We start from the raw sequence: 101,749 nt of genomic DNA, 5'->3' as shown, positions 1-101,749 counted from the left end.
TATCTATTTCCAAAATGAAAATACAGGTACATGTCTGTTGTTCCTCCTCTTTACACTCTTTCAACACTAATCAGGCATATTTGGGTTAATTTGCAGTGTATGGAGTAATTTATTTATTTATTTATTTTGTTCTACTACAGATATATGTTTGCCTATTGCAGTATACCAGATTTTGTTTTGGTATCTTTGTCTATAGACAAATTAAGTTAAGATCAGCTTTCCTTGTATGAAGGGTTTCATTTTAGATTTTATAAGTGCTGTATAACAACTTTGAATACTACATCTGGAATCCAGAGGCTTTAGACATTATATTTTAATGGGAAAAATTTGGATATTAAACCAGTACTTTTGGTATCAAACTTCTTACTTGTATCTAAAACAATAAGTAGCTGGTAGACTGGCCCTTGTGAAGTTCTTCAGAGTTACATGCATGGGCTTTTCCGTTAAGAAAAACAATCATCTATGAGACATGGTACTAAATCTCGATTTCCTTTAATAGCTGTGAGTATAGACAGTTTCTGCTCTCCTTCCCCACTTCATCAGAGTCCATGCGCACAAAATAGATTTAACAATTAAATTATTCTTGTGAATTGCACATACATTTATGATGTCTAGATCTAACAGATACACCAAAAATATTGAAAAAGCTTCTGATGGCCTCTCCCAGAGGCTCGATGTCTATACCCACCCCTCCTCAAGAAGAAGTAGGCTACCATTTGCGACAACAGATACCAGGGGGATTATTATATAGTGCACTTTTACATTTTTTGATCATAATGTTACAAAAAACAACACAATATAAGACACAAACAGAAAACATTATAAATATAACTTTAATAAATTATTGTACCACAAAGGAGCATCGCGGGGTTTTTTTTCCATTACATTTAAACCCTCAAAATAAAAGGTGCCCACCGCTCACTTTGGGGGGTAAGTTTACTTCTTTTTCTTGATGGAGCATCTCCTTGTAATGTTCTATGCACAAAAGGACACGAGCTCTTTGGGGGGCGTCACTGAGAGAGAAAAGGCTCTTACGGCTGCAAAGCGCTTTTTGAGTAAATATTTAAGTCTTTCTTTCTTTGAACCAATGGAAGCGTGTGGAGATTTGTATGATCCTGAACAGTTACAAGAAGTGGGAACGTGATTTTCTGTTTCACAAGCTGTGGAGCGGAGCGCTACCGCGTCAGCGGACGGAGAGCGAAGAGCGGGTCTTGCAGCGTGCTCGGTGCTTTCGGTGTGTGTAACTGAGTACGACTGACTATTGGATTTCGGCAAGCAAACCTGCTGGTCGTTCCCGCTGTGACAAAACTGTGGGATATGGCCCTCGAAAAATAATGACTCCCTTCTGCGGACGGAAGGGCTTTCTCCCAGGGTGACAAAGCCGTAAGGAGTGGTCACCTTTGTTAGATGTAGCAGAGACATTGCGGCTCTTGTAGTCGGGTCACATAAAGCCCAAATGTGTAGCTCGTCCATAAGATGAAGTTCTGAGAGTGGGTAGCGGCGGCTGAATTCTTGGTCCGGGAGAGATGAAAGCAATGAACATGGCATGGTGTGCCGCCGGCTGTGCAGGTTGTAATGTCGAGGGCGCGTCCAAAGGCACAGAGGCGGAATAGTAAATCGGGGTACGCTGGCAGGAGTCACTACCATGTCACGAAGTGTAACATGTCTCGTTGCCATTGGTTCAATGTCCCGATAATCTGACTGGAATGTCTTGTCTCGCCTAGAAGTTGATGAGTTCTCCAAACCTGGATTTCTGCCAGTTGTCAACCCGGTCATATCGGGGTGGGGTTTTTTTTCCCTACACAGACGTCCTCCAGATCAACTTGGCTTATTGTTTTTCCAAGTGATATTGTCTTATGTTGTCCTCTATGCTGGTTATTTCTTTTATTTTTTGCTTTCTAAATGTAGGCAATTTACTCATTTGAGCGCTTACTCGAACTACTGGACAGAAGTACTGTCGTCCTCTTAACATCTGCCAAGTGAAAAGGCAACGTCACATCACCGATATAGCAAAAATATACCTTTGCTAATGACGCAGGACACGAGGCTCCACCCCACTGTCCAGCCAAAGGAAAACGCTGTCATCACCCACACTGTATTGACATGATGCAACAGGATTTGGAATTTACCTACTGTACACGTCAAACGGGGGAATAGGCTGTTAACTTCAACACAGTGATTTAGGAGTCCCCTGGATGTTTGTTTCAATAATAGGCCAATGTATAAATAATAAAACGTTAGATATAAAAAAAAAAAGATTATATGGCTACACTGACCATATAGCTTACTAACAGTCTAGACATAAACGTGTTTGCAAGGCTCTCAGAGTGATCAATTTCAAGATAACCTTTTGACCTTTATTGGACTTTACGTGGCTGCAATCGTTTTCATCTGTAGCCCACAGCTCCACTATATCTGATTAAAGAAAGTGGTCCATTTGGTTTCCTAAATGCAGGTTTTGTCATCAGCCATTTCATTAGACAGATCACTTTGATCAAAACACCTTATTGGTGTTCAGTGTCGTACCTTGTTCTCAGCTGTTTTAGCAATCATGATGATAGCTGATAACTGCTGGGTAAGTGTATATTAGGGGTATCACACATATCACTATCCATATTACTACTTGTGTTTATACATTGTTTGTGATACCATATGCACTGTGAATCAAATAGGTTTTGTGCTGTAACAATATGTGACATTAAAATTGATGTGCGATGCTAATACCTCCAACATGCTAACTCATTCACAAAGACAGCACTCAAATGTGTTAGTTACCAGAGTAAAGAGAAAGCACGAGTTAATAGCTATCAACTAGCTATTATTGGGACCTCAGTTTTTAGCAGGAGATTGTTTTTCACTGCCAGCCAATCTGTAGACACCTGATCTTCCTTAGGAAAAACATGTAAATATAGCCTGGCCTAGCAGAGCCGAAATACAGAGCAGGTTAATCACTATGAATAAGAGGAAGTCTAACAGTTTATTGGAACAATTTATTGTTATTACAGTTTATTCTTAAGATATAGCCCTAAAATGTAGCCCTAAAATCTAAGAAATATTTTGTTTACATTTATGAGCCATGATAAGACATTTGCCACTAATGTAATATAATCTCTTCATCACACTTAGATCTTGCACATTTTATATTATGTTTATTTTATGGTTTCTAAGAAAATTACTTGTGTTTTCACCTCACTTAGCACAGTTGCCTTTTTTGCAATTACTAGATAACCCAACACAAAACAATAAAAGCAAAATTTAGGTTGACATTTACTTTCTACTTCTGTATCGAAAATGTATCATATCATGGTACAGAAAGGACTATGTGTACCACACAGTTAATATTTTGTATCGTTAACCTCTATTGTATATCAACAGTTTTCTTAGCAAATTTCAGACGATGCTGATACAGGCAGCCTGCAAAGACTTAGGAGTAGTTAGTTTATAGGCAACCTACAAAGACTTAGGAGTAGTTAGTTTATAGGCAACCTACAAAGACTTAGGAGTAGTTAGTTTATAGGCAACCTACAAGGATTTAGGAGTAGTTAGCCTGTAGGGGGCGCTACTGTTTGGGTAAGGAAATGATTGTCGCACCCGCGAAACGTCAGTTTGTTGTGGACCAGCTGGCTAAGTTCATAAACTAGCTGGCTACTGATGGCTACACATATTTGCTTAAGGGTAAGCAATTTATTAGAATTGAGAAATAAACCCATATTTGACTCTTTAGGACAGAGTACCCCGTTGCTTTGTATTAGATTCTAAATAGCTAGATTAGCCTTTGCACGTTAGCTAGATACCTTAACTGAGGTACGGGGTTAGCTTGTTTGCTAACTCTAAGTAGCTAGCGTTAGCTAGCTAGCAATGTATGCTATGTGTTAGCGAGGACAAATAGCTGTATTGATGTTTGTCCAATATAACTATGTCACTAGCCATCATAGTTATCTCGTTCCAATATCCGTGGAGCCCAGTGAGACGTAGCTAGCTAGCTAGCTGGTAGCAGCCAGCCTAAGGTACAATACAGTCCATTTTCTTTTGACAGACAATTAACGCTAACGTTAGGCGAGCTATGCTAACTGGATAGTAAAATGCTTTTTTGGTAAAAGTGTTCACATAAGTATGTGTACTGAGAGTTAATTTTTATTAACAGTCTCCTAACAATGTTTTGTAAGAGTATAATTGCGGTTCATTAGGTTAGATGTTCCAGGTGAAGTCACTACAATGTTGGATTAATGAATGAAGTACCACAGTTTGTACTTGTCTGCTTTACATTAGTCCCTGAGACGACATGAAAACGGGCCGAAAACGCAAGTCCAGCTCCCCAGAGCCTCGACCTGAACATGCAAAAGTTCTCAAGAGGGATGCTGTCTCTGGATACCTTGGCACCTGCAGACTGACACTCAGTCCATCTAAAAGGATCTCCACTCCCACTAAAAACAAGTCTCAGAATTCATTATCTCCTAGAAAGCATTCTAGATTTAAGAATCACTGTGACAAACCAGGTACGGCATGAAGAAGGTGATGGATGTGATTAATGTATAAGCTTGGTGAGGCTCGGTTTCTTGATTTCACCTCTCAGTGCAGGACCTCCACATATGGTCAGAAACCCTGAAGTTGTGTGTATCAGTTCAATTTTGAAAACTTGGCCATAGCATTCATTTGCTTCATTTAAAGAAATAAATGATCAAGATTGATCAAATATAGTAGCCTGTTGTAGTTTATGACTATGCCCACAGCAAGATGAGATCTTGGACTTTTCAGTTAATGTTTGTCACTGGCACACTTGTCAAAGTTTAATTTTTCCTCAACTTCTGTTGACTGCTGTGAGCAGACGGCTGCGTTCGTCTTACATTCTGTAGTTTATCTAACCTTAAGTTGTGTGGGGGTCTTCCACTATACAGTGACTGGTGAGTTTGTTTATAGGTTTTGCTGATGGGGTGAATGGTGAGGTGCAGTCTTCCAGCAGTGCTATGTCATCCCCCTTTCAGTCAGAGGAGGACACAGAACTGGGACTGGTCATCACACTGGGTAAGATTTACCTTTCACAGTCTCTGTATTTTATATTATGATTTGCCTCATTGCAAACTATAGAGAGAGTAATTAAATTAACTTGTGTAAGTGTGGTGAGACAGTCAGGCAGTGATCTTCATGATTTAGGATACATGGAGGCACGCAAAAGTTTACTTTCGTCATCTGCCCTGTTTGCATCTGTGGTGTTCGGTCCCTTTCTTGACCTTGGCAATATGCTCTCTGAAAGATGAAGAGAGAGGTGAGGAGCAGGAGCGCGTGAGGAGGAGGAGTGGAGGGAAGCCGAAGAAAGCAGTCGTAGCAAACGACAATGACGACTGTCCGATGGCAGATAGTGAGAGGCCTGGTGGGGACTCTGCTCCGGAGGACGACAGCGAGGAGGAGGAGTTCACAAAACTGGACCGAGACTTGACTATCAAGTCCAGACAACACAACCTGACCTCAGTTGACGTACGCAAGATCATTCATGTAGGTGCCGCTGACCTCCAGTCTACCAAGCTTTAGATGAATAGTTCTGATTGGCTTTACATCCTGATGATTGTCTGTTTGAATAAGCATTTTTGAAATGTTCACTGGGGTTGTAACCACCTGTGGTTTTTCTTTTGTGTTTTGTTTACATACAGGAAGTTATCACCAATGAACATGTAGTGGCCATGATGAAAGCAGCCATTAAGGACACTCAGGACATGCCTATGTTTGTATGTGTCATTTCACTGTTTATATGGAAGGTGTAAGTGAAGCTGCCCTTCATTTGAATTTGTGTGATATAGATTTATGTAATTATACTTTCAATACAGGAGCCCAAGATGACGCGTTCAAAGCTTAAAGAGGTTGTAGAGAGAGGGGTGGTGAGTTTGGTGTCTCTTTATTCTCAAGCAGTTGTGTGTTTTGTCTACATGTTCAGTTTGTGTTTCATTTGCTGTCCCTTTGTGGCTTTGATGTATCTTTCAGGGAATTCCTACCTGGAACATCTCCCCTATCAAGAAATCAAAAGAAATTAAGGTAGATTAAGGTAGATTAAGTTGTTGCAATTTACATTTTATGAGAGAAGCCTAAGCTTCTTTCTCTCTCTTGCCTTCTGTCTTGCTTTCTATCTTGCTTTTCCTGTAGCCCCCACAGTTTTTAGACATTCCCCTTGAAGATGAAGAAGACTCCTCTGATGAAGAGTATCACCCTGATGAGGATGAAGAGGATGAGACTGCAGAGGAGGTAGCACTTCCATCCACTCATGACATGCCACTTTACTAAAGAATCTGTGGTGCAAACATACTAATGGTACTTTGTAGGTGCATGAGTTCAATTCACTGTGTGTTTGTAACACACAGACTATTCTGGAGAGTGATTTGGACAGCACAGCATCTTCACCACGCATCAGTAGACGAGGTCACTCTCGCACACCCGTGGATCTGTCGGAGTGTGAGGAAGACAGGAACAGCGTTACTCAGCTGGTACACTCAGTGCTACAACCCCCGCAACGTCCTTCACAATAAGGAGTCGGAACTTTGGTTTTGTGCTTACACAATGTTTGGGGGTCAGCTTTTGAACTTTTTCATTTTATGTCTTCATATTAGGAACCTTCATCTCATAGAGGGCTGTTTTTCTTAAGTCCTCTGTGTTGCTCTGAGGAAGTATTTTGAAGCCTTATGATGCATATAAATACCGCCTTTTTTCTCACCCCCAAGTCCAGGACATCGAGACATCTGAGAGTAGAAGCAGTGCCTATGGGTCCCCCTGCCCCTCCCTCCCAGACCTGTGGCTCCTCCCGGCCCCAGAGAGCCCTCGACTCCTTCATGGAGAAGCTGCATGCAGTGGATGAGGAGTTGGAGCTCAGTCCCCTGTGCATGGAGCCTTACCAGGTACAGCATGTTTTACATGTACCGCCTGAGGGGCTTGTCCACAAGGGTTCTTATTATCTCTGCCCTATGTGGACAGCATTGGTATAATTGCTGATTTTATAATGATTTATTTATTAGTCTTTCAGAGCAAATACAAGTGCCTGTCAGTACATGGCCTTCTTCAAGTTTCAAGTTTGGTTTATTTGTCACATGCATAGTCATACATAGTATAACTCGCAGTGAAATGGTTGTCATTCAGCGTGTTAATGACATTATCATCAGAGAAGAAATTGCAAAAAACAATAAACCATTTTAGAAATATTGACTGGACATATTGGTGGCAATGTTGGATCACCTTTATGTAAAACGGTGTCATCACAGTCTTACAACAGTTATTTGCATGTGTGCATTTGTAGTTAAGTAAACAGTAATTTAAATTCAATACATTGTTAAGCCAGGTACAAAAGCTTGGATTAATCATTATTACAGTTGCTGTACTAGAATACAGAAAAACCCTTCCTAATTTGGAGCTGTTTGTTCTTATTCCTATATCATCTGCCCCATGCAGTTTATCTTTCTAATCAAGCTTGCCTGTAGTTTTGTTTACATGCTTCTATAGAGCATGAATAGCTAAAATGGGCATTTTAGTTATGCTTTTGTTTGGATTTTGAACAGCTCCTCAACTCCTCATGTGTCTTCCCCTCTCCTTGTCTCTCACTCTCTGTCCCTCAACTCCAGACTCTGAGCAGCAGTGAGAATGCAGAGGAGAGCCTGGTGGCATGCCGCACGCGGTCCAAGCGTCCACTGAGGGACGTGCCGCTGGACCAGCTGGAGGCCAAGCTGCGTGCGCCTGACATCACCCCGGACATGTATGACTGCATCTCAGCCCTGGAGGACAGAGAATGGAGTCAGTGGCTCCAGGGCCTCATGACCTCGCAGCTGGACAATGAAGGTCAGAGGTCATGCAAAACTGAGCGAGGGAGTCGGCTTCGTTTTTATGTAGTTTATTTTTATTAAGTAGAAATACATTTTTTTACTGATTATTTTGTATGCCCATTCTTAAGCTTCATGGGGTTGAGGAAGTGCTAAAAGAATGTCCGCATGGGCTAATCACTGATGGGACAGAAAGCCTCTCTACATCTTAATGGCTTTCTCTAGTTTAATGTGTATTGTTTTGTACATCCTGGTGCTTGATGGCTCAATCTCTGTTTGCTCTGTCCTGTTTTCACTCCTCTGACCTTTACCCTATTTGTCTTTTTGTCAATCACCACTCCATGTGTGGTTGTGCCATTTCTTCTCCTGGTACACAGTTCTTATTACGTTCTCTTTCCCGCTTTTTCTACCGCAGTTCTACAGGTTATGGTCACCTTAAAATAGCTGACTAGGACAGAGCACAACTCCCATCAGCAGTGTCTTATTGTGCTTCTGTTAATGGGCATACTGTTGTAATGCTCCTCTTTCTGTCTTTCTTTTTTTTTTTCAAGAGGAGGGTGACGACGATGACGATCCTGAATATAACTTCCTGGAGGATCTAGATGAGCCAGATTTGGAGGACTACCGCAACGATCGAGCAGTTCGCATCACTAGTGAGTTCAGATGGGCCTTCACTCTTACTTGGGTGTTAATGCAAAATATGCTGCCAGGTGTTTGTCATGTAGATCTGGTTTCTTCAGTTTCACATTAGTTACCTTTTAAAGACACAAAACTTCAATGGCTCTCTAACTTAGAATGACTTTATTTAGATAACAACCATATATTTGGTTCCCATATTTTATTTATATAAAAAATAAATCAATTTAAATTCTCTCTCCCCCATTCAGAGAAGGAAGTTAATGAGCTTATGGAGGAACTGTTTGAGACGGTGAGAGCATTTAAAGTAGAGCAATAAACGTGCAATAAACTCTTTTAAACCTGGGACTTTTATTATGTAATGACTCTTTTGTGCTCCCTGCCACCTTTTATGTCCTTCCCAGTTCCAGGATGAATTGGGCATGAACGAGCATGATGAAGAGGGTCACGAGGAAGAGGAGGAGCGGGATGAAGAGGCAGCATCACAGAACATTGCAAAATTCAACGTCCCCCAGGCCATTCGGTACAGCACGCCTCGCCCGCCCTGTCTCTCCTCCTTTTTCACTTATTTTTCTGTTTTGCGCTCTCTCTCTCTTTCTCTCTCTCTCTCTCTCTCTCTCTCTCTGTGTGTTGACACAGTGCTCTGTCTAGCATCTGCTGCTGGGTCCGAGTGTGTGCTTCAGGGCACGTATTCTGTTAAAGTACACCATCCGGCCACTTTGTGTTGTCTAGTATTTTTCCAACTATACGGTAGCTAACAGAGTACAAAGCAACATGTTTTCTGCCACATTCTGTCCAGCTCATACACCTCGCATATGCTTCTGTATGTGATCCCTGCCACTTGGTTGTGTCTCTCGGTGTGTGCTCTTGCATCCTGCTACTAGACACTGAACTCAGAGGCATAGTCTGCATCTTTGATCTTGTCTGGTGTGATGGACCTTGATCTTGTGCTGATGAATGCCTCTGTGCTCTCCATTATATAACTAGCAACTATTATGCTTGCATAGCTTTGCCCTCATCCTATACAATAACAAGGTTTATGGTGTTAAAACATTATACTCTTTAGAAAAGTGTGTGTGTATATGAGTATGTGTGTGTATTATTTATATTTATATTTTTATTTATATATATATATATATATATATATATATATATATATATATATATATATATATATATATATATATATATATATGAGAGTCCTCCCTTTGGGACAGAACTGCCGAAGGGTGCTGTGTCTTGTTTGGGTAGGGAGGCAAAGAGATGTGCTCACGGTGTCCACCTGTCTTGCAGCAGAGCAAGAGTACAGTGTGAACACCTCAGAGCTACAGAGACTACGTGCACGTACATACCTGACTGTGTGTACCTTCTTCTGAGAGCATACAGACGTGTGTGTGTGTGTGTGTGTGTGTGTGTGTGAGGATGTTAATTATACCTCCTGTTGAAAGGGGAGTGTGAGACATGCAGGATCCAGGTGTGACACAGTAGAGAGGAACAAGAATCATTTACTGGAACACAACAGCTGTGTGCCTGGAAATCTCTCTCTCTCTCTCTCTCTCTCTCTCTCTCTCTCTCTCTCATGCAAAAAAGGCGTGAATGGATTTGTGCTAAATTTAAGACTGTTATGTATGTTAATTCTGTTACCTGCTAAAATGTGTGTGTATGTGTAAGCACATATCTGGTTCAGCAAACAGGAATAGACCTCATTTACTGGATTAGATGGCAGCTGTATGCTTGGCACGCACGCGCACACACACACACAGTTCCCTCCTTCCATCCTTTTCACCACTTTGTGAGCACCCCTCCACTCAGTGCCCTCACACATGTATGTAAATAACTGAATCAGAACTGATTGAATAATTAATTGACTTTTCATTAAGGTTTAACTAATTTTGTTCAGTTTTTTTTATAGCACTTCAGTGAGAAAAATAGCAGATGCTTGTCTTACTTTAATCATTTGGGTCCTTTCTCCAAGGCCTGATGTGACACTCGTGATGCTCATCATATTTTTAATGATGCTCTTAGTGCCCTTACACTGCTCATGATAAGGCCAGGTGATAACCTTTGGGAGGCTGTTTGCCTTCAGTGGGGCTGTGTACATTGTGCCCAGTAATGGTGTGTATGTGCGTAAAGGCACATCACGTAACTCTGGGAACATTCATCAGATGTGAAACTCAAAATGTTAATGAGCCACACTGACGTCTGTGCTGACTTTTTTCCAGCCGTGTGTGTGTGTGGAGGTGAGCGCACTGGTCTCAGTGCCCATTTACCTCTGCTATAATTGCCTCTTGGCACGATTAGGCTGAGCGGGCTTCGTTGCCCATCATACTTAATGGCCAGTGGGTGTGTGTGTATGCGTGCGGGTGTGTGTTCCATGTTCTATAGAGGTGGAAAAAGGGGACTTCATGGCAAGGAGTTTTCCTGTTTGCAATGCACATTTGTGCTAGAATGAAACAGACCTGACAGTCTAGCAGTGTTTTTGTTCATTTTCAGTTTAGTTTGTAAAGTCAGTCTTCGCATGTTTTGGCTGTACATGTTCCAGTGTTACATTCTCTCAGTTTATATACAGAGGCATTAGATCGGTGAAGTTCATTTATATATTCTGGATGAAAAATGCGGTAGATGTACTGTGTTCTGCCATTTCTTTCTAAGCATTTGCATGTCATTGTTATTTGTGTGTGCCTTATCAGTTTGGAACAGTTCAGTAGATTTGGAACAGTTCCCCTCTACTGTAGGAGAGCAGACCCCCTACAGGTGATGTTCTGCAGCTCATAATGGCCTTATGGTCACATGTATTTAGAAGTGCAGAAAGACCACAACAAAAATAAGTCTTTAAACATTCAGATCCAAATTACGATTAAGCCCCTTGTATGTGTATGTTCTATGTGTGTGCGGTGTGCAGATTTGAGGAGCCTCTGGCCCACATGCTGACCGCATGCAGGCGGACCGTCCGTGAGCAGCTCGACGCCCTCCAGCAGCGGCGTGAGCCCCAGAGCCGGATGAGCCCCATCACCCTGGGGCCCACTGTGGTGATTCTCCCATCCCCCTGCTCCCTGGTGCTGTCGACTAGCCAGAAACGGCGGCTTCAGCAGCAAATCCAACAGGTGCAGAGGAGGGATTGGCCAAACAATAACTGTTTGATTGTGTAGACGCTTACCTGGAGATGTGTCTTCATTTGTTCGTTCGTTCCAGCACATACAGCTGCTGACGCAGGTGAACATGCTGTGTAGCCCTGTGGAAGCACTGCATAGCCAGGCCAGCACCACCAAGCTTTTCCTGGTGAATATCAAACAAATACTTTCTCCACTTACACCCATGGTTAAAGTGAACTGGTCTTACATCAGTGCAAAAGGGCAGTTTAAGGGAGAGCTTGGGGTAGACCATCTTGACTAATCTGAGGAGAGAACTTTCATTTCTCTCTGAGATGCCCAAATAGGGCACATTAGATTTTTGTCTGCTGTAGTTTCCACTGTCAAACATAACAGGCATGTCACTGCTTTAGGTAGTTCAGTTATCTACTGTTCATATAACATTACTGTGCCTGCATTTTTACAGCTTGCTTCTCTCTGCATAATATTTACATATTTTAGTTCTTTTTTTTTTTTAACCATTACCATGTCTTAAATAGTCATGTAGTTCAGTGCGTTGGTGAGATTCTGCATGGCTGTTCTGGGCTGTGTTTCAGGTGGAGCTGAAGTTGTTTGCAGAGCGAGCAGAGCAGCTCAGGGTGGGGGTTGTATCTGAGTTCAGGAGTGTGTTCAGAGTGTATAACCTGCAGGCATCTCTGGACCTTCTTGAGGAGCTGGAGCAAATGCCTCCTCCACCCACCCCTTCAGCCAAACGATCACACCCTGGTGAGACACCTCACATACACGATGTTATTCACCTTGTTTGAGCTTTTGTTTCTACTTGAATCCTACCCAAGGCTGTTCTTGGCCTTGGGTGCACTGGTGTCTTATACCACCATCCAGCGTAGCCTAGCAACAGCTGATGCATCATTTCATTCTGTTCATAGCACCTTTTATTTATTTATTACACTAATTCCAGCAAAGTTTGGTGCATATCTTTTTAGTGCCACAAAAATGCCACTCAATTGAACATTGAAATGTCTATACATTTTTAATTAATATGTGGTGCTTTCATCACTTTTTTTTTTTTCTTTTTTTTTTTTTGCCAATGCTAAATGCTTAAGAAGGCTTGCACGGCAACATAGCCGTTACGTGTGTTCTCCGTGTGTGCAGTGCATCCCTACCCGCTGCTGCCAGCTCACCTGGCCTGGCTGTTCGCCACACGTTCTGTGTTCCTCTACCCAGAGCTACTGCCTCACTGCAGCCTGGACCCAGCCCTGCAACCCCCCCGCAGCAAGCACTTCTACACAAAGGGCGAGGATGGGTAATCTGTTACCTTTCACTTCACAGGGAAATGGGGAATTCCTGAATAGTCTGTCGAATAGCCCGACAGGCGCTCCTCAGAGATGAAGGATGAGGGGGTGCCGTTATGTGTAACGGTGCGGGTGGCGTTGACGCACTAAATCATAGAAACGGTGCGGGTGGCGTTGACGCACTAAATCATAGAAACGGTGCGGGTGGCGTTGGCGCACTAAATCATAGAAACGGTGCGGGTGGCGTTGACGCACTAAATCATAGAAACGGTGTGGGTGGCGTTGACGCACTAAATCATAGAAACGGTGCGGGTGGCGTTGACGCACTAAATCATAGAAACGGTGTGGGTGGCGTTGACGCACTAAATCATAGAAACGGTGCGGGTGGCGTTGGCGCACTAAATCTTTTTTTTTTTTTTTTTCCCCCTTCCTGTCCTACTTTTGTATTTTTCTATGGTCTATTTCTCTTTCTAGTCTGATTGTTCTGGGTCTGAAACACTTCAGTGAAACAGAGTTCCCCTACCATTTAATGAGTCAGCATCTCCTCCAGCCCAAGAAGCGTGAACAGCTGCGGGTTCGTGTGAAGGACATGTGTTCGAGCAGGGCTGCCGACAATGTCATCAAGGTGCCTCATCTGTAAACTATTTCTGTGTACCTGTTTGGTACCTAATTCTGTGATGGCTACATCACAAATTTGCCAGCAGAGAGTTTGTAAAGGAATATATATATATATTTTTTTTTTGTTTTTTGTTTTTTTGTTCTGTAATTGTGTTCTTTTCTTCAGTTTTACTGCCAACACCGGGTTGTTCCAGCTCTACCAGTGGCTTGCTGTCAAGTTTTACCCGGAGAAGAGCGCCCCCCAGTGGAGAGAGAGAAGAACATCATGCCCAACTGGCTACGGGTAATGTCCTTTTAATTTAAAAAAAAAAAAAGTATTTATTTTTTTTCTTATATATATTTCCCAGATTATTTATTTATTTTTTACATTAGTACTCGATTAAAGCAGGCATTATACCCCCCTCTTTGTAATGGCTTACCACCAAAAGAACCTTACTGAAAATTAATGGAATATCTCTTGACCTCAACAGAAAAGTTTGCCGCACATCCATAAAGCAGTGTTTGAGAACCAATCAGAAGTGCGACCACCATATGATACAAGGACATCACCTACTTCACCCACCTTCATTTTCCCAGAGAAAACACAGTACCCACCATCCCTTCCTAAAGGTCTCACCCTACTACTACATCCTTCATCCAGACGTCAGAATTCTGTCCAGCCTCCTAAACCGCGCCCTCTTCGTGGTTTCTCCTGTCCTGTTCTTACCCCATTGGCTAAAGCCTCTCCAGGCCCTACAGGTATAGTTAATGTATTGCCCAAAGTACAGGCACCTCTCTCCTCTCAAAGAGTAATCCTGCTGACCCAGGTTGATGCCACACCTGCCCATGGAACAGTGCCATTAAGCAGTGTTGGTCCCATCAACTTCCAATATGTTGTTCCGCAGTTAGGGAGTGTTAATCCTGCACAGCCTCCTGTGAGCTTGCCTCCGGATGTAGTGCAGGTACCCCCAGCTCCAGCTGTTCCCAGTGATGGGCTAGTTACCACATGTGTAATGCAAGCTCCACAGAAGAAAGCAGGGGTGTCTAAGAAACCAGTCATGCCTAAAAAGCTGCTTCCCATTCAGCCTTTGCCCTTGAATCCAGCCCCTCAGCTCTCCCAGCTCATACCCCTCATCCCTGGGCCTACAGTTAATGTGAACCTGGCTAACACTGGACCAGCCATGGACCAGGTCACAGCTGCAAGCTTTGCCAAAAATATCTCAAATGCTGCTTCATCTGTGGTCATCATCCAGCCTGCTTCCCCCTTTCTGGACGCCACTGGTGTACCTCCACATGGATTGGTCAAAGCCTCCACCGCTCCTCCCCCTCAACTCTCAATCACTCAACCAATCAGCAGTCTCCCTCACCTAGGAACCTTGGCCAGACCACTGTTGCTGGGCAACAATGTTGGAATCTCAAGCCATGATGTTCCTAAGGAACCAGAAGAGACTGAATTTAAATTGAAATCTAGTCCTGTGTTTTTCTCACATACTCCCTCTCCTCCACTCCAAGCTACTGTCAAACTGAAATCAATCCTTGCCACACCAACCGTAAAACAGAAGGAACACTCCTGGCAGGGTGAGATGAGGACTGAACTTGTATGTAATTTGCCAGTGGCAAATTACCAAACTACTCCCTCACTGAACACTCTGAGTAATGGCCTAAGCATTGTGAATGTCAACTCAAGGTCACTATTGCCTGGAAACAGCAGTACTGGATCTGCACAATGTGCCATGAACCCTCAAACCCCTTCATCTCTTATAGATTCGCCAGCAGATGATTCCCACTGTGTGCTAGTTCAGGCAGCTTTACCGGGAGGCACACCCCAACTCCTGGTGCCCCAAAACAGCTTGATTCCAGAGCAGCCTCTGCTACAGCAAGTCGGGGCCACAAGTGGAGCACCTCAACATCAAACTGCACTAACCAAACCTGAGACTTTTCACAGGTCAAACATGTCAAATACGAGAGAAGGAGCTTTGTCGAGCCGTGGTGTTGGACTGTCTTCAGAGGGTGCAGTTAGCAGAGTAACTGCTCAACTAAACCTGCACGGCTTGGGTGGTGAAGTCTGTATAGAGGAGGTGGAGTCAGGAGCAGAGATGGCTGGGGAGGAAATGGCGGGCGCACTTTTTGCCAGCCCTCTCCTCATGCTGTCGGAGTCCTCACGTAGTTCCAGCTCCAGCCTGAGCAGCAGCCTAACAGACAGCACAGAAGCCTTGGACAGCGTGCTGGAGGACAGCATGGAGAACCTTGCACCTGCAGAACAGAGGGGAGGGTGGGAGGAGAGCCGCCGCCTGGCCGGGAAAGACGAAGAGAAGACTGGCAGTGGCGGAACTTCTGCTGGGGTGAGGGCAGGGCAGACTAGCAGCAGGGGTGAAGGGCGGGAGCTGCCTGGGCTGCTCACTCTTGCTTCGGGGGCCAAGAGCCAGGAACCCACTGCTGGGGGGGAGGGGCAGACCGAAGGAAACGGGGAGGACAGGGAGGACAGGGAGGGGGGAGGGGGGCACCAGAATGGAGAGAATGGAGGAGGTGGCGAGAGGGAGGGAAATGGAGCGTATAGGAGGGAGGATGGAGAAGGGGGCGGAGAGAGAGACGGTCCCGGGCGGAGGCAGGGGAATGAGGGCCGGGATAAAAACGATGAAGAGAAGGATGGAGATGGAGAGCGTGAGGAGGAAGAGGAAGACTTTGATGAGCTCACGCAGGATGAAGATGAAGAGGAAGTGATGTCATCGGCATCAGAGGAATCTGTCCTTTCAGTGCCTGAACTGCAGGTTTGTGCTGCATTGTTAACTTTCGTCTCTGCCTTTTCTTTATGCTTAGTAGTTTAAATATAAAAACAACACACATCATTAAAACTTTTAAGAGAAATAAGTATCCAAGCTCTGCCGTGTGCCGTCCATCACCAGGAGTGTAGGAAGGCTGCTGGTGACTGGATTGTGAGGGGAGGAATTACATGTGGGATGTTGTTAATGCTGTCTCTTGCTTTGTGGCTTTATATCTTAGGAAGAGTTTTATGGAATATATGACAAACTATGGGTCTTGTATCTGTTGACAACTACAGGAGACAATGGAGAAGCTGACGTGGTTGGCATCAGAGCGGCGGTTATGTGGTGAAGGAGATTCAGAGGAGGAGAACTCTCCAAACTCGCCCACTTCCCCGACCTCCCCGACCTCCCCAATCTCTCAGAACTCCCAGGAAGACAACTCTGAGGATGAGGAGGATGGGGCAATGAAGGGTGAGGAACTGGAGCCTACGGAAGGAGAGGGAGGAAAACTGCCTGAAGGAGAGGCACCACCAGAGGATGACCCTCCACAGACGAGCGGGAAAGGAACAGGACGAGGAAGAGGTAGGGTTAACTTCTTTTTTCTTATTTCATATACTACATAACAAACACTGAGCTAACTTCCTTTGGCCAGAAAGAATGGCTAATACCCCAGTTACAAAGAGATCCTTAGCTAGCTCATTCTCTCTCGTTCTACTTTCTCATTCTAGTTTATTAGAAAATGAATCGACTGATTTCGTTCGTTGCCTTTGGCAGGTCGTGGTCGCCCTCCCCCACGTAGTCTGAGACGAAGCCGCCGGCAGGATCGGGGTAGCAAAGATGCCTCTAAGCTCCTCCTCCTCTATGATGACCACATCCTGGATAACGATCCATTGAGGGAGAGCAAGGACATTGCCTTTGCCCAGGCCTACCTCAACAGGGTCAGTGGAACTGCTTTTAAAAAACTGTAAAACAAACATTAAATTCAGGTGCCGGCCAGCAATCAACAGATTACTAAAATCAGTTTCAAGTTGTTGGGAGCGTTTCTGTCGCTTTGGCTTTCAGGTGCGGGAGGCCATGCTGGACGCTCCAGGTAAGATGGAGGAGTTCCTGAGTCTGCTCTATGAGTTTGAGCAGGGCGGGGAGAACCGCAGTGCTGTGGAGCTCTTCTCTCAGCTTAGACCTCTTCTCAAAGACTGGCCCGAGTTGTTGAGGGACTTTGCTGCCTTCCTCCTCCCAGAGCAGGCTCTGGAGTGTGGACTGGTACGCCACTGCCGTCCCTCGTTTCGCTCAGTATTTATTGCGACCGAGTCGTGTTCTTTTCTGTTTTGCTTTTGTACTTACTGCATGCATAACTGAACTAAGTACTAATACTGTGTATTAAAGTGCTATACCAGAAATGTAACTAAACCCCCCCCCCCCCTTGCTTCTTTGTCTTCAGTTTGAGGAACAGCAGGCATTTGAGCGTAGCAGGCGGTTCCTGAGACAGCTCGAGATCAGTTTTGGGGAGAACCCCTCGCACTACCAGAAGATTGTGAGAGCACTGCAGGCTGGATCTGCCCTCACCCCCACAGGTGTGGAGGAGGTAAGGCGCGTTCGTACGCTCTGCTTTCAGTTTGTTTTCTATGTCTGTCTGTCTGTATTTGTTTGTTTGTATGTTTTTTAAGAGTATGTTACTGTTTTTCTAGAGCAACTGTATTCTAAATCCTGTTCTCTGTTGGTGTGTGTCAGCTTAAAGCGCAGATGGCCACCTTGCTCAAAGGTCACACACACCTGCAGGGAGAGTTCTCGCTGTTTTTTGATGAGATGCGCCCGCCGCTGGCACGACCGGGGCAGTTTGAGGAGGCATTGTGGCCTGAGGATGGTGGGGGTGGGCCGGAGGGAGGAGATGGAGGCATGAACTTGGCGAGTGCTGGAGGGGTCAGCGCTGGCTTTGAAGAAGTCGCACTCCCTGATCTGGAGGAGGAGGAGGAGACGCAGAAGATTGCCCAGATAACGGGCAGGAGCAGGAGAAGGAAGGAGTTGAACACGCACAGGAACTACAAGGTGAGCAAGCTAGTGGGGACATGAGGAGACTCTCAATTATTCATGTGCTCTTTACTTATCCACTTATCAGAAGTGCACATTCAGTTGCGTTCATTTCCCTTTGGGCCCTCGCTCGTGCCCTCACTCGCTTATCCCATTTTCTTATGTGGAGACCGAGGATGTGACATTTGTGGTGTTGTCAGCAGGATTGTGGTTGGCCAGAGAAGGACTGTCTCTGCCCCTGCCATGACTGCAGTAATGATGCTAAGCATCGCCGTCACAGGAGGAAAGGCTGTCCCCATTGCCATGGCAACAAGGTCTGTTACATTCTACAAGCCTGAATTTTTTTTTACATTTTTGAATCTACTTAAACAAGCAGGTGATAATTGAAATAACCGTACTGCATATTTATTATTCGCCAAAACGTATCTGAGGACGTTTAGTGGTCACATTGAGGCAAATGCCGTGATGGTATAAAGCTTGAGGTGTACGATGAGAAAACCTCCACAGGTTTGGACATGCCTAAAGTGTGTGTGTCTGTGTGTGTCTGTGTGTGTGCTTGCTCTTTAGGGCACTGACGGCACCAAGGCACCAAAGAGTGGTGATTCCACGTTCACAATGTCAGAGCCTCTGCCTGAGAGAGGAGAGGAGAGGGAAGAGAGCGAAAGAGGAGGGGAGGATGGAGGGGAAGAGAAGGAGACAGGAGTTAAAGATGAGACGGGCAGCAGAGCCAGCAGTCCCCATCATGGTACAAGATCTTCTGTGTTCACTTAGGCTGCAGAATCCACTACACTCAACCTTTCCATTTCATTATTTTACGCCTCGTGCCATTTAGTCGCGAGAAGACAACATATGTAATGTAGAGAACATTTTTTTATGAGTCTGAAGTGGTTCCAAATTTTTCCACCATCAGAGGCCGAGAGGCCAACATGGGAGAGCAATGAAGGAGACGCCTTAAATCCCGAGGAAAAGGATGATGAAGAGGATGAGGAGGAAGGCGAGAGGGATCACTCTTCCTCCCCAAGTGGTGACAAAGTGGGGCTGGTAGCTGAGGGCACAGACTTCTCTCCTCTTCCTCAGTCTGGAGGGAGGGAGGCAGCACAGCAGATCCGCCAGAGCCCCTCCTCTGACACACACGTGTGTGCCAAGAACATCTCCCTCACGCCCAGCGGAGAGAGGGTCGTCCTCTGGACCAGGTCAGTGTTACGTTCTAAGTAAAACCTGGTGCCACCCTGGTCTTTGACACTAAACCAACCACTCTTGATCATTTAATGAATCCCATGAATCTACCCACCAGAGAGGCAGATCGAGTCATTCTAACTGCGTGTCAACAGCAAGGGGCCAATCAGGACACCTTTCAGGATGTGTCAGCACAGCTGGGCAACAAAACTGCCAGTGAGGTACCTTCCACCTTTCTGGACATCACTCCACAATTACAATATTTCGTACATTTTCATAAATTCTGGTCCAGCATTAGAAATGGCTCTCCTCACTTATTCAGTGCCAAAATAAGGCCATAAGGATGCTTCACAAAAGTGGCCATGAACCCAGAGAAATGTTCAGTGCAGTTATAAGTCTCTTGCCATTTTGTATAGGTTTCCAAGAGGTTTCGGGACCTGATGCGTCTCTTCCATACATCAGCTCGTCAGGCCAGCTCAGAAGACGAGGCCATTGAACAGCAGTCGGCTACTGATGAGGAGCAGGACTGACATAAGCTTGATGGCAGACAGACTTGGATATACTCTAAGCACACCAGCTAAACTAACGGTTAAACTATGGGAGCACGACAAACACATGGGGTTTGCGTTGCTTCTAAATAGCCAGATAAAAAAAAAAAAAGTTTGACTTAATGGCACATGAAGGCTATGTAATTTTGTTTTGTAAAAACTGTAAATCAACATAGAGTTAACAAAATTGAAAAAAAGGACCAATTAATCACCAGCAAACTGAATGAGACTGACACCTGCTTGTACCAAACTTGAGAAACTTTTCAAAGGACAAAATAACTGGTACTGCAAGGTGCGTCACTCACATGCCACTAAACAAGGCCAGCCTACATTCGCCTGTGCGTGCGCAATGACTAGGAACGGGCGAGTCCCAGCTATGTACAGTATTTTTATATTAGTTGTGAGGGGTTGTTTTTAATGTATGTTTTAGCTTTTCGAAAGAAAGTATTTGCTTGAGAAAATTACGTTTTCTGGTTAAACAAGATAGTGAAATAAAACTAATTCGTATTTATATGTTCCATGTGTTAAAGTAGTTAATGTTTATTGTGCCGATTAAAACAGCCTTGGAGCGGTTTGGGATTCTTAACTAGCGACGTGAAAAAAACAAGCACAGTATTCTGTTTTGATGCCTATATTTAGTGACAGGACAAGGTGACCATGCGTCCTTTGTCCCAGACATGGCCTCTTTTTGGGGACCTAAACGTGTCCGGTCGGGATTAATAAAATGGCCGGAATTAGGCTATTCTTGCATGTCGGCCTTAGTTTTCTAGTCTCTATACATTGTGCGTCTCACGTAATTGTTCGGTCACGTACACGGCCGGCACGCAGCCGTTGGTCAGAGTGCTTCAGAGTAGCGTATGGCCAGAGAGGATATGCGAGGTTAGCTTTCGTATGATCTTTTGTATGGTCTGAAAAAGCGCCCCCACACAGCTGCAAGACGTGTTCAAATAAACTGTCCTTATACTTAGACCTCAGATACACCAACTCTGATTAAATTACTTTTTAGACTTGTGACTATAATAAAACAAAAACAAATCTGACAATTATAGATGTGAAGTGGCTAGTTTGGGTCGACTCTATTAAACTGGATTCCGACATGGGGATTACACGTGTTTTGTTAAAACGGCATTTTCGCATCTAAAACATTTAATCTTCACTAACGCTAAATACCTGGGAACATTCGGATTAGTCAAGTGTCTAATGAAGTAGTGGATTTTTATGGCATCTGATTTGCATTTATTCTATGACCAAGGAACAGTTGAATGGAGAGGAATAAGATTATCTTAGTCATATAGGCAGTTCTTATTGGTCCTGTAATTAAGTAAAATAATTGGTTATATATACATCTATATATACAACTATATATACCTTTTTTTTTGTTTTTTTTTCCCCGGAAAGCCAAAATGTAACCCCTTAGGAACCAGTACCAACCATTATCTTCTGAAACTCTTGAGTGATTTACAATGTAAACCACAGCGCAAAGATAATCTTAGTGTGGATAGGCACGCATATCATTTACTTTTCATGTGAAACGTCCACTGAGGGTTCAGGCTCTCACCCACTCAGCGGCTGTATGCTGCAGCTGCTGCCGCACGGCTGTTACCCCCAACGTCCGGCCAACTTTTAAGTGGAGCTGCGTTGCCCAGCTGTAGTATTTCGGCCAAAAGAGTTTGAAGCCAGTCGTGATGAAGAAGCAAACAAATGTCGAGTCGATTGGCCGTGCTCCTAACATGTTTGTTTTGTTCGTTTCTTTTTTTTGGATCGGTCTCCTGCACAAATCCTCATTTGCGGAGGGCAGCGACGTGCTGGTTTTGAACACGGACTCTGCTTTTGACCACGCTGTAGCCGGACACGAAACTATGCTAGTGGAATTCTTCGCTCCGTGGTATGCAAACTCAACTAATATTGCTTGTCAAGTGGGAAACCTTGTTTTAAAATGAGACCTTTTGCTGTGTTAAGTACGCCACTTTTAGAATTTCTTGGTTCCAGTGTATTGGTAGTTAGCTAACCTGTAGTACTTTAGCTAGCAACCACAACAGATCAGCTAACCACTATATTAACCTAACTTACCTTTTTCAGGGTGGAACATGCAAAGAAAATGTTTGCAGCTGAAAATGAATGAATGAATTAATTAAACCGTGGTAGCATGTCAGTAATACAAGATCCTAACATCTCATCAGTTAACGTTATGTAAAGGTTTAGCTAGCCTAGCCCAAAATCTTGGTCGCATAAGATACCTGATCTTCAAAAGCATTTTAAAACATTAGTTATTCAAGCTTCTTTCTCTAAAATATTCAGCAATGGCTTTTGACACGACCACTGTTAGATCAGTGGTCATCGCCAGGACGAAATGAATCTGCATTGCATCAGTCCTGATGTTCATGAAGTAGTGTTGATGAAGCTTCCAGCCGTACAGCTAAAAGACTCTGTGCATCTACAGGTGCGGTCACTGTCAGAGGTTAGCGCCTGAATATGAAACTGCTGCTACCAGGTTGAAGGGCACAGTGCCCCTAGCAAAGGTAAGCAGATGTGCAAAAAACAAAACAAAAATCCCATAGTCTCTTCCTCAAAGCTTGGATCCAATTAATTATTTAATTATAGCATTTGCGTGATCTGTGTAGTGTTCACTGGTTTGCTAGTTGGGGTTTGCGTTTGTTTCCTTTTATTCAGTTATTCAGTGCTGAAAAACACTTTCAAAGTATATCTCCTTGGTCCTGTAGCTAAACTAGAATTGGACCACAATTAACTAGAGGATGATGGAGTAATATTATACTTTTATTTGGGAACATGTCTACAAAGTTTTTATTCTAAGACATTTGCTTTTGTAGTATCATTATTTTTATTTTGTGCAACATGTGCAATAGTTTATTCTGTGAGTCAGAAAACTGATCTAAATGCTCTTGATCAGGTTGACTGCACTGCCAACTCTGAGACATGTGGGCGGTTTGGGGTGAATGGGTATCCCACTCTGAAAATCTTCCGTAATGGAGAGGAGGCATCTTCCTATGATGGTCCCCGCACAGCCGGTGTGTCTTTCATCTATACATAAATCTTTGCTGTAACCTTGTGCTTTTTTGGCATAGCATGTAATATACTTTTTGGTGTGCTTTTGACCTGTGTATAGATGGCATTGTGAGCTATATGAAGAAGCAGGCTGGACCAAGCTCTGTACCACTGCATAGCGAGGCTGAGGTGGATTATTTCATAAACAGTTTTGAGGCCAGCATAGTGGGTGAGTTGTGATCAGGTTAATCCATTTCTTGGATGCATAAAAAATGACCTACAATAGATTAGATTAAAATATGGATAAAAAGCAATGAATTACCATATGTCTTCATAAAACAAAACAAGTCTACCTCTTGGAACTACAGTGTATGTTCATTTGAATTGACTGGTGATCTGTGCTTTAGGACTTTTATATCTGAATGCGGCATGGGATACAAACCATCAAGGAAATCTGAAACATTACAAAATGTGTAGATTAAACACACGGTTTTAAATAATGCATGTCCTTCAAGCTGATTACTATATTTGAATGGATGACAAAGATTAAACCTGTTTTAACAGTATCCTTCCGCTCCAGTAATTATAAGGATCAGTAAGTCAGGGAGCCCAGTGCTATTAGTCAGAGCCTTTTTGATCACCTAGAGCAGAATTTAGAGTTTGCTTTAACAGCTTTCATTCAGGTTACAGTGAATGTTCTTTAGATATAAAATCCTCACTGCCTTTGTGTGCCAATCCCTGTTTCTTAGGCTTTTTCTCAGGAGCTGACAGTTTGCAGCTTGTTGAGTTTCTAAAGGCCTCTGATGCTTTGAGAGATAGCTACCGATTCGCCCACGCCACTGATCTGGGAACAGGCCTGAAACACTCCGTGGATGAGGAGTACGTGAAGACAGATGCATGAGTTGAAAAGAGGAACGAAAGATAGTTTGAAAGTGTCATATTTCATTGTTGATTTACCAAAATAGTTCTGCCCATCCTGTTGCTAATACACCACAATACCATCATTATGTGTGTGTGTGTGTGTGCTTAAAAAAACAAACATGCACATCATTTACATCTCTTGCATCCTTCCAGGTGTGTTCTTCTGTTTCGGCCTCCACACCTGAACAGCAAGTTTGAGGAGAGTGTGTTGAAGTTTTCTGAACCAGTCTCAACCTCTTCGGTTCTTGATTTCATCAGGGACAACATGTGTGTTCTATCCATGGTCTTGTACCAGTCTACATTTACTTCATTCTGATTTGATTCACCTGAGCTCCCTCAGATTTAAAGTGTAAACTGATTCTATATAATCCTATAATATTTTGAGAATGTCTACTACTGTGTACATTCTCTGCCAATGCATTGTATGCGAATGATTCTCATTTGCGTCAGTGTCTTACCTTCAGTGCTTCATCAGCATTACTGATTTGCATTTTTGGTTCTTTTTACTCTCAGTTTTGGCCTGTGCCCTCATCTGAACTCTGAGAATAAAGACAGTCTGAGAACAAGAGATCTGCTCACAGCCTATTATGATGTTGATTACATCCGCAACCCAAAGGGTACAAATTACTGGCGTAACAGGTAAGGTTTGAAATGTGGTCACAGTGCAGCTTCAAAGCTACTTTAACATTTCCTACATGGTAGTATTTCCTAGTATGGTAGTGACTGATTAGTTTAGCCATGGTAAGGATAAGGTATGCCACTAGAATGACATTTTGTTGCCTTAACCAAAGACAGAATGAGACAGTCTAAAGCTAATATAGGATATGGGCAAGAAAAGGATACACAGATTCCCAGACAAATATGATCTACTAGTGTGCACTTTAAAGCCATGGACAGCACATTTCCTGACGTATAAATCATCCAGCATTTCTGATCAGCGCAGGCCTCCTGGGCACCTTTTCATTTTTGTCGTTTGGCAGAAGCTCTTATCCATGTATCAGTATGGCAGTACATATGACTCTGGGAGGTGAACCCATGACATTGGGATTACTGCCACCATGCTCAGCTTGCTCTACCAGCTGCTTTCTGTTTCCATTTTTAACCCAGCTCTTGCTCTCAGGGTGATGAAGGTGGCGACACAGTTCCAGTCTAGTGGGCTGAATTTTGCTGTGGCCAACCGGGAAGAGTTCCAGGATGAGCTGGAGGAGGATTTTGGGCTTGGGCGCTCCAATGGAGGAGAGCTGCCCATCATCACCATCAGAACCAGAGCAGGACACAAGTATACTATGCAGGAGGAGTTCACGTAAGGCCCATTAAAAGGCACCTCTCATATTTCACAGCTGAGAGAAGAGGGACTTATCGGTAGCATCGTTTTGTGTGTCGCACCAAACTTTCAAGCTGGGTTAGCACATAACCTGTGACAGGTCAAGCAGTGGTGCAAAAGGGTCAAGCTGTTAACCTGGTTGTGACTGATTGATTTTGCTTGAAACCTTTGTTTTCCTCTTTGCCTTAGGAGCGATGGTAAATCACTGGAGAGATTCCTGGAGAATTATTTTGCTGGTCGGTTAAAGCAATACATCAAATCTGAGGCTGCACCAGAATCAAATGATGGCCCTGTCAAGGTTTACCTAAAAGTCCTGCCACAAAAAAATGGTCACCATCCGTGTTGTTTGTAAATTGTGGTGGTAAAAACTACGAAAAAACTTCGTATTTGTTTTTTGTTCAACTACACAGGTTGTGGTTGCTGACACTTTTGAGGAGATTGTGAATGACCCAGAGAAAGATGTGCTGCTAGAGTTTTATGCTCCATGGTGTGGTCACTGTAAAAACCTGGAGCCCAAATATACTGAGCTCGGAGAGAAGGTATTAGTAGTGGAACGATTTGAGTGTAGCCTTAACTCGTTTTATCTGTTTTTGTGAGTGTAATATTATGTAATATGTAATATGGTCTTTGTCTCAGCTGTCTGGTGACCCCTACATGGTCATTGCTAAGATGGATGCTACTGCCAATGACGTTCCTCCAAATTATGATGTTCAAGGGTAATGAAATCCTTCTAAGTGCTTTAACCTTGCTTCATTCCTTAAACCTTTTGTTCATGCTCATAGCTAATACTGATTATACTATAAATAATTTTTGTCCTTCAGATTTCCCACTATTTACTTTGCACCTGCTAGACAAAAGGACCAGCCGCGGCGATACGAGGTACTTGCCCACTACGTGCTTTTATGTATAATTTAAATTATATTTTTAATAAGAATATAATAGTTGTCATATATACAAATAAAGGAACAATCAGGCAGTTCTGCATGTAGGCATTGACAAGTGTACATAGTTGGATTGATGTAACAGTGAACGGTTAGGAGGTGAACACATGGGCAGAGAAGAGCAAGATTTATTATGGGCAAATACAAAATCAGAGTCGTTGTAGCAGTCCAGGGTCATAGAGCCGACACAGAGATACATGATTAAACAAACAAACAAAACACACGAAGGCAAATGGGGAAGCAGGCTATAACAAAGGCTAAGAAACACAACCATTTGAATAAATATGCAACGAACAGCAAAGACACCGGGCACACGGTTTAAATACATGAACTTAACAAGGTAGAAACGAGGGACAGGTGTAAGCAATCAAACGAGTGGTGGAGAAAACGAAATTACGGCATGGAACTAAACTACACAAGACGGGGAACACAGAAGCTGGGAGGGACTAATCGTGACACCAGACATATTTAACTTTTAGCTGACGCTTTTATCCAAATCGACTTGCAATTATGTCTGAATACAACTTGAGCAACTGAGGATTAAGGGCCTTGCTCAGGGGACCAATAGTGGCAATTTGGCAGTGGGGTTTGAACTGGCAACCTTCTAATTAAGTCAAGCCCATATCTCTTGGTGTCCCACTGTTCGTTAACAGTCCCACTAGTAATGTTAACTCTCAGAATATAATCAACTAAACAGAGATCATTCGAGACCGTCATTATTGCAAAGCTGAGGGCTAAGTCAGCAATTCACTCAAATGTATTTCTCTAATAAGCAGCAGATAAATGGTTACTAGTTAATACTGCATAATGGAACAGTGTTTCTGATTATATTGTCATACTGCAGATAATCTGTGTTGTGTGTTTTTATAAAGACACTGGTACCTTTTAATACATTTGTATAAATAACTGGTGTTTGACTTCATAAGTGCAAACAAGTTATAGTCTTTCATTACTGGCCCTTGTGTGGAGTTTTCTAATCATTAGTTCAACTTAGTACAGTAAGGAAAGATTACTATAGCCTTTTTAGACAGTTGGGATTTGTGATTGTTTGAATGTGCAGTTTTCTAGTTATCAGTCATGTGGCGATGTAATTAAGTTAGTGAGATGGAAGGTATTGCTTCGTAGTCAATTTGGCAGAATCATGTTTACAACATTTCCACTCAACATCTTGGCAGCTGCTAAATATTTGTCATACCATGTGTTCATTCTCTGTCATAATGAACCATCAGCCCTCAAAAGTATGACCAGCACAATTGCAGTTAATTTAATTCTTTATTAATTTGTTTTCCCTAAGGGTGGACGTGAGGTTAATGACTTCCTCACATTTCTGAAGAAAGAGGCTACAAATCCTCTGGTTCTAAGCACCCAAAGAGAGGACCTATGAACTTGGTTCAAAAGACCCATGAAGATAGCACGTGCAACAGCTGGAGATGTGAACTGATATTTGGCATTTATGCTTCTTTGAGGACAAAGAGGCAGCCTGAAAATGACACTGAATAGACTAGATGAAAAAAATATATATAGTCGTTAATCTAAATGACAATAAGCAGGATCATCAAGTAGTGATTCATCCACTATTGCTTGACATGGATGTGTGCACGTGAGTGCGTGTGTGAAAGAAATATTAGTGTACTTTTAGATACTGTAAGTAAGCCTGTGTATTGGAAGAGAATAAATGTTTCTTATATAGTGTAAGGTGATGCCAGTGTAATGCATAGTGTGGAAACGAGTTATGAATTCCTCTTACCTGATTTGGAGTATATAATAATAGAGACAATTTTAACAATTGCATATTGTGAAACACCATATGATAAGACAGTTACAAACTGAAAAGGCTTGGTTGTTTTGGAATTATATTGCCTAAAATATTAATATTTTTAAAAGTACTTCAAAGTATGATGATTATTATTATTATTATTAGTCATCATTGTTATTATTTACTGCTATGTATAAATACCTAGTAGTTACCAAACTGGTGCTATGTAGTAAAGCAAGAACAGCTAAATTCTCCATTATATCGTGTTGTTTCGATAGTAAGAATTACTCTAAGCATTGTTCAGGTCATCTACATTTTAGAAGCCTCTGCAGAAAGATATTTTTTCTAAATGAATAATATACTTGGGCATTTAAGTTGATTATTAGTACTGAACATGGAACTTGTAAGTGTTTCTTTTTTTTTAAGCTGTGATCATGTGAACGTGATCTCAAACAGACTATTACACAAATCACTCAAAATTTAACAAAGAAGTGTAGTTCCTGTGATCTGCATAATATTGAGCGGAATGTTTAGGGGGGAAAACACCGGAATATCATACTTTTTAGATCTGAAAGAAATCCGCATTAATCGATCACAGACCCGTCTTGACATATATATTAATTCAACACAAAGGGTTGCGTTTTCGAAGGCACGGTGTCTAAATTATTTAACAGCTCATTAGAAATTCTCGGAACCTTCTACCTCTTCGTTTTTGTCTGAATGTATTTAGTATCTGCAAATTAAATAAAAATGGACAACGTCGCTTATTTACTAGTCTATAACACTTTTTATCCGAGCACTTATGAACCTGTCTTGTTACCCAGTATTATTCTTCATATTTTGACTCAAAAGAATAGATATGGTAACACACTGCGTTCTGTACCGTTAGTCAGTGAGCTGTCAAGCTCTTCAAGGAAATTTCTGGTATGTTCAGCTAACCCCTCCTCCATTACTACACTTCCCCACGCTTTCTTTACCTTGTCCCGCCCAATGCAAGGAAAATGTCAACATAGTTGGTGGAAAAGGGTGTCTATCAAAAACGTCCCGTTGCTCATTGGTGCACGCAATTACCGAATCTCCGGTCACGCCTCGTACATCCTTTCTTCTTAACCCTGCATGCGGATTTGGGTACCGGCTAACGAAACCACGCTGCAAACATGATGGGGCGACCGGTTCTTGTGCTTAGTGAGCATCATTGTTTTTTTTTCTGCCAAAATGTGTATTGTGATGGGTGTAATATTTACGAATCACATGTCAGCTGAGCTTTATCTTCCATTAGTCGTTTCACTTTTTTGCTAGCTAGGTTGGCTAACAAGCTAGCGGGCATGGCATGGGCCTTGCTTGGTCACCGGCTGCCTAGCTAACTTAACCTATTGTAGTTGTATGTGGCTAGGTGGATTATCCTAACTGGAGAGATTATCTAATTCTTTATCAGCAACTACGTCGTACTAGTTAGTTTCTAGTTGACACTCGTGTTAGCCAACATTTGCAAAATGTTAGAAATGTTAGCTAGCTTAGCTAAATATAGGTAGGATAGCGAGCCGGCGAATTGGCCTAGAATGGCTTCCCTGGTTTGGCATCAGTTAGCTAGGTAGCTGATTAACCTGCGTTGTTTTAAAAAGTATTATGTGAGCTAGCTGGCTAACCTAGGACAGCTACTTTCTTGTTCACAAGTAAACTAGCGGACTGTAAGTGAATGATCTTTTCAGTACTGATCATATACGACATCTTTTTATTAGTTCATTTCTACCCAGATATCTCCTGACACCGAGTTCACTGTCACGTTACTGTATTATATTTAAAATCTTCATTCCTGTATGCTTTAGGCCAGAATATGAAGAGAGAGTCTGGAAGGAAGGTCCAGACAGGAAATATTAATGCAGCTAAGGTAAATTATTCATTAATAACTGACCTATAGACACTTGTTTCACACCTCTATGACTGCATCAGACAACCTGTTATTTGCTCTTTGGTTTCTAGACCATAGCAGATGTAATCAGGACATGTCTGGGACCAAGAGCTATGATGAAGGTGTGTAGCACTTGAAACTCTTCACTCTGCACAAGGCCTCAATGTCAGATGCATTCTGTCTACTACTAGATTGTACTGCTGGGTTATGACATTGGATTGGATCTGCAAGACATCTTTTCCTATTCAACAGTGACATCACCATTTTCAGTCCATTACATCAGGCTGATGAAAAAAATGCTGTCTTGGTTGTCTATGGGATTTTAAGGACTAGACCCATTCAGCAACACACACTAATCTTCTTTCCTTGTGCAGATGCTGCTGGACCCTATGGGAGGTATTGTCATGACCAACGATGGCAACGCCATCCTGAGAGAGGTATTCTAGACCTCCTGGGCCTCTGAAGGACCTTTTGGGGTTTGATGATGTGCTTTGTCAGCTGCACGTTTTCTCACCGAACCCATTACCTGCAGATCCAAGTGCAGCACCCTGCTGCCAAGTCCATGATCGAGATCAGCCGCACCCAGGACGAGGAGGTGGGGGACGGCACGACCTCCGTCATTATCCTGGGTGAGTGTGCATTTGCTGCATTTTTGCATTGCATGACTATGTCATCGGATTTTTAAGGGCAGGAACAGACTTTTAAGGGGAAGAAGTCTCAGTTGTATGCAATTATGTACTGTTATCACTACATCGGTGCTGTCACTGTGTAATGAGATGCTGATTGTATGTAGCCGGAGAGATGCTGTCAGTGGCAGAGCAGTTCCTGGAGCAGCAGATGCATCCTACAGTGGTGATCAGTGCTTACAGGCAGGCTCTAGACGACATGCTCAACATGCTCAAAGAGATCAGGTAGGGTCTCCATCCGTGCATGCTACGCGGGCAGACGCTGACACAGATGTGACTGTGGCTCTTAGTTTAAAATGGACTGAAATTGGTGCATTTCCACTGGGCTGAGTGGCAGCGTTCATGTTGGGCTGTGTGAGTGGTACGTGCATGCATATAGAGTATGGGTGATCCATTCAGTAAATCCCCAAGTCACTTTGTCCCACAGCATGCCAGTGGACGCGAACGATCGAGACATGATGCTGAAGATCATTAACTCGGCTATCAACACCAAGGCGCTGAGCCGCTGGTCCAGCCTGGCCTGTAACATCGCCCTGGATGCGGTGCGCACCGTAGAGATGGAGGAGAATGGCCGCACAGAGATTGATATTAAGAAGTACGCCAAAGTGGAGAAGGTAGGGGTCACGTTGAAGGGGTTTGGCCTTTAGCTGCATATGTAATCTAACAGCACAGCAAGAATATCAGCTCAAGAATATCAGCTCAAGTAAGATTTTTGGTAGTGTTCTACTGAGTGTTTGTAGCATGGAGCAGGGCTCAGCAGTTAAGGTACTGGACACAAAGTTGCCAGTTCAAGCTTCACCATTGCCAAGTTACTACTGTTGGGCTTCTGAGCAAGGTCCTCAACCCTCAATTGGTCAGGTTGTACTCTGTCACAATTGTAAGTTACTTTGGATGAAAGCATCTGCTAAATACTGTAAATGTTCTCTAGTAGCCAAAATGGTGTTCTGGATGTAAGTATATTGGACCCTAGTTTCTGTGCTGCTGTTGACCGAGTTTAAAAAAGAAATTAGGATGACACTAACTTTTTGATGCAAAATGAGAAGTAAGATCTATTGTTTGTCATGAACAAATCTAATATTGTTTAAAACACTGCCTTTATTTTATTAAACTATGATAGCCCAGTCTCCAATAAGCATCACTCCTATATTTGGTTTAGAATTGGTCTTTATCCCAGCTGTCAGAAGTCCCATAAAGACTTGAATCCAGTTCAGTTTCTGTGTAGAATTGTGGGTAGTGGAAGGTATTGAGGATCTTGTCTGACCACTGGTCATGTGTAGGTCAAGAATGCCTGACTGGTAATTGGGGGAGGAGAAAAATTCAGCATGACCTGTCAAAACATTTTGATTGATGTGAACTTTACAACATGCTTAACACATGAATAGTAAAGGTGATGTTCATGTTTTGAAGTATTTTAAAGCAGCACTTAACCATAATTGTATAAGGCTTCTAAAATAAGTAATGACACAGCAAACTAAAGGCACTAAATTAATCAGTATTTTGTTTACTGTGCTATAATCCCAATATTATTGCTTGTGTATGCAGGTGCCTGGTGGAATCATCGAAGACTCCTGTGTACTGAAGGGGGTGATGGTAAATAAGGATGTAACACACCCTCGTATGCGGCGTCTCATCAAAAACCCTCGAATTATACTGCTTGACTGCTCCCTTGAGTACAAGAAAGGCGAGAGCCAGGTAAGACAGATGGACAAGCAGAGACGCACTTGCTTGTTTACACACAAATCCCAACAACATATGAGCACACGTACAAATCTGAATCTTTCTAGAGCATTCAGCTGACGCATCAGCCAAGATAATCAGCCAGCTAATTTAAGTGTGCAGTCTAGGAACGTGCCTCTAAAACTGAATATCCAGTTACAGCACTAATTCTGATCTGAGCTCAGACTTCCCTTTTTATAATACACTTTTATTGTCTTTAGACGGATATCGAGATAACCCGTGAGGAAGACTTTGCGAGAATCTTGCAAATGGAGGAAGAGTATATCCAGCAAATCTGTGAGGACATCATCCGCCTCAAACCCGACCTGATCTTCACTGAAAAGGGAATCTCAGGTATGCATGCACAAATACACACAAAGATGCATGCTGAAATGGCCATGCCCTGCATTACCACATCAGCACTGTTGCATGGTGGTCAGTTCCAAGTGCACCTCTGAATATCTTTTCCATTCCACACAGATCTTGCTCAGCACTATCTGATGAAGGCCAACATCACTGCAATCCGTCGTGTCAGAAAGACGGACAACAATCGCATTGCCAGGTAAACTGGAGGCGAAAAAAAGCCCCGTTTGTCCACGGTTTTTCCTTTTATGCTCTTCGCGCTGATATGCTCCACCCTCAGCGCCCAGGGCTCTGAGGCCTTCAGATCAATTACTGTTGCCTGTTCCACAGTCTCAGCCGAAGCTCAAAGGTGATCGTGCCTTTGCAGTCTCTATGCAGAAGCTGTGGTACAGCTTACCACTGAACATTGGGTGTGCACTCTGTTACTACTGAGATTACAGTAGTTACAGTTACTACTATTTCTTAAAACATTGGTATCTAAAAATACTTTAGATATGTAAAGTGGGTTATCAGTATGTCTTCATTTATGTTGTAGTCATGCGTGTAGCTTCATCTTAACGGTTGACCTTTTGTGTATATATAACACTTTGGTGCATTATAAATAAAGTACTCTACATCATTTCATATATTATTTTGTTTTTTTAATTACTTCATCTTCTCTCAGAGCTTGTGGGGCACGCATTGCCAGCAGGACAGATGAGTTGCGTGAGGAAGACGTGGGAACAGGAGCAGGTCTGTTTGAGGTGAAGAAGATCGGTGATGAGTATTTCACCTTTGTCACCGAGTGCAAAGACCCTAAGGCCTGCACCATCCTGCTGAGAGGAGCAAGCAAGGAGATCCTGGCGGTAAGGTTCCATGTATCTCCCAGCTGTAAGCAACAGCAGCGTATGCTCACCAAAGGAGTGCAGCGCTAACGAGCCGAACCCCATGTCTGCAGGAGGTGGAACGGAACCTTCAGGATGCCATGCAGGTGTGCCGCAATGTGCTCCTGGAGCCGTGCCTGTTGCCGGGCGGTGGCGCCGTGGAAATGGCCGTGTCGCACAGGCTGATGGAGCGCTCGCGCGCCCTCACTGGCGTGGAGCAGTGGCCGTACCGCGCCGTCGCCCAAGCCTTGGAGGTCATCCCTCGCACCCTCATCCAGAACTGCGGAGCCTCCACCATCCGCGTGCTCACGTCCCTCAGGGTGAGGACACATTCACGTGCGGTGATCACTTTGCTGTCTGGAAGTGCATCATAATCAGAACTGCATTTATCGTAAATGCATATTCGCTTATACCCACCCTTGGGTCAAAACCAGATAATACATGGATCTAAATAAAGTTGACACGTTGTACACAGGGCAGCTTACAACTGCCTGTTAAATGTGCGACAGCCTATCTGTTTGGTCTGACCTGCTGACTGGTTTCTACATGTGTGATCAAATGTACGTATGGTATTAATGGTCTGCTGTTCCTGCAGGCGAAGCACACCCAGGAGGGCAGCACCTCATGGGGCGTGAACGGAGAGACGGGCGCTTTGGAAGACATGGCAGAGTTGGGCATCTGGGAGCCGCTGGCTGTCAAAGCCCAGACATACAAGACTGCAGTGGAGGTAGAGATCTGAAACGCATGCATCCCTCCATTCAGATTCTGCACTCAGTGTTTCACAAGTGTTTTGATCATAGTTTCTTGTCACTGGGCTACTTCCCCCTTTACTCCACCGTTTTTAAATCTTCTTGCATCACATTTCATTTTTAATCGTGAGATTTCACCAGCTTGCGCTCATACTTTCCTGTGAAAGCAGTTTTGTACTGAAGCTCCGTTTCCCTAATTACCCCCCCCCCCCGCTTTACCTTTTAAAGTCCCTATAACAAGCCATGCAATATACTAAGAGTTGTGTCTCTCCCCAGACGGCCATTCTGCTCCTGCGTATTGATGACATTGTGTCTGGGCATAAGAAAAAGGGGGACGAGCAGACGGGAGGAGGTCAAGGAGCTGAGTAAAGGGAGGTGATGTGCGAGGGGCTAAAGACATGGGAGTGAGAAACACCAAAGGAGAGGGAACTGTCTAGGCTGGTTTGTGATGGACTGTTGTCTTTGTTACCACAGTCTGTGACTTGTGTTGTGCTAGGCTTTGCTCACGTAAAGCTCCAGTAGGCTCGTGTTGTTTTCTATGCCTTTGCAAAGAAAAATCAAGCAGGATGTTTAGATTTGTGTTAACATCTGAATGTGTATGACTACCCTGATGCTTCACTCCGTAGCTGTTTGCTGGGATTGTTGACTTTTATTTGCTACTGTGATAAATTTCACTATATAAGCATAACGTGTCGAGGTCTTAATTGAGCATGAACTCCAGTTTTAAGGTTGGAGAGTTACTGGGGTTTATTGCAGCAGTTAATCATCTTCCCTTATATTGGTTTGTTAATGAAGGCATCTTCAGTGACCACTAACTCCTGTTAGGAAGTGTAAACATTGAAGAATATTCACTTAATTCCCCATTACTGGTTTCAAAACAAGGAATCACACATTAACTTTTGGATTTGACATGGAACACTCCTTTAATTTTGCAGTACTGTTTTACTGTGCATTTCACACACTAAATCCCAGGCACAAATCACTATGATAACATTTCAAATTTCAGAGAAAAAAAAAAAAACACTAACTCCCTGAACCTTTTTTGGAACCTCAAACCTATTTTGTTTGTAATTTAAAAAAGGTTTATGCTGAATATTAAGAATCCCAATATCCATAGTGCTGTGTACATTTTGTGAAAAGTTATACTATTACATTTCACATGCTCTCCAAAAATATTATGCACCAATTATTTACAAACCTGAATTTGTACAATATGCATAGAACAAAGAAGTAACTGACCTAAAATAACTAACCAGTTCCTTTAATGTCTTGGTCTCGAAACAGCTATATTGTAGAACGGTCCTAAAGCTGAGCCTGGCAAAAGGAGTTCTCACCAACCAGCAAGCCAGTCTCAGGTTACACTTCTTCACGCAAGGCACAAAGTATGGACTAGTGATCTCCACTGAGAGAATATCTTTTGACTTTCCATAAAATTTGTGAAATCAACCATAACCCTGCAGCTACATGCACTGGTGTTTAAAAAATAAAAACAGATTCTCAGATGTCCTTTAGAGGCTTTATCCTTGAGCTCTCTCTCCAGTCTCAGGGTCCACTGCACTGTCTAGATCTGCAAAGGGTACAGATCATAAAAAGCTTGTCAAGCCAAGCCTCACACCAGCCACATTCAGAGGAACACCTCGGAGGTGTACGCACAGACCCTCCACTACCATGCACAATCAATTAGCAGTCGAGTGGTCAGTTTAAGACCACAGGACCACTGTTTGCTGGGTGGTTTTGGGAGGTGGACCACTGTGACCTCAACAATGATACTGACTTGTAAACAGCAGCAACATTGCCATGGAAAATCAATGTGAACCCCACTTATTAGCACAAGAGGAAAAGGCGCAGTGTTTGTATTTTAAAATTGTATATGAAAGTGCAGGGGAAGTACAGTTGTAATTCAGAGAAGATGAGTTACATTGTACTCATCACCATGGTGAATCCCATTTTTACAAACGTGTTGCTGTAATCATGTCAGCCAACATTTGTGCGCAACATGTAGACAGCATACAAGAGCTTAAAGGACAAAAATAAAAAGGCAGTACATTGTATATATTAGAACCTTGCAAACCCAAAAATATATATTCCCTATTGCTAATGCACATCTTACGCATGTAGCTGCGTATCTTGACGGAAGTGTTACCAAAAAGCCACATAGCTCTTTAACAGGGTATCCTGAAATATGCTCATACCTACCCATGCTTGGGTCACTGGACGACAGACTTCTTTGGTGGAAATTCACGGAGTTTGAGGGAGAAGACACTGACCCTGTGCATGGGCCCCATGAAAAATTCGAAAACATGGGTCGATAAACCGAAGGAGCTGTGTTTGAGTCCATGGCTACTGGAGCTGTGTAAATTTTAAAAAACGTTAGAACGGTCATTAGACTTTGCTTCTTTTTTGCCTATTTGTTCAATGCGCTTGTGTTAAAAAAACAGAAACTTAATTAACGTCTCGCATGCGGAGTTCACGAGTTTTCCTGAATTTTCACCTTGTGGGTCGGAGTGGTAACACAGCTGTGGTACAGTCGGCGACTGAGGAGGGCAGGTGTCGAGGTATGAACCAGCAGGAACCGCAGCTTGGTCACGGGAGATTCTCCATCTGCTTCCTGATGAGGAGGCGCTGGAACCTTTGGAGAGAGCGTTTGTTGAAACGCTTCATTACATGACGTAAAATACATAGACGTGCACAGAATGTAATTTAACATTACCGAGGTGACGTAGAGTAAAAAAAAAAAAAGCATATATATTCCGACTGAGTTTGGATGGATTTTGTCCAAGAAATCTTAAAATCATCGTTAATCACTCATGTATTATCAGTGAAAAATGTAACTGCTAGGTATGATCAAACATCAAATTGACGAATGTTCGCGTAGGGTAGCTATGATTTTAGGCAGACCATTAAGTCCAATTCTACGTACGTTTTATTTTATGGATAACCTTTGGGTTGATATAGAGCATACTGCAGAGATCCTCATTTTCGACCTTTAAATGTCTTGCAAAAAATGTTTCCTATTTTGACTTTGACACGCAGAAGTACAAGAAAAAACTGAACCATGAAACATTTGTACCATAAATCTCCGTGCATGCTGTTAACCGCTCTTACCACAGCTCTTGTTTCTGCTCAGGTTGCGGAAAGGGCAACTCTCCCTGAGTCGCAGCAGAGCCGCGCTGTGCGTCCTTCTCCCTTTCATGATCGTCATAGTTGAAACTTTTAACGCGTTAAAGCGTTTACTTCTAGATATATTCTCGATATTTCGCCTTGGCACCTCTCTTGAGGTCTGTCTTCAGTCTCTGCTTGTTTGGCTGTCACGGTGGTATTTTTTGCCCTCCGACAAACCATAACCAGTTTAACAAGTTGAGCCACAAGTCGACCATCGTTGGGGTGATCTGACTGGCTGTGTTCTCACGTCGTCTGCTTTTTTGATTTTCACCGTGTGTGAAATAATAAAGTATCAAAAAGCAATACGTTATTGTTAAAATATTTATGGCATAATTTTATACGCAGGATAAAAGAAGCATTTACCCAGTTTATTGGTCTCAGCCCTAGAAAGCAATTACATACAATCTATATAAACTTCACTTAATTGCTAGTTATATCAAACCTATTTTGACTTTTGCCTACAGAATTATAGTTTGAACAAAATGAAACAATCCTTTTGCTGGAATGCACTTAATCGACAAGACATGACGCAAGGTAGGTTAATACAAAACAGCAGGTGTTTCCAGATTGGCAGCGGTAGGTGTACTAGTTCGGATAATTAACATAGATACAGATTTATCATCTATGTAAGACTGTAAAGCATCTCACGTTGAGAGTTTATTAATAGTGCCCCCACTTTCATGAAAAAGCTTACAGTACCTTGTTTTTATTTGGGATAATTTGGCAATTAAACATTTGTTTCCCCCAGCACCTGATCGACGAAGCACTATTCAGTCTCCTAACCCACCTTTTCTCTCCATAAACACAAAATCGATGGTGAAAAAAATGGAAGAGAAAGAGGAGATATGAGTAAGAAACACATATTACACTTGGTCTAGAAAGAGTCGCATAACATTTGAGAAGTTAAAGCCTTACTGAGCAATACCATAGAACTACATACTTAAATGATGCCACCTCACATTATTTTTGAAGTTACATGCTGAAGAATAAGTACTGGTGTCCTGTTGACTCTTTTCACGATTAAATTACAGAATTACAGAATATTAAAAACATGCTTTGATGGCATAGGCCGCTATTCATTTGTCCCCCTACTGTACTGTTTGAGCAGAGTAAGGTGCTCCGCTATAGCTAATTTACCCAAATCTAGCTAAACTATTCTAGCATGCAATCCATTTAGCCAAAATCACAAAACCAATCAGCTGGAAAAGAGAGGATTCTTCCTGATCTCTAGCCATTGCCTTGTTTTTGCTATACTAGTGGGATGCAGTGAGGAGGGAAAACTGTTCAGTGGTGTATGGTTTCTCTTGGATCGCAGTTTGCTGTCATAAGGTAAAATGTCAACCCTTTGTGAGCACGACACTTACTGGTTTCAATCCAATTAGATTTGTGCAATCTTTTAATAGGAGGAGCATTTCCAAATGTTTGGATGTTTGCATCATTAGAACTTGATCTGTAAACCCACAACGCGGTGTCCATCATTTGCACATTACTGACAGGCAGAGACAATACAAGGGCTCTCTCTCTAAACCCCTGCCTAATGCAGTGGCGTGCTGACGGTTATACGTATGCAGGCCTTTGGTCTGTGAAGTTGTAGCTTATAGAGATCAGAAACAGGGTCACAGATGGATCAACTCTTGTCCAATTCTGGCTGGCACTGGCATAGCCCCTCTAGCCCCAGAATCTCTGCCTCTTCTCTGGAAGCAGATAGAGAGGGCCCAAGTCGTCCTGTGCGAAGACTGAGCCGGCCGAGTCAGCCATGAAGATGAAGTACAGGTTGGCCACCAGCATGGCCAACATGGGCAGGAAGGAAAAGCCAAAGCCGAAGCCTCTTACGCTGCTGCCCCACACTGCTGCGATCCAGTACACCAGCCTGAGGGTGCATAAGCACAGTGGATGTAGGCAACGTTTATGCATGTCTGCTCTGAAAAGGGATGCGCATACATGTACAGACTGTTTAAAGCATCATCCAGGCAAAATAAAACTGCAAACAGCTGGATGTACGCTGTGCTGCTATTCCTCTGTGCAGGCTAACTGCAGATGTATGGCAGGCATGTAAAGAAGAGTGTCATCTGGTGTTAGCCTGCCACAACTTTGCTCAACACCGTGAAAGGCACACGATACCTGCCAAAGGCGAAGATGATGGTGAGGAGAGGCACCAACTTGAGCAGTTCCTGGCTCAGATAGGCAGCCATGACACCCAGCTGCAGGAAGTACAGGAGGAAGAGGGAGATGGAGTCTTCGACATAACAGCGGTGGACGTACACGGCTTCGATCTCTGGCTCTCCATCACACTGGGGCTTTAGAGACGAGTACCGCAGACGGGACACACCCAACACCAAAATACCTGCGAGAGAGGCAAACAGCTGTTGAATGTGCAAGACTTTGAGTGTGGTGTGCTAACCCAGCATCAGGTTAACATGTATACACCATGCCCCATTGACGGGAAAAGGCTGTTCAATCAGTAGAAATCAAGTAACAAAAGTTCAACACCTATCAGTTTTGTGTCCTATGAAATCAGCAATTATCATGTGGTATTTGTCCTTACCTAACACAATTGGGATGACCGCAAAGACTGAGCAACGCAGTGTATAGACCAGCCTTAGAGGAGCACTGTCCAGCAGAGGAGCATCGAAGGGCAGGAAAGTGTAGCCGCCCCAAACCAGCACAGGGAAGATCAGGGCTGCCATAAGGACAGCCACAGCTGCTTTTACTACATCACGTCTGGTCCCAATGCACCTACCTTGAAGGGAATAACAAATGAAAATGCTTTTGTGCATGTGGGACTACTCTCTGTAAAGGGCCTGGTTCCACAAAAGTGTCATTACACTTTGCATATAATAAGGCAAGACATAAGTTTGCATCACTTTTAAACAGTTATTCATTTAATATGTTGCTTTTGGAAAATCGTGCTTTGAATGAAAATTTGTAGAAGGCAAAAAAGTTCAGATTGTATTACAGTGAACTATATATTGGGTAAGCAAATGGCAAAGTTCATGTATTTTATTAAAAGGCATTTTATAGATACAGAATAATCATAATTAAAATACTAGCGCTTCAAAAGAAAAATGTTATTCAGTTCAGAACAAAGCTTAATCTGAGCCAAGATATGTGCCTCATTAATTTAATAGTAGAAAATATTTACAGTAGCACTAGATACAAAACAAAATTCTAGCACAACATGTTATTTCTACTTACAGGTTGATGTATTGCTCATGTTGGAAGAATACCCCTTTGGCAGGGTATCTGAATGCCTGAGGAAGGGGCTTTCCTCCGTCTCCTCCCCCCAGCAGGTGGCATTCTGTCTGAGTGAGCATGCCTCAGGCATGCTAGTGGAGTGCAACACAGCCTCGGTAGAGCTGAACACCCCTGCTGCCTTCTCTGGCATGGAGTTCAGCTCCACCTCAATCTCCAAGTGCTCCCCTTGCACCAAGGGCTCCTTTTCTACCTGGCCCTCCTCAGTCTCCTGCTTCTCCCATGCGCCCAGCTCTTTCGCGCTCTCCGTCATGCTGTACCTTCCGTGGAGTGACGCAGAATCTGATTTCACGTTTGCCATCTCTGTGGCCACGTCTGAATCAACCCTGTCCAGTTTAGGATCAGACGCCGCTTGCCTCGACCCACTAGGATGATCAGACTTATATTCAGGCCATGGCAGAGTACTCGGTTCTTTATCAACCACTGGGTTCTTTGTGGTTGTTCCGTTCATGTCTGTGTTTATCTTCCCGTCTTCTGCTACCTGACCAGGATTGTGGGTTTCCTCTGTCAGCTCCTGTAGGCTCTTGACCACTGTGAGTGAATCTAGAAAAGGGACTTAGACATTCTCATGAATTATGTAGTTAGCTGCTTTTCTGTTCAGTAAATATAATCGAGGTATTTATCAAAGGCCATCTCTCAGGACGGTGTCCATAAGCTCACATTTGTCCACTTTCTGTTTCTCCCTTTAAAGGAAAGGAAAGGAAAGGAAAACAATTTATGGCCAGGTTCTTATATATCAACGTGTTTGTTAGCTGAGATAGGAATTATTCCACATCGTATTTTGATTTTAAAAATTAGAATGCTCATTTAAATAGGGGCAAGTTGCCGTGATTATCGACCGTGTAATTATCGAACATGTAATGTTCGTCTCAAAGAACAAAATCGCCCACTTTATGTTAAAGAATAGGTAGGGGTTTTTTGCACACCACTTAAAAGCCAGAATCTTTTATATTACCAATTTGTTTTAATACGTTTACAGTGTAAAATGGCTACAGGTCTGACCTAAAACTAATTTGTGATACGACGTATAGGCCCATCGTAAATAAGACCAAAATACACGGAAGTAACCTGATAAGACATACCATCGATATATACCCCTAGGCAACAAATAAACGAATACATTTCTAATGTGCTCACCACAAATGAGTATCACGCAAAAAAAAGTAGCTTCCTTCAGTTTGGTTTGTTTCCAAATAAATTTTGTCTACGTATTTGAAACAGAAGTTCAGGTGTGTCCAGGTGAAGGAACAGGTTCTTAAAGGGGAGGTTCCTTTCGCCCTTCGTTACTGACACCTTGTGGCTACTGGTCGTTCTTTTGTTGTTCTTGTTTTGGTTTTTTGGTCGTTGTTTTTTTGGGGGGGTTTTTTTTTGGTTTGTTTGTTTGTTTTTTGACTGGACGAATTCCAGAGCTCTGTATCGGAAAACGGATTTGGTGAAACTGAAGAGTTTGTTGAAGGAAACTTGGGGTTTTTGGTTTCCCAAAGCGAATTCAGCGAAACTCTGTCAGTTACTATGGCAACATAGAGCCAAACCTGCTCGCTGGTAGTTTTATTTATTTGTTTGACTTTATCATTCCCTGATGATTATCTACTTAGCATTACCGGTTTTATGCACATTCGATTATTTTTCTGAACAATATTCTCGGTCCTCACGTCGCTCATATGACACAACGTGGAACAGATTCCTTGTTTTGCACACATATTGGTTGCACTTCTGTTTTTTTGCCAATGGGATGCTGATCATATTTCCAAGGCAACTGTATGTTGGGCTGCCAGAAATGTTACTCTTGCACAAAAACGTGTACTGTGCAGATTTTTAGTATCAGTCTAATGAATAATTAATTTGATTAGTATGACCTTCGAGACTTAAAGCACTAATCAGTTATTTGGATATATTTTAGGGTTTCCAGATGTGACTGGATGCACTCAAATTCCTATCACAGCCCCTTCAGTAAATGAAGGAGATTATGTGTGTAAGTTTTTCCACAGCATTAATGTGCAGGTAAATATTAGCCTTTAGCATTTCAAATAAAGGATACTTAACATGGCAGCTACTCCCCTTAGTTAGTGTTCTGCACTGTGAACACCATTTATGAGTCAGTCCACATCATCAGTAATGTAGCAGGAAAGTGGCCTGGGGTTGTGTATGACTCAGCTTTTTTCAAAAAGTTGAGCACAAAAATATATACACAACATATGCACAATATTGATTATTACACACAGAATATATATATATATAAGTGTGTGTGTGTGTGTGTGTGTGTGTGTGTGTGTGTGTTTGTGTGTGTGTGTGTGTGTGTGTGTGTGTAATAATCAATATTTTATCAATAAATGTGGCAGCAAAGTGGCCTGGGTTTGTGCATGACTCAGGATTGTTATACACAATATTGATTATTACACACAATATATATATATGTATGTATGTATGTATGTTCTAAGATTGATGGTTAGGCATCAGTGAGCTACCACTGGATGAATGTACATTTATATAATTCATTTGAAAAACTAACCCCTATGAAGGCCTTTGACCTGATGGCATTGGGGTTATATGAGATTCCTTCATAGATGTCTTCATCAATGGGTCTCCTATTGTTTTCACTAAGGGCCATCTCTCCAGCTTCTGTGATGATGGTGGACCCCCCACCTGTTTTTTGGGCTTCAGCCTTCTTTTATTGGCTATCACGAAGGTCAGTATGTATAAATGTATTTAGGTGTTGCTTTAAAATAGACATTTTAAATACTGGTAGACTTGGGATATTTGATAATTTACTTTATTTGTGTTTATAAAATTTCATTAACTACTTAAATACATGATGAATGCAGTCCCAACTGCCATTTAATTAGATAGGGGAGGCTGAACAACATCACAATTGCTTGTAATGAAATTAGACCTTAACTATATTTTTATATTTTATCCTCAGTTGCTACAAAGTACATTTTTGTCAGTTGGCTTGCACCTGTGTGTATGCACATGCGCGCACACACACACGGCATCTACACAACATTTTAGCCAAGGGTTAAGTGGGGTCAGTAATTTATGGCATATACGTTATCTACATTAGCTACATTTAGGGTGATAATGACCCTCGTGAGATGGCGCAGGTTGACAAATAACACATTTGACAGCTCAGAGTTAGTCAACCCAGGTTTAGACTCAGAGTTTATTAAACATGCTTTCTGAAACAGAGCCCAGGTCTGTGAATTTTGTAATATGACTCAATGCATTGTATATTTGATGAGTTCTCAAATGGGCTTTCCACAAGCATTTCCTGAACCATGTGGATTTGAATTTAACTGCACCTTTCCAGCTTTAGGTCTATAGAGGTGTTTTAAATCATGATGTAATGTACCTACAGAATCTGAATGGTTCTAAATTAAATTCAATCATTTGCCAGGTTAAGCAAATCAAATCTAGTCCTGGTTGTTTGCCAGAAAATTCTATTATCATTAATAAATCTATAGTGAAATGTTATTTAATGTATTACATTAGGATTGCAATTAATTGTTTTTAACTGATTTAAACAAATGTAAGGAAATCTTATTCTTTCTAACTACTTCGACACATAAAACAAACTGAAAAAACTTTGCAGCAAATAATTTTACCAGTGTAAATAAATAGGCAGTTCTGGTTTCAAGCACTGCACACACATAACTTATTGACAGAAGTAGACAAACATAGGTTTCACTGAATGGTATTACTGATTTAACTTTCAATTTTGTCCACAGAAAATATGCATGTTAATGAAAGAAGTGCAATGAAATGAATACTGCATAATCTATATATTTTAAAATTATTATAATTATTGTTGTTGTTGTTATTGTTGCCTGAAATATTGGCTATAATATAAACATTTGGCTATTTGCTCTATGATACTCTATTGTAAATTATTGAAATAAATATTAATGTATTAATCTAATCACGAATACTAAACTCATTATGTATTACAGTAAAATTAACATTGACATTTAAGGCCACTTAGGAGAAACGACAAAATACCATATCCACTCTAAATAGCATTATAACATTTAGAACATTGTCATTAAACCTCAATCTACACAATGTATCTAGTTCTTAAATAACAAACAGAATGCATAATTGAATCAAGTTTAGCTCCCCTCAATATATTTCATGAGTCATTACCCATTCTGTCATGGTGAGGGTAAATCAACTGTCTCTGCAGTGGTGTCATGAGTTCTAAATGTCACACTGGCCTGTGTGTCTCTAAAATGGAGCTGTTTCTGTTGCCCTAAATGAGAGTGAAGGCACAGCTGTACACGCTGATGCACGGTGATGAAGATGGATCTCTTGCGTTTGGTTTTCTTGAAAGATTGCAAGAGTCTGTATCTAGCTCATTTCTTCTGAAATTCTTCACTAACCGAGGCCTTGTAGTGCTAATCAAAACACACAGTAATCAATTAAAGAAACATAGAATATTCTACATTATGAGTTCATTTGAATGAAAAAATCCCACAGTAGAAATAATAAAAATAATTCAAAATGAATGTATGCGTAACTGGCAGTTTCCTGAAATGATTGGGCGTCCAGGCTTTTTTCTGTACATGTTCTTTGAGATATATATTATATGTAATTTCTTAAAGCAAAAATAAAATCTAAGCAATTTGAGAGGGTACATTTGCCTAAGAGATTCAATTGACTTGAAAGAATCCTGAAGTCATTCAGTAACTTCAGAGAAATACATTTATCTTTATTTGGAAACAAATATAAAAAGCACAACAAATGCAAGACCCACTTGTGAACCACATGGCACATGGTCTTTCTGTAAAAACTAGTGTCTGTCAGTTTAAGTATCTAGTAGATTACACACACACACACATCACTCAGCTGAAACACAATGTGCATTGTAATAATTACTATCATTCTTGACGCTAGAGTTTAGTGTACTGTGGCAACAATTGTCCCCAATAAGGACAAAATTAAACAGAGCAATCTCACCTTTACAGACTGTAAAGCAGTAGCTGGTAGTAAAATTAAATTGAAACAGGCACCAAAATGGTAATATTTAACTCTTCTGCACATTATAGACATATTTATTTTTGTTTGTGAGCTTCATTTCTTTTTAAAAACATGTAGTTTAGCTATTCACAGCTTTGCACAAGAAAGTTTGCAAAAACACTGATAGCTTGTGCACAACAGTAAATTCACACCATTGGAATGAAGTTTGTTTTTTAGTATCAGGAAACACTGTTCAACATCAGACACACCCTACTGAAGCACACTGCAGAGAGAGAAGGAGAGAGAGACAGACACATAGAGAGAGAAGGGTCTTGTGAAAGCACTCATTCAGATGCCCATGGAGGCTGGTTGGTCATTACATTGATTGACATGTAGCTTTAGAACAGCAAGGCCAGATTTTTCTGGCAGCTCTGTAAACACGCTGAATCATAAGGCCGAAAGCTCGGTACTTCTTCAACAAAGAGCTCAGAGGATTTAAAAATCTGTAAACCAAAGCACTTTAAAAAGGTAGTGGAATGATAAATTCAATGAAGGATTATCCTCATTTTCAGGATTAATAATTTACACTGCAAGGACATGACAAAAGTCAGCCAAATAGCTCACCCAAATGACCTGTGACAGGTAATTGGCTAGTTTTAGTTGCAGATGTGTCATCGCTAATACTTCTCAGAGGAGCTGGATATGACATCATTTATCAGCTGTGGTGAAATTTGTGAGGTATTGTGCTGGCAGTAAAATATCTCATAAGAACAGATGGAAGAAATGGGAGCGTATTGGAACGTGTGATTTTTTTAAGAAGGACACACCAAGGCACACCATCAGCATGGTATAGCAATACTGAGGAGGCGATGGTGGACTCGGTGGTGAGGATGCTGAGGTAGCCATCGTGTGGCGTATTGCCCGGCTGAGCCTGGGCAGTCTCTCAGGCGATGCGGTAGTCGAATGTGTCTTTCTCCATGTAGTCTGTCCATGTGGACGAGGGCATGCTGCTGTAGGGGTCTAGCAGTATGCGGAAACAGCGCACAATCAGCAGGCCCAGGAAGATGAAGAGGAGCAGCACAAAGACGAAGGCTGCCTTCTGCTCGAGGGTGAGGAAAGGGATGGGCTGCGTGGCCCCAGATGCAGACAGTGTGCTGCTGTGGAGGTGCTCCGCCATCCTCACCAGCCTCCTGCAACGCCGTGGGCTCAGCAGCAGACAGCCATCATGGGGAGCCTCAGATTCAACAAGTCCCCTGTTCGCAACCATTTTAGAGACAATTAGATTCATCTTATTCCAGGAATGGGGGATTGATTGGGGGGGGGGGGGGTGCATACAATGTGTTACTGTGACAGATTTGCTTTGGGATAGAAATTCTAAAGTGAAAAGAAAATCAAGATTTATATTATTAAATTCTCCTTTATTCTATACTCATTGGGTTTTTTTTTATCATATTGGGAAGAAGTTGAAAAACGACAGAAAGACAGACATGAGGGTGGACAGAAAATGATGGTTTTGCTTTAAGTGAGAACACATAGCTTTATATTTTATGTACTTTCAGCATGTATCGTTGTGAACTTAGGTGGTCAATACTGTGGACACTATGACCCTAATGATTATGAATCCAATACTAAGACATATTATGTTAATTATCTTTTTATGAATACAATAAAGTATTACAGTATTGCAACAAGATGTTTATGTCTGCACATCTATAAGCAGTTCAGCCCATTTCAAATACATGCCTCAAATTCCAGTGGAATGACTTAGAAAGGGAATCATGATATTCTCATGTCGTCTCATGTCAATCCCCAACCATACTGATGGTCAGTGACCCTGTACAATTCTTTGATGTCAGTGCCCAGTAATAGATGTGACACTCCCTGTGATGTTTTGTGTTTTCGTAATGTAGAACATTTTTTTTCACATGACTCACGTGTGCCTGTTACACGAAAACTACTGCTTTTAACTCACATAACATAATAAATAATCTCACTGCAAATCCATATATAAACATGATTGCACATATAGCAATAAATGTAGCCTAACTGACATACATGTGCCTTCCTATGTTGACAGAAATATATGCAATATGGTCCAGTAAGTGCAATATCTGCCCTTCTGTAATTTTGTTCATATTTATTAGCCCTAGAATCATGCATTTTATCATATATATTTTAGCTGGCAATATCTAGTTATAAGCTTATAATTCTATGGAGTTGCATGGATATGATCTCCGTGTTCTATTTCAATAGAAGAATCACTCACTTACCTGTTGTGGAGGAGCTGCTAAAAAAGATCCGTCATAAGCAAGCAGATAGACACCAAAAATAAATGAAGGCTCAGTTTCCATTATGGCTGCCTACCCGGAGCCATACGTTTGCTCAACTTTTTAACCCAATCCTTCGAACAATTCAGAAATCAAAATAACAGCTTATCGTCCTTGCTTGCATTCCTGGCTTTTGTTGTCCAACTCCCTCTCCCCCACCAAATGAGTATGTGGTGGTGTCACATCACCCATAGCAACCAGTTGCCATAGCAATTCGTCCAAGTGTGTTCACTGAATGCTGGGCATGTGAGAGAGATGTGTGATCCTGAGGCTCTCCGCAATCACTGTTTCAGTGAAGCATGAAGATTCAGTAAGGGCTTAGAAATGTGTCATAGCAACACATGCTAAATGTGGTCAATGTTTTCAACTGTGGCCCTGACCATATTACTGACACGTTTTCATTTGGCCTCTGGCTTATGTTAATAGTGGTTAGCAGCAATTCAGAGTTACACTATTTGGCAAACCAAAAAGGCCTGCAGCTTCTGCTGCCGCGGTGTCTTTGATCGCTCTCTGTGACATGATCAATAAGCCAAAATAAATAAAAAGAAACGTAGCGTATTTGTTTTTGTAGAAATGTGTATTTCAAGGCTTTTCATATTTTAAGCCTAAGATGTCCTTTTTACATGTTAGGCACTTCAGCAGCCTGGCTTCTAACTCACTTGTTTACTCATTCATTTTGTCATTCATTCATTCACTCACTCACATGCTCACTCAGAATCTTTTTTATTTTTATTAATTCAGTATGTCACTATTAATGATATAAAAATTAAAATGATGGGTGTTAGTTCGGTGACATTCTATCACATCTTAAGAATGCAGATGTAGTTTTGAATGGGCTCCTAGGACACATTCAAAACAGCAGCAGTCCAAGGGTCACATAAAAGTGTGGATGACTATACACCATATGCACTATTAATGATGGACTACATGGAAAAGTGTCGATAATGTCACAATTACAAGAAAGATGTAACTAGAAAGACACAACAAAACTAAAAACACTGGAAGAAATACTGACGTTTGTTCACTACTGAAAGGTTATATAGCAGTTTTCAAGGTTGGCCACAGGGAAGCGCTTAGGGTAGCCAGAAACAACAGGAATGCTGGCATCAGATTTTCAAAACACAGCTACATACTGCGGATATCGAACAACATCAGCAATAGCAGTTCCACAGGTTATGTGACAGGTAACTGGCGGGTATGAGTAAAGTCACTGGTATAAACACCAGTGATGCTTGCCTGCCAGTTGCAGTTGAAAGTAGCACCTAAGAGCAAAACAGAAGGGTCATAGTTTCTATCGATTGCCAGGGGCTCTCACTGTTCACACACCAAGTGAAGATTATTCTGATGAGAATGAACATTCACTAAGCTGCTGGACCTGATGGCATTCCTGGGCTCTGTGCCCACAGTAGGTACCTGTCAACTGGTTGCCACTCTCACTGACATCTTCAGGGCATCCCTGGTTGATTGTCCCCACTTGGATACAAGACTACATCCATTGTCTTGGTGCCAAATTATTCATAATCAAATGTCTGAATGACTAGTGCCCTTAGGCACACCATTCTGTTATAATATACACTTGTCGACAGCAGCATGTCTGACTCACAGAAGTTGTAATAGTTGGCCTATGTGCTAACAGCTCTACACAAATCCCATTCTCTCTAGGCATTGAGTCACCTTGCTAGAAAGGACACCTATGTAACAATGTTGTTACAATGACCACAGTGCAGGAGAAAGCATGATGTTCAAGACCTGCAATTAGGTCTTGGTCTTCACCAATGGCAAAGCCCAATCTGTCAGGTTAGGAGATACTAACCACACCTCCCTCTGGACAAAGCCCACAGACATAGTGTTTTCTTAGTTTTACACCCTAAAAAAACATGATTATGCTGTCCAGCATGAATAAACTACACCCTCAAGTTTGCTAATGACACTACAGATGAGGGTCACCAACAATAATGAAACTGTCTACAGAGATGCGGTAAGACTTCTAAAATCTCAGCAAGAGACTGCTTGTTTCCTTCTGGGATACTGAAGTATCCCATTCTACAACACTTAGGACCAGTTTCTACCTTTGGGTCATGAAGCTGTTGATCCATACACACACTCATTTATTCAGTAGACTACGTGCTGTTCTCATTGTAATCCATACACCTTCCTAATGGTATGCCTCCCCACTCAGACTACATCCCATCTGCACTTTATCTGTCTTTATGTCTTCTGTCTACTTTCTATCGTTTACATTGATGTTTCTATATCTAAAGATTTCAGTTTTATTGTAGTTTTGCTCAGTATTTATTGTCAGTAAATGTCCACATTAGGACACATTGCAGTATTGCCCTCATTCTGTTTATTGCTCTGTTGTTGTTATTGTAACTAGGTAGGGTATCACTATATATTGGGTTTTACAATGAGACTACCAGACCCAACATGTTATTATACTGTACATTTACGTGCATTTATACTGAATGTAGTTTTGAAAAGGAGAAGGGTCTTTCATTCTGCTTCATGGCAAGTAAGATAACATTTGGCAATTTAGGAAATGTCCTTGTCGTTAGGAGAAGAGTGATTAGCTGAGGCAGGAACATATAATAGCATATCTGCACTTTGCCTTCCCAAATTAGCAGGACGTAGATTGGTTAAGATTTAAATAATAGAAGAAAAAAAAGAAAATGAAACCTGTTTAAACCTATTTGTTCTGCTACCTAATAATCTACACATCCAGACACATCCTAAGATATAAACTATTTTTTCTTACATTAACTTAATTCACCAGTTGCAAGCAACATTTATTACAAATACTGGTGCTGTGTCATGTGCCAAATACTGTTGGTCTTGGACACACTTTTACTAACATCATTCTAATTACAAACATATGAAGGTAATTATGTTGCAAAGCTTGAGAACTTGTAGGACCTGATCTGAGAACTTGTCAAATAAAATATGTACTTGTATTTTTGACGCCTGAGCTCGTAGAATAGACATTGGTTATGGATGTTAAAATTACAGCTCACAACCTCTAAACATGACACGACTCGATTTTTGCAACACTTCTCTCTCTAGACTTGTTGCAAAACTGATTTGTGCACTTGTACAGCTCCGCTGGGAGATCAGACCTGGGACGGGTTAGTAGGGAGGGTAGTGGGTTTTGCTAATAATACAAACAGGACAATATCCATATTAAAATATGATTGAAATAGTCACTTGGTGAAACGGTTATAAACTTATAAACACTTTATGTATCTAGCTTCGTAGTTAGCTAGCTTACGGCGCTGAGCTTGCCCAGACATTATAAGAGAGTTCTTTAATTCTGAAGGCAAAGATAACTAGCTAGATAACTGCTCGGCAGTCACCAACTCTGTTCTTAGCGATCACACTTCTACATAGTTCATCCCCAACCCTTAGGGATGGTGCATTCTAATAAGCAGCTAGTTCCATAAATGCAACCTTTTCACCAAGAGACTATTTCATTCACATTTGAATATTGATATCGTCGTGCTTGTATTATTAGCAAAACGCAACGCTCTCCCAACTGGCCCTCCCCAGGTCTGATCTCCCAGTGGAGCAGTACAAGTGCGCATATCAGTTTAATGAGAGAAGTGTCGCAAAAGTCGAGGCGGGCAGATATAGTTGTGCTATAATGTATGAGGTTGCGAGCTGATGACTTGGTGTCATGAGTTATAAATGTCACACTGGCCTGTGTGTCTCTAAAATGCAGCTGTTTCTGTTGCCCTAAATGAGAGTGAAGGCACAGCTGTATACGCTGATGCATAGTGATGAAGATGGATCTCTTGCGTTTGGTTTTCTTGAAAGATTGCAAGAGTCTGTATCTAGCTCATTTCTCCTGAAATTCTTCACTAACCGAGGCCTTGTAGTGCTAATCAAAACACACAGTAATCAATTAAAGAAACATAGAATATTCTACATTATGAGTTCATTTGAATGAAAAAAATCCCACAGTAGAAATAATAAAATAATTCAAAATGAATGTATGCGTAACTGGCAGGATCCTGAAATGATTGGGCATCCAGGGTTTTTTTTCTGTACGTGTTCTTTGAGATATATATTATATGTAATTTCTTAAAGCAAAAATAAAATCTAAGCAATTTGAGAGGGTACATTTGCCTAAGAGATTCAATTGACTTGAAAGAATCCTGAAGTCATTCAGTAACTTCAGAGAAATACATTTATCTTTATTTGGAAACAAATATAAAAAGCACAACAAATGTAAGACCCACTAGTGAACCACATGGCACATGGTCTTTCTGTAAAAACTAGTGTCTGTCAGTTTAAGTATCTAGTAGATTACACACACACACACACACATCACTCAGCTGAAACACAATGTGCATTGTAATAATTACTATCATTCTTAACGCTAGAGTTTAGTGTACTGTGGCAACAATTGTCCCCAATAAGGACAAGATTAAACAGAGAAATCTCATCTTTTTATTTCATTTCATTTATTCGTTAAAAAACCTCGTTTGTTATTATTTTTCGTAATTGTAAATATACATACAATTTTAATATGCAAAAACAATAAACAAACGCGTGTTCGCTGTCACGTGACTCTTGCGTATTACGCAATTCCAGAGCTTTGCCGTACGCGTACACGCCCCCTATTTGGGATCGCGAGCTAACTGAGCTAGCTAGCTAGGTTTTAAAATGTCTCTCAACTGAAGAATGAAAAGAAAGCAGTTAGGAACTAATAGCTAAGCCCTCAATGAATTTACAAAGGTAAATCCCAACGTATTTTGTTTAAACAATATATATCGCACGCCAGAATTGATAGTCATGATTTTATAGGTACCATTTTAAGAAAGACAAAACTGGCCTGTCATTTTCCACATACTTTTATCCCCTCGGATCGACTAGCTAGCTTACTAAATAGCGATGCTGAAATGGGTACAGGTTGTTGATTAGCCTGTAAAGAGTATTGAAGCTTTGAGTGTAAAGTTTGTTTTGAATTGTTGATGAGTGTATAGCTTACTGTCTAGAATTAAGTCTACAAATACTCCCTAAATAGCAGTTTGAAATAAAGGCTACAAAACTGCTAACCAACATCGTAAACGGTGGTTAACGTTAGCTACCTGCTAGCGTGCTAGCTGGTATGTTCAATGAAAATAACGCTTTCTCGCTGGCTATTTAGCTAGCTAGCCAGCTGGACGATCCGAAACTGGGTCAGATGCATTTATTCACTTCAGCAAATTCGAAGAACAACAGAAAATACGCCCTCGCCATTACAAGGAAGTTAAATATTTTAAGGTCGACTGCACTTACTATAGCTTGGATAGAAATCTGCTGTCACCTGAGGCTGTTGATAGTACAGTCTTGCTAGGCTATATATCTATCTAGCCATCCCAGTTGCTAGCTAACGTTAGCTAGCTAGCTAGCCAGCCGTTTTTGGTTAAGATAGCTTTGATAGCCAGCTTTCCATGTACGAGTCTTAATCTTAGAAACACGCATTTTATAACATTATTGTTCTAATGTATACTTTATCTGTAGCCAGTTTTATTATTGAAGATAATGTGCAAATTACGATGCAAGTAATGAAACTTGTTGCAAATTAAAACATGTGTTTACTAATCTGAAGACTAGCCAGCTGGTAAAATCGTTTTTGGAGCTCGTATGCTTCCCTTCTCTGCTAATGTATTATTTAATATGTTGCAAAACTATGTACCCTAAAGCTATATACGTCCTAGCGGGTTCGTCCTTTATTCGTCTTACATAAACGTATAAAACTGCTGCTTTTGCTTGCTTCATTGTATATATTATTGACATTTTCCTTATATGAATTCAATTGATACCCACAGGAGAAGTGTGTGTTTGTGTCTTGAGAAAGACCTGAACAAATCACCTTGAAGATGAGTAAGAAACCCCCTAATCGGCCAGGAATCACTTTTGAGGTTGGAGCAAGAGTGGAAGCTCAAGACTATTTACAAAAATGGTAAAAACGTTTTAAAACACTTTTGTGCTCCACTTGTATGTTGAGGAACTTCATTTGTAAGATGTTCCATTTTTTTTCAATACTCTAGGTATCCCTCACGGATTGAGAAGATTGACTATGATGAAGGGAAGATGCTTGTCCATTTTGACAGATGGAGCCATCGATATGACGAGTGGATATTGTGGGATAGCAATAGACTCCGTCCTCTAGAGAGACCAGCACTTCGTAAAGAGGGACTCGAAGAAGAGGTGTCTGTGTATTTTTACTGTAACAATTTTGTACACATTTATACATTAATGCCACATGCCAGAGATTCTTCACAGAAAAAAAGTGTGTAGGACAGCCAATATAAAATGAACAGAAATCATCATCATCTTCTTTGTTAGGACAATGTTTGGCTATATGACTCACAAAGAATATTCTAGTGAAAAGTTGAGGACATGTTGGGCAGTTTTATAGTTTTGTAGCTAATTCAATATGAGTATAAAAGCTTATTTCACGGTAAGGTTTGTTATATAGATTTATTTTTCTATTAGTCTCATTGACTATGTTAATGAGATTGTTAATTGAAATATTGTTTTCTTGCAAACATTTTACCAGGAGACACTCTGTGAGATGAGAGCATCTCGCCTGCGTGAGCTTCCTGGATGTACAGAGAGCACAGAGGACCAAACAGACTTGCCTCAGCAGCAACATGTACATACATCAACCGCCGATCTGCCCTGATCTGGCTCTCTATTATCTGCTTGTCTCATGATTATTTGGGTTTTTCCTCCATCAGCTACTACAAAATTGCCTAAAACCTTTAGGATTATCTACACTCTCATGCATTTCTGAAAAATGTACACTAACATTTTTGCAGCATATATTAAGAGTAAATAATTCAGCCTGTGGGTGTTATAGTACTCCATTTGATATGACTGTCTGTTGATTGAGTGCTGCATTGTGCATTGAAATGCCATGGAAGTGCCAAATAAGGATGAGGGGGAATTGTGATCATAAAAGTTTATTCAGTATGAGTCCTCATTATACAGGCCACTGGCTGTTATTAAAAAAAAAAAACAACCTAAAGGCCATGTGTAGTATTATACTTTTCCTATAACATTAAATTCCTCCCAAACATTTTTGAGAACTTTGCAGTTTAAAAAAATGTGCAGGGTAGTTCTTCGTGAATGTTCACCAAAACAGTAGGTAATGAAACTGAAATGAAGAGGTTTGTCAAGAAAAACATTTTCAATTAAGTAATCCGATGTTTACTTCACTATTAGGAACTGAAGGATGGTGAAGAAGTTCTTGCCCGGTGGACAGATTGCCGCTACTACCCCGCCAAGATAGAAAGTGTCAACAGAGAAGGCAGGTATCATGTCAATGTCTCTTATTAACTGTGTAATTTAAATGAGGTTAATGAAATGGAGCGTCTCTGAAAGAGAGTGTGAATTATGAAAGCAGTGTTTTTAACAAATATCTGTTAATGCACAGGAACCTATACTGTCCAATTTTATGATGGTGTCGTTCGTTGTGTGAAAAGAATCCATATTAAATCCATGCCAGAGGATGCCAAAGGACAAGTAAGTTTATTCGTACATCTTTTGTGTCTCCTCTACTGTTGAAAAGATTCTTTCATCATATCTTGTGTTTAGGACAGTATTTTTATTGAATTCAGGATGGCATTACACAGATAAGTATTGTATATTGTTTAAGTACTCTTTGTCATAAGTGCATCTGCCAAATCTTGTAGATGTAAATTTAAACTTTTATTTTCTGATCAACATTGTAGTGTCAGCCCTTATGTGGTTAAATTGCACATGGTAAACTTAATCTTAAAAAACAAAAACAAATTAGAAACTAGTTTTTCTCTCTCATCTCTTCTTTTTCAGAAGGTATAGTACCTCAGATCATTGGTGAATTATGTGATGGCTCACAAAAAGCAGACCAGGCAGCATAGAATTGCTAGTGACCTCTTTACTCCAGACAGCCAGCTGAGGGACACCAGATCCTTTTTGCTGAATGTTCTCATCTACTACGTTTTTTCTGACTCTAATGAATATGCAATGTGAAAATTCTTGTGTGGATCTGTGATATAGCAATGACTGAATGCTTGGCAGCTTGCTCACCGTTTAAGACATGTTTTGGACAACAGTCAGTAATTTTATTCTTTTGCCACATACGTTTTTGCATTCACACAGATGCCATCTAAAATCACACACACTCCTTCACTGTGTGCTAGTTTGATATTATTTACTAGATGGTTAAATGTTCAGTTACATTGTTATCTTGCTGTAGCCGTTGGCAGTGACCAGTGTACTGTTGTGTTTGTTGAAGCAGGACTGGATTGCCCTTGTGAAGGCAGCCACAGCTGCTGCCAAGAGTAAAGGAGGGTGTAGGCCTCGCACCAGTGCCAACAGCAACAAGGACAGAGAGGAGAGAGCAGAGCAAAGGGGCAGTGAACCTGAAGAGGAGGATAATGACGCTGACTCGGATAGACTCGGTAGTCTGTTTCATTATCTATTCAAAACTCAAAGCCACTATGTCTTTTGCCATGCACTACTTGTGTTAGACATGCTGTAGTCCTTCATCAGTGCTGGCAAAATTGAAAATTGGTTTCTGTCCACATTTCTGTTTGCTGGCTATTTTTTTTATTTTTTATTTTTTTGTGCCAGACCACTCTCAAACCATCAGTGACACTGACATGTAAAACCCCTCCAGCAACACTACCATGCCTAAAAGAATTGTACAAACCTATCACCCGCAACCATGTCTTTATCTTGTCAGTGCTAATGTTGTGTTCAGAATGGTACAAAATAACATTTTCCCAGTGATACTGTGGGAAGTAACTGAAGGTAGCTGGAAAATTGTGCATACCAATAGGGCTACAGCCTGTAATCTTACACTTAAAACCTAACTGTCCACCTATTTGATTATATGTTGGAAGAGTAAGTTATGAACATAGCTAATAGATGTGTTTATGCATGTATTTGTATTAAACTTCACTGGTGGTGAAGCAACACTGAAGTTTTTTGAATAGTTGTTAATGTTAACAGTTTGTATAGTGACTGCACATCTACAGACATGGCCAACATGTTCTTGTTGGAGACTCTGCAATCATAAGCTTTGTGCCTTATTCTTGTGTCTATTCTTTTGCCCTGTTAAGTCTCTTCTGATGAGGAAGACTGTAAGCCATCTCCCGACGAACTTGAGATTCCTAAAACGAAAAGAAGAAGAAGCAGACAAGGTAGTTTCTGCAGTGTGAAAAGAGCTCGTCTCACTAAAGTGGCAGGTACATTTGGGGCTTATATTTCATATTGGGATTATGTTGTCCTCTAATGTATCACTGTTCAATTGTAATACACTCCTTATGGTTCCTATAAGTTGTCTTTTCCATTGTGTAGGATGTCTCAAAAATGAGAGTGACTGCAAAGAAGATCTTCCTATGGCTTCACAACAAGTACAGGTGTGATTTAGAATCAGTTTGGCCTTTATACCGTGGGTTTATTTATTTAGCTTTTTAGTTTTTTCATTTCTGACGGTATCTGCCATGTAGCAGCATTCGGTCTGTCTGTGTGTGATTTGCTTTCTATTTCTTTTACTGTGCATCAGACTTCCTCACAGAGAGGTCCAGCAGCTGAAACAAGCCCAGGTGAGGAGGGCGCAGCATCCGCTGTTGTTCAGAGGCAGCATACATCTCTGTCTAACACCTCCCTGGGCAGTTCTCGCTCCAGGAGATTAAAGCATGATTCAGGAGAGTCCTCCGTAAGCAGTCTGAGCACAAGTACAACAGCAGAGGCCAACCCATCCCCCAGTTCTGTCCACACCCTCCCTGATGCGCACACAGGTGATTGAATGCTGAGTAATTATTCACACTTATTCACTTTATTGCTTTACCACATTAACCAGAAATGATGGAGCATAAACCACTAGTGGCCTGCTTCCACATTTGTTTGTCCTTGAGTAGTAACTGCAAATTGCCCTCCTAATGCTTTTTGAATAACCAGTACTTAGGTGTAGTACCATAACAGAACGTTGGTTGTCCAAACAGTAATTTGGCTAAAAGGTATGACTTTAATTGCTGCAACCCTAGTTACAAGCAATACAATCCAATTGAGTATCTCATTCTGAAACAGTGTTATTTCCATTTGTACTAATTAGGTTTAGTACTACAATTTTTGATTTTGATTTAGCTGCAGTAATGCCTATACACATTGTAAAAATAGCAGTCAGGATCATGTTGATTTGACCCCATCAGTTAAAGACTTGGACAACTAAGACATTACACAGGAATGCACTTTTGCTGAAGCCACATGACTACTTGTTTAGACCGAAGCTTCATGGCTGCAGGGACCTTGGTGTGTCCTGGGAAAGGAAATTCTACCATTTAAATTTCCATCTGTTAATTTTGTCGATGACATGAAAGTGAGTGAGTGTATGTTGTCAATAATTAATTGTGTGTATGTCTCTCTGTGTGAGTATAGCCCCTTCAAACTCTCCTCAGAGACGGAGAAGGTCTCAGCGCCTAGCAACTACATTTGACCTAAACTGCCCTCCCTCACCACACAGCCGAGATTCTAACCCTAACCCAGCCCAGGCAGACAGCAGCCACAAAGCAGGTAAGAGTAGGCATGGCAAGTGAAAGTGCTGCATCCTCTTATAGGAGCTATCCTCCTGGTTCGTTAAGTTCCAAGCCTGAACCATGATCATCTATCATATTCAGATTGCTTCTAAACAGGTGGATTATGTGGATGAGGTGGCCTAGTGGAGTGTTCTGTCTAGGTTGCCCAGAGTGAACAGCGTTGAAATGTCTTGTTAGTGCAAACTTTAGTTTCTCTGTGTAACAAATCTGCAAGTCTTTGAAGAGCAGGTCATAAGTGATATTCATGGTTTGCCAATTGAAATAAAGAATATCGGGTCCATCCAATCCTAAAAGTTAGTCTAGTTTAAGCCCAGTGTCTTTCTATGACATGTTATTCAACTTGAATAACATTCATAATTATTACATACAATAAGATTAGACCAATTTATTTAATGGTTCTGTTGTACAAGAGATATTAAGAATAATGATTTGTCATTTTTTTGCTTTGTTAAATGTCTACCTTTTATATATACTTTCCTGGCCTCTTTTTTGAAGTAGTTGTAATGCTCTTTTTGTAGTGGTATTTCAATGTTTATTAAGCGATATAAAAACATTATTTAAGTATTATTAAGTGAGGTTCTGTGTGCTGAAATTGCATTAGTCCCATTTAGCCTAACACACCCTCTCAGAAGTGTGGTGTTCTTTTTTGCATTAAGTTATCTTAGATATAAGTACTGTTGCATTAGCCTTCAGGGTAAACAATGTGATGTCCCACATTAGTCAGCACTGCGTATATAAGATCCATGCTCTTTAGGGAACAGCTGAATTGGACAGATTCCACTTTAAACCTTATGGCAGTTGTATGAACATGGAGGACAAGCCGGATTATGTTGTGATAGGCTTTGTGATGATGAAATGTGTACATTTTTTAAATGCTTTTTTTTATGTAACCTGAGTTAGATGTAGATAGAAAGATATCCTTACAAGTTCCACCTATTTTAGAGGTAAATTAAGAACTGTTTAACAGTAGCGCTCCAGATACAGGGTTTGATAACTCTTTTCTTCCATACACTTTAAATCAATAAGACACAATAGTGCTTATTTCAGCCTTAATTGTACATGAGGAATGTAGATTATTACTTGATGGTTAAACTTGTATATGGGTGTACATCCCTCTCCCTTTGCTCTTTGTCAGTAAGGGAAATGGATGTTTTTTTTGTTTGTTTGTTTGTTCTTCAGATGATGAAAGTAGCTGCGTGGAGGCTGACCTCCCCTTAAACAAGCCAGTCACAGGAGCTTCTCCTATACATACCTCAGTTCCTGCACCTGGAACTGCTCAGACTCCAGTGATTGAGAAGGACAAACTGACGGACACGTTACTAATCAATCACGTGGCAGTGGCAGAAAATCCATCACCTATTGTAACTGGTAGGATTGTATTAGTAGCCATTACTCAGTGGCCATTACATACTTATTGAATTGTTCCTCCTTGATGGTCTAGTCAGTTATAGCATTACTACTCTCATCAAACTTTTTGTAATTCTATTTTGCACTTATGTATTGTAATGCATCTCTTGCTGTCCCTGGTTCTCTCCATCTTCGTATCTGTTCACATCTCTCTCCATCTTTCTTGCTCATGCTGCCTCTTGCTCTTGTTGTAGGTCCAAGTCTAAAGACTGTCTCCAGGACCCCTAAAGCCAACAAGCATGCCAGGGAGCCCAGTATGTACCTGCTCTACACTTCAATTTAAAGGCTTACATATGGAAACACCTTTTATTAGTTGTGCAATATCGACCATTCATAAGCTTATTTATGTTTACATTTTCTGAAATAGTAAACTTTGTTCCTCCTCACTTTTTTTCTTGATAGTTATAAATACCAAGAGATCTGATGACCCCACATCTCCCAATGAACCTCTGGTTGATCTGGACCACAATAAGTTCAAGTGTCAAATCCCTGGCTGTGCTAAAGCCTTCCGGAAAGCCAAGCTGCTTGATTACCATCTGAAGTATTACCATAATAATGATAAGGAACTAGAGAGTGAAGCGTGTTCACCTGAAAGAGGCAGTCGCTCCAGGGCCACATCTGCTTCAGTACCCACCAGCACCCCAGCGGAGATACCAGACACTAAGAGACGCAGGACAGTCTCTACTTCCTCTTGTATGTGCTCTCAGGGTGAAAGTCATTATTTTTTCAAGCAGTTGGACATTTGACTAGGCTTACCATGTAGCAGTGCGATTTGTCTTTCATGGTCACAGTGCATTCCAGAGTTGAAGATGCCATAAGCTATACTAGCTTTTCCTGTTATTCAGATTTGTGATGTTTATTTTGTGTGCATACATATGTGCCTGTCCTAATCCATTATGTTTAAATATGCTTGGCTGCATATTGAAAAATAAGTGATACTACCTATATGAACAACTACCTATATGCAGAGTTGCCCACTGGGTTTTAACAGTGGTGTCTTCCTTTACAGCTCTGTCTCCACAAGGCCACATGCTACAGCTGGACTCCTGCCACAAGACTTCAAAGTTCTGTAAGAAGAAGCGTTCTTCTGCTTCCGTTAGCTCGGATAGCACTGAAGTCTCGCTGCCTGCTCCACCTAGGGAGAAGACCTTTGAGAACCTCCACGACAAAATCCTCAAGAAGGTCATCGAGAAGGACAAACACCTGGATACAGGTACATGAGCCATAGTCATCAGGCTTTTGGAAGTTAAACATTTTAAACTGATTTCTCCTATACTTTAATTCTGAATGATAATGACCATCACTGTTTGCTAATACTGAAGCATCCCAGTAATAAGTTTATACTGCAAGTAAAATTAATGTAATTTCTTTCAGGACTGTGTATAAAGACTGAGAGGAAATTAAAAATGGAAGATAAAGGCCAGCTCATTGGTATACTTGTTTTGTGTTTGTGTGATTTGTAGAGCCTTTAAGATCATGCAAATTATGCTGATTTCTTGAAATATGTCTGCTTTTCCTTTGTCAGGGAAAAAGAGAGATAAAGAACGCAAAGACAGAAAAGAGAAGGATACTTTCAAAATCAAACAGAAGAAAAAGAAGAAGAAGAAGAAGAAATCCAAACAGCACTGTAAGAGATTGTCATTGTTGAGTCTAGTTATTTTGTGTAAGTGTTGCAAGCTTCTTTTTGTGGATCACACTACTCTTGGTAGCAAAGCAGTTTAGGCCGTTAAGCACATCTGCTGCAGTGAGATGCTCATGTCAGTAAGGACTAGGAAAAGAACTATCAGACCTAATTTGCAATCTTAGCTGCTGGGCATTGATGGTTTAACACTCATCTGCTTTACCCAGGTTACTCTGACATGGAAGAGGTGTCTCTGTCCTATTTGGAGAGATCACCATATCCTCTTCATCGCTCTTCCTCCAGCTCCTTCTCTAAACAATCAGCCTTCCAATACCCTCGTGCCATACTGTCAGTGGACCTCACTGGGGAGAGTAAGTATTCCGTTTCTAACAGGCAACAAAATTTCTTTGCACCTGTGTTCATAATTGTTTGGGATGTGATGGTCACCTTAATGTATACTGATGTCTTGCCAGACCTATCAGACATAGACTTCTTGGAGGACTCTACCACAGAGTCTCTGCTGTTCAGTGGTGATGAATACAACCAGGATCTAGACTCACTCACCATGGAGGACTTCCAGGATGAAGAAGAAGACTCTGCTAATGAGATTGTCCGCTGCGTTTGTGAGATGGATGAAGAGAATGGCTTCATGATTCAGGTAGGAGACATTTATGGAGCATTAGCACTGGGGAGGTTTTGTCGAATATGCACTATGGTCTGAGTGATGAAGCATCACAGGGGACTGGGAACAACTTTGAATGTCTTTTTTTTTTTTTTTTTTTTTTCTCCATGTCATCTTAACAAGAAGTGAAAAACAGCTGTCAGTTATTTAGCCTATTACTTGGCTGCCCATCTTTGCAATTGATGTCTGGTTGACATTCTTGCTTCAGGCATTTTAGTTTTCTAGTGTAGTTTGAATTTAAAAAACTGTTTTGAACATTCTTGAACAACTTGTAGAAGCACCAAAGGTGATTTTACATATGTTAAAACGTTTTTGATTTGAATTACCAATCTTGAATCCTGTGTTGATTGTAATTTGATTGTAATATAGTTCAGTGTAATGTGCTGTTTGTCTGGGAGGTGATTGCGCAGATAGTTTTGCAGTTAAAAGTATGCTGCTGCAGTATGTGTTGAGCTGTGTCATTGTTGCTCTCCTTTAGTGTGAGGAGTGTATGTGCTGGCAGCACAGTGTGTGTATGGGTCTGCTCGAGGACAGCATTCCTGAACAGTATATCTGTTACATCTGCAGAGACCCACCAGGTATTAAATTTTCCACAATCATTCAACCAAATCAAATAGTTGTTTTGGTGTGCTCACTCAGTTATATCTTAAAGGTAATATTTTAACTTCATAGGTGTTAGACTGAAAAGTTACCACTTTTCCATAATTCCATTCCTACTGATTTACAAATTAATATGTTTATGCATCAGGGCAGAGATGGAGTGCCAAATATCGTCACGATAAGGACTGGCTATATAAGGGCCATATGTATGGTTTATCGTTCCTCACGGAGAACTACTCACATCAGAATGCCAAGAAGATTGTCTCTACTCATCAGCTCTTGGCTGATGTTTATAGTGTTAAAAAAGTGCTTCATGGCCTACAGCTCAAGATGGACATCTTACAGTAAGCATTTCAGAGCCTGCCTATCTATGAATGGACGTGTGTGCGTTTGTGTGTCTGTGTGTGAGAGACAGTGTGTGGGCTAGGGCATGGGAGGTAGAGAAAGAACCAGTAAACTGAAAAGAGTAGCTGGTACAGTATCAGAAATGTATGAAGATACAAATGTAAAATGTATTTGGAGACTAAGTTCTCTCTCGTAGTACTTGCTTCTTTACCCTCAGGCCAGTGTCTTATCTTCCTACCTTGGATAATATATGATCCAGAGACAGACATGACTTTTTAACATATTTCTTATTCTTAAGGAACAAACACAATCCCAGTTTGCACTTGTGGGCTCGTTCCTGGGTGAACTCAGACGAAGACCAGCCTATGGGTGGAGTTCCAGACTACGTCCTGTTTCAGGAGCACCTCAATCAGAACTCCAACCCTGACACCTACATCACCAGTGAGCACAGCTACCAGAAGCCTTCTGGCACAGGCCACCAACATACACTTGAGCAGGGGTCCCAGACTGCCTCTCACACACATGAACAGGGGTCCCAGACTGCTTCTCACACATTGCCGTTTGCTTCAAAGGAAGAGGTAACTAGTCTTCTCTCACTCATGAGCTTCTCTCACTCATGAGAAATGTTGAAGTATTATGGGTCCTACAATTTATTGTTTATTTATCTGAACCCCATCTATGATTCTTAGATTGGTCCCTATTAATGATTATTTGAAATTATCCTGTTGTGATTCATTCATTCGTGATGATGTTTTGTCGGCAGGTGAGCAGTGCGATCTCACTGTCTGGGTGTGAGAGTGAAAGCAGCTCGGGGCAAGTAGAGCAGGCCAGAAACTGCCTTCAGTGGCAGATGAACCTGCTCACACACATAGAGGATGTTCAGAACCAGTTGGCTGGCCGCATGGACCTCATTGAGAAAGAGCTGGATGGTGAGTTTTCAAGCAATTTTCACAGACATGGAGATATATTGTGTCTGTACTTCTCAAATTTGTTCAGTTAATTCATTAGGGAAAAAAAACTCCTTGCTGGTGATTTAAATGAAAATAAGAGCATCTGATTTTCTGGTCAAAATGCTGCTAAAGTGTAAGTGTGTCAGTTGTTATTTGCTTACTTAAATAAACCTTGCAAATAACCCTTTGGATCTCAAGCACTGTTAAATAGTTTTTCTGTCCGTTCCCCTCCTCCTCATTCAGTGCTGGAGAGCTGGTTGGATTTCACCGGAGAGTTGGAGCCGCCAGAACCTCTGGCCAGACTGCCTCAGCTCAAGTGCCGAATCAAGCAGCTGCTTACAGACTTGGGGAAGGTGCAGCAGATGAGTACGCTGTGTTCTGTGTAAGCACACGTGCAGAGAAGAGGCAGGCACGCAAGGCCGTGGATATGTGCTTTTCAGCAGCACAGTCGCAGAACCTAACTCGCTGTGTACTGCTGAGGCGACAGTCTGGGGACGGCCCTGGACGATGTGTGTTTGTCCGCTTAGCAGCAGTAGCAGTGTCAGAGGTGAAAGAGCTGTGCTCTATAAACCTCTTAAACCTGGGCACTTTCAGATGCGTTCACTTAGTCTCCATGAAGCATGTAGTAGAGGATATTCACATTAACTAGCTGTCCATTTGAACACAATGAGTCCATTTGCAGTTAGAGTCTGAGATGGAGAAAAAAAAACAAACTATATATATATATATATATATATATATATATATATATATATATATATATATATATATATAATAAAAAACTGAACTGGTGTTCCCTGTCTCATCTTTAATTCGATATGCTCTTTAGTTATAATTTATAGTACAGCACCCAAGAAATGTGCTGTAACAAAATTCCGGATTTAGAGATGAAACACAATTCTTGCAGTTGACTTGCATTTTTGTCCCATTCATAAAAGAACATTTTAGATCTTAAGCATTATTGAGATGGTGTTACAGAACTGTATTTGAAAGAACATTTTTGTCTAAATTCTAAAAAGGATAATAAAAATTCCCTTAGTTATTATTTGGAATAAAATTAATTTAATTAGTTTTGAGGAATCGTTGCATGTCAGTGGTGTAAGGACACACGCAAGTAAAATGATCTGCAGTCATTTGTGCAAAAATATAATTGAAAATCTTCATTAAGTGAAGCATCACTCTAAAGAAAATCATGTAGACAGGACAGAGCCAGAATCTTGGGATCAGGTCTTTAGGCACAGATTAAACATATTTTTTAAATCTAGCATAAGGCTTAATCTGTGTCCAGCAAATCAGCCTCTACAAAAGACTACATTTATTTTTGGGGTGTTTAAAAAGCTACAGTGTATAACTGGATAGTCTCAGCAGTAAGTACCTGAAGCTATACTTACTTTTGTAAGACTCATGAGAAAGTACGGCAGTTGACTGTTCTTTTGAGCAGTGCCCAAGTATTTTTGAAATAGGGGGGAAATTTATCATTCTCACTGTCAGGATGTGCAGTACTTGGTGGTGATGCGCTGCCAAACAAGCTATTTTAACATTTAATTTCTCCAGCTAGCTCAGGCAGCTAGTCCAGAACAGGTGAATGCCTGTCATCTTATCACTTATCATTTTAGCATCTTATTTCTTACTATCACTTGATTATTATTTTGAGTGTCCTCATTGCAGTAAGGTAGCCAGAAGCTGGATGTAAATGCATTTAACATGGTGGTTAGTGCAGCTTTTTTGGGAGTGTAGAAATGTATATATTGTTTGTATGTACTGTAAAGAAGAGGAAAGAGAAAAAGGCATAGTAGGACAATATATACTTGAAAATGTCTGTTTATTCAACATTTATATTAATATGTATAAAAGTGTTTAGGACTGAAGTTGATTTTGATGAGATACCAGCTGTACATGAGAGTTTATTTAAAATCTTAATGCAATTAACTTTATGTACTTCAATAAAAAGTATTCTGATTATTTACTACAATGTCTGTCACTGTTTGTATATCAGCTAGAAATATCTTAAACAAGGTGTGGAGATGGTGGGGGTGGTTTACCAATCTCAGAATCTGGTATTTGTCCATTAACGCCAATGAGACTTCAACACATTTTTGTGAATAGTAAATTGGATCATCATAATCATAGTTTCAATCAGTCTTTTGTTAATTTCCTATGTGATTTCAGACTTATTCTTAATTAAATTAGTATTTAAATTTTCAAGTAAATTGTCATCACTTTGTATATTTTTCATTGCACAAATTGTCAGGGTATACTGATAAAGAATGCTCTTTGTGCCTAAAGCCAGTATAAGGAGTTTACTGCTCAAATATGGAGCAGCAACGAAAGTGTGCAACAAATCTGGCCTTGGGTGCGTCATTCAAGGTTGAGGAGACCCACTGTAAAGCTATGACCTTAGAAACATGCAAGTCACAGTGTCTCAACAAAAAAGCTCTTTTGATGAAGTTGCCATAGTAAAAGCACTCAAAGTTCTAAGCTTGGCTGCTTGCTTTGTAACAGTCTGGAATCTTAATATTCACTTGAACATACTTTGTGCATCCTTGAGAGCTTTACGTTTGGAAAGTTAAGATGCTAGAGATTCTTGAAGTGCCATACAGGTGAAACACTGCATATCTGTGCAGAATATAAGAATGTGCCTTTGCTTCTGTTAGTGGCTGTGTTCTTGTATTGAAGAGGGAGCAAGACACAGGTGTGGTGATGATGAACCTATTTTGTGCTTTTTTCCTACTGCTCTTCAGCATCTCTGTCACTCAAGGCAATATATCAGGTACAACTCTTCTAAAGTCTAGTCTTTATAAATGACATGCTCTGGCATCTTGCCATGATTAAACCACGTGTTTGTTGGATGCAGCATATTGATCCATGTCTATTTGTATTCCTCAACTTGCTTTTGAATCTGGGCCCCGTTTCCCAGAAGCAATTTAGTGTTTAGGTCACTTTAAATGAGATGGTGTTCACTGTGATACAAAGATCATCATTAAATGGTATGGAGTGTGTCACGATGTTTTTGAGAAACCTGGTCCATTGCTTACTGTAAAATGGATGAACTTTGTGAATGTCTCTGTACTAGAATACCAGTTGGAATCAGAGAGCCGGAGTCCATGTGAACAGCTGAGAGGTGTTGGAATAACTCAGCAGCAAGACCATGTTCCTCAGTGCTCAGAGGATGGGCGCTATAGGTCTCTGATGGAACCTAACAAATCCATCTTTTTAATCTTGTAATCTTGTTGGGCTATCCTGATTTAATAAATAATGCCCTTTTATCCAGTGAAGCACATGTCATTCAATGACCTGATTAATGTATGCCTATGTAGATATGTGCAGTGCAGTCACAGTGGGGAGTGTTGGTGTGTGAACGCAAATGGGACAGAAATTCTCGGAAGCCGACAGAATGGATCTGTAGTGTATTGTGAGTGTTTTAAATTTTTAGTTTATTTCAAAGAGAATCCTAAAAATCTACAATTGTCTCATGTAAAAAGAGCTCACTGTGCTTACGACCAAATTTGTAGCTTTACTCTCCCCATTTTCTTTCGCATGTGGGTACGGCTGTGTTCACAACACTGAACCTACGCGGCTGCTTGCAGGTCTGACACCGTGCCAGCTTCAGAGACTGAAGGCACTACAGAGCGGCGACGCTGCGCTGGTGCCGCAGTGTTTGGACTCGGGAGAGTACCAGCCTGTACAGTGTGATCATGCCCTGGCCCAGTGCTGGTGTGTGGACCTGGACGGCATGGAGACCTATGGCACACGGCAGAAAGGCAAACCATCCCAGTGTGAGTGGGGTTCCATTTAGTTTCTTTACTGAGGGCAGTAGTTGAAATGACTGTTTAAGCTTTGCACCTTATTGAACAGGTATATATCATATATATATATGATACATATATATCATATATATGTATGAGTGGCATGTATTCATTATTAACATGGATAAATTACATGGTGCAAAGGTGATATTGGCACCAGCAGTCTGATGTAGGTTGATATAAAGTTACTCAATTTCTCAGCTTTTCAGATAATGTCAGTAACCTTTTGTTTCAGGTCCGGGTGTTTGCGAGGTCAGGGAACGTCGCCTTCTCCATGGTGTTGGAGAGGCCTCTCCACCACAATGCTCAGACGATGGGAGCTTCCTTCCTGTGCAGTGCAAGTTCATCAACACTACCAATATGATGGTTTTTGATCTTCTCCATGCCTTCAACAGGTGAGGAACCCCCTTCTGCATCAGCACCCAGAGTAAGAGCACTTAACATATCTCACAATTCATCAGCCAGACTTAGTAACTTGACAGATGCAGTTTTTTCGCGAACCATTTAGAAGTATGTTGCTACCTTTATTCTAAAAAAAGGGGTGCTGGATGACTGAACGCATGACAAAGATACGTTTCTTCAGATACAGTACCTCTCCACTAGGAAGCACTAGAGTTTCATATTAAAGTTCTTCCACGGAGCCTGGAAGTTATGTGCCTTAACACTGGGAATCCAGCTTCTGCTTCCTCCGCTGAAAGCTGATTCTTCAGTGAAAAGAACATATTTAGGGAACTGGGTGTAGTATGGGTTATGTTTCAGATGCATGGGCTGCTATTGTTATAACCTTTTCCTGACTTTTAGTTTAATTTGACCATTGATGGTAATCTAAGGAATTGTTTGCATTAGCTGCTTTGGATTTCTCCTCTGTGCTTTTTTCGTTATGACAGACAGTTGTTGGTCTATTAACTTAGACTTTTTTCCTCTTATCATCAGTCTATCAAAATAAAAAACAAAATTACAGGAAAAGCTTGGTGGATTCCAGGAATAATGTGCGGTCGAGATTACACAAGTCATGGGCTCATAATTAGAGAATGTAGACAGAAAGACACTGTGAAAGCTAGTGAAAAGCTAAACTTAAATGTGAGGTAATGATTGAGTTAAAGACTGTTTTGCAGTTTTGTTTTGCACTTCACAACATACTCAAGCATGAGGAGATGGTTTGAGATTTAAGACAAGCCTTCTAGCTCTCTGAGGCCTTCACTAGCCTGCCTTGTCCAAGTTGCCAGTGTTTTTGATTGAGTTTTAACCTGCACCTGTGTATCTCAGACTTCCAGAGGTGTTCCAGACATTCAGTGATTTTAGAAAAGCTTTCCCTGAGCTCTCCAGCTACTGCTACTGTGCGGACACCCGAGGCAGAGAGCTACCCAGCACTGGTGAGAGGATAGTGGGTTCATTAGTTCAATGGCGTTACACTGACTCTGCTAGAATAGAATGTCTGACATTGCCTGTTTAAAAAGAAAAGTCAAATACTTAATGTTGCTCCACATGTGGGCCATTAAAAGAAGATCCAGATTATTGCATTGTTCAGCCATCTCCCCAGACTTTGCATACTTAGACATTTATGCTACCTGGAGTGAGTGACTGCACCCAGTCTGAAATTTCTCTACTGTGCAGGAGTGGAGCTGCTTCTGGATGAGGTGTATGACACAGCATTTTCCAGTCTGGATGCTGGTAGTTCCTTCTCCCAGTCCAACATGTACCGCATTCTGCAGAGGAGATACCTCGCTCTCCAACTGGCTTTCAGTGGGCGATTTAGATGTGAGTTTGTGCTGTGTACCTGTTAATCACTCATTCACGCAATGCATCAATAAATCATAGTTCCAAAATGTGTGGTGCTGATAGGGATATTGTGTGATGTTTAAGGGTTGTCTTACAGACTTGTCCTATTTTTATGTCATAGGTCCTAGTCCTTGTGAAAGTGAGCGGTCTGCCAGCTCCAAGGCAGGTAATGTTTTTGTGCCCACGTGTGATGCCCGAGGTGAGTACATACCAACACAGTGCCAGGCTGGCGGGCAGTGTTGGTGCGTGGACTCTGCTGGCAAAGAGATCTTTGGGAGCCGTCAGCAAGGAGTTCCAGACTGCAGTGAGTTGGACATAAAACAGGGCCCCCCTTGTTTTGCTCATTGGCACCATGTTGAGCCTTTCCTTGTTGTAAGGGCTCATTTGAACTGTAGGCAGACATATACTGTATGTTCGACTTTATTACTCACCATTCACTGTTTGGCAATAGTTTCCCCAAACTTTGACACTGTGGTAGTGGTGGGTTACATAACTTAATTGCTCATTACTACAGTGCAGCAGTTTATCATGGTAGCAAACTTTAACCAGCAATGGAACTTTTTATTTTGTTGTTAATGAAACCAAACAGTAAGGAACTTACGCAAAATCTCATTTATTGTACAAATGTTCAGATGATATAATTATATAATGACATGTACAGTGACGTCATTAGAGTGTCATCTAATGCTTAGGCCAGCTAAAGTTTTGTTTTTCTTTTTCAAAGCATTTGTCATGGAGTGCTGTACGTCTAAACTAAGGGATATTTGATGTATAGGTGCCGGAGTAAGAGACTGCCGCTCTAAGAGGAGGCAAGCACTCTCCAAACTTTTTTATGGTCCAGCTGGACACTTCAGCCAGAACGACGTGTTCTCAACATCTCAGGCCAACGCACAAAAAGATGTCTTTCCTCTTCCTTCATGCAGCCCAGAATTCCAAGAGCTCTTGGCCAACTCTGGTCTCACCAGATTCTTGTCAGAATTAGATCACTCAGGTGTTGGGGATGTTGTGGCAGAACTTATTCAGGGAATGTTCCCAACAGGAGCTCTTGCTCTGAAAGCTCTGTCCCTCACCACTAACCCAAAAAGGTTCCAGGAGAACCTATTTGGAGGCAAGTTCTTGAAGAACGCCGGAAATTTTAACTTTACTGGTACTGTTGGTACTAGGGGAACATTAAGTTTCAGTCAAACTTTCAGCCAGGTTGGCTTAACCCAGGGCAGTGTGGACTTGAAAGAGCTGACCAAGATCTTATCAAATGGTTCTGTTAGTCTGAATCTGGACCAGGAGATCTCTGACGTGTATGGCCGCATTGTTAACCTTAAACGTAATAGAGACTTAATCAAGGTTATTGTAGCAACCTTGGAGAATGAGCAATTTTTTACCATGCTACGAGTGGCCATCACCTTGCTTAAGGCAGAAGATAGCACCCAGCTGGGACCACTTTTTCAGACAGTGTTCCAGACTTTTGAGGCTTCTGATTCAATTGTTTCCTCACCATATGTGCCCCAGTGCACTGAAGATGGCCAATACCAAGAAGTCCAGTGCCAGGGCCTTGAATGCTGGTGTGTTAACTCCCAAGGAATGGAGGTTGTGGGCTCTCGTTCCTCTGGGAATAGACCGAGCTGCCCATCCCAGTGTGAGAAGGAGCGCATGATGGCCATAGCAGTCAAAGCTAGCAGTTCAGCAGGCTCTGAGGTCTTTATCCCTAAATGTGAAGAAGATGGAGAATATGTGCCTCTGCAGTGCCTTGGAAAGAACTGCTTTTGCATAGGCCGCACTGGAGCTAGTTTCAACACATTGCGCTCTGGAGCCACTCTACAGTGTGAGTAGTCACTCTGATACTGACTTCGGGGGCTGGTGTGACCAAGTCGCTTGCAGTGAACATCTAGGACAGTATATGCAAAGTAACTTACAGACTCATCTCTTTATATGGGCTTTCCTAGACATAGGCATGTCAGCTATGATGTGTTCATCGAAGAATGGTATTACAGTACATTTTGAGAGAAGCAGCTCTTTTCCCTCCACAGCGCTTTGATGTAAAAGGATATAATTATTACTTATGAAGATTAAGCACTTCTCTTACTTTCCCTAGATGGTTAAATTGAAGATGTAAGCTCGACAGAACATCTACTTAAATATGTGACTGTTTTAAGTCATATGCATGTCTGTCTCTCTGTCTCACTCCCTCTTTCTCTCTGTATCTACATTCATATATACGTATACATACATATTATTCTTTCCCGTTCTTCCCAAAGAGAAAAGATGATAGGTGAAGAATTTGCCAACCTAAAATAAAATATATGCTAAACTAGAACTCTGATGTGCTATTGACATTAATAATAGCTTATTATGTGGTTGTGATTCCTCTCCAGGTCCATCTAATTGCCAGATTACTGCATCCCAGTATTTCCTGAACACAGTTCATTCCGTTCTGGCCGGTCCTGCTTCCATATCACAGCTTTCTGGTGTCTATATCCCTCGCTGCACTTCGGATGGTGGCTGGCACCAGATACAATGTGATGGCCCTTCTGAAAAAGCCTTTGAGTTCTATGATGAATGGAATCAAATCAACAATAATGGAAAACAGCTGCCTGTTTTGGAACTCCTTGCAATTCTGCAAGAATATGCAAAAGATCCAAAAGCAATGGCATCTTTCAGTGGCTTCCTTTCTGCCTTATTCCAGGCTAGACACCAGAAAGTATTCCCAGTTTTGGCAAAGTTTGAAACATTTTCAGAAATTTCATCTGAAATCCTAGATGGGAATACTGAAGTCATATCTGGGCCATCTGTTTTCCTGAACCCCCTCTCCTTATGGAGGCTACTCAGAAGGGACAGTGAGCAGTATCCAGGCCCATTCTCAGATTTCAGTGCTCCTCTGGGTCACTTTAACCTGCGCCGCTGCTGGTGTGTTGACCAGAAAGGGGGCATGGTGTCAGACTCCAAAGCTGCAATCAACCAGGTCCCAAAATGTGAGCAAAACTGCTTTGTCATCTATTCTGACGCACGTATGACGTTTTTGCCACGGCGCATTGCCTGTGTCCACATGATCGGTGTCCCGAGTACTGTATGTCACTTCCTGAAGTTAGTCATGTGCACTTTTGTGTTTGTTCCTCAGGTCCAGGGTCATGTTCTCTGGTGCGTGGTCAGGTTGATTCCTTCCTGACAGAGGCAGAGACGCTGATCTCTGTCTCCAACAGCTCTCATGTGCCCGTGGGCTACAGCTTCCTCCTGGCCGAGAGCGTCGGGCTCACGGCCGATGAGCTACAGCAGGCCTTCAGTCCTAGCTTTCAGCTTGCCGAGCTGCTGCAGGGCAGCACAGGCTCGGCCCTGCGCCTCGCCGCACACTCCAGTACGCTGCTCTTGCTTTGCTGGCTCTTCCGCCTTACTCCATGACATCCACCACCCACTGTGTCGTCATAACTGTACGGCTGGATTCTAACTGATCATCAGTGATGTGGTTTTACTCATCATCGTCAGCATATTAAAACATTGCATGGCAAAACTTGTTATTGTCATTAGTTGTTGTCAAAACTTTTTTTTTAAAACTAGCTGTTCCTTGCTTAGTCTGAGAGTAGTCATAAGCCATAAATTGGTTCTGATTGCTACCAAGCATAATGACATACCATAACTAAGAGGACTGAATGCCTTCTTTCCTACAGCTCTTCATTTCTACTGGCAGAGCAGCCTAATGGCAAGTGAAAGACACAGAGAGAGTCTAGTGCTTGGCTACCAGCCCTACCGCCCACAGTGTGATGCCCGGGGCCAGTGGTTGCCTGCTCAGTGTCATGCCAGCACAGGTGAAGCAAGGCTGCCTGGAGTCCCCGGCAGTTCACCGTTAACCCACTTAACTGTTTTTATCATTCTGATATAATTTATAACTTATGAGTCCTTTTCCTGTCTGGGTTCTGTCTTTAATGTTCCTAACTGGAACACCAACTGTGGAAAATCCTGGAGTATAATCCAGGAAGTAATGACATTTTGTAACTTTTGCCAAAGAAAAGGCCAATTCCAGCATTGTGGCGCTGGAAGTCCACATCATACTCCTGCCTGAAAATCTTGGCTGTTTCGAATATGGACGTTAATGTTTACTATACGTCGAGGTGCTCTTTTCCCTGCAGGTTACTGTTGGTGTGTGGACGAAGAGGGAAGATACATCACTGGCTCTCTCAGTGCTCGTGCTGTTCAGCCCAGACAATGTAAACACATATTAATCTGGTTTCCTAATTTGTGATGCTGTTTGTGAGCTGCCATTTCGAGGTTTAAAGTATGTTGTGGAATGGTTTAAACGTGTGGTGACAGAGACTTCGGCTTGCCCGGTGTCCTGGTGAGGGCCAGTGTCTGTAGAGGTTTACGTGTTGCGGCACGTAGCTGTGCCAAAGAACCCGGAGCAGTTTTAAGCTCTTGCTGTTTTGGTTGCAGTAGGACTTTTTTATTCTTTTGTAATTATGTTCAAATGACTTTTGTTTGAATTGGTATTATGCTCATGTTTATACACTAAGCATCTGTGTGTTATAAATTTGTAATGATTATAATGGATTTTTTAATCACTTTGTTTTTGGCTGTTTTTCAGGCCAAACTCCATGCCAGAGATTGCAAGCCCACTCCGTTATTTCTGACTGGAATTTTTCCTACAGCCCGTCTTGTGATGAGGCAAGTTTGATTTTTACCTGAATGGTTGTGTTCATTTATAAACCTACACTACTACTATGAACATTTCATGCTCCTACAAATGTGTGTGTGTGTTTGTGTGTGTAGGACGGTGGGTTTTCTGTACTCCAGAGGCATGGGGCAGGCAGTGCTGTGGCCTCGTGTGTTAGTCCTGTTACTGGACAGGCCATTCAGCTGGCTACCCTTAATCCCACAGGAGACCTTGAATGTAAACCATTCAATTATTCATCCATTCAGTAGCAGAAGAAATATGCTTTTACAGTAGCATATATGAGTATGGTGTTTTTCACAACTTGTATGAGTTAATTAATAATATCTCATTCAGTGTGTTAAAGGAAATGTGACTATAATTTGAGTTTTTCTCTGTTAAAAGAAAGTCCATGTTGACATAGGACATGGGTTCAAAGCATGAAATCTGCTTTGTTTTATAAGCTTAAGTGCAGTAAGGCTGTGTTTACTGCTGTGTGTCAGGACTGTGTTTACTGCTGAGTTTACTGCTGTGTGTCAGTACTGTGTTTACTGCTGTATGTCAGGACTGTGTTTATTACTGAGTGTCAGGACTGTGTTTACTGCTGAGTTCACTGCTGTGTATCAGGACTGTGTTTACTGCTGTGTGTCAGGACTGTGTTTACTGTTGTATGTCAGGGCTGTGTTTACTACTGTGAGTCAGGGCAGTGTTGTGATTCGTAGGCCCTGGCTGGTGTGCTCTTCAGAAGAAGCGAACGGCTGAGCGGGAGGACGGCGTGGGCTATGAGCCCGAATGTGTGCAGGCCGGACAGCAATTCTCGCCTCAGCAGTGCGATGAGGTTTACTGCTGGTGTGTTTCTGAGAACGGTCGTGAGCTTCCGTCCACACGCAGACTCCGGAGCTCAGGGAAAACACCCTCCTGCGACAGTAGGCGAATTGCACTACTCCCTTTTAGACTCTCTCGTGCCTCATCAAGAGCTGGCTGTATTCAGACATCTGCATGTAAATTTGTGCTTAGCTCCGCAGTGTCCGCTCCCCTTCGGAGACTCCATTTCCCACGGTGCCATTCTCTGTGGAAAAGTAAGTGAGAGTGTGGAGCAGAGGCAACGCTGTGAGGTTTTGTGTCATCAGGGTTATGCCAGCGCCCTTCCTGTGGACAGCTTCATGTGTGACACTGTGAGGAAGACGTGGCTGAGCGATGCGCCTCTCTCTTATGCCTGCCAAAGTAAATACACACACAGATGTATATAAATATCATATATATATATATATATATATATATATATATATCCTTTTGTCTTGGTTGCTTTTAGGATGCAATGGTGTTTGTCGTTGGTGAGTGTGCAAAATCATGCTTGTGTGTGTGTGCGTGTGTCAGGAGTTCAGCTGCTGCAGACTGCGCAGGCACCCGTGGTGTTGCAGCTGTCATTAGTGGAAACTCAGCAGGGCTGCCATGCTCAGAGCTCTGCACTGCAGGCCTCACTCCTACATGACATGAGAGCAGCAGGAGTCTGCAGCCTACAGGTACTCTCCTCCCCTTCTCCTCTATACTCACTATACTCTCCACTTTATAATCTTTGTTATACTCACTATAGCCCTCCTACACTCACTATACTCCAGTAGCTATTGCCCAGTATACTCTATTCTCCTGTGCTCACCATTCCTTTCTCACTGTACTCACTACCCATATTCACTATATTCTCCTCCACTATACTCGGTATACTCTCTCTGTACACTCACTGCACTGTCCTGTTCCATATTCCACTGTACTCCACTGCATTTCTTAGAAAATGTCAAACAAGCACTTGTGTGTTTGTGCTCTCGTGTGTGGTTTAGCTGTCTCCAGATCAACACAGCTCTTTGTCGCTTTGTGATGAGTCCTCAGTCTCTCTGGAGTGTGTGAATGAGCAAAGCCTCACTGCCTACATCACTTTTAAAGCCCGTCTCAGTGACCTTCCAGTGCACGCCCTGCCTGATCTCCACGACGTTGGTACCAGCAACATCATCCGCAATTATTCCTCTGTTATATGCTGTCACTGCTTAGTCATTCATTCATTTTCTTTTTATATCAAAAATTTGGCCACATATCGAAGAAGAAAACATTTCTGTCACAAGCAGGTTTTAAAAATTGAAGACGCCACTTAGCAGATGGTTCATTGTTGTGAAATTAAATGCGCTCAGATGACGCCTGGGCTGACACTAATGTGGTGTGTGTGTGTGTGTGTGTGTGTGTGTGTGTGTGTGTTCAGACACGGTGCTCAGTAGTGAGAACATGCTGGATGGCGTGATGAAGATCATCGGGAGCGGGGCATACCAGTCAGTGTTTGTCTCTGAGCGTTCAACGGCCTTCTCCTCGCCCACCTCCTTTGGCTGCTCCGCGGGCTACCAGCAGCTTCCGGACTCCTCTGGGTGTGGTAAGTGGCCTCCTCCGCCCCCCTCTCTCCTAATCATAGGTCTGCTCTGGGTAATGAAAGGGAAACGTTTGATTTGGCTCAGTGTGGCCAGTTTTTTGGTTTTTTTTACACGTATATTTGTGTGTATGTGCTGGAGGGCCTTCATAGCTAGATTATAGTTTAGCCTGCTTGTTTAGTCAGTAGTCATCGAAACAGGGAAAGTCGAAGGGAAATTAGAAATGTGTTGGGTTTTTTTTTCTTGTTGTTTTTTTTGCGGGTGTGAATGTTTTAACTTCACACATCTCTTTCTTTCTCGTTCTCTCTCTCTTTCTCTCTCTCTCTGCCTCCTCCCTCCCGTTCTCTCTGTCTCTCCAGTGGTGTGTCCAGCTGGGTCTTTCTCCAGCAGAGGCAGGTGCGAGGCGTGTCCGCCGGGCTCCTACCAGGCTGAGGCAGGGCAGGACCTGTGCTCTATCTGTCCCTCGGGCACCTCCACAGCTGCCTCAGGAGCCTTCAGCCTTTCACACTGTGAGTGGCTGTCAGACCCTGCCCTAGTGGCCTCATAGTTCACGCTCAGCTGGTTTATCAAGCAGAGAGGAATATGGACCTCTGGCTGTGAGGCCAAGTTGTTTTGAATTGCTTCATTAATGGTAAAACATTCATGCAATTAATATGAATATTCACTCTTTAAAACTCCCCTTTGATTTATAGAAATGTGATTTTTTTTTTTTTTTTTGGTCTGGGTTCTACTTCTGACGTTCATGTTCATTCATACTCTCAGGTGTATCAAAGTGTCAGCAGAGCCGGCTGATCTGTACTGAGAAAGGAGATTTCCTTTCAGCCCAAAAGCACTTCTTGTCTGGGAGGTGGCTGTGCGTCACTCTGCAGGGCGACGAACTCTCATGGACAGCTGCAGATGAGCCAATCACTGTGGAGCAATGCCAAAGTGAGACATACAAAATAGACTTAAAGATCTAGAATTAAACTGAGCTCTGGTGAATGTCATAAGTAATTTTTCATAAATAAACTTTATATATAGACTTCAGCTGAAAAGACAAATTAATGTCTTATATTTGTAATACCTTAAATAAGATGTGTGTGTGTGTGTGTGTGTGTGTGTTCCTATATGAGCAGTGCTGGAAAAATTTGAGGCTCTTGCAGCTTCCTCCTTGCTGCTGGACTCTATGGATGCTGTGGTACTGCACTCTGATTCCTCACCACTGCCAATGGATGTCCAGCTCAGGCAGTGTGTGCTTGGTGAGTGTGTGCGTGTGTGTGTGTGTGTGTGTGTGTGTGTGTGTGTGTGTCTGTACGCATGCGCGCACGCAACTAAATTCCCTCAACAACGTTTGTTTGTCTCTTGATCTTCTCTAGACTGCGCCAGGGACAATTCATGCCAGCATGTGGCGGCTTTCCGTGAGGCAGACCGAACCATCTGTGACTTCTACAGCACGAGCACAGCCAATGTTCAATGCAGTGCCACGCAACAAGTAATATGTTCATTTCCTTCATTGTTCTCACTGTAGGTGATGCAGTTCTCTGCATTGCATCACTTCCTAGATCTCCACTCTCGACATTTTGATCTCTTTGTCAGGCACGTGATGGAAATGTTTGTTGTGTTCTTAATCTCGTTCTTTGAACAAGCATTAGAAAAAATGTCTCCAAGCAGATGGATGTGTACTGAATCACAAGCTGCTACACTTGAAATTGATTTAGTGTGATCCTTTGGCTGTTTTGCATTCTTTTGACCTTGTATAACACTGGATGAGTAGCACTAAGTATGACCTAGAATAGACACACAATTCTGAAAGTATTAGGCATTAAAGGAAACATCTGGAAACAAATGACGAACACTAACCATTGATTGTCTAGATTTGACTCTCAAACAGTGAGCATTCATAGAAATGCTCAAGCAGTGTTTGACTTTGGACATTCTTTTGGAGTGGTGGTGAAAGAGTGCCAAGTGAGGTCATGCCATCTGACAGTAATGCGACTTTTTCCGCGCAATGGTATATTTGGCATTTCAGAGCAAAGGGTTTTTGGGAAATGAAGAAGCTGATACCTTCCAGACTCTGAGCTGTTTGCTAAAAGTGAAAGTTGGAGCGAAACCCGATCTGACCGTGCTTAGAAAGAAAGGTAAGTAAAAGGGCCTGGATGGCTCTTCCCCAATACAATATTAATGCTAGCTTGTCCCAGTAATACATCATTAGCCATTTCATGGTAAGGGCAGCATGCTACAGGCACCTGGGCAGAGAGAATCAGGGCCATTGGGAATGCAAGGAGCTGAAAATTTTGCTTTTGTCATAACTATTACCAAGGTGAATTTGTTTTATATCAAATTGAAAGTTAAATTAGCTCATTTACCTCAAGATTATAAGGTTAATGACACTGTGATTTGATTGATAGGTTCGCATATAATGTAAATAGGTCATGTTTGAGCTACGTGCTTAGATAAATAGCATTAAGACACCTTGCTTGGAATAGCCATCCCCCCCCCCCCCCCCCGCTTTACTGCCCTAAAGCAACTTGGAAGGATTTGCGTGTTAGGACCAAAATCTCAAGAACTTTCCTTTTCCCCCCATTCTTCCTCCCATGCATCACTGCTCCCTCCAAAGGTCACGAGTTCAACACAGCAGGCGAGAAGAACTTTGACAGGCTGAGTTTTCACAAAGCAAGCTCTGGCGTGTACCGGACCCTCGTGTTCCAATCCCCGGCGGCTTCTCTGGCTAACGCCCACCGCTTCTGCGCAGACGCTTGCAGCCAGGAGAGCTGCTGTGATGGCTTCGTCCTCAACCAGAATGTCCTCAGCGGAGGTCGGGTCTGGTTTCACCTTAAACTACAACCACAGGGATGTCAAAGTTCATATGCATTCCTTTCTCATCTCCCTCCAGCCTTGCATGTAAAGGTTAATATGGCTTGAGGACTGAGCGGTTTGTTGGCTTCCCGTGTGGTGGACGGCAGGTTCTGTGATGTGTGGTCTGCTGAGCGTCCCTGCTGTGCTGCAGTGCAGTGAAGGGGACTGGGACGTGGCCGCGGTCGCCCCCTCCAGCCGCACATGTGGAGCCGGACTGAAATACGACAAGCAGCGGAAGCGCTTCACCTTCGAATTGGGTGGACAGAACTTTACCGTCAGTAAGGCAACAGAAGCATCCCGTGCAGTTTGTATCTAAGCACCTAGCACACTTCTGTGCTCATTAGTATGTAGTCTGTTTAGTTCTTTCTTTTAGGTTGGGTTTGGAGCATGTGGTTGCAAACCCCACCAGTCCACCACATACCCACAGCTTGCACAGTATGAGTACTGTTTTGTTAATGAGAGCAATGTTGGGTTCATCTTTTGCCCTCTTCCAGCTGATGCAGCTTTACCCACATCAAGCAAAAATAAAACTGATTACCAAACCACTGTCGTCGGCTTCCAACGGATCTACCTCTGGACAGGTGAGAACAAAACCCAACAGCACCTCACCTATCACATAGGCAGTGCTGTAATCTACAGTACTTCCATGTTTGCCTTAGTAGTAAAACAGCCATGTCTTCTGTAGAGTCAGATATGAGCTCTCGGCCAAAGGCTGAGGGAGCCTGTAAAGCAGCAGTTCTTCTGGAAGCTCCTGAACTCTCTGGTATGACACTTTCCAGAACTCACTGTCTAGTATAACACTTTCCAGAACTCACTCTCTCTGGTATGACACTTTCCAGAACTCACTGTCTAGTATAACACTTTCCAGAACTCACTCTCTCTGGTATGACACTTTCCAGAACTCACTCTCTCTGGTATGACACTTTCCCCTCACTCACTCTGTCTGGTATGACACTTTCTAGAACTCTCTCTGGTAAGACACTTTCCACAAACTCACTCTCTCTGAAACTCACCCTCTGTGTTATGACATTTCCAAGCCTTTTATCCTTTACCTTACCTTTTAAATGAGTTGATATCAACATGGTTGATTCAATACATCCATAAAGTGTATGTTATAGTATATTTTACTTTTCCTTGGCAAGTCTGCAAGAAGGACATTAAATAGTCATGGTCTTAGTTTTGTTGTAGTCTCCAGCCTTGCAGACTTGGTGAAGAAGTCCTTTGATGTCCTGGACAGCAGTGATGTAACGACTGACTCAGCAAAGAACACGTCCAGCCAAAAGCACTGGCTCTTTAAACACCAGTTCACTTCAGAAAGGGCCCAGCTCTGGTGTCTCCAACGTAAGACAAAATCCTTGTTAAAAAAACAAAGAGCTTTTGTAAGGACTGTGATGTAAGAACTTGTAAGAACTGAGATTCAATTGAGACTATGTGTGTGTGTGTATGTGCATGCGTGGATGTATGCATGGTCATGTGCATGTGTGTATCAGGCTGCAGGGAAGAGGATCTGTGCCACGTGGCTGACCTTCGAGATGAGGGCCCTATGTATTTTGCATGCATGCTGTATCCTGACACCCGTGTGTGTGGGGCTTATGATAAACCTCTGAGACAGGCCTGCAGTCTGGTGCTGCCTCAGGAGCTACACACTGCCCACCAGAAGAAGGGTGAGTCCAACGCTCATTCCTACCTGCTGCATTAAACTACAGCGCACCCGTGCCTCTCTCCAGTACTACAGTTTCCAAGGTAACTGCTCATTTATGATTTAAACAGGACCAATATGTGAATCCTTCCCCACAGCATCTGCATTAGTTTATTAGTTTGAACAAATTTGTACAGAATTTAAAACAGCAGTTCCTCCTCTCAGACCTCTCCCTGGAAATAATGCTGCCGTCTGTGAGAAAGTCTGTGGCCTATAACCCTAAAGACGTAGCATTCTCCATTAATCATATTGTGCAAGCATCACATCCACAGTCAATAGTGCACAAGCACCACGGGACACCAGTATGGCGGCATTTTAATAATGAATCCAATAACTCAGGCTTTCGCTCCTCTCTCCAAGTAATAGCGATACTGTCCTCTCCCTCTTGTGTTTTGATTATCTTATTTTGGTGCTTGTTGATCTTAGCAAGTATCCGAGAGTTTAGAGGACTTCAGGGTTTGCACAGCTGGGGCTGTATTGCTTGCAGGTCCCAGCAGTGACTGAAGAGAGAGGATGTGGCAAGAACAGACATCTGAACAGATGATTTAAGTTTATTTATTTGTGCCTACACAGACTGAGTGGGTGAGTTGTGGTGAATATGAGATGCTGATGACTTTGTGCGGTGAAAATGAGTTTCTGGGGTGTTGCTGCTTAACCAGCAGCCCCGCTGACCTGCTGGAGTGTGTGTGCGGGTGTGCTGGCAAAACCAGTAAAGCCAAGTATGTATTTGTGAAGTCACATTACGTGACAATCCCTTGTTTAAATACGACATATAATGCTATAACAAGTAAATGTAATGTAGTTCTGGCACATGAACAGAATAGCCCATTTAACAGCAGACCTCCTAGTCCTTAAGTAACAGCTTGCATGCACACTGCTACCTGAATAAAGATAGCTAAAAGTAAAGCTGAAGCTGTCTGTATTTCTAAAATTGCATTCTCAAAAATCTTTTTAAAGCCTTACCTATCACGTTCCAGAAGTCTAGGCATTGATTAAATGTGGCTGGTCTGAATGTGTTAATGGAAAACATTCCAGTAGTGTTCTGGAAAGCTCTAGACAGTGGGACAGATGTTAAAATGAAGTCCGCCACGGCTTAGGTCCAACCCAAACGCTTCATCATCTGATGATGAATCACGTCTGTCTCAAACTGTTGCTCTGATTTATAATCCAAAAGGCATCTAAATTCATGTTGGGTTTCAACTTCAAGCAAAACTAGAAGAATTTTTCTGTGGCTTTGTTTGAGCTCAAATAGTTTAATAGCATAGTAAGATTACAGTTCCCTTCACTAACTCAAGTACATCACAAGAAGAACCAAAAGTGGTTAACTGATAAAGAAAGAAAAAACAGCCCAGATATAAGTTTTTGATTCAGGGAACGTTATTTTCAGGCACACTTAGGTTACATGTCTGACTTGTGGTCTCTGGTCTGACATGTTTCTGGTGTGGTCTGTAATTTATTTATCAGTATGCATGTTACTGTAATTTCCATCAGTAAAAAAAATAAGCCGTTTTCCCCTCCTTTATTTATTTATCTATTTATTTTTAAAACCTTTATCCCAGTATAAGGAAGCATTCGTTCAAATTTAGGGAAAAAACATGCCAGAATAACACTGGACAGCTATCAAGCTCCAAATAAATGCTCACATTGCTAGAATTTGTAATGGCTTTTCCTTGCGTTTTTGTGATGTCATGGTTCTCTTCGATGATCTCTTGATTTTGTCTGTGTGGTAAGAAAAATGAGCGCTCCATAAGGACGCATGGGCTGAATGGGCAGCTGGTTGGTAGCGGATTGCTCCTGCACGTGTGCAGTCGCAACTGGGCTCCAGGCACACGGGAGGCGTGTGGTGATGCGCTGCAGCACGCCTGATTTATAGCATCTGCACAGGCCTGCTAAGCTCTCTCGGGTCATTCTGTCTGGTATGCCTTCAAGTTTAATCTTCGGCGCAGATGTTCTGTTCTAGTAACTTTAAGGTAATTAGCAACCGGGTTCTGATTAACCCCAGATAGCAGTTAATAGGGGCCTTGTTTATGTATCTTGTGTTTAAAATAATATTCAGTCCCAGAGTATGAAGTGTGAATAAAGATATGTTTAAACATTTTGCCCTGTCCCTGATGTAAAAATCTTGAGGATGAAGAATGCCACACCTTTATACCAAGATTTTAATAGCCTGTCCTTTCCACTGCAGAGGGTGATATATTTTATTGCTCTGTTAAAATCTCCACAGCAGTAAGAAGCTAACATAAACTCCTAACATGTGGTCTTTCTGCTGTTGCTTATAATGTGTGTTAAATGATGTTTCCTGTGAGCAGAGCCGCTGCAGGGGGCTTCTTCCTGATGTCTAGCTGCTGAGTCAGCTTTAGGACCCTCTCCTCCCGAAACATCAAAGCCATTCTTCACAATTCCAGCACTTTTCCCCTGCACAAGCTTTATTACGACCTTTCTTCCTGCTGGGAAGCACAAATATCACCATGCCGACAGCCAAATCAGTGAAACCTTTATTAACTAATTGCTGGGATGGAGACTTTAATCTGAGACTTTTATGTTTATAGGAGTTTTCTTTGCAGATAAAAAGGGGCCAAATGTGATTTGGTATACTTTGTTGTTTTTCTTTTTGTCTCATCTTCTGTTCATATATTTATTTTGCATCTTGCAGTCTTTTTATAGTTAGAAAATTGCCTGACTTCTGCAGGCCTCTCTCTTGTTTAGATAAAGCCTCGCCTGGCTGTGGCCTGAAGTGTGCGCTTCATAATAAGATGTGTGTAAAAATTGTTTCCTGTCTAGGGTTGTTACATTACACATCACCCTGTTCATCTGCAGCCATTCTAATAGCGGCTTTATCTACAAGAACCTCTGGAAACCTTGGCGGTATCATATCTCTGATGTACCGATTAACCTTAGTCTCTACAGTTTTTAAAAACACTGGCTGGACTTTTCCACAGGATATCATCAGCTGTTTTACACAAAAATCCCTTTTTCTTCTCTTTGAGGAAATTATTGCAATCAACGTATCCCGTAACCATATATCCCAAACTGATATATGATATAGCAGTTCTTTCATCTTCTGACTTTAACTCATTATCGTGTAAAAGACTGTGCACTACTTAAATATGTTCAAGTGTTGTACAGCATTTAATGAATGGTTCTTGGAGGGAGCATAGGAAGGAGAAGAAACTGGTTCTCCTTGTCTCTCTTCAGTTGATCCAGCCTCTAGTGTGGAGAGCTTCTACAGCCGTGCGCCGTTTAAAAAGATGGTTTCTTATTCCGTGCGCAGCCGAGTCAGTGTGTCCAGCAAGCCCATTACTGAGGGGTAAGTCAGTCCTGAGTATCGCCTGAGAGGTACCACACAATGCTCCTGTTAAACACAGCTGGAGGAAAGCTGGCAGGATGAAACATGGTGCCCTTAAATGCTCACTCACACACTTTTTCTGTGTTTTGCCTCTCGTGGGTAGCGAAAGGCTTGAGCTCTGAAATGCATTTCATAACCCTTTAATCTGACATAATCTCAAATCACAACAAAAACCCATTGTAGACTCCGACCGCATATCCTTGGTTGTGGTTGGTTGAGGAACCCATGATGTGATTACTTCCTCTTAGCACTTTCCTGTTGATTTGTTGAACAGGTTTTTTGAATGTGAGAGGCGCTGTGATGAGGATCCTTGCTGTAGGGGAATTGGATACATAAAAGACACTGCAGCTCCTGGTAGGGGCATACTGTTGTTTTTATAGTATATTGCATCATGCCGTTGGTCATAACATCATTTAACTCTTTTGTCCAATAAGAGACTGCAGCTATATTAGTCTCTTTCTCCCTGTCTCCGTGTCTTCCTGTCTTGGGTCAGACGTGCTGTGTCTGACTCTGAATAGTCTGGGTATCCAGACATGTGGTGAGGATTTCGACACTAAGTGGAGAGTACAGGACTGCTCTTCCTCAGCAGTGCAGACAAGGCCTTACCCTTTCGGCTGGTATGAGAAGCCAGGTACATGTGTGTTCTGCTGTCTCAGTGTGCCAGCAGGCAGCCATGTGCGTGCTGTTCAGGCACAAACATATATATTCAGTATACTGCATATTTACAGTGAATGGCACGCTGCTGTCTGCCAGCATTGTGTTATACCAGCCTATGAGATGGCAGTTACCTGACCAGTAGTTCCTGTATTTGTAGTGAATCAGTGGACAGAAAGTCCAGGCATTTGCCCTTCCTTCGGACTTCGCTCTCCCTCACAGGCTGGTAAGAGGCACATGCATGTTTGTCTATGTTACATTATTAATTAGGAATATTTCATAATCAGGATCTGCTCTTTTTTATGTGCATTTAATCCTTACAATACCACTTAATTACACTGTTATTGTAAAATGCCCTTCATTATTATCGGTTTTATCAGTGAAATGCATTCAGGGCAGTGACAGGCATTGTTTACCTAATTTGAGCTGAGTCAGAGAAAACAGGGTTTAACACATTGCCTCTGCATATGGCCTTCAGATCAGATTTACACGTTACAGATTTACAGTTTACAAATTTATAGAAACATATTTCTTTACTAATATCGGTGATGAAGCAACATATTGCTTCACAACACATACATGCTTTCTAGTTCATACATGTTCATGCAACATAGGACTCACATGACATGTTATTTCTCATGGACTTGCAAACTAACATTATCAGATTAAGCTGTTCATATGTTAATAATTCTTTATAGTTCATTTGAAAGACTGGAAGTTGCTGGATGCATCATCTGTACTAGTGGATTCCTCTGTGTCTGCGTTTGACATCGTTCATATCAGCAGAGACATCGCGAAGGACTTGGAAAGCGTCCGTGACTGGTGTCTGGCTGGTGAGAGTCAAAAAAAAGAGTGCAAAGGTGTGTATGTGTGTGTGTGTGTACATTCCAAATCTCCCTCTTTCTCCACAGCCTGTGAGGAGCATGACTCCTGCTTGGCTGTATCAGTGGCCAGTAGAGAGTCAGCAGTGAGGTGTGTGATGTACCCAGACTCCCACACCTGCCTCCCCACCTCCAGCAGCCAGCACTGTGTCCTTCTCACCAAGGAACCTGCCCAATACGTGTACCTTAGAACAGGTGAGAAAATGGCCTGAGAACCTTAGAGCCCAATCACAGCAGATGATGTGGAACAGTATGCAAATACCAAGAAGAAAATAACAATAATTATGATAACTCAGGTCATGGCTTTTAAGGATATTGCATGTTTGAAGTTTTGAAGCCAGATCTTACTTCAGTGTCCATCACTGGCCATGGAACACTCCTTGGTGAAAATGAGGTGAAGATGATTGGTACAGAGAGCAAGAGTGTGACTTACTTCCTGGGTGTGCCTTATGCTCGTCCACCAATTGGTCAGCTTCGCTTCAGTTCCCCACAGCCAGCTGATTGGACAGGCACCTGGAACGCCACATTTGCTCGGTCTGTGTTTCATTTTTGAGCCTGTGTGTGTATGCATGAATGTCATGTTATAATTGTCTGGTTGTTTGGGTAATGGTGTTTAAATGTTTTAATTGTTTGTTTAGACCCAGTTGTATGCAGCCTGGTGATACTGCTGACTTCAACACCAGTGAAGACTGTCTTTACCTGAACATATTTGTGCCCACCAGTGTGGTAGTTACCCATGTTTGTCTATCTCACACACACACACACACACACACACACACACACACACACACACACTCACACACACACACTCACACTCACACACACACACACGCGCGCGCGCGCGCATACACTCGCACTCATACATATGTACGTAAGCGCAACACTGCTTGGCATCCCTGATTTCTGGTGCCATATTTATTGTTCTGTGTATGTTACAGAGAGGGGCTGCATCAGTCCTAGTGTTTTTCCATAACCCTGCCTCTGGCCTGCTGGATGGCTCCTACCTTGCAGCTGTAGGAAACATCATTGTGGTGACAGCCAGCTTCAGGGTGGCTGCATATGGATTCCTCAGTACAGGTGCCATATGTCTCAGCATTACACACACACACACTTTTTTATAGGCTGTCATATTTGATTTATTCTATACTATGGAACCAGGCAGTTCTAGGCATCACAAATGAAAACCATAATTAATGAATGTGGTTTGGAACTTCGTAGTACCATTCGAAGGCCTCTCTGAGGATACAAGGTGGAAGATATTCTTTTGTGAAACCTTTGTTGACAGTGAAAGCTTGACAGTTACTTTGCTAGCTAGTTATATACAGTATTATACATGTGCCTACAGTGGACAGCCTAAAATAAATGCTGAATGCTTTTAATAATATTTACAGAATGAATGCAATGTTAAAGATGCACAGTTGAGTCTGCATGGCCATACTGCTATAGTTAATGCATTAACAACATTAAGGAAATGATTCTACTCATTAGCAGGTGCACTACTTTGCCTTATACGGCTAGAGATGATTGTAGCAAAGTCCACGTGCTGATGTGGCTCCAGGTTCCAGCGCTCTCCCAGGGAACTTTGGGTTGCAGGATCAGGCCATGGCTCTGCAGTGGGTGCAGGAGAATATCGCCCGTTTCCGGGGAGACCCTGCTAAGGTTACAGTAGGAGCAGACAGAAACGGTGCTGACATTGCCAGCCTACATCTCTCCTCCTCCTCCTCATCTCTGTTCCATCAGGCTCTCCTTATGGTAAGAACTGAAACTTGCACAGGTCCATGTCTGAGTCGTGGTGTTTGTTGGCTTTCTCAGTCAGTCCTTCTAATGAATCTACCAAGTCATCTTCCAAAAACACAGCGTAATGTTTCCAAATGAATGTTTAACATCTGTTTAGGTTTTGGCTATTAACACCATGCCTTTCAGCTGCATCCCCCCAGTTTGTTTCCCGTGGTTCACTATAGCACCTCCGCGTAGGTCTCCTCCTCCATGACCATGCTGCTGAGTTTCTGCACTGGGTGTGTGCGTACAGACGTCCACTTCTTCCGTTTCCAGCTGCGCTTCCGTGTCACTTCCACTCCTGCCACGGAGAGATAGGAGGACACACTTTCCTGCACACCGAAACTGACGCTGCAGCCTGTGCCTGCAGGGAGGCCCTTAGCATTCCGCTGCATGAGGTCGGCACTGTGGTGGGGCAGCACGTTAGTGCAGTTAGCAAAACTAACACGGCGCTGTTGAATTGCATTATGAACGACAGCATATGCAGATGGCTCAAGGTATCTCAGGCTCAGTGATTAAGCCATTTGAGAAAGTATCTTAATTAATAACCCATTATCTAACTAGCTAACTGACGGCTATGTTAATCAAACAATGAACCAACCAAATAATCATCTATTAATCAATACAAATAAATACATAAAGAATGACCAGGAAACAGATGATGATAAGTATTTGACTTCAAAATCAGAACAAAGTCCTACTGTAACCTGTCTTAGTTAAGCTGATGATGTCCCCGTACCTGTCCATGGCTGTCCAGGTGAACCTGTGTGGTCTCCTGAGAGCAGCCTGAGAAGGCTGGCTCTGGGTCAGACCACTGGCAGCCAGGCAGGGTCCAGTGAGAACGCAGCACAGCCCATCAGCTATATCTGTGTGCCAGAGCAAAGTTGGTTGGCCGCGGCTTGCAAACGATAACGACCATGCCGGCGATCCGATGGATAACCTCCAAAATGTGGACTAAAAGAAATAACTACATTCAACCTCCTAAGGGTTTTGTTATATGATCGATGTTACCAGAGTAGTGGTTGACAAGGTCCTCGAGGCACTGGAAGGTGAGACGTGGCGAGATGAAGTACCAGTTGTTTGGCATGCGAAATATCCGGTAATGCAGTATAGCCCTGTGGCGCACGGACAAGCTGTAGGTACCTGCGGGTCCGAAATCCATACCAAACTCTTAAGTGTGCGGGCTAATTTGGTGAGAAGCTACTATGTCAGCTTCTCACCAAATTAGCCCGCACACTTAAGAGTTCATAGCAATTTTCCCTGGGCACAGTCTCACAGGAACGGCCTCCTCACCTCCTGTGCTCTCTCTGATCAAGAATGAGCCTACTCTGTTCCCAGGTAGCCAGAGCAACTCTTCAGCTTTTTGCCTTGCGACACCCTCGAACAACCACCTGTAAACAAGGGGCCGGGAGTAGGAGTTAGCGCTTAGATTTTTACCCTACGTTGTTTTACCGATAACATGGCTGTTTTAGCCTTGCTTTTTCTCACTCACCCGTGGTAAACCTTAGCTGCATAGCATCTTGGGATGTAGTTCTCCTTGTGGGTCTGGACAGAGTATACTTTCCACCAGTAGCCCTCGCTGGGAGAAAAAATGAGCATAATCTCATGTGCAATTTCCAGATAGATGCTTATGTAATATATGTGACATGTACATTAGATTATTACAAAGAGGACACCTCTGTAGATCACTATTAGTTAGTGCAAGACATTCTGCTGCTTCCTCTACTATTTTGAATAAGGCTAGAATGACATTCTATGGTTGGGAATGTAATCCGAACATATGTATCTTATTCTATATACTTAAATACTAGCCCATGGAGCTGGAACAGCACGCTCACTTTCTATATTAGTCAATAATCAGTCAAATAAAATTAACCCATGGCATAAATGGTAGCAGCTCCTCTCATCACATGTTTATTGAGGAGCATCTAAAAATGAAGTTCTATTAGTAATCAAATGCTGTGATCATACTGTGTATCTCATTTGCTCTGGAAGAGTGTTCTGTGATGTTCTTATCGACCACTGGAATCTTTGCAGTGGAACAAATGTGCAGTGATTTGTTTTAAACTTTCAGTCCTTTCTACTACCCTGATATATGGACTTATGCAGTTATTTTGCAGAATGGAGCAATCTTTGGCTGATAAGTAGTACTTGGTTTCCTTTCTAATTAAAGTGACAAAAGTTAAACTGTAAATATTAGGTGGTTACACATTTCACTTCCTATTTCTTTGGAATTCAAGACTCAACCTGTCCTGAATAGTTTTGCAGCTTTAGGCAGTTACTAAAGGCAGTGAAATTCCAGCACACCAGTAATATAATGACTATAAAAGTGGTGGTCAAGATATGTTTTTTAAATAAGCAGTTTATGCTACAAAAATCATAAGCTTCTCTCTTGTGCACTGACAGAATGTTCCATTACAGGGTGTGGACTTTCGTAAAATGCACTCTGCCTATTTAGTCTACATCAGCACGTCCTGTGTTGACAAGAATAACATAGTAAACAATAAAAGCAAGTAGTAGAATGAGAAATGAGGACTCGAAACAATAACACAGCCTCACTTGTTAGATTATTCTGTCTGGAACATTCTGTTATACCATAAAAGATTATAGAAACACAACCTAGTTATAAAAAGTATAATAATCCTTTGCTTTTTGCTGACAACATACAAAAAAAAAGCATGTAGTAAAATGGAGTGTTGTGGGGCAAAAGCACGACTTAGAAAATATAGATCTGCTTAAAGCATAGCTCTTCAAACAGTCTCCTCTCCTGAATATGGGCTCACACTCTTCAGAGGGAGGGTCGTCGCTCAGATTGAAAGGCTAAAACTCACTCTGAGAGGAGTCTCAGCCAATCTCCTCTCCTGAATATGGGCTCACACATCTCAGAGGGAGGGTAGTCGCTTAGCACCACTGCTGCCTCCTTCTCACTCACTGAAACACCAGGAAGATCAGAGTTGAAACAAATGAGGAATTTGGCACAATGTTCTTTAAAAATGTTGCGATGTAAAATATATTAACAGTAAATCATATTTATAATTTTTGATAAGAATACAAGTAATGTGAATTAATAAAACCAAGCATAACTTAGCTTGGCTTGTTCCACCTGATGTAGCGATGTCCTCTGATGTCATCCAAAAGAGCAAGTACTTATTTTGAGCAATCTTTTAAACTCTTTTCGTTGGTTTAAATACCTTTATTAAAGTTATCTAACACATGACCTTCAGATTTAGTTTCAGGGTGATTGCTCCTGTATAGAGCTAAACAGACCATAGTTAAAGGAGCAGAGAGTAAAGACCTGGCAGACACCCCCTCATAGGGGGTCCTTAATCAGATCAGCTATTCTTTTTTTCATCAGTTCGGGTTTCAGAGGCTCGCATTTTTCTTCTCTCAGATTTCATGTAATTTTGTTATGGGTACCTTGTATTAGATTTATTTGATAGTGCAGGTAGCCTTTTTTAGAGGACATCTGCAGTGAATTCATTGATACTTATTGGTGCGCTTTCACTTTTTACTTGGTTGTTTATACTGTAATGTGTGTCATTGGTTTATTTGCCAATTTATTATTTATTATACAGTTTTCTAATTATACTCAACAATTATAAATATTTCCAATACATCGTACACAAGTGCAGCTATATTTGACACACGTCAAGATAAATCATGTATGTCCCCTCCGTACTGCAGTTATCGTTATAATGGCAAATACAAGTGAAAGACGAGAACAAGGAAAAAAAACTGCACACATGTAAATTCTATTTATCAGTGCCTGGTGTGTTTGTCAGTGAACGTCTTACCTCTTGATGTCAGGTCGTCACTGGTAGTAGTTTGTATGAAGTCCTCTTGAGACTGCTGACTTGCCTGTGTATTCCCCATTACTGGGTCCTACTCGAAACGTCCCAAATTAAGAAAGCGCTCACTGGATTCTCTCCATCCAGGCCACGTCTCAGCCAGTGTGTCAGTGGCCTCTGGGAACTCTCACCTCTTCTGGCTGATTGTTTTTTTTATTTATTTCATTTTTAAAACTTGCTGTAGGGAAGAGCTGATGTTGAACGTAGCCTGTCAGAATAGGGAAGCTGGTCTTTCTTACCACATTTTCCGCTCCAGAAGCAAGCAAAATAGGAAGTGCTGATAAAGCTGTCTACAGCATGCAAATGAGTTCAGCGCACTTTAGCACATCAGTATGCCTGTTAATAGCTGGTAGTGAGTATATACAAATATCACAAACAGCATAAACCACCGCATTGTGGTGGTAATTATGTAACCTTTTAAAATATTTTTGTTATTGTAGTATGATTTCATTATAGCATGCCTTTTACACTGTTCTGTGTCAAGAATAACATATGTTGAGATATAAATCTTCTTGACACATGGTGGTATTATGTTGGATAATATAGTGATACTATGGTGATTTAACTTAATTCAGTCTTAAATAGGTTTCTAAAAGTTATTTGTCTTGTTCCTCAAAATACTCTGTTTTAAAGTAATCTCGTGGTGCCTTGTATTATTGGATTAAACCAGGAAACGATGCTCTTGATAAGGAAGATGTAGTGGAAATAGAGCACCAGAGGTTAATATAAGAAAGCTAAGGCAAGGTTTTGAGGATGGCATTTGGAACACTGGTTGATGAGACCCTGCATGGCTTCTTTCAGGGTGGGTCAGTGTTCTCTCCAGCAGCAGTGATGCGCAGGCAGAAGGCCCGGGAGCAGGCTTTGTCTCTGGGCAGAGAGCTGGGCTGCTCAGCCTCGGAGCCCACGCAGCTACTAACCTGCCTGAGAGAGAAGCCAGCTGAGAACATCAACGCTGCTCAGACCAAGGTGGCTCCCCTGTGACTTGCACTCTGACTATGGAGCTGTGCTTGAGTAAATCAGTGCGTCATTCATCTGCCATGCCAGATTGAAAAAATAGCCCAAAAGGGCCCCTTACAGCCTTAGTACCTCCTTAACAGTGGAAAATTTTTTTTTTTTCTTTTCAAATGATGTGTTGACGGTGAACCACTTATGTGATTGTGTGTTTGTGTGCAGTTGCTGGCAGTGAGTGGTCCCCTGGAGGCCTGGGCTCCAGTGGTGGATGGCGTGGTGGTTGAGGAAGAGCCCTCCACAGCCCTACGCTCTGGTCACTTCCTCTCAGCACCCCTGTTTCTCGGCTCTTCGGCAGAGGATGGTCTGATCAGCAGAGCCAAGAACATCAAGGTCCAGCATGGCTTTAAGCCCCCAGTAGATCCCCTGGCTCTAACGCCGAGGATGAGCTGACCCCATCATCATCCTTGTCACTTATATCTCACTATGCTTTCTTGTGATTCTGAGAAGTGGCCTCTGTTGTTGTTTTTGGGTTTTTTTTGCGGTTATTGAAATAGAACTTTGAGCAGCTTCAGGGAAGAGCAGACAGTAAAACCGCTTTCTATGAAGCCCTGTCTAATTCCCTCGGTGGAGACGATGCCAATGTGTTTGTCAAGGAAGCAGCCACATGGTTTTACTCCCTGCACCACTCTCCGACCCCCGCTGGCTACAATGTCTTCTCCCGGGCTCTAGAGAATGCTACAAGGTAAGAGCAGTCGCCATCATTTTATTAACCCAAAGATGGCCAGCTGCTCCAGCCTTCTGCTCTCATCCACGGTGATGTTCAGAAGTTCAGTGTGTAAATAGTCCTTCCTGAATCTTCAGTGCAACACAGTTCATCCCAGTGCTTACTCTTAGCTTGAATTTTTAATTTGCAGTCAATTACTGCCATGCAGTTAAACTACCAACTGCTTTAATCTCTCTGGTATTCTTAGTAGCCTCTGAAGAGAGACATGGCCATTTTATTTTACAAGGACACAGTCGAGTTTGTTTAGTGGTGAAACATGCTAAAGAATTAAGTAAAAATAGGTTTGTGTTATGGGCACAAAGCAGTCAAATATGTGTATGCTTGCCTCCCTTTAAAATAGAGCAGTAAAAAAGCCAAAAAAATAGAGCAGTCAAAAAAGTAGGACAGTCACCATAGACTTATAATAAGAAGGGTGTAGTTTTGTGGGCAAGAAGAAGGAAGTAGCACAGCTGAACTTTGCTGAAATAGATGGTGGTTACAGAGCATGAAAAATAGGTGACATTTTTTGTACTGACCTGAGATCATTTTTGCACTCATAATGATCAGCATTTGAATGGATGAAGCTGCTGCCAATGCAGTGAAAAAGAGTCAGACCCAGAGCTGAGAAGGCTCAAAGACGTATGTGTCTGTCTGTGGTTCTCTTTGTCTCTGTGTGTTTGTGCACAAGTCAGGATTATTTACAGATTGCAGGATAGAAATGCTCAAATAATGTGTGGAACAGCATGTTCTTAGTGCTCAGTGTGTTGAGCTTTCGCTCTCTGGAAACCGAATCCGGCAGATTTGCTTTTTGTCATTTGGATTGCTCTGTCTCATAGAATATTGGTATATTGATTGCTTCCCGATTGCTACCAAAAAAAAAATTATTTGCATAACTTTTAGGTACAACGAATGACCACTTTGATTCAGTGGCCTAAATGCTGTTTAGTGAAGGAGAGAAAGAGAAGGGGAGAGAGAGAGAGAGAGAGAGAAAGTGAGAGAGAGAGAGAGAGAGAGAGAGAGAATTAGAGGGAGTGGAGAGAAAGAATGGAGGGAGAGTCAAGTGCCTTACCCTGCCCAAGTAATGACTACTGTCAGATATAGCATGGACAGCATCTGACACACATGCAATACGCCTGCCAACATGCAGCTTCCTCTGCAGCATAGTCACCACCAGAGTGCACATGTACTCAGGAGTCTCTGTGCTGCTTTCCTACAGGTGCTATATGCATGCAATCATGATTGCACCCCTGTAATAGACTCACATAAAGAACCACTGTGACTTTGCCCCAGACTGTGTGTTTGACAGAGCCTAAATGCAGCCTTAAACCTTGTTTGGATTCATGTGTGTCTGACCCAAGAAACTGTAAGCTGGATGCCTTCTGTGTGCGTCGTATTAGTAAATGGAACTGGGAATTTACCTGTATCCTCTATAACTTCTGTGAAATGTTGCCCACACCTAGTTAAACCTAGTCTAGTTAAACATGCTGTAGAGCTGTTTTAAAGGAAATTCTTTATTTAGGGTTTCTTAGATGTGTTGGTGTAACAGGATTAGACTGAAATCCATGTTTAGTCTTAAACATAAGACAGCATGGACAGTCTTGGCTCTGGTAACTGTAGACCCATTTTAAGTCACTCTGTGTAAATATATGGCATTCTTCAGAGGAGTGCATTAGACCAAAGACGCCAATGGGAGTCAAGAGTGCTGGGGAGGAACCGAAGGAATGTTATTGAAAGAATTAGAGCCTTGGAAACTATTACATAATGTGGCATATGGATGAGCAGACTTTTAGGGGTTTAAGGTGCACTTGCATATTTTCTCTAGAACACAGGAATGTTGACCTTACCACCTAAAGAGAGTTAGGAAGAGGAGGGGAGGCACTGTCTCTCCTTTCAGTTACATGATCGCATAAGGCCTAGGGCAAGAAAAGAGGACATCGCATGTAGTCTGCAGTCTGGCTTAATCCAGGGTGCTGAGCCATTCCTGAGTCTCTGTGTCTTGCTCTCCTCGGATCTTCCATAAATAAAAACATTTAAAAAAAGAAAAGAAAGGAGTAAAATCATGGAAAATGGTCATCATCAGTAGTGCTGGATGAACGCGTTTCATAATCAGCAGATGGGGAATGAAAATTCCATCTGTTTTGTTGCTCTTTATCTTTGTTAGTAACAATGATCTAAGGGAAATGTGTCAAGTTTTGGCATAGCAGGAAAAGAAACTCAGCAGCTGGGTCACTTCAGTATTATCATGTAATACTGAGAAGAATTTATTTGATATGGCTTCATCACTGGAAGCAACATAGATCAAGTGGTCTTACTCATGGGTTTTTTTCCTGCTGCAGAGATTTCTTCATCACCTGCCCCTCTGTGAGCATGGCCAGCTTCTGGGCCTCCAACACCCGCTCCAGTGTTTACATGTACCACTTGCCTGGAGACATGACACACACCAGGTATTGACTGGTGCCATTTTCACGCCTTTTACAGATCAGACCATGCTGTGCTCAGAGGTTAGCTGACTCATGGTAACATGTATTGTGCACTCTTGTACAGTGACCATAAGTGCTGTCTAGATGTTTTGTATATGCGCATATGTCATACATATTGAGTGAACGTACCCTAAGGAGTAAGACATTACTATTAGATAATTCAACCCGGGGTCCCTTCAGTTGCTCATACACTCAGCCGTTAGTGTAACGTATGAAGGCTTAAGCAGGATGCGGGGATGAGGCACGTTGAAACAGACTTTTATTAATACACTTAATAAGACGTAGCACGCAGGCTATGGTTTCAAACACCGACATCCAGGATAAGAGAGGAGACTTTTATACACGCATGACAATGACACACAACAAGGACCAGGTGAGAAACACGAGAGGGCGTGGCATTACAGACGAACACACACACATACACACACACGGGAGACGTTTGAGGGGGGGAAGGGGCCGTACCATGACATTTAGGCCCTGGTATACCCACTTAGATGCACTTAGATGTCTTTGCAGTGCCCTCCCTGTCATGGGAGCAAGAATGAAAGCTGACATGAATTATTTAGGGTACAAAAATCCAGTGCATTCATTCAACTGACGTTCACAGAATTGTCATCTATATGAACTTATCTTTCATCTTGTGCATCCTCGGAATTTGACTCATTTTCAGTTTTATAAATGAAGATGTAAAAATAAAGAATAATATAATAATATAATAATACACCATATAATAATAATAATATAAAGAATGCTTGAAATTTCAAGGAGCTACAGCCTGATTTCTAACATACGTAAACCACCATCATTCTAATATAGAAAGCGCAAGCTAAATCACAAATATTACTAAACCTTCATGATAATCAGATTGCACCTGAAGATTAAATTAAAGACTAAATGGAACTGGACATCCAATCTGATATATTTGACTCTTTTTCCCCTGTTCCAGCACTGATTTGTCGATGCCTCTGGATGTGCAGTATGTGTTTGGAGTGCCACATGTACCCGAAATGCGAGGCCTCTTCACTTCCACAGAGAGAACTCTCTCTTTGCAGATCATGACCTACACGGCCAGCTTCATCAAGTCTGGGTAGTTAGCATATCACTCATTTGTATGCTGTAAGACAACCAGGTTGTGTGCACCTATATGTGTTTGTGTTGCTTTTCTCACACTCACTTCTGTCCCTTCTCATTTTCCATTCAGAAACCCCAATTTGCCTCTCTCTGGCTCTACAGCGTCCTTCGGTGAGGTTTTGCCTCCATGGCCTCAGTTTCTGCCCCACCCAAGTGGGCAGAACTATAAGGAGCTGTCCCCTGCCCTCAGAAACCGCAATGGCCTACAGGCATCCCACTGCTCTTTTTGGTCCCAGTATGTGCCAGCTCTGAGCTTCTCTACCGGTCAGTAACACTTCACTGTTTGTGAGCTTGAGGAGTGAGGGGGGTTCCCAGAAAATAAGTACAGGTGTCATCAAGTCATATGCAAGTAAAACAGTTCCTTTGGTCTTAATGTTCTGCTTGATGGTCTGAATATTGTGCTTAGGTTTTGTTGGAGGTAGTGGTATTGTTGTTTTGGCTATGATTCGAGAAATGAATATATCCTCACTTGCACATTTTCAGTTACTTAAACTGTTTATTCTGCTCTCTTGTGTTTCAGGCAAACACTTGTGCAAAAATTCTGTGGGAGAATTGGAAACTTCGCAGAATCCAGCAGCAGAGCCAGTGCCTTCGTCTGACTTCAGCGCTTCAGTCTCACAGAGGCCACCCAAGTCTGAGAAGGATGCTTACAATTAAACTGCCAACAATGACTAATTGTTAATCCAAGACCATTTCAGTTTCAGCTGCCAAAACATAATTTATGTTTTTCTGTCAATATATTATTGCTCTAATGATTCATCTCTGGATGCAGGAATTAAACTATATAACTGCATATTGAAAACAAAAAAGTTCCTCATCTCTCCTTTCACTGCTGTATATCACAGTCTTTTTGCCAACTACAAACTATTAATTGCACAAAGAAAACTGATTGCAGTTAACAATAATTGCTGTAGGTATTCCAGATCATGACACCCATGGTGAACAGTAAAATGGTCTGACACAGTCTTTGTTTTAACATGTTAATTAGGGTTGGGTGGAGGGATAAGCATGGCAATAAAGCAGCAGGACTGTTGTAGTAGTGAAAGTTTCCAGATGTCTCACCCAGATCCAGAGCTGCTGAAATAAATGTATTCCAAGACTCATCACCATGTTCATAGACATTGTGTGTCTTTGGCTGTTCTGTTCCAGCCAGCTGGATGCTGTCTTCTGTCCTGTATAAACCAGACCAAAACCAGACTATTTTTCATATCATGTAATATGTGGATTTAACATTTTAACTTGGGCAGCGTAAATTCCATCATTTGCCTCCAAGAAAAAGAGAAAGATAACTGTATCCCTCATTAGAATATAAAATATCCATGAATACTTACCAAAGTAATATCAAATTATATAGCACACACTGTACACTAACTATGTAACTAACTAAGAAAGAAAAGATGATCATTCAGAATACAGTTTTCTTCTCATTGTACTTTGATCATGTAGTTTTATGAAAATAGAAAAATTGTAGCTTGGAAGAAGTTCTCTTGTCAAATGTTTTTTCAGCCCAAGATCAGACATGCTAGCTGGCTCCAAGATACTTCAACTTCTAAAGATTTTCAACAGATGTATTTCCTACTGAATGGGAAAATGTTCCCTCCATTCATTGATTAATCGATCTAAATAACTTTAAAATCAGTGTCTTTGTTAATTATTTTAGATAAAGTCTCAATCTGCAATAAGGCAAGAATTTTCTCTTCCACAGAAAACAGTTATTGAATGGTGAATAAACCAAGATTATAATAATGTTTCTGAGCTTCTACAATCCCTCTAATCCTGGAGCACCACATCCTGTATGTAAATGATGAAACCAATAGATGGGTGCTACTAAATTATTACTGATAACTATATTGATTAATCAAATAAAAAAATATGATATTTGGATGAATTAATAATTTGCTAATTTACTACTACTGATAATAATAATAATAATAATAATAATAATAACAACAACAACAACAACAACACACCTACAAAATTTTTGGGACACCTCTTCGAACTGGTGTGTATAAAATCAAGCACCTAGCCATGTAGTCTGCCTTTACAAACGTTTTTGAAAGAATGGGTCTTTCTAAAAAGCTCAGTGAATTCCAGCATGGTACTTCAATGGGATGCCACTGTTGCAACAAGTCAGTTTGTGAAATTTCTTCCCTCCTACATATTCCACAATCTATTGGGAGTCGTATTATTGAAAAGTAAAAGTGTGTAGGAAAGTGGCAGAGCACGTAAAGTTACAGAGTGTGGTTGCCGTGTGCTGAGGTGCATAGTGCATTGAAGTCACCAATGCTCTGCTGACTCAGTAACTGCAGACTTCCAAATGTCCTCTGGCATTAATGTCAGCACAAAAACTGTGTTCCAGGAGCTTCGTGGCATGGATTTCCATGGCTGAGCATCTGCATGCAAGCCTTACATCACCAAGCACAATGCCAAGTGTTCGATGGAATGGTGTAAAGCATGCTAACATTGGACTCTGGAGCAATGGAAATGTGTGATGTGGAATGATGAATCATGCTTCTCTGTCTGGCAGTCTGATGGATGAGTCTGGGTTTGGCGAATGCCAGGAGAACGTTACCTGCCTGTCTGCATTGTGGCAACTGTAAAGTTAGGTGGAGAAGGGATAACGTTATAGGGTTGTTTTTCAGAGTGAAGGGAAATCATAATACTTCAGCATACCAAGACATTTTGGACAACATTTGGACAACATTCCAACATTGTGGGAAGAGTGTGGGGAAGGCCCTATTCTGTTCCAGCATGACTGTGCTCCAATATACAAAGCAAGGTCCATAAAGACATGGATGGGTGAATTTGGTGTGGAAGAACTTGACTGTCAGCACACAGCCCTGACCTCAACCCCATCAAACGTCTTTGGGATAAACTAGAAAGGAGATTGTGAGGCAGGCCCTCTCGTCCAACATCAGTGTCTGACCTCACAGATGCTCATCTGGATGAATGGGCAAAAATTCTCACAGAATAAATTCCAAAATTGTGTGGAAAGCCTTCCCAGAAGAGTGGAAGCTGTTGAAGCTGCAAAGGTTGGAGCAAATCCGTATTAATCCCTATAGATTTAGAATAGGACGTCATAAAAGCTCACGTAGGTGTCCAAATACTTTTATCTATATTGTACATTACAGTAATACACTTGCTATATGACCTTCTGCCTTAAAAGTCACAATGTATTTTTATTTATCTAATTTGCCAAGAAATGGAATGTATCCCCAACATTACATTATTTGGCAAAATTATTAAAATGGTATTTTCAATTCAGTTAAATGGCTGTCTCAACACAAATAATTATACTTTCCAATCTGGTTCTCAGGTCTTGAATATCATCAAAACAGTACTTCTCAAAGTTTCAGAACTGCTGCAATCAATGTTAAGGTTCTTGTAAACTTCTGCCAGTCATAGCCACCAAAGGAGACCACCCCTTCTTTTATTGTCAGCGCCTCCATCCAAACTAATCTCCATAGCCCCTCATTCCAAAGACATGCACATTGATCACTTAAAGTAACTGAAGGCATGGAGGATCCCTACGGAGAAATTTCCTACAGACATCTCCTAGACATCAATCCTGTTTTGATACAGTAAACTACGAGATTTTACTTGATCAGTTGCAGAACTGGGTAGACTTCTCTAGCACAATGTCAGACGTTTCATAATTAAGTAGTTCTGACTACTATGTTGTAGTCAGACATCCAAGCATCGTGTAGATTTCCACAAGGGTCGATTCTAGGTCATTCATTATTTACATGTTTTGAAGGAAAAAGGAAATGGATGCTGTATCATATCACTTAAGAACTGCCTCAACAAGGTCAACCCTCAAAGTGAGAAACTCAAAGCGAGAAAGAGACTTATGAAGGATTCAACAGAAAGGCAGTCAAAGATTTTGAAGGAGCTACAGGCTGAGACTAGTCTGAAGGAGGACTATGCTACAGTATCATTTGCTGAGCACTGCTCATAACTGGCTAATATGTTTGGTGGCTTGAAAGAAGCCATTATTAAAGAAAAAACACATCAAACGCAAGTTTGACAGAAAACATCTGTGTGATCCAGCTAGAATGTTGTTTAAGATGGATGCTCTCCAATGGTTAAATCAAAGTCTACATCTCAGTCCAGTCAAGAACTTTCGATGCTATCTGAAAATTGTAGTCAACAAATGGCATCCAACCAACATGAAACAACAAATCTGCCAGGACCAATGTGTGAAAATCATTTCTAAACAGTGTGCAAAGCTGGTAGCAACTGTCTCCAGTAGACTTAAAACTCTCACTGCAGTAAAACGTGTTTATACGAAGTAGTGGTCTGAAGAAATCGGACACTTACGCAAACAGCATTTTTTCCTGTTTTTTTCTGATGACAACTAATGGTTTTTCACTTAAAATTTTGTGTTAAGAGAATATTGCTTTTCAGTAAAAGTATGGGCTGGAACAATATGTTTGTCACTTGTAATCCACATGCATATGATAACTTTTAAGGGGATTGAATACTTTTGCAAGGCACTGTATGCCTGTCATTACCACCTGATGCCTATCTACCTAGTCTATCAAGTTATTGTTAAACTGTAGCCTATAAATTACATTAGCCAGTAGATGCCCAAAACATTTCGGCACTTTCCTATCTACCTACTCATGGGCACCATCAGTAATTCATTTAGAATTCATGTGCCAAATTCCTCACATATAAAGAACGAGGCATCACATTACACTGCCAGGCAAACATCATCTATGGCTAGCCATACCTTATAGA

General features: G+C 41.9%; 9 protein-coding genes across 16 annotated transcripts; 5 read left to right on the top strand and 4 right to left on the bottom strand.

Moving 5' to 3' along the window:
- Positions 1 to 3,549: 3,549 nt before the first annotated feature.
- On the top strand, positions 3,550 to 20,426 carry gon4lb (gon-4 like b). 5 transcript variants are annotated; one of them, XM_081696148.1, is made up of 31 exons: positions 3,551 to 3,675; positions 4,270 to 4,496; positions 4,918 to 5,022; positions 5,252 to 5,490; positions 5,646 to 5,720; positions 5,820 to 5,870; positions 5,974 to 6,024; positions 6,133 to 6,231; positions 6,348 to 6,470; positions 6,705 to 6,878; positions 7,596 to 7,809; positions 8,342 to 8,443; positions 8,678 to 8,718; positions 8,831 to 8,949; positions 11,329 to 11,530; positions 11,619 to 11,705; positions 12,112 to 12,280; positions 12,668 to 12,818; positions 13,282 to 13,432; positions 13,592 to 13,708; positions 13,896 to 16,172; positions 16,463 to 16,748; positions 16,941 to 17,104; positions 17,229 to 17,426; positions 17,605 to 17,748; positions 17,895 to 18,209; positions 18,395 to 18,505; positions 18,759 to 18,936; positions 19,102 to 19,384; positions 19,486 to 19,588; positions 19,784 to 20,426. In XM_081696148.1, exons 2-31 carry the CDS (start codon positions 4,283 to 4,285, stop codon positions 19,895 to 19,897), a joined length of 6,657 nt encoding a protein of 2,218 aa, XP_081552274.1. In that variant the 5' UTR covers positions 3,551 to 3,675; positions 4,270 to 4,282; the 3' UTR covers positions 19,898 to 20,426. The 5 variants fall into 5 exon arrangements, 4 of the variants coding, with proteins under 4 accessions (XP_081552274.1, XP_026855800.3, XP_081552275.1 ...); XM_026999999.3 differs by having other exon boundaries at positions 18,392 to 18,505; XM_081696149.1 differs by lacking the exon at positions 17,229 to 17,426 and having other exon boundaries at positions 18,392 to 18,505.
- A 149-nt stretch (positions 20,427 to 20,575) lies between these two features.
- On the top strand, positions 20,576 to 28,627 carry pdia7 (protein disulfide isomerase family A, member 7). Its single transcript, XM_027000065.3, has 13 exons — positions 20,576 to 21,800; positions 22,356 to 22,434; positions 22,824 to 22,941; positions 23,040 to 23,147; positions 23,668 to 23,797; positions 23,993 to 24,106; positions 24,353 to 24,478; positions 24,960 to 25,142; positions 25,353 to 25,461; positions 25,574 to 25,702; positions 25,800 to 25,879; positions 25,985 to 26,042; positions 27,399 to 28,627. Exons 1-13 carry the CDS (start codon positions 21,601 to 21,603, stop codon positions 27,486 to 27,488), a joined length of 1,524 nt encoding a protein of 507 aa, XP_026855866.1. The 5' UTR covers positions 20,576 to 21,600; the 3' UTR covers positions 27,489 to 28,627.
- A 301-nt stretch (positions 28,628 to 28,928) lies between these two features.
- cct3 (chaperonin containing TCP1, subunit 3 (gamma)) lies at positions 28,929 to 34,834 on the top strand. Its single transcript, XM_027000048.3, has 14 exons — positions 28,929 to 29,045; positions 29,687 to 29,748; positions 29,841 to 29,891; positions 30,144 to 30,206; positions 30,302 to 30,398; positions 30,563 to 30,680; positions 30,883 to 31,069; positions 31,998 to 32,147; positions 32,393 to 32,525; positions 32,652 to 32,733; positions 33,199 to 33,379; positions 33,472 to 33,717; positions 33,993 to 34,124; positions 34,423 to 34,834. The coding sequence occupies exons 1-14, from the start codon at positions 29,018 to 29,020 to the stop codon at positions 34,513 to 34,515; spliced, it is 1,623 nt and encodes a 540-aa protein (XP_026855849.2). The 5' UTR covers positions 28,929 to 29,017; the 3' UTR covers positions 34,516 to 34,834.
- A 619-nt stretch (positions 34,835 to 35,453) lies between these two features.
- LOC145651201 (uncharacterized) lies at positions 35,454 to 37,517 on the bottom strand. Its single transcript, XM_081696603.1, has 4 exons — positions 37,252 to 37,517; positions 36,638 to 36,775; positions 36,343 to 36,495; positions 35,454 to 35,713 (listed from the first exon to the last, which is right to left on the bottom strand). Exons 1-4 carry the CDS (start codon positions 37,346 to 37,348, stop codon positions 35,664 to 35,666), a joined length of 438 nt encoding a protein of 145 aa, XP_081552729.1. The 5' UTR covers positions 37,349 to 37,517; the 3' UTR covers positions 35,454 to 35,663.
- Positions 37,518 to 37,662: 145 nt separating this feature from the next.
- On the bottom strand, positions 37,663 to 41,833 carry tmem79b (transmembrane protein 79b). The gene is made up of 5 exons (XM_027000046.3): positions 41,698 to 41,833; positions 40,504 to 41,243; positions 39,854 to 40,048; positions 39,430 to 39,652; positions 37,663 to 39,178 (listed from the first exon to the last, which is right to left on the bottom strand). The coding sequence occupies exons 2-5, from the start codon at positions 41,009 to 41,011 to the stop codon at positions 38,977 to 38,979; spliced, it is 1,128 nt and encodes a 375-aa protein (XP_026855847.2). The 5' UTR covers positions 41,012 to 41,243; positions 41,698 to 41,833; the 3' UTR covers positions 37,663 to 38,976.
- A 3,411-nt stretch (positions 41,834 to 45,244) lies between these two features.
- LOC113571218 (cortexin-2) lies at positions 45,245 to 48,068 on the bottom strand. The gene is made up of 2 exons (XM_027000044.3): positions 47,784 to 48,068; positions 45,245 to 46,766 (listed from the first exon to the last, which is right to left on the bottom strand). The coding sequence occupies exon 2, from the start codon at positions 46,688 to 46,690 to the stop codon at positions 46,457 to 46,459; it is 234 nt and encodes a 77-aa protein (XP_026855845.1). The 5' UTR covers positions 46,691 to 46,766; positions 47,784 to 48,068; the 3' UTR covers positions 45,245 to 46,456.
- Positions 48,069 to 52,448: 4,380 nt separating this feature from the next.
- On the top strand, positions 52,449 to 65,982 carry phf20l1 (PHD finger protein 20 like 1). 4 transcript variants are annotated; one of them, XM_026999955.3, is made up of 24 exons: positions 52,449 to 52,574; positions 53,651 to 53,784; positions 53,873 to 54,032; positions 54,385 to 54,480; positions 55,053 to 55,137; positions 55,264 to 55,352; positions 56,110 to 56,272; positions 56,936 to 57,061; positions 57,174 to 57,235; positions 57,382 to 57,616; positions 58,254 to 58,388; positions 59,591 to 59,779; positions 60,013 to 60,072; positions 60,221 to 60,526; positions 60,828 to 61,031; positions 61,193 to 61,249; positions 61,344 to 61,445; positions 61,667 to 61,810; positions 61,913 to 62,097; positions 62,600 to 62,699; positions 62,870 to 63,065; positions 63,365 to 63,644; positions 63,830 to 63,995; positions 64,260 to 65,982. In XM_026999955.3, exons 2-24 carry the CDS (start codon positions 53,702 to 53,704, stop codon positions 64,400 to 64,402), a joined length of 3,366 nt encoding a protein of 1,121 aa, XP_026855756.2. In that variant the 5' UTR covers positions 52,449 to 52,574; positions 53,651 to 53,701; the 3' UTR covers positions 64,403 to 65,982. The 4 variants fall into 4 exon arrangements, with proteins under 4 accessions (XP_026855756.2, XP_026855757.2, XP_026855755.2 ...); XM_026999956.3 differs by having other exon boundaries at positions 56,107 to 56,272; positions 60,221 to 60,511; XM_026999954.3 differs by having other exon boundaries at positions 56,107 to 56,272.
- A 347-nt stretch (positions 65,983 to 66,329) lies between these two features.
- Positions 66,330 to 98,180, top strand: tg (thyroglobulin). The gene is made up of 46 exons (XM_081696467.1): positions 66,330 to 66,399; positions 67,604 to 67,792; positions 68,058 to 68,217; positions 69,089 to 69,195; positions 69,437 to 69,580; positions 69,723 to 69,905; positions 70,377 to 71,420; positions 71,971 to 72,567; positions 72,714 to 72,947; positions 73,258 to 73,395; positions 73,717 to 73,794; positions 74,169 to 74,248; positions 74,354 to 74,474; positions 74,957 to 75,160; positions 75,252 to 75,458; positions 75,612 to 75,757; positions 76,070 to 76,223; positions 76,483 to 76,647; positions 77,002 to 77,151; positions 77,405 to 77,569; positions 77,758 to 77,880; positions 77,998 to 78,113; positions 78,651 to 78,759; positions 79,239 to 79,436; positions 79,585 to 79,755; positions 79,972 to 80,058; positions 80,163 to 80,240; positions 80,666 to 80,818; positions 80,968 to 81,141; positions 84,372 to 84,483; positions 84,797 to 84,876; positions 85,016 to 85,153; positions 85,337 to 85,402; positions 85,875 to 86,009; positions 86,088 to 86,252; positions 86,387 to 86,591; positions 86,696 to 86,783; positions 86,996 to 87,134; positions 87,616 to 87,809; positions 92,483 to 92,647; positions 92,855 to 93,022; positions 93,187 to 93,374; positions 95,732 to 95,839; positions 96,822 to 96,962; positions 97,077 to 97,270; positions 97,527 to 98,180. The coding sequence occupies exons 1-46, from the start codon at positions 66,330 to 66,332 to the stop codon at positions 97,661 to 97,663; spliced, it is 7,968 nt and encodes a 2,655-aa protein (XP_081552593.1). The 3' UTR covers positions 97,664 to 98,180.
- Positions 87,766 to 91,927, bottom strand: sla1b (Src like adaptor 1b). The gene is made up of 7 exons (XM_026999958.3): positions 91,628 to 91,927; positions 90,665 to 90,764; positions 89,326 to 89,412; positions 89,127 to 89,224; positions 88,845 to 88,976; positions 88,573 to 88,699; positions 87,766 to 88,238 (listed from the first exon to the last, which is right to left on the bottom strand). Exons 1-7 carry the CDS (start codon positions 91,704 to 91,706, stop codon positions 88,013 to 88,015), a joined length of 849 nt encoding a protein of 282 aa, XP_026855759.2. The 5' UTR covers positions 91,707 to 91,927; the 3' UTR covers positions 87,766 to 88,012.
- Positions 98,181 to 101,749: the final 3,569 nt, after the last annotated feature.

This window comes from Electrophorus electricus, chromosome 14 (genome assembly GCF_041902795.1).
Source record: "Electrophorus electricus isolate QZ-2024a chromosome 14, ASM4190279v1, whole genome shotgun sequence".
NCBI lineage: Eukaryota > Metazoa > Chordata > Actinopteri > Gymnotiformes > Gymnotidae > Electrophorus > Electrophorus electricus.
The sequence above is the reverse complement of the archived record's forward strand: the minus strand, read 5'-3'. Positions and strand labels throughout refer to the sequence as shown.

Excerpts from the sequence above, each read along its gene's own strand:
- tmem79b (XM_027000046.3), bottom strand. The coding sequence starts at position 41,011 with ATGAACGGAACAACCACAAAGAACCCAGTGGTTGATAAAGAACCGAGT. Across the intron at positions 40,049-40,503 it reads CATGAGCAATACATCAACCT|GTAGGTGCATTGGGACCAGA; the intron begins GTAAGTAGAAAT and ends ATTCCCTTCAAG. Across the intron at positions 39,653-39,853 it reads GGTCATCCCAATTGTGTTAG|GTATTTTGGTGTTGGGTGTG; the intron begins GTAAGGACAAAT and ends CCTCTCTCGCAG.
- LOC145651201 (XM_081696603.1), bottom strand. The coding sequence starts at position 37,348 with ATGACGATCATGAAAGGGAGAAGGACGCACAGCGCGGCTCTGCTGCGA. Across the intron at positions 36,776-37,251 it reads GAGCAGAAACAAGAGCTGTG|GTTCCAGCGCCTCCTCATCA; the intron begins GTAAGAGCGGTT and ends CTCTCTCCAAAG. Across the intron at positions 36,496-36,637 it reads TTACCACTCCGACCCACAAG|CTCCAGTAGCCATGGACTCA; the intron begins GTGAAAATTCAG and ends AAATTTACACAG.
- cct3 (XM_027000048.3), top strand. The coding sequence starts at position 29,018 with ATGATGGGGCGACCGGTTCTTGTGCTTA. Across the intron at positions 32,526-32,651 it reads CACTGAAAAGGGAATCTCAG|ATCTTGCTCAGCACTATCTG; the intron begins GTATGCATGCAC and ends CATTCCACACAG. Across the intron at positions 33,380-33,471 it reads CAAGCAAGGAGATCCTGGCG|GAGGTGGAACGGAACCTTCA; the intron begins GTAAGGTTCCAT and ends CCATGTCTGCAG.
- gon4lb (XM_026999999.3), top strand. The coding sequence starts at position 4,283 with ATGAAAACGGGCCGAAAACGCAAGTCCAGCTCCCCAGAGCCTCGACCT. Across the intron at positions 12,281-12,667 it reads AGCCAAACGATCACACCCTG|TGCATCCCTACCCGCTGCTG; the intron begins GTGAGACACCTC and ends CCGTGTGTGCAG. Across the intron at positions 18,210-18,391 it reads ACACGCACAGGAACTACAAG|CAGGATTGTGGTTGGCCAGA; the intron begins GTGAGCAAGCTA and ends TGGTGTTGTCAG.
- LOC113571218 (XM_027000044.3), bottom strand. The coding sequence starts at position 46,690 with ATGGCGGAGCACCTCCACAGCAGCACACTGTCTGCATCTGGGGCCACG.
- phf20l1 (XM_026999954.3), top strand. The coding sequence starts at position 53,702 with ATGAGTAAGAAACCCCCTAATCGGCCAGGAATCACTTTTGAGGTTGGA. Across the intron at positions 61,250-61,343 it reads AGATAAAGGCCAGCTCATTG|GGAAAAAGAGAGATAAAGAA; the intron begins GTATACTTGTTT and ends TTCCTTTGTCAG. Across the intron at positions 61,446-61,666 it reads GAAGAAATCCAAACAGCACT|GTTACTCTGACATGGAAGAG; the intron begins GTAAGAGATTGT and ends TGCTTTACCCAG.
- tg (XM_081696467.1), top strand. The coding sequence starts at position 66,330 with ATGGAGCAGCAACGAAAGTGTGCAACAAATCTGGCCTTGGGTGCGTCA. Across the intron at positions 78,760-79,238 it reads GACCGTGCTTAGAAAGAAAG|GTCACGAGTTCAACACAGCA; the intron begins GTAAGTAAAAGG and ends CTCCCTCCAAAG. Across the intron at positions 81,142-84,371 it reads CACTGCCCACCAGAAGAAGG|TTGATCCAGCCTCTAGTGTG; the intron begins GTGAGTCCAACG and ends GTCTCTCTTCAG.
- pdia7 (XM_027000065.3), top strand. The coding sequence starts at position 21,601 with ATGAAGAAGCAAACAAATGTCGAGTCGATTGGCCGTGCTCCTAACATG. Across the intron at positions 22,942-23,039 it reads TGATGGTCCCCGCACAGCCG|ATGGCATTGTGAGCTATATG; the intron begins GTGTGTCTTTCA and ends ACCTGTGTATAG. Across the intron at positions 24,107-24,352 it reads GATTTCATCAGGGACAACAT|TTTTGGCCTGTGCCCTCATC; the intron begins GTGTGTTCTATC and ends TTTTACTCTCAG.
- sla1b (XM_026999958.3), bottom strand. The coding sequence starts at position 91,706 with ATGGGGAATACACAGGCAAGTCAGCAGTCTCAAGAGGACTTCATACAA. Across the intron at positions 89,413-90,664 it reads TGGCTGAGACTCCTCTCAGA|CGAGGGCTACTGGTGGAAAG; the intron begins GTGAGTTTTAGC and ends TTTTTCTCCCAG. Across the intron at positions 88,977-89,126 it reads GATCAGAGAGAGCACAGGAG|GTACCTACAGCTTGTCCGTG; the intron begins GTGAGGAGGCCG and ends TCGGACCCGCAG.